This window comes from Terrapene carolina, unplaced genomic scaffold, assembly GCF_002925995.2.
Source record: "Terrapene carolina triunguis isolate 2854851 unplaced genomic scaffold, T_m_triunguis-2.0 Scaffold210, whole genome shotgun sequence".
In the NCBI taxonomy this organism is placed as follows: Eukaryota; Metazoa; Chordata; order Testudines; family Emydidae; genus Terrapene; species Terrapene triunguis.
In genome coordinates, this window is record NW_020664561.1 from 36,831,471 (window position 1) to 36,975,649 (window position 144,179).

The 144,179-nt window shown below is 42.4% G+C and overlaps 1 protein-coding gene and 1 long non-coding RNA gene across 6 annotated transcripts in view; both read left to right on the plus strand.

Moving 5' to 3' along the window:
* Positions 1-26,973: 26,973 nt before the first annotated feature.
* Positions 26,974-108,309, plus strand: LOC113407214 (zinc finger protein 644-like). Of its 4 annotated transcripts, XM_026655408.1 has the most exons (7): positions 26,974-27,014; positions 59,328-59,377; positions 90,510-92,556; positions 92,998-93,553; positions 93,758-94,363; positions 107,035-107,137; positions 107,744-108,309. In XM_026655408.1, exons 3-7 carry the CDS (start codon positions 90,541-90,543, stop codon positions 107,934-107,936), a joined length of 3,474 nt encoding a protein of 1,157 aa, XP_026511193.1. In that variant the 5' UTR covers positions 26,974-27,014; positions 59,328-59,377; positions 90,510-90,540; the 3' UTR covers positions 107,937-108,309. The 4 variants fall into 4 exon arrangements, with proteins under 4 accessions (XP_026511193.1, XP_026511190.1, XP_026511192.1 ...); XM_026655405.1 differs by having other exon boundaries at positions 90,510-93,553; XM_026655407.1 differs by lacking the exon at positions 26,974-27,014 and adding an exon at positions 27,246-27,268 and having other exon boundaries at positions 90,510-93,553.
* A 33,898-nt stretch (positions 108,310-142,207) lies between these two features.
* LOC112109891 overlaps positions 142,208-144,179 on the plus strand; it is a 29,780-nt gene continuing 27,808 nt past the window's right edge. For both annotated transcript variants that reach the window (XR_002908356.2, XR_002908355.3), the window contains exons 1-2: positions 142,208-142,335; positions 142,620-142,787. This is a non-coding gene — a long non-coding RNA (uncharacterized LOC112109891). The remainder of the gene's footprint in view (positions 142,336-142,619; positions 142,788-144,179) is intronic.

Sequence of the window (144,179 nt, forward strand, 5' to 3'; positions counted from 1 at the left end):
GAGCAGTGTCCTTCAAGATCAGAAAAGACAAATCCAGAGTCATCCTAATTGCACCAACATGGCCCAGACAAAAATGGTTCCCATACCTGGACCGAATGACTGTGAGACCATCACAAACCCTTCCCCTTGTGCCTCATCTGCTGACACAGGATGCCTCCATCACCCCAACATTCCAATACTCCATCTCAAGGCTTGGCTAATCCATGGATGACAGCGCTTGAAACATGCTGTTCCAAGGAAGTACAGGACATTCTAATGAACAGCTGACAACCGTCCACATGAAAAACATACGTGCACAAGTGGAAATGATTCTCCATCTGGTGCTGGGACAAGCACATTACTCCACAATCAGCCCCACTACCCACTATCCTCGATTACATATTAACACTCAAAAAATTGGTCCTTTCCACTAGTTCACTCAGAATGCACTTATCAGCCAGCCATCACCACCTTTCACGCTAAGGTGGATGGACTCATTGTCTTCATCCATCCACTGACTAAACACTTCCTCAAGGGTATAGACAACACTTATCCCACAGTAAGGGACCAGACCCCTATGTGGAACCTCAACCTTGTTCTCCATGCCCTCATGAGCAAACCCTTTGAAGCACTAGTGAGTTTCTCTTTCCTGCACTTATCCATGAAGGTCGCCTTTCTAGTAGCGATCACATCAGCAAGAAGGGTGGGGGAGTTGGGTGCTCTAATGTCACACCCACCTTATACCACGTTCCTCAAGGACAAAGTAGTCCTACAACCACATCCTACATTCATACCCAAGGTCGCCTCCCCCTTCCATCTCAACCAACCCATTTACTCACCTGTATTCTTCCCCAAGCCACACGCCGACATCAGGGAGGCGTCCCTTCAGACGCTGGACGTCTGCAGAGCACTTGTGTTCTATGTAGAGAAAACAAAAACATTCAGAAAATCATCCAGACTATTCATATCCACAACAGAATGGTCACAAGGTCAAACCATTTAAAAACAGAGACTTTCTAAATGGATCTCTAACTGTATTGAATTATGTTACCAAAAATACAATCTGCAAGCTCCTTCCGGACTCCGCATACACTCCACTAGAGCTATGTCCACATCGATAGCCTTTCTCAAAGATGTACCCATCACTGATATTTTTAAAGCAGCTACCTGGGCATCACCCCATACTTTCACTAAACACTATGCCCTAGAACAGCAGTTAGCTGCAGATGCTCATTTTGGACTCTCGGTGCTCTCCACCGTACATAAATCAACACCGAAGCCCCTCCCCTCCACGGAGGGGCACTACTCTACAATCACCTAAAGTGGAGCACCCACAGGGACCTCCTCAAAGAAGAAGAAGACGAAGAAGAGAAAGTTACTCACCTTGTGCAGTAACTGAGGTTCTTCAAGGTGGTTGTCCCTGTGGGTGCTCCACTATCCCCGCTCCTCCCCTCTACTTCAGAGTTTCACATTGATCTTGTGGTGTACGGAAGGAAGTGGGGGATGGTTGGCTGCATGCACGGGGTGACCCCTCGGAGTGGTGCAAGATGGCTGCCACATGTGTGTGGCCAACCGGGGCACTGCTACTACAAATCTCCAATTAGAAGCGCAGGGGTGCCAAGACACCTAAAGTGGAGCACCCACAGGGACAACCATCTCAAAGAACCTCAGTTACTGCACAAGGTGAGTAACCTTCTCTTTGCTATAATGCCTTTTTTTTTTTTTTCTTCAAGATTATACAACTACGTCCATGGGATAACTTGCATGCTTGAAGTTAGACAGGTGCTAAGAATCTTGCTGAATCAGGGCCTAAGATATTTAAAAGATCTTGGATGTGACCATGCATGTTACTTGTTTCAGGGTGGATGAGAGCCCTAAGAAACTGCCTTGAATTTAAGCAAGTAGTCCCATTTCTGCTAGTCATTACTACTGCAAACTTTGTTTTTCTTTCATTCCCTTCTCACTCAAGCCTAAATGAGAAATGTTTCCATTTTTCACATTGTTCAGTTATGTGACTAGTAACATCAAAGATCTTTCTGCTGCACTATGAAAGAATGAATGAATGTTAATTTTTGTGAAATGCTTTAAAAACAATAAATTAAAACATCTGCTTGAGATGCAAGTCATTAACAGACTATATTTGTAGACAAAAATTCCCAGTATTCCAGCCTTGCAGAACTGCCATGAAAATTTAGCAGCCCAAGCACAACACTTACTCACCTCTTCTTTACCATGATGATTGAAAATTAGGTGTCTATGTTGGAAATCTTGCCTTGGGCCAATGAGTGATTTAGAATTTTTCAAGGCTGCAATATACAATACGATGCAGTGACAAGTAGTGTGCTAATAACAGATCTGATCCTGAGACACACTGAGCTCACTAGGTTCCCATTAACCTCAAGGAAGAATGAGGGAACAAAAGATCTTTCAGAAAGGACTACGCCTCATGCAGGATAGTCCATATAGTTTCCTGTATCTATTTATTTCATTAAAGTTGACCTGAAATACTTTTTAATAAACTGTTTAAGATTTGTGACTAATTCCCAGAGCACATTTCTAGATGAAAGAATTACAACTAAGTACATTTTTAAAGATGAGCTGAAAGGCTTTTTGCTTGCTATGACTCAAATGTAGACCTATGTTTCCACTGTCAAGTGACCTCCTTTGTAAAGAGCTTTGAGAGTTACTGACGAAAAGAGCTGTGCAGTATTTTATTATGTATTTATTAATACTGAGAGCACCCAGCTGAAATCTGTTGGAAATACAGGACCTTTCAGTCAGGTTTTGGCAGATAGATATGAGCTTGATCCAAGAAGGTGCTCAGGCTACCCTGACAGTTGAGACTGATCAGCACCTTGCAAGAACAAGCCCTTCAGCTGGAAACAATAGTCATATAATTGAAAAAAAAGATTTGATGTTTAAAAAAATCTGCTAAAGCCCAGTCCTGCAAGATGCTCAGCATCCTGAAATCCCCTTAGAGCCCCTGGGAGTTAACTGCTCAGCACCATTCTGGAGGCACTCAGCACCTCATAAGAGCATGAACATAATGGTTCAGGATCTTAAATAGTCTTGTGTATTTATTTTAAAAAGCATTTCAGCTCACCTTTAATTTAAGCACCTAATGTACTTTGGGAACGATTATATATTACTCCACTGAATCAGTTTACCTGCTGCCTTCCTCTCTCCCCACCTTGAGTTTTTCCGATTTAAAAAATCCCCTTTCATCCACTAGCACTTTCATGACTTGGCATATTTCCTGTAACAAACTAAACCAGAAAAGAGACTATGGCCACTCAACAGCCTAGATAGGAAAGATGCCTTGTGTAGCATTCATTTAAATATTATGAATGTTGAGACATAACCAAAAGCAGAGTACAGCCCTTAATCTCTAGCATCAATGCTTCTGCTTGGTCTCTCCCTCATCAACATCTAATAGCCATTGACTCCCTCCACTCGTGTGTCCATTGTTTTCAAGAAAATGCCTGCGGCAGAATGTACAAACAGCTTGGCAAGTGTTCTCAGGGGCAGTTTTTTAAAAAAATCCTCTTGATTCTCCTGAGTATTTTCCCACTACTATGCCTGTGGCATCATTAGGTGTTTAATGAGAGTGATGCTGTCTGAATTTTTTTTTTTTATTATTGCTGGTTCTGTTTTGACAAGTCTTGGATTCATGGTAATGTGTAGAGTTTGCAGACTTTCCCAGCCTATTTCTGATTTTAGAACTTGTAGAAATATTTATCACAAGAATATTGTCATAAAAACTGAAATAATAAATAACTTTAACTACAATATATGTTAAACAGCAGCAGTTTACTGGTACCAATTATTTATTTATTTATTTTTAATGCAATAATCCCCATTGTGCTAGGCAATTTCCAGGTGTCATTCTCAGTATGCATAATTTTAGTCTTTTAGCTTCTAGAACCTGATCAACAGCTCAGTGAAATCAGCTGGAAGACACCCATTGACTTCAATAGACTTTGGATCACTCTTGATACTCAGGCCTTCTCTACACACAAATTATAACATTGACTAAATCAGTGCAAAAATTGATGTAATTAAATCAAGTACACTCTTAAATTGATATGAGTATCTTGTATCAATTCAGCTTGATTTATAGTAGATTGAGATAAGGTATTCTTACACTGATTTTGAGTGTCCACACATTGGGTTGCACTGATTTACCCACATGGGTCTCTGTTCTGATTGAGTTAAAAACGTTGTTGGAAACACTGCATAGTACTTTTGATTTTACTGCTTCTTCTCCAGGGCCAAAATCTACATGGGCTATTCCCAACCAGTTAACAGGAAACTCACAAGTTTTTCTTTTGGAGATTCATTCACATGCTAGCTGGGAGCCACTGAAGTGAGGCTTGTTCCTTGGGCCTAATGGAAGCAGCAGGCCATTCAGCCACCCAACCTGAGGATTGCTTGAGATCTGGAGAGGCCAGGGCTATCTGCTTGGAGGCCTGGTGCATCGGCATTGGCTCCCAGCTACCCTCAGCTCAAGGGTTCTACCACTAGCTGCTGCCTCCAGAACTTTGCTTCAGGGAAGTCCCACAGCTTGTAGGTGAGTCAGCAGTAACTTACCCACTAAAGTCCCATGGAGTTCGGGACAGAGGTCTAATGGCATTGAAGGGTCACCATCTCTCCCAGCCCTGCCCCATGTAGAACAGCAGATCCCACACCTCACAGACCACCATGGAGAGGCTTCTCTGGGGTCAATAAAGGAGAAAACTCTGCAGCAAAGGCAGTGTGTCTTCTCAGCTGGAGCTGCAGGGTTTTTATCTCCTCTGTTCATAGTGGAGGTGGGCATGATATAGCCCTGGTTGATCAATACACACTTTATTAATAGTATTTTCTATAATTTATCACCTTGAAACTTCTGCAAAGTAATTACACTTGTTTTGTCAGCTACTGGCACGTCTAACATAGAAGTTAATACTAATGATTTTCCTTATGTAGGCTTTCTCATGCTATAAAGTGGACTAAATCTAGTTCATTGTCTAATTTAATGTTAACAATAAGTAAATGTGTTATAGATTTCATATTGGTTGTAACAATGCTTTTCTCCTTCAATTTTGTGCACCCATCAGACAGGTACTGATAAATCTTAAGTGAACCACACTGGCTCATCTCTCAGCCACCTTAGCCACACCCTGTCTTTGGCCAGAACTGCTCATTTTGCTGCACTGGCTGGTTCTGGAACTCTCTGTGGCACAAGAGTTGCTAATGCTGTGTGCTGCTTCAATATATTGCCAGACTGGCTTTCTACCACCAAGGACCTGTAGCCTTTGTTCCTGCTGGTGGATAACTGGGAGTGAATTGAACTCTAAGTATGTATTGACTTTGGTGCTTGGTATGAGACCTACTCTAGATCAGAAGTTAATGATGAAAGTGGGTAAATAAACTTTATGTTCAGTAAGTCATTATTTTAAAGAAGCAACCAGAAATCCAGTCATAGAATAATATTATGTAAAGCCTTGGATAAGAGTTGGAAGTTTATTTCTTCAGGAATTCATCATCAAACTGTGCTGTTTTCTTCAACCCATAGTATTGTAACAACCTTGGTCAGAGGTAGCATGGCCTAATGAACAGGGTACCAGCCTGAGCTTTAGGGGACCTGGGTGGGTTCTAGTTTCTGACACTGGGTGACCTTATTTCACTGCTCTCTGCCCCAGTTTCACCATCTACCTTTATCCCAACTTGCCTTTTATAAATATCTATAGATATGTACTATATAAGACCCAAGTTTTATTTGATTGAGTGATAAATACAAGAATATAACAAAATGCATGAAACAGGATATATTCAAGGTACCCCCAATCTTACATCGATTGGGTTTAATGACTCGCTACTTAAGTGAAATATTAGACAATTAACTCATTGACTTCTGTATTGTTTCAAAAGCAGGAGCCCTTTTTGAATGTGATAAATAAAAAATAGTTGTTTTTAAAGAAGAAATACAGACACTGTGACTCAGAGCCCAGAGTATTTTTGAATGACAAGCCAAACACAAGTTCTTATAAAGGAAATTTAATGTGTTTTTTGGGGTGGAGTTAGACAGGATTTGCATCATAATAGCCTTGAGAACTGGCTGAAGTTCAAACGTAGCTGTTTTTTTGCTAGAGTCAGGGCTGGCCTTACTATGAGGCAAACTGAGGCGGCCGCCTCAGATGCCAGACTGTGGGGGGGCGCTACTAGGACCCAGAGTGTAGAAAATTAGATCTGCTGCTGGCGCATATGTATTCTCTCTGCTCTAGATGCACAGAGATGGTGGAGTGCTGAGCTGGAAGAAAGAGGGCACAAGAGACATAGCAGGCAGGCAGGAGAAAAGGTGAGAGGGAATAACAGAAAGCAGCAGGAGCTGCAGGGAGAGAGAGGAGGAGGAGCCTCTTATGTACCTCTCTAGCACCCCCAGGAGCCTAGACTGATTAACACCCGCTTCTAGGGAGTTTTCTGTTTCCTGCTGCTTCCCTGAACCCACTTGAGGCGAACAGGCAGTCAACTGAAGTAGTAGGAGCCAGTTAGGCCCTTAAGACGCTGATATCTTCCCTCACTCAGGCCTTGCTACCAGCCTGCTTATTTGTCCCCTTCAATTGAGTGTTAAGAGCCACTATAGCTGGCACAGAACAGCAGTCATGAGTGAAAGAAGAAAATGCCCCTCTGGGGCAGCATTCAGAGAAAGAAAGAAAGCAAAGGAAGCTTTTCTATCTAAGCAGGAAGGAACTTTCCTGAGATACATAGACACAAATGTTCACGGTGAGCCTTCCGGCCCCAGTGAGGATGTGAGTGGTGAGGAGATGCCTGAACTTCCAGTTTGTCAGAGTGCAGGTGACTTGGCAGCTACTGCAGCATCTATATCTCCATCTCAAATGGATGTAACCATGCATATTCCTGAAGAAAAGTGTAGATCAGTGATGAGTGTGGTGGAGGCACAAGAAACAGCTGCTGCTGAGTTTAGTTCCTTAAGTCTAGATGATCCAGGACTGTGGACCCACTTGAGCAGTAGCCTGAGGGACTTCCTTGTATTGCATGGGCCACAGCAAGTGAAAAACTTCATGTTCCCCAAAGACAATGAAAATAGAAGTTTCCATCCAACACATTACTGGCGTGAAATCCCCAATGGTGACAAAGTGGAGAGACCATGGCTTATGTACTCAAAAACCCAGAATGCTGCATACTGTTTTTGTTGCAAACTCTTCCAGTCTAATGTTCCAGCCACATTGGGTTCTACAGGAACAAAGGACTGGAAAAATCTGGCTAGAAATCTGGCATGCTATGAGAAGGCAGCAAATCACCAGAGAGCATTCCATAGGTGGAAAGAGCTTGAGATGAGACTAAGGTTAAAGGCCACCATAGATGATCAGCATCAAGAGAAGATTGCATCAGAGTCTCTTTACTGGCAAAATGTTCTGAAAAGGCTCATTGCCATTGTGAGAATGCTTGCTACCCAAAACCTAGCACTGCGTGGCACTTCAGATCAGCTGTATGTACCAAACAATGGAATCTTCCTTAAAATTGTGGAGCTGATGGCTGAGTTTGATGCTGTACTCCAGGAGCATCTAAGAAGAGTCACCACCCAAGAAATGCATACATACCACTATCTTGGAAAAACAATTCAAAATGAGATCATACAGTTACTGGCAACAAAAGTTAAACAGAAAATTGTGGCAGATCTGAAGTCAGCAAGATATTACTCTGTTATTCTGGACTGCGCACCTGACATCAGCCATACGGAACAAATGACTTTAATGGTGTGTTTTGTAACAGCAACAGAACCTAGTGAAAATGTCCCTGCAATGGTGACTGTTAGAGAGCATTTTCTAGAATTTATTGACATTGATGATACTACAGGAGCTGGTATAACAAATGTGTTTCATAAAAAGCTGGAAGATACGGGACTTGCGATAGCTGACATGAGAGGTCAGGGCTACGATAATGGTGCCAACATGAGAGGAAAGAACAGAGGAGTGCAGACACGGATCCGAGAGTTAAACCCTCGAGCTTTTTTTGTCCCATGCAGTTCTCATTCATTGAACTTGGTGGTCAGTGATGCAGCATCAGCTTCTAGTGAGGCTGCTGAATTTTTTAATGTAATTCAAAACATCTATGTATTTTTCTCTGCATCAACTCATCAATGGCAGATTTTGAAGCAACATCTGGGAACATCCTCTCTGACACTGAAACCACTGAGTGCCACGTGATGGGGAAGTCGAGTGGAGGCAATAAAGCCTATCAAACACCAAATTGGGGAGATAGATGATGCCATAGTTACCATTATGGAGGATAATGCTATGACAGGAACTGTTCGTGGGAGAACAGTGGCAGAAGGAAATGGAATCACCAGAAACATACATAACTTCAAATTTCTGTGTGGCTTAGTGTTGTGGCATGACATACTGTTTGAAATAAATGTTGTAAGCAAGAGACTCCAAGGTGTTGACCTTGATATATCTGAAGCAATGGAACAACTGGACAAAGCAAAGTCATACCTGCAGTCTTACCGGTCAGATGAGGGATTTCAAAACGTTCTGAAGAGTGCACAGAAGTTGGCAGAGGAACTTCACACTGAAGCTATTTTCCCACCCATTCAAGAATACAAGAGTCACTGAAGAAGATGATATTTTGATTACAAGGCACGGGATAATGCCATAAGAGACCCCAAACAACAATTCAAAGTTGAATTCTTTAACCAGGTGCTAGATTGTGCAATACAGTCAGTTGAAGAACGTTTCATGCAGCTCAAGGAACACAGCAGTATATTTGGGATGTTGTATGATATTTCAAAACTCCTCACTATACCTGAAGAAGATCTACACCAGCAATGCAGGGCACTAGAGAGACAGTGTTGGCACATGATGACATGCACGATATTGATGCGAGTGATTTAGGTGATGAACTGAAAGTCCTTTCAAGATACATTTCAGCAGGATCAACTCCAAAGTCTGTTCTGGAATATATATGCACAAATAAGATGACCACCCTCTTCCCAAATGCTTTTGTTGCTCTGCGCATACTTCTAACACTTCCTATAACAGTTGCCAGTGGAGAACGCAGCTTCTCCAAGCTGAAGTTAATAAAAACACATCTACGCTCCACAATGACACAGGGGAGGCTGGTCGGCCTTGCAACCATCTCAATAGAGCATGAGCTGGCCCAGACTGTGGACCTTCAGGAAGCAGTTCAAATCTTTGCAACCAAGAAGGCAAGGAAAGCACCACTTTAATTATTCAAACAGATAAAAATGCCAGTGTTTACTATACAGACAAGAAAAAGTTACATTTGCTGTTCAGGCGTTTGAAAGTTAAGTGTTACTTAAAATTTTTGAACAAGGCATTTTAAGTTGTTAGTTCTCCTTTATTGGGGCAGGTAGCAGAGCAGTACCATGAGAGTAGTAGAACAGGAAGAAGGCAGAATTGAGACCTTTCAAAGTGTTGGCCCAAGCGAGGGGGTATGGAGGCATCATTTGAGCTCCCCACCTCAGATGCCAAAATGTTGTGGGCCAGCCCTGCCTAGAGTTATGAAAGTGGAGCTAGCTTTGCTCTTTATCCATCTTTATTCAATGAACTATCTACATTTTGTAAATAAAAATAGACTTTGAAAGATTATCCTGTGTCCATGTCCCCTCACTTCTCTCCCACCAATTATATGGCGTATGTGATGGGTCAGATCACAGAACCCCCCTTGGGAGCTGCCACCTGATGTGCCAAGACTACTTCTGCCCCTGCTTTTCTGCCCTATCAGCTTAGGACTTCAGTGCCCTGCCTGGTTTGAGCCAGACTTGCTAGCCTGCTGCAAACCCAGACCCAGGTCTGAATCACGTCCCCTAACAGCTGTAGGCTCACCTGAAAGCAGCTAACAGAAGTGTAACAGACAGAACAAAGTAAGTCACCAAGCAAAATAAAATAAAACACGCAAATCTATGTCTAATCAAACTGAATACAGATAATCTCACCCTTAGGCCTTGGCTACACTTGCGAGTTACAGCGCTGTAAAGCCTCCCCCAGCGCTGTAACTCACTCCCCGTCCACACTGGCAGGGCACTTGCAGCGCTGTATCTCCCTGGGTACACCGCTGCAGGTACTCCACCTCCCCGAGAAGCGTAAGAGATACAGCGGAGTGGCTACGACTCTCCCCTGTGAGTGTGTACCAGGAATCAACCTGCAGCGCTGTACTGATCACCTTGTCAAGTGGCCAATCCTCTCCATTGTTGTCACCGGCTGCAGGAATGCGGAAGTGCCGGTTTCAAAGCTCGTACCACAGAGAAAAAGCAAACAGTTTGCTGTTTGCTTTGAGCGAGTGAATGAATGAGCAGGGGGCTGGGAGTTCGGAACTTGCAAAATAGAGAGCTGACATGCTCCAAAAAGCACTCTCTCTCCCCCCACACTCCCTGTCACACTCCCCCCCCTCCACCCCCCCGTTTTGAAAAGCACGTTGCAGCCACATGAATGCTGGGATACCTGCCCATAATGCACCGCTCCCAACACAGCTGCAAATGTTTCAAGTGTGGCCACGCCACTGTGCTGTCAGCTGTCAGTGTGGGCAGACTGCAGCGCTTTCCCTACTCAGCTGTACGAAGACAGGTTTACCTCACAGAGCTGTACAGCTGCAAGTGTAGCCAAGGCCTTAGAGATGCTTCAGTAAGTTTTTTCCTCAGACTGGACAGCTGCCAGGCCTGGGCACAATTCTTTCCCCTGGTACAGCTCTTGTTCCAGCTCAGGTGGTAGCAAGGGGATTCCTCATGATGGCTCTCCCCTTTGTTCTGTTTCACCCATTTATATATCTTTTGCATAAGGTGGGAATTCTTTGTCCCTCTGGGTTCCCACCCCCCACTTCTCAATGGAAAAGCACTAGGTTAAAGATGGATTTTAGTTCAGGTGACATGATTACATGTCACTGTAAGACCCCAAGCCTTTATTCCTCCCAGCCTGACTCACAGGAAGGCTTGCCTGCAAACAGAGTCATCCACAGTCAATTGTCCTGGTTGATGGGAGCCATTAAGATTCCAAACAACATTAATGGCCCACACTTTGCATAATGACAATAGGCCCTCAGAGTTATATTTTATATTTCTAGTTTCAGATACAAAATTGATACATTTATACAAGTAGGATGACCACACTCAGTAGATTATAAGCTTTGTAATGATACCTTACAAGAGACCTTTTGCATAAAGCATATTCCAGTTACATTATATTCACTCATTAGCATATATTTATAAAATCATATAGAGTACAACGTCACAGCGTACTTCTGGAAACCAGTCCCTTCTTGACTGCTCAGATAGGACAAAATTAAGAACAAAGTAAAGTAACACAAGAACTCTCTCAGATCTTTCAGACTTTTTGTCTAATGGAAGTTCAGTAGATATATATCACATGCATTCAGTATATTGAAGTCATTATTTTAAAGCTATTTTAAGTATGTAGATTTCAATTACCAGAAAAAAATAGAGCTAAAATTTCCTCTTTGAGCTTGATCAAAAGCTCATTAAAGTCAATAGGAATCTTTACAATGATTTCAACAAGCTTTTAATCAAGCCTTTTATGCTCCCATACGTGACATGCTGAAAAGTGTAGCAATGTAGCGTAAAACTTGCCTTTAAATCCTAAACACAAGACACACTTTCTATGTGGGGTGATAGCAACCCATTGATAACACCAAAACCCTACAATCCTCAGAAAGCATAGTTAGGCTGTTTGCCTGGAAATCTGGGATGAGCCGGAGAGAAGCCAAGTATGATACCATTATAACTTACTGAAAAAAGAACTTCTCATTGTGGAATGGCATAATATGAATATAGAGGATTTATCAGCATAGATGGTGGGGGGGAGGTCATCAGCAAATGTTAGAGTGGGGCGGGGGAAAGGTGGGCTTCATCTTCAGAAGGAAAGGGCTCAGAAAAACATGCTGCATATTTATGAATGTGTCTGACTTTTTCTTTTTTCTTCAGTGGATGTTTCACCCCTGCTGCTGGTTACTGCATTCCTATCTTTACTTCACAGCTTTTAAAGGTTAAATTATGTGGTAAAATGAGTCAGTCTACCCCTTTTTCCTCCATGGCCCCACCATGCTTTCCAACTTTCTCTACTCCTGTGGGAATTTTCTAAAGGATCGTGTTCCCTGATCAGCACCATTGCAGAACTCCTATGAGGCTTCTACTTGGTATTTCATCCCTATCTTTGTCAAATATCACAGACTCAACCTGCAGTCCTTTGCTAAAAATTCCTTCAGCATGAACGTGCTCCAAGCATATGTCTCTAAAATTATCTATTGCTTACAATCTCTACAGAAAGGGAAACATTTCTTCTCTTGTACCTGTCTTATTTCTCCATCTCTACTGCTCTTTCTTGCTGTTGCTGCTGCTTGCTACCTTCCAAATAGATAGAACTTTAGAGTGCTCTATTAAAAATGTTTTAATTTCTAAAAAAAAGTTTTAATTCAGCTTTGGTTACAGCATTGGAGAGACTCTTCTAGCAGGTGGGTGTAAGGGTATGGCCAAGCCCAGGAGTCCTGTATTTGCACAGAAAGGAACAAACCAAATAATGTGGGCTGGAACAGAGGTTAGTCCCAGAAAGAAAATCCTCAGCTAATACCATTTCCATTTAATGACTACATGTTTTGATTTCTCAATCTCTTTTTTGGTGTTTTTGAGGATCTCTACTCTGTCAGTGCTTTCATTCCACAAAAGGAGATATTACATTCCAATGTCTTGGACCTGTTTCTCTTCATAGATTTTTATAATGACCAATACATTGAAATTATGTATATTAACCCACTATATTTTATGCTGATTATTGCACATGCATATTATATATGCTATACTCAAATCTTTTTAAAATTATGATTTTTCTTTTAGGTAACTTTTTCTTTTCTTTTCAAGTTTCCATTACAAAGGTGTCGCTTTTCATACATTGTAGATATATACACAATACTGTATATTCTAAAAGCTTTTGTAGCTTTTCTAAGCTTTATCTCTGTTAAAAAATTCAGCTATATTCATAATTAATTGTCTTGATCAAAAACAAACTCCTTACAATTAAGAAACAAAACAGAAGATAGTGGCATATCAAACAGATTTTCTGTTGCTGTGATCTTACCAGAAGACAAAACAAGCACCTCAGTACTTTACTATTAATACTAATAAAATATATTTTATTTTCATTGCTTGGTATTTAGATATAATTGTAGTTTGCATGCTGCAAAAAATAAACATCAGAATAATAGGACACATGTCCAACTGATTTAATAACAGCCATCCCAAAATACAAGTATATGAATGAGAGGGCAAAACAGCAGGAGCTAGTGGGGAGAAAAGGGAAGTTTGAATTCTTTCTTGCTTATGTACTACATGGAAACTAATAAACTGGAAGTAAAGATGCCATCTAAGAGGTTCTGTTCATTTTGAAAGATGATGATAAAACACATGGTACATCCCTTTGAAGATAAGTCTATGAAGGAAATGTCATTAAGAAGACCTCAGGCCAACTCTCTGGTCTGCTACAGCTACTTTGAAAAGGCCAGTTGAGATTTCTCCCTGTGCAGGAAAATCTTTACTTGTGTATATAACTGACAGAAGTGGCTCTTCGCTTCCCATGCCAGCTGCTCCCACCCCAGGCAAAAAGAAAGGAGGGGAATGTTAGGGCCACTGTGGCAGTGGGGTGTGACAGAGCTGAGCTTCTCTATGCCCAGCCCTCAACTGCCCTAAACTAGGGCTGCTGCTGTGCAACCCTAATTGGGCAGCCCTGAATCAAGGAAGTGCAACTTCTTTCTTACAGCAATTAACTAGTGAAGGCCGACCAGAAGTGTCCAGCACCATAACCACTCAGTTGTTCTGGTGAGCACCAACTTCTTCCCTACAGTAGCCACTCTTCATGTTTGAGTGCAGTAATATACAATGCATCAGTTCTTCAACTTGATTTCACTGGAGCTACAGAAATTTATACCTTCTGAGATCTGACCCAAAGTTGTCTTTCTTTTCAGTGTTTTGTTTTCAATCATTTGTACCTGGAACAGAAATATTTATTTCCTTTCTCTCATCTACTGTGGTCCTTTTTCTTTTCACTTTATACCACCGCTTTTCTCCTTTTCCACTAAATTATCATTCATCAACAGACTAGTTTTGTTGCTCATAGCATATTTTCCCATTAATACTTCCTGTGTGATGCAAGTATGGCATTTATCCAAGGCACCATACTGTTTTAAAGAAAGTTAATTAAGTATAGCATCTTTTTTCCTATGCTTCTTGAACTCTTATAGGAAAAGAGATAAGTATAACAGCCTGCTGTTGAGAGTCAGCAAGTTGTTGAGTCACCAGTTCTCCTCTATATCTTAACCTTCTTGCTCCTTCTGAAAGATCAGCCATCCTTTCCCCATGCTTGAGCTTAAGTCTCTCAGGGCTTGTCTAGTTGGGGATACTCAGGAAAGCAAATTAAGCTAAACTGAATTAAGGCCACTTTAATTCTGAATGAGTGTCTACACAGGGGTTTAATGCAGTTTAACTAATCCACACCTTTAATTATTTAGGATTAATGTTCCTAAATGTCTGCCTGTAGCTCAAGGTATGGCTGACCTTTCAGAAGGAGGTGAAGAAATAAAGAGATGGTGGCTTAACCTGTTGAGGATCAGCAAGGGTCTAAAGTTCTTCCTAGTCTTAGAAACTAATATTTGTGAAGAAAATAATAAATGTTGTGGTAAAATAAATATACTACTTGACTGACTTAAAATAGTAAGATACCACTGTGGTGTGTGAAGCAGAAAAATGTGGGCTAGAAGAGATCTTCCAGGAAGTCCAGAAGCCATTCCTCTGCACTCAGTGGCAGATAATGATAGTCCCCACTGAAGAGGTCAAAAACATCACAGAATTATAGGAGCTCCAGTTGCACATTTAACATTTGCTACAAAATAGTGTTTTGTCAATGTACTAGTGTAGTGTCACAGTGGGAAAGGATTCAATGTGGAGGAGATATTGTCAGACTGTCCTAGCACTTGAGGACAAAATCCTAGAAGCAGCAAATTAAAATGGCAATTATCTTTACTGTTTAATATTAGGAATCTTTTATTTTTCAACATACCTTGTCAGACCATCCATTTTAAAGGCAACTTGCAATGGCAAGCAAATAATATTTAGAAATCCTGCTACTGGGAAGCACTTTATTTTACGACTAACCTGAGAATCCCTGGGATTCCAAGTATTGGAAGTCATAGGTTTGAATTTGATCTGATCTTCTCTATAATTTTCTACTGTACCTTATACCTGCACCATTACATCTCTGACGTGCAAAAGTGTAATTGATAAAGACAAAAGATGCCTATCACAGGCAACTAAATATAAGTGACCAATTGTGAAAATGGGGACTAAACTGAAGTTAAAATAGAACTTTTTGTTTGCTTCACAAAAAAAGACAATAGCATTGTCTGCTTGAAATGTTTGACACTCTTCTTAAAAAGGTACTTAGTAAGGAGACAAGGCAACAGCAGAGGGATCTATGGCTCAAAAAAATTCTCAGAAAAGGACACTCTTTTTTTTTTTCTTTAAATTTTACGTTTCTTAAGTGAAATAGAAATCTCCCAGTTAACTAAAATTAAAGTTCTTGCATAATGTCTGTCTGTAGAAACCTCTTATTTCCTGTTGGGGAGGTGGCGGAGGGGGAGGGGGAGAATGGTCATTGCATGAAGTTGTTGAATGCATTGGAACTGGTAAAATTAGTAATTTATCTATATAAGGACAGATAACAACATAGAAATGCATCTGACCTTCCTGCATTGAAATTTGCAAAGAAAATTTCTATGGCAAACCTCAACCAATGACACTGGCATCTTTCACACTACAGTTGCAGTGCCTCTTAGCTGCCTTGGATGAATGTCCTCTTATGCTTTAGAGAGACAAGGTGGATGAGGCAATATCTTTTATTGGGCCAACTGCTGTTGGTGAGAAGTTTTCAAGCTTACACAGAGCTCAAAAGCTTGTCTCTCTCACCAACAGAAGTTGACCCAATAAAAGATCTTACCTCACCTCTTCCCCCCTTGTGTCTCTGCTATCCTGGGAGCATCATGGCTACAACGACACTGCATACATATTTATGCTTTCACCATCAAAGTATTAATCCAAAATGGGGGTAGGATCAGTTTTGAAAATTGTATGGCAGGAGAAGTTAGTTAATGTACCAAGCTTGTCATAAGGATAAGCTCTAAGGATTGAATGGGGAGGGGAAGTAGAGGAGATTTGTACAAGTTGTCCATTTTATAAGAATGCATCACTATTTTGAAAGTCACATCCACTTAAATTGTTGTCTATCTGACAAACTATAGTTTTAATCTGTCTTTTTCTCTATGTCCATGTATACAGAAGCAGCGGAGTATTTTGTTATTGAAAGAAATGTATTAACTACAAACTAGACTTTCAAAGAATGATGCAGTGAGCAGCTGCATTACAGGGGGGAAGCTGTTTGCATATAGTTAATGAAGTGTTTCAGATCCTATGGGAATGAAAGGTGCTATATAAATGTAAAAAAATATAATTATAAAATGTCTCCCTTTAGTCATAGTGTGTGTGTGTGTGTGTGTGTGTGTGTGTGTGTGTGTGTGTGTGTTTTAGAGGGATACAACTGCAATCTTCTTTCATTCAAAATGCTTCAGCTTAGACCTGTTCCAACTTTCCCTCAGTGGCTTCATCTACAAAAATGAATGTATTAAAATTTAAAATTAGTTTGTTAATCACATTTTTCTGCCACTATGAATGAGTTTAATATATTTTAGACTCATAGACTTTAAGGTTAGACGGGACCATCATGATCATCTACTCTGACCCACCTGCACATTGCAGGCCACAGAACCTCACCCACACACTCCTGTAATAGACCCTTAACCGCTGGCTAAGTTATTGAAATCCTCAAATCATGGTTTAAAGACTTCAAGTTACAGAGAATCTATCATTTATGCTAGTTTAAACCTGCAAGTGACCCGTACCCCATGGTCTCTGCCAATCTGATCCGGGGGGAAATTCCTTCCTGACTCCAAATATGGCAATCAGTTAGACCCTGAGCATGTGGGCAAGACCCACCAGCCAGACACTTGGGAAAAAAATCTCTGTAGTAACTGGGAACCCTCCTCATCTAGTGTCCCATCACCAGTCATTGGTGATATTTGCTGCTAGCAGTCGCAGATAACCTACATGCTGTTGTAGGCAGTCTCATCATACCACCCCCTCCATAAACTTATCAAGCTCAGTCTTAAAGCCTGTTAGGTTCTCTCTCCCACCCCCCCACCCCCCCACCCCATTGGAAGGCTGTTACAGAACTTCGCTCTTCTGATAGTTAGAAACCTTCATCTAATTTCAGCCTAAATTTATTGCTGGCTAGTTTATATCCATTTGTTCTTGTGTCCACATTGGCACTTAATTAAATAACTCTTCTCCCTCCCTGGTATTAATCCCTCTGATGTATTCATAGAGAGCAATCATATCTCCCCTCAACCTTCTTTTGGTTAGGCCAGGGGTCGGCAACGTTTGGCACGCGGCTCGCCAGGGTAAGCACTGTAGCGGGCCGGGCCAGTTTATTTACCTGCTGACGCGGCAGGTTCGGCCGATCGCGGCTCCCACTCACTGCGGTTCGCCGTCCCGGGCCAATGGGGGCGGCGGGAAGCGGCGTGGGCGAGGGATGTGCTGGCCACGGCTTCCCACCGCCCCCATTGGCCCGGGACGGCGAACCGCGGCCAGTGGGGGCCGCGATTGGCCGAACCTGCCGCGTCAGCAGGTAAATAAACTGGCCCGGCCCGCTAGGGTACTTACCCTGGCGAGCCGCGTGCCAAATGTTGCCGACCCCGGGTTAGGCTAAACAAGCCAAACTCTTTGAGTCTCCTCTCATAAGATAGGTTTTCCATTCCTCAGCTCATCCTAATAGCCTTTCTCTGCACCTGTTTTAAGATTTTGGAAAACCATTCTGCATGGCTTAAAACTTATTTCCAGGAGTCATGCTTTATGACCCTTTACTTCCAAACACACTTTTCTTATCTGATATAACTGTGTGGTAGAGCCTTTTGGGATAGAACTCGATGCCAAAGAAGAGAGTAGCCTGATGTTGCATGTGTGGGAAGGATGACCCTAAACTGCTAATAGAATCTGTTTGGAAAAACAGTTTCCTCATGGATTGTTTTGTTTCAGAAAAGGCCATTGACCTGAGGGTAAGAGAGGAACTCTCCAGCCACAGTGCTAAATGTCTCCCTCAATGTTTGTGGGGGCAGCAATCCCCAAACCTGACCGTAGCTCTCCACCAGTGAAGGCCAAAATGTTGGATGAAATCTGCAACAACTACCAGACCCCGCCAAGTGTCACATATCTCATGTATTTTTGATGAGAAACTCGCTCAGACAACACCCTGTAGCCTACAGGAAGGTGCATTGAACTACATGCCAAGAGTCCATGCACTCTATTCCTAGCTCTTTTATTAACAGTTCTTAATATTTCTGTGTATTTATTAACCCTTCTTAAACAAGGCCTCACCCCCCCAACCTTCATGAAGACAATTATCATTTGCTCATTCTGCTGAGATATAGGACTGTCACTGTAAGCACCTCTAGGCATGAGAACCCAGATTTCTAATATGACAGGCCCACATCTCAATCATTTACTAGATTGCCTTTTGATGAACTAGTTCCAACTATATGCTTGTCTAACTCAGTGGTTCTCAAAGCCGGTCTGCTGCTTGTTCAGGGAAAGCCCCTGGTGGGCCGGGCTGGTTTGTTTACCTGCCGCGTCCGCAGGTTTGGCCGATCGTGGCTCCCACTGGCTGCGGTTCGCCACTCCAGGCCAATGGGGGCTGTGGGAAGCAGCGTGGGCTGAGGGATGTGCTGGCGACCACTTCCCGCCGCCCCCATTGGCCTGGAGCGGCGAACCGGCCAAACCTCTAAGAACAGGGTGGAACACACATTGTAAGAATTATTTGAAGAAGATGGAGGGTAGTGTGTGTGATATGTTTCTTACTTGTGTGTGCAGCTAGTGGAACAGCTGTTTTATGTAAGTACCCAAAACTGCCAGAACTTAGCGGGGGGCTGGGTGCCTTAGGTGACTGCAGGCCTCCAGTTTGAATTCAGCCTAACTCAGTAGAGATTAAAAGTTGTCCCCATATGAAATGAGTTTGAGTCTCAGTTCCAGTGCCTATTTCACAAATCCCCCTCCTCCTAGCAGGTCAGGAGCTTGGTGGGCTACGGAGACTGAACTGTCTGTCCTCCTTTTAGAGGAAGTTCTGCGCAGAGCTGGGCTGAGGCAGGCTGGCAGAGCTATGCTTACCTGCTGCCACCCTGTAAATGAACACAGAGCTTAATTCACTGGGGCTACACAAGCACTAAGTAAACACAGTATTTGCTGAAGCTGGAGTTTACTTATATGCAATTTAGCTCATTCAATAATTTGTCTAAATTGTCATCCATGGACAGGCGTGCTGGAACTAAGGGTGCTGGGGGTGCAGCAACACCCCCTGGCTTAAAGTGGTTATCATCATATACAGAGTTTACAGTTTTGCTCAATGGCTTTCAGCAACCCCACGATACAAATTGTTCCAATGCCACTGCCCATGGAGCTGTACAAAACTTGGCAGCTCTGACAAAGAGCTAGGGGGACCATACTTCCCAAAGGGAAAATGGGACACAGTGCAGGGCTGGCCTGAGTGCCCTCTTCCTCCCCTGCCCCCCCCCCAAGGGGTTGGCCTCTTCCCAGACCTGCCCCCCCCCATGAGCCTGTCACTGGTTGCTCGGACCCTGATAGCCACCTGCGTGCTGGAACTCTCCCCCCTGCATGGGGCTGGCATCTCTGCTTGCTCCCCACACGTTCCTCCGCACCCCACTTTTTTGACAAAAGTGGGCATCTGTCCCATTTGCTCTTGCCAACGGATGAAGTTGGCAAGAGTAAATAGGACAAATGCCCACTTTTGCCAATAAAAGTCAGGATGGCCGGGACAGAACTTACTAAACCCCTTCCTGCTTCTCCACGTGCGCACCAGTGATACTGCCAAGAATGACCTTGAGCAGATCACTGCAGACCATGTGGTTCTGGGAAGAAGGATAAAGGAGTTTGAGGCGCAAGTGGTGTTCTCGTCCATCCTCCCTGTGGAAGGAAAAGACCTAGGTAGAGACCGTTGAATCGTGGAAGTCAACGAATGGCTACACAGGTGGTGTTGGAGAGAAGGCTTTGGATTCTTTGACCATGGGATGGTGTTCCAAGAAGAAGGATTGCTAGGCAGAGACGGGCTCCACCTAATGAAGAGAGGGAAGAGCATCTTTGCAAGCAGGCTGGTTAACCTAGTGAGGAGGGCTTTAAACTAGGTTCACTGGGGGAAGGAGACCAAAGCCCTGAGGTAAGTGGGGAAGTGGGATACCAGGAGGAAGCACGAGCAGAGGGGGGAACTCCTGCCTCATACTGAGAAAGCAGAACAATCAGCGAGTTATCTTAAGTGTCTATACACAAATGCAAGAAGCCTGGGAAACAAGCAGGGAGAACTGGAAGTCCTGACACAGTCAAGGAATTATGATGTGATTGGAGTAACAGAGACTTGCTGGTATAACTCACATGACTGGAGTACTGTCATGGATGGATATGAACTGTTCAGGAAGGACAGGTAGGGCAGAAAAGGTGGGGGAGTTGCACTGTATGTAAGAGAGCAGTATGACTGCTCAGAGCTCCAGTATGAAACTGCAGAAAAACCTGAGAGTCTCTGGATTAAGTGTGAGCAACAAGGGTGATGTTGTGGTAGGAGTCTGCTATAGACCACCAGACCAGGGGGATGAGGTGGACGAGGCTTTCTTCAGGCAACTAACAGAAGTTACTAGATCACAGGCCCTGGTTCTCATGGGGGACTTCAATCACCCCGATATCTGCTGGGAGAGCAATACAGCGGTGCACAGACAATCCAGGAAAATTTTGGAAAGTATAGGGGACAATTTTCTGGTGCAAGTGCTGGAGGAACCAACTAGGGGCAGAGCTCTTCTTGACCTGCTGCTCACAAACAGGGAAGAATTAATAGGGGAAGCAAAAGTGGATGGGAACCTGGGAGGCAGTGACCATGAGATGGTCGAGTTCAGGATCCTGACAAAAGGAAGAAAGGAGAGCAGCAGAATACGGACCCTGGACTTCAGAAAAGCAGACTTTGACTCCCTCAGGGAACAGATGGGCAGGATCCCCTGGGAGAATAACATGAGGGGGAAAGGAGTCCAGGAGACCTGGCTGTATTTTAAAGAATCCTTATTGAGGTTGCAGGAACAAACCATCCCGATGTGTAGAAAGAATAGTAAATATGGCAGGCGACCACCTTGGCTTAACAGTGAAATCCTTGCTGATCTTAAACACAAAAAAGAAGCTTACAAGAAGTGGAAGCTTGGACAAATGACCAGGGAGGAGTATAAAAATATTGCTCAGGCATGCAGGAGTGAAATCAGGAAGGCCAAATCACAATTGGAGTTGCAGCTAGCAAGGGATGTTAAGAGTAACAAGAAGGGTTTCTACAGGTATGTTAGCAACAAGAAGAAGGTCAGGGAAAGTTTGGGCCCCTTACTGAATGTGGGAGGCAACCTAGTGAGAGAGGATGTGGAAAAAGCTAATGTACTCAATGCTTTTTTTTGCCTCTGTCTTCATGAACAAGGTCAGCTCCCAGACTACTGCACTGAGCAGCACAGTATGGGGAGGAGGTGACCAGCCCTCTGTGGAGAAAGAAGTGGTTCAGGACTATTTAGAAAAGCTGGACGAGCACAAGTCCCTGGGGCCAGATGCACTGCATCCGAGGGTGCTAAAGGAGTTGGCTGATGTGATTGCACAGCCATTGGCCATTATCTTTGAAAACTCATGGCAATCAGGGGAGGTCCAGGAAGACTGGGAAAAGGCTAATGTAGTGCCCATCTTTAAAAAAGGGAAGAAGGAGCATGGGTGGCAGGTTTGTAGAAATTTTGGTGGTGCTTAGAACCTGCCCCCGCCCAAACTCCGCCCTCCCAAAACTCCGCCTCCCATCTGCCCAAGGCTCTGGGAGGGAGTTTGGGTGGGGGAGGAGGTCTGGGGTGCAGGCTCTGGGAGGGAGTTTGGGGGAGGGAGGGGGTGCAGGGGTGGGGCTGGGGATGAGAGGTTTGGGGTGTGGGAGGGGGCTCAGGGCTATGGCAGAGGGGTAGGGTGTGGGGTGAGGGCTATGGGGTGGGCTGGGGATGAGGGGTTCATGATGCAGGAGGGGGCTCAGGGTTGGGGCAGACTGTTAGGGTGCGGGGGGATGAGGGCTCTGGCTGGGGCTGGGAATGAGGGGTTTGGGGTGTGGGAGGGGCTCAGGGCTAGAGTAGGAGTGTGGGGGTGAGGGCTCTGGCTGGGATGGGGATGAGGGGTTTGGGGTGTTGGAGAGGCTCAGAGCTAGAGCAGAGGGTAGGGGTGTGGGGGGTGAGGGCTCTGTCTGGGGCTGGGGAGTTTGGGGTGTTGGAGAGGCTCAGGGCTGAGGCAGAGGGTTAGGTGTGGGGGCTCTGCCTGGGGCTGGAGATGAGGGGTTTGTGGTGTTGGAGGGGGCTCAGGGCTGGGGCAGAGGGTTGGGGTGGGGTGGGGGGGATGAGGGCTCTGACTGGGGCTGGGGATAAGGTGTTTGGGGTGCTGGAGGGGCTCGGGCAGAGGGTTGAGGGTGCGGTGGGGGGTGATAGCTCTGACTGGGGGTGTGGGCTTTGGGGTGGGGCAGGGCTGGGGATGAGTTTGGGGTGCAGGAAGGCTGCTCCGGGGCTCCCCCCAGCCCTTTCCCTGCCGGCAGCAGCAAGCTCTGGGGGATGAACCCCCCTTTCCTGCCCCCCCAGCAGCACACTCACCCCCACCACTGTCACTGCATGTGCTCCTAGGGCCCCTCTCAGGTCCAGGAATCTCCCTCGCCTCCCCCGTGGTGGGTGCCGGGGGGGGTGTGCTGCGTGCGCCTCCTCCCCTGCTGTTGCCCCTGACTGTAGCTTCACTGGGGGTGAGGGATGGGGCTGCCCCTTGCCCAGCATGGGGCAGGAGCGGTGACTGCGGGCGGGGGGGGGGTCCCCTGTGCTGCTGGAGGGTCCTGCCGGAAAAGGGAAGGGTTTGAGGGGGAAGGGCAGGCTCACAGTCAGTCTGCCCTGGCAGTCGAGATGGGGGGCACTAGGACCCTGTGGCAGCAGTTGCTGCAGGGAGGCAAGGGAAGACGGAAGAGGCAGGGACACTCTGCTCCCTCTGGGGCCGGGGGACACTCGGGGGAGGCACGGGGGGCCGGGGGGGGAGACCTGGCCCCAAATATTGCTGGAGCTGGGCCCCTGGGCTCCGAATATTGCTGGTGCCCGAGCACCACATGGGTATATAACTTGCTGCCCATGAGAAGGAGGATTGGGGGAACTACAGGCCAGTCAGCCTCACCTCAGTCCCTGAAAAAATCATGGAGCAGGTCCTCAAGGAATCAATTCTGAAGCACTTGGAGGAGAGGAAAGTGATCAGGAACAGTCAGCATGGATTCACCAAGGGGAAGTCGTGCCTGACTAACCTAATTGCCTTCTATGAGGAGATAATTGGCTCTGTGGATGAGGGGAAAGCAGTGGACGTGTTATTCCTTGACTTTAACAAAGCTTTTGATATGGTCTCCCACAGTATTCTTGCCAGTAAGTTAAAGAAGCATGGGCTGGATGAATGGACTATAAGGTGGGATAGAAAGCTGGCTAGATCATCGGGCTCAACAGGTAGTGATCAATGGCTCCATGTCTAGTTGGCAGCTGGTATCAAGTGGAGTGCCCCAAGGGTCGGACCTGGGGCTGGTTTTGTTCAATATCTTCATTAATGATCTGGAGGATGGCGTGGATTGCACCCTCAGCAAGTTTGCAGATGACACTAAACTGGGAGGAGTGGTAGATACGCTGGAAGGTAGGGATAGGCTACAGAGGGACCTAGACAAATTAGATGATTGGGCTAAAAGTAATCTGATGAGGTTCAACAAGGACAAGTGCAGAGTCCTGTTACAGACTAGGGACCGAGTGGCTAAGCAGCAGTTCTGCAGAAAAGGACCTAGGGGTTACGGTGGACGAGAAGCTGGATATGAGTCAACAGTGTGCCCTTGTTGCCAAGAAGGCTAACGGTTTTTTGGACTGTATAAGTAGGAGCATTGCCAGCAGATTGAGGGACATGATCATTCCCCTCTATTCGACATTGGTGAGGCCTCATCTGGAGTACTGTGTCCAGTTTTGGGCCCCACACTACAAGAAGGATGTGGAAAAATTGGAAAGAGTCCAGCAGAGGGCAACAAAAATGATTAGGGGGCTGGAGCACATGACTTATGAGGAGAGGCTGAGGGAACTGGGATTATTTAGTCCGCAGAAGAGAAGAATGAGGGGGGATTTGATAGCTGCTTTCAACTACCTAAAAGGGGGTTCCAAAGAGGATGGATCTAGATTGTTCTCAGTGGTAGCAGATGACAGAACAAGGAGTAATGGTCTCAAGTTGCAGTGGGGGAGGTTTAGGTTGGGTATTAGGAAAAACTTTTTCACTAGGAGGGTGGTGAAGCACTGGAATGGGTTACCAAGGGAGGAGGTGGAATCTCCTTCCTTAGAGGTTTTTAAGGCCCGGCTTGACAAAGCCCTGGCTGGGATGATTTAGTTGGGGGTTGGTTCTGCTTTGAGCAGGGGGTTGGACTAGATGACCTCCTGAGGTCCCTTCCAACCCGATATTCTATTATTCTATCCTGGCCAAAACGGGACATTCGATCACCCTAGAAAGAGCCAAAATGAAGGACACAAAAAAATCACTCAAGCAGTAAACAAACTGCTGAGGGCCTCAGCCATGTGGGTAACTCTCGTTCCAACCTCACTGTCTCAACCTATATGGCTGATGTAACTAGTTTTCACTTGTGTAAGTGAGAGGATGCCATGGGATGATGGAGTGAAGGTAACTGCGGCTCCCAAGGGACGCTAGCCCTGTATAGGAAGTACTTTTGAAAGGGCTGCCCAGGCTGTGGGGTAGGGTTGCCAACCCTCCAGTAATTAAAGACTAATCTTTAATTAAAGATAATGCCATGTGATGAAACCTCCAGGAATTTGTCCAACCAAAGTTGGTAACTCTACTGTGGGGTTGCCCCCTCCCCCACTGCAAGCCTGGGGCATTGTGGAATTTAAACACCCCCCCCCACACACACACACAGCCCCCTTAGTCTGGCTGGAGTTCCTCCCCTTCCCCCAAATATAGAAGTCAAACTATGCCTAGGGTGAACTCTGCCTCAAGTCCTATCCTATGGCCTGCAACTCTCCAGACCTGGCCCATGCCTCTCTCTTGCTGTGTGTAGGGCTGGGGCAGCTTTATTTTAATAGAGCAGGGGGAACATGCAGGGGTTTTGGAACAATGTTTTTTTGGGGGGGGAGGGGCGGGGGGCGGTTCTGAAAGTCATTGAAGCAAACTGTAAACCCTGTATCTAATGGAATCCACTGCAAGCCAGGGGATACTGCAGCAGCAGCACCACAGGCACTGACTTTTGTTTTTGGTGGTGGGTGCTCCTCTCTGACTGCTCCTACCTGTGCGAGCAGTGGGTGGGCCTCTTCCCCCCGAGGCGGGGCCTTGGAGCGGAGCAGGGCAGGGACCGCAGGGCTTACAAAAGATTAATTCGGCCCTGCAGGTTCCTCTTCAACCTTCAACCATTGCCAGTGCATGATGCAAGCGACTGAACGTGTGACGCATGCCGGCGAGGTTTGCTGTTTGTCACGCCATCAATGACAGATTACAGTGTTTTTAAACTATAAACTTTGTTGCTAAGGATGCTTCTTCCTTGGGTGAATTAAGGACACCTGGGTTTTTTTTTTTTTAAAGGAAACAAATAAATTTCTGTCACCCCACATGGAGTATCAGCTGGCCTTGAACCTGTACCTTCAGCAGATATCTACTACTTGAGCTAAAGGAGTAATTGATCCTCTATGTGGACCAGCCACTAAAGGGAGCTGTGGCGGAGGGTTCTGCCAGAGGACTGCAACTATTTTTATACTGGGGATGCTGACAGCTATCGAAAACCTGCATGTGATGGAAGCCATGCATTCTAAGCCGGGGGGTGCTACCGCACCCCAAGTTCCAGAGTCCCGATCAGGATGCCTGGGTTCTATCCTGGCTCTGGGAGCAGAGAGAGGCTGCGTGGTTACAGACAGGGGAGCTGACTCCGTAGAGCTGAAAGGCCACGTAACACAGTGGTAAGACTTGGGGCTGCCCTGTTAGAATCTCAGATTCTGTTCCTAGCTGGGCCCTGGTGCAACCACTCAGTTCACTTCGGTGTGGAATGACACGGAGCTGCCTTTTAGGGTAAGGTACGAGGTCTTACTCCACAACAGCTGTTCTGACGTGCAGAGAAATATAAACAGCAGCCGTTACAGGAGAGACCACAACTCATTCTCCTAGCTCCCAGCTCAGGGCACATTCCCCAGGGCAAGATGTTGCTCTGCCTTGTGGTCCATTGGCTGACCTGGCTGTATGACGGGTGAGATATCCAGAGTCAGCTGACATGCAGGACAACCTACAAAGTCTTGAGCCATGTGCCTTGGTTCCCTACCAGTAAAGTGTAGCTACTAACCCCCCCCTCCCCCCCACACACACCCCTTGTCTGTTTAGGCCCCAGTCCTGCAACTGGTTCTGCATTTTGACTTCAGGGAGGATCTACATAGACACAGGTCTCTGCCCCCTCAGAGTCAGTAGGACTGGGACCTCCAGAGGAGGGACTGTCTCTTATGAGGTGCGTGTACAGTGCCTAGGGGCCCTGAGTGCAGCACCCCTAGTTCCAGCACCTATAGGCACATGTTGCGCTCAACCACCCACTTCGAGTAGGGGCACGTGTGTGCGTCCCACTGACACCTCAGGCAAACAGGGGCGCCTTTCGCTTGCTGCCTCGGGGAGACTGGGGCTCTACGATGTCTGAAGCGGGAAAGTTAAACGCATGCGTGTTTCTTCACCGAAGGAGGGGAGGGGGCAATGTGTGTTGCTGGGGGGGGTGGTTGCGCGGTGACGTCATGACGCTGAGCGTGGGACGTAACCGCGGTGTGACGCACACCCTGGCGAGCCCGTGAGTTTCCCGTTATGGATTTTTTTTTCCGGCGCTGACAGTGGGGGAGGGGAAGGTGGTTTTATGCGGGAGGGGGCGCGCGGGGAAAGGGCGGAACGCGCGGTCGCGGGCAGGGGGGGACACCCGAGCGGGGGCGAGCCGGCTGCCCTAGCGGCTCGGGGGCGTCCCCTCCATCCTGCCGCATCAGGGAACATGGCCGCCGCCGTCGCCGAGCTGGTGCGGCAAAGGGACTCGGCCCCGGCCGCCCTCGCAGGGTAGGTGGTGGGGAGGGGAAGCGAAGCGGGGGAGGCGGCGCTGCGGCCGGGCTCAGCGGGCTCCCCCGGAGCCCCGCGCGGGCAAGCGGGCGGCTTCCCCGCTGCCCTGGCCGGGCCGGACACAAAGGGCTGCGCTGAGGAGGGTTTTGTTCGGTCACATGAAGCAGCGCAGCCAGTGAGCGAGGAGCTGGGAGGGGGAGCGGGGCCGCCGCCATTGCCAGGCGCTGAGGAGCTGGGGGAGCCCGGCGTCGCCTCAGGGGCGCAGGATTGCCGGGCGGCAGAGCCGAGAGGAAGCTGGGGCGCGGGGAGGAGAGGTAAAGCCCCGATACAGCGGTGCCAGGGCCCCCGCCGGCTGTGCTGCTGCCCGCTGGGGCGCCCAGAGGGAGACTGGGATAGGAGGATGCAGAAGCTGCAGGGCAGCCGGGGTCACTCCGGTGATGTCTGGCAGGCCCGATGTCCCTGGGTGTGGAAATGAGCGTGGTGGGTTCTGCCAACTATGGTGCCACCTCTAGGCACAGCAGTGTAGTGGGGCTTGCCACACACGGTGCCCAGCTGGGTGCGTGGTCATGGTGGCAGAATGTGGCGTCCCCACCTGGGTGTGGTGCTAAGTCTGTTCCAACATTTGTCCCGTTTGCATGACGCCGGGAGGTCAGCAAAACGTATGTCATTGTTACTGAAGCTGGTAAGTCTGTGGCCCATTGTGGAGTCTGAGACGCCTGTGCTATGAATATGGTGGCATCGTCACTGTCTTCTGGGCACATGCTTCACAATATGCAGATGACTTACAATAGCTAAGAAAAAGTTAGTGGTTCAGGTGTTAAAATTGTATCTGTGGGCTCAGATTCTTTTTGAAGTTGAAGCCCCTTTGCCATTGTGCCACTTGTTCAAAATCCCCAAATAAGTTTTCCTTCTTTCAGTGCCTTATATGTATTCTAGGCCTGTTGAAAAGGCATGCATTGTGGCTCTGTGGACTGTAAGCTGATAAGACATGCCATTAATAAAAATGTGCCCAAATAGGTTCCCATTGGCGTTGCACAAAAATAACACTTTAAGCAAAATCTCACTTGCAATATTGAAAAGTGATATTCTGATTTTCTAGCAGTTAATTTAATTATGAAGGCTATGTCATGGAATTTAGTAGTTAGAAGCATATTAGAAACCATATGCACCCAACCAAGGCAACCATTTTATCTTGGGTAGCTTAATGAGGACCTAAACCACTAGAGCAACCCTTGAATAGTTGTGTTTCTCAAACTCCATGATGGGATTATAGCTGTATGTAGCTTTATATCAGGAATTCTTCATAATATTTTTTCCATTAAAAGTAGGTTCTAAATTACTTGTTTGGTTCAAGATGTGAAATAATTTTAAACAGAAGAATCTTACTACACTAAGATGAGTAAGATGCTTCAAGACTTCCACAATTTAATTTAACCCTTCTGCATAAAATTCTTCACTACCAGGATTACATGATGCAGCTGATTTTGAAGACTGCAGGAGTGGAGTGATTAGACAGAGAAAATAAATCTTGAAAAGATGCTAACGGATCACTTAGATGCAGAGAGAATGCAGCAATTCCCTTACTGGAGAAGAGTTTAAGCAGAGTGCATGGAGGAGCAGTGCAGTGTGACAATCCTATTACACTGACTTATAATCAGAGCTGTTGTTGCAAACCTGTCAATAAGATAGCAAAGTGATGTGGTATAGAAATATTCATGAATTATAACCAGAATTTGCAATCAGCTTCAGAATATTAATTTATGTATTACTTCCACAGCCATCCCAGTAAAGCTTTTAAAACTGGATGTTTGTCTTGCGTCAAAAAGTGACATTCTGTTTCTCAAATAAACATGTATGAGAGAAGGGATGCAAAAATAAATTGGTCACTAATTTCACTAAAATTTTTTTCGTGTAATGGAAATAACTAAAGGAAAGCCAGAATACTGTGTCTGTATACTCCTTGTATGACTTTCATACATTTTAATATAAAAACTCTGGGTTTCAGTGCTTTTCCTCTGATTTCAGTGCAACACCTTCCCCTCTCCTACTTTCTGAATTTTCTCCAGAATATGCAATATCTATAAATCTTTAGATTCTGTAGTGCTAGATGCTAGCTACAAAACAATACAAAGTACTTATAAAGTTTTTGAGTTAGAAATGTTTTCTTGCAGTGTTATCTTGAAACCTGTCTCTGCTGTTTCCATTTAGCTGACCTGGGTAGTCAGAAGAGAAGATGATGATGACTTTGAGCATCCTACATGTCTTCTCTAGCAATGTAACACTTGACTGGAACATGTGTCAGAGTGCTAGCGTCAGCAGTTGAATAAACAGTATAATGAACAATGGTAGTAATATTTTCCATTTTGAAATAACTGCATTCTGAATTTATTTATGGATATTTCTTGAATTTAAGGGATGACTGCATTTTATCATCAAGAAGATTTGTGCGTATAGCTGTATGTATAAACTGAACGTACTAATGCACATGCATTTTTGCTTCAAGTTCCTCAAAATCACCCCTAGAAAACACACACTTTGAAAAAATGCTAAGTGATGGACAGTATTAATTATACAGTTACTGACCCGTAGGTTTTTAATTTTGAGCACTGACAGGTTTACTTATAGACTTGAAAAGCTGTTTGAGTTTAAAATTGCGGGGGAGAAGTATCCTTGGAGGAATGCCTTTTCCCCATTTAAAAAAAAAAATAAAATAAGGTGGGATGCGGAGAGAGAAAGCATCCTTTTTCATGCGCTTCTTTGCCCGAACATGCTGTTCCCCTTAAAATTCAAAACTTCTGAATGTTTGCTGTTCCATTTGTGTGTGTACTACTTACATCAGTACTTTCACACTTGTATTATTCAGAGGCCATAGAAATATGCCTCCTCTCTTTGCTGTGCACTGCCATATTAAGTATAGTTTCCTTCACTTCTTTAAAATTCCATGAATTAGACCATAGATACAGCAATACTTTCTGTGCAGGATATGATTAGGTTCTGAGATGACAGCTGCCTGCCAGTAGTGGACTTAAAATTAGTGGGGCCCTATGCACAGCTTCATTTTCGGGAGCTCCCCCTTGGGACCCAGCCAAGAAAAAGAACATTCTCTCCTGTCCCCCCCGTTTTTCATTCTTTTTTTCTTCCTCCTCCTCCTATATTATAAGTAATGGGAAGTAAATGAAAATAAAGTGAGGTACCTTGATTGGAGTGGGGTTTGGGGTGCAGGAGGGGCTGCAGGGGGCAGGCTCTGGGAGGAAGTTTGGGTGCTGGGTGTGGGCTCTGGGCTGGGGCAGTGGTTTGGGGTATGGGAAGAGGGGGAAGGGGTGCGGGCTCTGGGAGGAAGTTTGGGTACGGGCTCAGGGCTGGGGCAGGGGTTTAGGGTGCGGGAGGGGGGCAGCACTTACCTAGGGTGGCATGGACCCCAAAGTGACCAGCACACACACCCCTCCGGCAGCGGCTCCTAGGCAGGGGAGGCAAGGGGGTCTCTGTGTGGTGCTGCCCGCAGGCGCCACCCCCACAGCTCCCGTTGGCCACAGTTCCTGGACAATGGGAGCTGCGTGTGGAGAGAGACACCCCCCCGGGGTCACAGGGACATGCCGGCAGCTTCTGGGAGCAAAGTGGCGCGGAGGGAGGGAGGGAGGCAGAGCGGACAGAGAGCCACCTTAGCCCTGCTGCTAGCACTTCTCTGCACGCCTCTTGGGGGGAGGGGGCAGCGCGGAGCTGCCTCCCTCCTCCCGAGCAGGGGCATGCAGAGATGTGCCAGCAGCCGGCCGCTTCTGGGAGTGGCATGGGGCCACCGGCCACAGCACGCAGGCAGCCTGCCTGCCTGAGCCCTGCTGCGCCACCGGCTGGGACTTGGGCTGGTTGTCAGATATTTGTCCTGCATTTTGGGCCCCCCCCCGTTACTGGGGGCCCTGTGCCACTGCATGGTTTGTTTCATGGTAAATCTGCTCCTGCTGCCTGCCAAGAAAAGGCACTGATCAGTGACTTTGGATAGACTTTAATATAAGATTTCCAGATCGTTGACATGAGTATGTATTCTTTAGGAAGAGTAATGTTCCTTGTTATTCCGTTTGTAACGGTCATCCTAGATCTGGGTATGAGTTGTGTTTTGCTCAGAATTGGACAATACTCAAATTTAAATAGTTGTTCTTTGAATAAGAGAAATCCACTTATATGTTGATTCCTTGATTTGTATTATTTGAAGTGTAAGATAAGTGAGTAGTTGTGTGCACTTTGGCTGTTTAGCAGTATACAGCAGCTATTGTGATGAATAAGCACAGTTTATTATTGCCACTTAAGTTCAAGGGGGAAGAAACTGGCTTAACAGTGAGTATGCATTTTTGTTTTCGTCTACCCCCAATGTTAACTAGTTTATTTAATGTTTCTAGTGAACTTGATAATATTTAAAACTCCCTTTCAAACTAGCATAAGCATGATGCTAATATTTATGGAATGGGAGTTAGTACTGTAGAAATGACTAAATTCACCAGCTCCATCTGTAAATAATTAGAATTAGAATTCTAAGAATTATTTATACTTTTTGATTTTGAGCAGTTTTAGCAATTACTCATGTGTAATTGACCAAATGAATGATGATACAATGTTTAGTCTTTCAGCATTTCTTGAAATTCATAGGAGGACAAGGCAATGTTAATATTAGGATTAAATCAGTATGAAGTTCAGATTGGTTGGAAAACTGTTCCCAGAGAGTAGTTATTAGTGGTTCACAGTCATGCTGGAAGGGCATAATGAGTGGGGTCCTGCAGGGATCTGGGTCCGGTTCTGTTCAATATCTTCATCAGTGATTTAGATAATGGCATAGAGAAGTTTGCAGATGATACCAAGCTGGGAGGGGTTGTCAGTGCTTTGAAGGATAGGATTATAATTCAAAATGATCTGGACAAACTGGAGAAATGGTCTGAAGTAAATAGGATGAAATTTAATAAGGACAAATGCAAAGTACTCCACTTAGGAAGGAACAAGCAGTTGCACACATACAAAATGGGAAATGACTCCCTCGGAAGGAGTACTGTGGAAAGGGATCTGGGGGTCATAGTGGATCACAAGCTAAATATGAGTCAACAGTGTAACACGGTTGCAAAAAAAACCAACAACAACAAAACACATCATTCTGGGATGTACTAGCAGGAGTGTTGTAAGCAGGACACGAGAAGTAATTCTTCCACTCTACTCCACACTGATTAGGCCTCAACTAAAGTATCCTGTTCTGGGTGCCACATTTCAGGAAAGATGTGGATAAATTGGAGAAAGTCCAAAGAAGAGCAACAAAAAGGATTAAAGGTCTAGAAAACATGATCTATGAAGGAAGATTGAAAAAATTTGGGTTTGTTTAGTCTGGAAAAGAGGAGATTGAGAAGGGACATAACAGTTTTCAAGTATATAAAAGGTTGTCACAAGGAGGAGGGAGAAAAATTGTTTGTCATAACCTCTGAGGATAGGACAAGAAGCAATGGGCTTAAATTGCAGCAAGGGAGGTTTAGGTTGGACATTAGGAAAAACTTCCTAACTGTCAGGGTGGTTAAGCACTGGAATAAATTGCTTATGGAATCTCCATCATTGGAGATTTTTAAGAGCAGGTTAGGCAAACACCTGTGAGGGGTGGTCTAGATAATACCTAGTCCTGCCATGAATGCAGGGGACTGGAGTAGATCCCTTCCAGTTCTATGATTGCTAGAACTTCTAGTATAGTGTCAGTGTATGGGTGACTACTTCCAAGGTGCCTAAAATAACTAACTAGTGACATGTCTATGACGTAAATGTTTAAATTTTTTAAAAATGGAATTGCAATTCTTTAAATGTAGTCTTGCCGTTCAAATTTGCAATTTCCCTTACTCAGTTTTAATAAGGGAAGTAAAGTGATGCAAATTGACTTTATAAACAAATATATATTGTCAACTTATTTTGAGGGACACTTATTTTTATAATCAAGTATCAGAGGGGTAGCCGTGTTAGTCTGAATCTGTAAAAAGCAACAGAGGGTCCTGTGGCACCTTTAAGACTAACAGAAGTATTGGGAGCATAAGCTTTCGTGGGTAAGAACCTCACTTCTTCAGATGCAAGTTATTTTTATAATGACAGGTTTCAGAGTAGCAGCCGTGTTAGTCTATATCCACAAAAATAACAGCAGTACTTGTGGCACCTTAGAGACTAACAAATTTATTTGAGCATAAGCTTTCGTGGGCTACTGCTCACTTCATCGGATGCATGTAGTGGAAAATGCAGTAGGAAGATATATATATACACAGAGAACATGAAACAATGGGTGTTATAAGGAGAGTGATCAGTTAAGGTGAGCTTTTATCAGCAGGAGAGAAAAAGAACTGTTTGTAGTAATGAAAATGGCCCATTTCCAGCAATTGACAAGGAGATATGAAGAACTGTAGGGGGGGGGAAATAAACATGGGGAAATAGTTTTAGTTTGTGTAATGGCCCATACACTTCCAGTATTTATTCAAGCCTAATTTAATGGTGTCCAATTTGCAAATTAATTCCAATTCAGCAGTCTCTTGTTAGTCTGTTTTTGAAGTTTTTTTGTTGTAATATTGCCACTTTTAGGTCTGTAATCGAGTGGCCAGGGAGATTGAAGTGTTCTCCAACTGGTTTTTGAATGTTATAATTCTTGATGTCTGATTTGTGTCCATTTATTCTTTTACGTAGAGACTGTCCGGTTTGGCCAATGTACATGGCAGAGGGGCATTGCTGGCACATGATGGCATATATCACATTGGTAGATGTGCAGGTGAATGAGCCTCTGATAGTGTGGCTGATGTGATTAGGACCTATGATGATATCCCCTGAATAGATATGTGGACAGAGTTGGCAACGGGCTTTGTTGCAAGGATAGGTTCCTGGGTTAGTGTTTTTGTTGTGTGGTGTGTGGTTGCTGCTGAGTATTTGCTTCAGGTTTGGGGTGGGCTGTCTGTAAGCAAGGACTGGCCTGTCTCCCAAGATCTGTGAGAGTGATGGATCGTCCTTCAGGATAGGTTGTAGATCCTTGATGATGCGCTGGAGAGGTTTAGTTGGGGGCTGAAGGTGATGGCTAGTGGTGTTCTGTTGTTTTCTTTGTTGGGCCTGTCATGTAGTAGGTGGATGGGCCATTACACAAAGTAAAACTATTTCCCCATGTTTATTTCCCCCCCCCCACACACACACAGTTCCTCATATCTCCTTGTCAATTGCTGGAAATGGGCCATTTTCATTACCACTACAAACAGTTCTTTTTCCTCTCCTGCTGATAAAAGCTCACCTTAACTGATCACTCTCCTTATAGTGTGTATGGTAACACCCATTGTTTCATTTTCTCTGTGTATAAATATATCTTCCTACTGCATTTTCCACTACATGCATCCGATGAAGTGGGCTGTAGCCCACGAAAGCTTATGCTCAAATAAATTTGTTAGTCTCTAAGGTGCCACAAGTACTGTTATTTTTATAAATAATTTCAATTACCACTATTTAGTTCATTTATATGAAGCCACGATTGGATAATGTTATGGGACGTCCAAATGCAAAAGAAATCAAGCAAATAAGATATTAATCAGAAAGTCTTGTGGGAGGAGGAGTTAGAATTGCTGCTCTTCAGCTGTTTTACAGTCATTGATGACAGAAGACAGGATTATCCCAGTTTTTCTGTAGGGACACTCATTTTGTGGATCAGTAATTGGCAATTCTACATGGTAATACCTCACTTTACAGACCTATGGCTCACTGAACACAGGGCAAAATGAGGTGTAAATTCTGTAGCTTTCATTGGATGTGTTGGTGTTTTTTAAGTAATGTCCTGTGCTGTACATGTGGATTATTAAACTTTTATATGTTAAAAATGGAAGAAAAATTCCTTAACAAAGCCAAACTGTATAACATTAAAATGATTAATTTTGTGGTAAACTGAAAAGATGATCCTTATGTTGTCTGGTGAAAAGTTTAGCTACTTTTTGTTGTCCAGCTCCTGGGAAAGGAGGATGCTGAGATTTTTACCTAGGAGCTGTCCAAAGCAGACTGCGCTCCTACCCAACAACTTGAGGTAGCATGAAGGCTGGGCTGACCCTCTTTGGAGCTCCATCTTTTGTGTTAGCTTCTGAATAGAGGGTGTCTGTTAAATTTTAAGTTCTGTCTGCTGTAGCTGTTGGAAGGGAATGGTAACTGACCGGTCTTGTTAATTGTACTTTGTGGCATTTTAGAATGCCACAATGGACAGCAGATTTGGAGTTCTATGCCGACTCAAAAATGAATTGGTGTACATTCATTTCATATTTGAAAGTTTCTTTGCAAACCTTAAGGGTTAGAAACTTCTTAAAGTGAAATCTTAAAGCTGCAAGAGAGATGGCTTGACTCATGTTCACGAGCAAAAGCTATCTACTTACCAGTTGCATGTAGTTAACCTTATTCAAACTTTTCAGGACAGTGCCTCACTTGTTAGAATTCACTGTTTTTATGCTTTGTATACTTTTAGGGGAATTTTACCGAAAATTGTATGTCCAGTGTTACCACTGGAGTGGAACCCTTGTATAGACACGGTTCCTACGGCTGGACCGCTTTATACCACCATATCAATGAAACTTTGTCCTAATGTTACTAAGACCAGTTCTGGGCATAGTGGGAAATTTTTAGAAAATTTTCCTAATGTAGACCAGGTTTGTGTCCTCACACAAAAATGCTTCTAGTATTGTATAAACATTGCCAGTAGTGGTCTGAGTGCAAAAGCAAAAAAAATTAAAAAGGGGGGGGGGAGGGATCATGTCCCCCTCTGTGCTTATGCACTGCACCCTGGTGCACTGAATCTGTGGATGGCAGCAATGGTTATTGCAGTTTATTTCTTCCCAGTTCTATCCCACATTTGTGTGTGTACTTTGTCCTCCTGCATTTAGCAACTCCTGGTTCCCTTACTCTTGTTTAATTAGGTTGGCCTCAATCAAGGCACTAAGTTGATCTTTGCTGTACTTGGTTAGAGCTTTGAAAAATTGAGGAACCCAATAGGACAGATTTACTACTCTTTATAAGAACATTGCACTGAAGCTGACAAATTCTAAACTTGTTTTGAAAACTTTGTCCTGTCTTCTGTGAAATGAAAAACAAATAACCAGATAGACTGCATTTTTATAAAGAGCAGTCGGCAAGAGATTGATATTGTACTGTGACAACTTTCCTGAAGCAGAAAAAAGAAAGAAGGCATTGGTGAATTACCCAGGTTAGTTATAAAGAATGGGTGGGTTGAAGATGGAGAATCATAGAAATATAGGGCCTGAAGGAACCCGATGAGGTCATCTCTAGACCACTCCCCTACACTGAGGCAGAATTAAGTATACTTAGACCATCCCTGAAAGGTGTTCATCTAACCTGTTCTTAGAAACCTCAAATGACAGGGATTCCACAACCTCCCTAGATAACCTGTTGTAGTGCTTAACTATTCTTATAGTTAGGAAAAACTTGTTGATATCTAATCTGAATCTTCTTGCTGCAAACTAAGCCAATTACTTCTTGTCCTAACCTTGGTGGACCTAGAGAAGAGTTGATCACTGTCCTCTTTATAATAACTGTTTATGTATTTGAAAGACTGTTATCATGTCCCTTCTTGAGTGTTCTCTAAAAATGCCCAGTTCTTTCAACCTTTCCTCATATGTCATTTTTTCTAAACCTCTTACCAGTTTTGTTGCTCTCCTCTGGACTCTCCAAGTTGTTCACATCCTTCCTAAAATGTGGTGCCCAAAAATAAGACACAGTACTGCAGCTGAGGCATCACCAGCGCTGACCAGAGCAGAACAATTATTTCCCATGCCTTACATCTGGCACTCCTGTTAATACATTCCAGAATAAATTTGCCTTTTTTGTCACAGCATCTCAGTGTTGACTCATTCAACTTGTGATCCACTATAACCTGGATCCTTTTCTGCAGTACTGCTTCCCAGCCAGTTTACTTAACATTTTATATTTGTGCATTGGAATTTTCCTTTGTAAGTGCAATACTTTTCACTTGTCTTTATTACTATAATTTCAGAGCTAACACGGCTACCCCTCTGTTACTATAATTTCAGAGCAATTCTCCAATTTATCAAGATTCTAAATTCTAATCCCATCTTCCAGAGTGCTTGCAACCCCTCCCAGCTAGGTGTCATCTGAAAATTTTATAATCATACTCTCCATTCCATCATCCAAGTCATTAATGAAAATATTGAATTGGTACCAGACCTAAGACAGAGGAACCCTTAAGAATTAACCCCACTTGATATGCCCTCCCAGTTTGACAGTGAAAACTACTCAATACAATCTTTCAGCGTGTTATGCACCCGCTTTACAGAGCTTCATCTCGACCATATTCCATACAAATAGATATAACAGCAGTTCGGGATATTTTGTATATTTAAAAATTAAATCAAACATAAGAACTAACAGTGTCAAAGTAGCAAGACAGTTGGTGATAGTTCCATGTTTTTCTGTATATAATCAAATAAGACAGTGCCAATCATCATTCTGACAGTTTTGACTGTGTAGTATCCTTTCCACAACTTTCATCTGTCTGTTCGGGTTTTTTTTTAAATTTGTTAGATTGTAAATGCTTTGGGACAGGATTGTCTTCCTATATGTACAAAGCCTAGGATGTATTGGACACTAAAGCAGTGTAAATACTGGGGGGTGGGATTGGCAGACTTCTCAGGGAGCTGCCTTAGCAGTAGTTCCTATGAGCCAGATCCCAGCAGGAGAAAAGAAGTAATATTGTAATTTGGATGTCAACCAACCTAAGCGGAGTTAGCCACCCCCCTCCATAAGGACCTTACATTTAAACTTTCCAGGAGGTAATATTTACCTGTTGGTTTTCCTTTGATTGTCTGGTAAATTCACTGTGGGTTCCACTGCTACAGAGATGGCACAGGCAACTTGGAGAAACTTGCTGGGCTAGAGAGAACCATTCCTTCTGAACTATATCCTGGACAAGTGCCAACATGTGAATCCTAGGAAGAAAATGCAGTGAACGAAATAGTGTTCAGCTATAAAATAAAAATTTGCCTTTCTTAGCACAGCCACTCAGCTGTAGTTGTATGGAAGGTTATCACTACTTTCCACCATTGCACCAGTAGCAATGTGCATCAACATGCACGCACAGATCTGCACAAGGAACAGAATCAGTAATGGAAACAGAACTTGGAAGACACCATCTGAGCTCTAGTAGAATTAAAGTGTCACAATATTTACAAAAATACCATACAGGTACTTCAGTACATTCATAGATTTTAAGGCCAGAAGGGACCATTACAATCATATAATCTGGCCTCCTGTATAACATAGGTTACCAAATTTCACCTAGTGATTCCTGCTTAAAGCCCAAATCTTTGGTTTATTTATTGTTGTTAGATCTGTCACCTGGGTATAGTACCAAGAAGAGGTTTGCAGTCCAAATCCTGCATGGTTAGTCTCTGGAGCTTGAGTAATGGGCCTGGAGGGAGCCTTATTCAGCCCTCTGCAGCCAGAAGGAGGGGCCCTGCAGCGTGCTTTCTTTGTTGGCAGTACTCAAATTTAATTGGCCCCTAATGGACTAATAACCTACAAGTCAAAAGAGGTTATTATCTCAACCTGATCCTCCAAGAAGGAAAGTGGCTGCATAGTGTTGATTCTTTTTAGGTCTAACTGATGTTGGGGAGATTGAGAAGGCTGATTCCACTTGTGTGCTGCCTTAGCTCTGCCCTAGAATCAGGAGGTTTTAAATGTTTGCGGGTCCTGGGGGAAGTAGCATTGGAAGTTACCAATGAATCTTCCTTGAGATTAAGCCACAGTGAACTAATATGCTTTAATTTATGCGTATTAACTTCACATTGTTAGTTAATTTGTCTTAACTCTTGAATATAGGGAGGGATAGCTCAGCGGTTTGAGCATTGGCCTGCTAAACCCAGGGTTGTGAGTTCAATCCTTGAGGGGGCCACTTAGGGATCTGGGGCAAAAATCAGTACTTGGTCCTGCCTAGTGAAGGCAGGGGGCTGGACTCAATGACCTTTCGGGGTCCCTTCCAGTTCTATGAGATAGGTATATCTCCATAAAAACTGAAATGATTATTCTAGGTATAGTCTAATGTGTTCATTTCTGAGCATTTCATAGTAGAAAGAAACTAGAGAGAATTTGGACAAGTGCAACAAAGTTGACCAAGAGATTAGAAGGATTGATGTGTGAGGAAGTATTAAGACACTGTATAGCTCAACTGAAGAATTGATAAACTGTTTAAACACTGTTTCAGCTAAATTGGTTTTGATGTGGTTTAGTTGGTAAGTTCAGCTGTTAAAACCTTGTTTTAAAAATAGTTCTGGGCTCTAAGATGGTTTTTAACATTGGATGGCCAAACTGTTGGAAAGTTGACCTAGTGGAACATTATTTATACATTGTACATTAACTTGGTTTTACCCAGTGCAGATAGACCTGGAAGAATTTTAAAAGTAGTCTGTCAGTGTTGTGGGCACCTCAAGTTGAGCTTTTTCAAAATGACGGTGATGGAACGAGGTTCTAGGCTAATCTAGGAGGGGAAAAAATAGCTTTGAGAGGAGCTGTTTCAAAAAAATTTCCTTGTTGCCTCAGACCAGACTGTGTTTGAAAATTTGAGCAAACTTTTCTTTATGTTGAGGGTCTCTCCTTCTTCCCATTTGTTTTTTAGTATTGTTCCAGGTCAGATTTTCAGAGTTTCTTCTTACAACAAATTCAAGGAACCAGCAAATTAAACTGAAACAACATATGCTCATATCTTCATGTTTTTCAATTCATACAGCTTCATTAGCCTTAATTCTTAGTCTTAAAGTAGATTGTGTCATCCAAGGAATCTACTAAAGAAAAATGCTTGATGTTAAGGAACAGCTTAATTGGGAGGGTATTGAGAATTCAAAGTGGTGCTCTGAAGCACAAGCATTTGTCAGTGACATTCTTTGCTCAAATTTAGCTTCACTTGAATGTCATCTGGGGACAGCACTACTAATTCAAAGATACTTACCTCTCTTCTTTTTCTCTCTAGAGTCTTGTCCTTTATCCTCTGACACAGACACAAAGCCTGGTGGTAAACTTAAGGATGCACACCTGGGAGCAGTACTAACTAATAGAGTTGAAAAAGACACTTTGATGTCGGCTTCTTTTCTAAATATTGTCAATCTTCAAGAAATTTTCAGGTGGCATACTAATTCCCTGGCTGTACCTTTGTTTATAATAATCTAAATCAGAAAAAGATTGAAAGAAGCTGGCCTCTCCTCCCAATGTCACTTTTTTGACTTATTCAAGGAGATTTGGTTTCAGTTGGTTTTATGAATTTAGTGAAGAAGCCAGACTTATCAAGTCTCTAAACATTCCTTAAGCTTTTCTGTATTCTTCCTTCACCAGACTTATAGATAGCAACTGTAGGATCTCATTGGCTCTGCAGAAGGTTTTTGAGGTTAAATAAATGGGAAATGTAAAAGTATTCAGACCTGTTTCTGGTTTCAGATTGACAAAGTAACTCGCTTTAAGATACATTCCAGATACTCTTAGAATTTTTTTTTGGAGTCCTTACATCCCTGAAGTGTTTAAATAGGAAGAATTAATTTGCTGAAGCATTCTCTGAGCATTCTGTATCAGATATGATACTTCTGGGCCCTACCCAGAAACTAATATGGAGTGCTATGTTTACCCTTGAAAATCCTAACTTGTAGTGCTATAACACTAACAAACTAACAGTCAAACTTAGGGCTACAAAATTCCCAGGTGAAAATACTGAGGTGGTAACTTCAAGGCCAGCAGATGATGTAAACGCGTTTTCAGCCATGGTGCCATTCTGAGGCTGTTTTCATTATCTTTGCCCTTCAGAACTTTTCCTCTTTTGCCTTCTGATCAATCATTGGGCAATTTGCCTCTGACTCCTCCACCCTGTACCCCATTCCTCATCAGGATTCTGTCTGGACAAGGAGAGGTGTTTCCTCTCTGTTGTTGGAAAGGAGCTGACTCTGCTGATCCTATCCCGAAAGGGAAGCCATTCAGATTTTTTACTAAAAAGATGGGTGCTTTCCCTTCTTTCTGTCAGTCAATGTGTTTGCTACATTAGTGCTCCCATGAACTCCCCTGTTTTATGGGTCCTGGTGTGTCCTGCAAAGATTGGGTTCACTTCAGGGGTACAGACTGTGGAGATTTCAGATAATGTCTCTGCATAAATTAATTGGAACCATCATCTGATAGGTTTAAAAATTGACTAAAAAAGCCATAGTGGTCAAAAGCCTCACTGACAAAGTGAGTGTTGCCCATTCTCTTAATCTGAGTGCTCATTTTGGTTTGTTTCAAGAGGATTCTTGGTCCTGGGCCATTTGGCACAGGTTACATAAACTATTTACTGGTAGGCCAAGGTACTCTCCACCAGACAGTGGAATATTTTCTACCTAAATAATTCTTCATCTGGAATCACTTTCCCTCCAGTTAAAAACCTGGCATTAGGGTCTGTATTCTGAAGTTAATTGGTTTATTCTGGGAACAGCTAAAATAAAGTGCAAAATGTATGATTTTCCCCATCTGTTCTGGATTTTTGTCAAACTTAGCTAAAGCAAATTTGAAACATTCTTCTAGCAGAGTTCTTTTGGTGTGTGTTGCTATCTCCCTTAATCCAATAGGTGACAAGTTTCTCTTTGTTTATCCACTTACTCTTCTCCCCCCCCCCCCCCCATTGCCTTCTGGTAATATACCTTAGCCAGAAATACGTGGAAGTTTGTCTCTTGTCTATCCTATCTCAATGATGTTTTTCTTTGAAACATCCTGTGTAAATTTCACATCATGGGATATTATCATGTATAAATTGGAAGAGGGATATCAATTTCCTCACCAAAACCTAGCTAATATATAAATATCTGTAACTTGGAAAAAATGCAATCTATATACACGGGGAAGGAAAAATTATCAGAAACAAATACTTGATAGTGGGGAGAAACCTGGGAAGTAGAAAATCTGAAAGAGACCTATGGTATGGAAAGCAAGTTGGACAGCATGAGCTTGCAGTATAAGCTGGCAGCAAAAAAAAAAGCCAGTGCAATTTTTGGCTGCATATGAAAAGGAATCATGGAGCAGAGAGGTAAGTTACTCTGTGAAACTCGCACAATCATACCTGGAATATTATGTTAATTTGACATCCAGAACTAAACATAATATTGGCAAGGTTGAGAGAGTTAATTCGTTGATCATCTATTATCATGTGACTGGAGGGATTAATTTGAATAAAAATTAAAAGAGCTAAATATTTATAGCTTGTTTAAGTGATGACTTAGCAAAAGGGGATGTGAAGGGTACAGTGCCTACAAATACTTGAAAGGTGTAAACACTAAAGAGGGAGAAGAATTATTTAGGCTGCGATCTTCCAATGAACTCTCCCCAGAAAGACCTCTGCCCTATGGGGAGCACCACTGAAGTCAAAGAGACTCTGTATGGGCAGAGGGATCTGCCTCTGGGAAGCTCACTGCAGGAGTGAGAAACTTTCACTATTATGTAATTGTGTGCAATAAAACTATGAATTAGGAGGAAATTAAGAAAATGAGAAAATCTACCTGATGGTGAAATGTATAGGCAGTCGAATAAATTTCTAAAGGAAGTGGTAGAAGCTTCCTTTCTTCAGGACTTCTAAAACTATTCTGGACAAAACACTAGAAAATGTACTATATAAAACAATCCTGTATTTACAAGGAGATGGACAAAATGATCTAGTGCAGGGGTCGGCAACGTTTGGCACGCGGCTCGCCAGAGTAAGCACCCTGGCGGGCCGGGCCAGTTTTATTTACCTGCGGGCCAATGGGGGTGGCAAGAAGCCGCGGCCAGCACATCGCTCGCCCGCGCCGCTTCTCGCCGCCCCCATTGGACCTGGACAGCGAACCGCGGCCAGTGGGGGCCACGATCGGCCGAACCTGCCGCGTCAGCAGGTAAATAAAACTGGCCCGGCCCGCCAGGGTGCTTACCCTGGCGAGCCACGTGCCGAACGTTGCCGACCCCTGATCTAGTGTAAGGGTTCCCAAATGTTTACAGAAGGTCCACATTTTAATAGAACAGTTGATTTGCAATCCCACATAGTGAGTACAGCAATGACTTATATAGAAAAGTAGTAGTCGGAAAGTTTTAAATATATCTTTAGTTTATCTTGATGCAAGTTAATGGGGAACAAAAGGATCCAGGATCTTATGACCATCACTTCTCTGTGACTCTATGGTCTCTTGCATGTCTAAATTCTATAATACTTCATCCTGTTTGTTATTCCTTGTTAATGACTAGATCAGAAGCTTGAATCTGAGTTCGTCTTTATTTGACATTACTTTTTAGACTTTGAGACAATATAATCATATAGTTCTTGTTTACATGGGAAAGTTGCACTGGTTTAACAAAAATTGTTTTTTAAACCAATATACAGTAGTTAAACTAGTACAAATTTTGTTCAGATGCTATTGTACTGGTTTATGTGCAGATTTTGTACAAGTATAATTATTTTGGTTAGGGTTTAATTTTATACCAGTAACAACCCCCAGTGTGGATGCAGTTATACTGATACAAAGATGCCTTATATTGGGATAACTTATTCCCTTTCCCATATGGAAATAAGCTATAACAGTGTAAGCTGATCCTTTTGATTTAGTGTTCTGCAACTTTTTTTTTTTTTTTTAAACCTTTGCTGGGAACTAACATCTTTATTTCAAAAGTGACCTGCAAAAGGGGAAGAAATGGGCTTGTACCTTTTTTACAACTTTGTGATATATAAAGAAGTCATGAATGTATTTTTATTCAATATTAACCTCAGGTTTAGAAACTGTGACACCTGGGGGACTTGTGAAATAATATTTCAAGAAACAATGGTGAAAGTTGAGCAGCTGAGAGGAGAGGAAAGGATTTTGACTTGTTTAATAACTCAACACCTGTTTCACCTCAGTGACTAACCTTTTGGATAAAAGATGTCTGTTTAAACATTTAACACTTGCTCCCTTTCAGTTAAGATGATGGAACGCTCAACATATTCTGACCATCTCCTCATGTAAAACTAGGGAAGACTAGATATAATTTATAAAGAAGCAAAATTTATACAAGTCCAATTAAAAAAAAATCTTTTTGCAGGCTATCTTTAAAACTGTTGATAGACAGTGATTGAATCCTAGAGATCTTTGCTCTCTATATTTGGACAAAACAGTTGTAATAATACTTTTCTCGGTCAAGAATGATCTAATAGTTGATTCTTGAAATTATGCATTATCTTTTGGAATTCTGGAACATTATTTACAGTAACAAGCTTTGTAACTACTTTGTAGATGTAGTAAAACTGAATTTGTACTGGTTTTTGCAGGAGTAATTTCTGTAAAGGAAATGAGTGAAAATTTAAGTCTTGTCTAGAGGGGGACACTCAGGAAAGTTAATCCAAATTGACTGAAGGTGTGAATTATAGTAATCTTTCTTGTATTTAAGTTTGTTAGGTCACATTTTTCTATTCAATTTGTAGAATTTTAAAATAAATTAATTTTTAAACCAACATTTTCACATGCACAGCTAATACACTTTAAAAATCCTTAAAAGATAAGATGGTGAGAAACTGACAATAGACTTTGTCTTTCTAAATCACCATATTGAGAAGTCAAGTCTGCATGAGTTAGATATGGAGTCTTAGGCTATGTCTACACTACAGCCTATGTTGGCAAAACTTAATGTTGTCAGGGGTGTGAATATTCCACGTCCATGAGCGACATACATTACATCAGCATAAGCGCTTATGTGAGCTTCTCCCATCGACAGCTTATACTGCTAGCGGAGGTGGGGTTTTTTATGCCGATGGGAGAGCTCTCTCCTGTCAGTTAGACGCATAGAGCGTCTTCACCAGATACGCTGCAGTGGCACAGTTGTACCAGTACAGCTGTACCGCTGCAGTGTGTACATATATAGACATGGCTGTAGTTGCAGTTTTTAATTTCCTGCCCCTTATTTACAAATTTTCCTTAAAAGGTAAAATGAGAGACAAAGATTACATGCATTTTTGTAATTAAAACACATTTACCTTGCTGAAGATGCCATTATGTTCTCTTAAGTGAATGGTTACTTAAGCCTTCCTATTTCTTCTCCAGCCTCTGTCTATTGTCTCCTTTGTAGTAGTGTACATATATACTGGATTACTAAACTGCAATAGCTTCAATCTCAGTCGTTTGCAATCTGCTATGCCCAGTTCTATGGGCAGTACTTTGGATTGGTGTGGATGTATTTTATCTAATAATCACTTCTTACTATAGTGGTGCTATGATGCACATATATAAATTGGTGGCTAAAAATCTTTCCTAATAGAAACAAGTGCAATAAACATTTAATTAAACATCCTTAGTAGCTTTCTTTTCCCTGCCTTTGCTGTCCTTCAGGTACTCTGATGTTTGGGGAACCGTAGTGCAGTTATATAAGGACCTAAATAGGTGGAAAGATAATACAGTTTACATTATAGTAGTACTCAATTCTGTTTATGTTGTAGCAATGCCTTTGACTTGAAATTTCAGCTCTGTCTAGTTCACATTTTCAATAGGCTTTTTTTTTTTTACTGTATTTTTGTAGGCCACAGATTTAAGATAACCATCATACTGCTCTAATTCTCTTGCAGTTTTGACTGGTATGATGCAAACTAGTCCACAAAATGTAGTAAGTTAGACTTTTATTGACCCAAATAATTTTTACATATGAAATACAGATATGCAATATGTGATTAGGAAATACTATTAAGAATGTACATTAGGTTTAAGAAGATAATGTAGAAGAAGAGATCTGAGTATATGTAGCTAGAGAGACCATGCATTAAAGCAATTGCCACCTTTGGGTTTAAACAGAGATTGCAGCAAGAAGTGTTGGAATTGGCACAGTATTAGAACTGAAAAGAAAATGGCCACTAGAAATCATTGCTGCTACAGCAACAACATGGCTTGACTCCTAATGTACTGTTTTCATATATCATTTGAAATGTTTTGTAAGGCCTGCCTTTCAGGAAAAGAGATGCTTAATGGGAATATATGTTCCCATATAGTTATTTATAAACTTTGATTTTTGTCAGTAGAATTTTATTTTATAATCACATTTCTGTAAGTGGATTGCTCTTTCAGAGTTTGAATTCTTGGAATCTTTTAATAATATTTGTTCTAAATATAATTTTAGTAAATCAATCATTCATTCTTTGTAGAAGAGCATTTATTTCTAGTTCCACATTGTAAAATGACAGATGGAAACAACATCCCAAAAGAAAAGTCTTGTCTCTTCAGTAATATTGAAAAAAAATCAGTATCCTTCCAGAATGTATTTGGTACCTAGAATATAATCCCACTTTTCAAAGAATGAGCCTTCAGTGGGTTTTAGTCCAACACAGCCTTCATTGCTGATATTAAAATAATCTAAAAATGTCTAGTGGATTTTTTTTAAGCCAGATCCTGCAACTGAAACATGAAAGGTTATACCTGACTGTATCTTATTGCATAGTTGAGACAGAATGGATTGAAATGTATAGGGTAAACACCTGGTGAAAGTATTGTTCCTGATGAAGAAATAACTGTTTTAAGATCTCAAACAATTATAAGTAAAATGCATTTTCCCTTTTCTGGGGGGAGGGGGAGGGGGGAGTTTATATTTTTAAAGTTGAACTGTGAAGCCTGCAAGTCAGGAAATGGAAAAGTTAAGCTTGAATATATAAGCTTGACTTATGCACTTTTGTTTTTAAAAAACAAAGCATGAAATGCAATTTTTCAAACAAAAATTTTTCCACTGGAACACTGGGAAAGAGTGCATGAGAAAAGGCTACTATCCCTTTAAGTGGCTGTCTGTAGCCTACCACCTGCAGCCTGGGGATAATCAACAAGACTCTTCCCTGCCCTAGCAGCTCAGTTATATAAACCAGGAAGCAGAACAAAAGTGAGGGTAGTGGAAGCCACATGGGCAGCAGTTTGTAGGTACCAGCCTGTCTCTTGGACAGTACTCTTTTTCTCATGCACTGTTTCACAAACATTCAAGCACTTCTTAATTAAGATACTTTTATTTTCAGATTTTAAATATCTATGAGAAGTTCTTGCAATGTTATTATTTGTAATGGGAAAAATGTCTGTTCCTCAAAAATGGCTGAACTATTCTTGCTAAAACCTTCAGAAATATTCACCTTGGGGCAGAGGTCAAGTCTAAAACTTCTCAGCCTATAAGGAGTTTGAAGACACGAGCAACTGAAAATGGTGGTTTGGAATGGAAACACTTAGGGTACCCTAATAATAGCTGTTGCTATGGAACAAAGTCCAAGAAATAAAATAGGATCTCTATAGCCCAAGTCTTCCTTTGTGTTGAGTTTGTATGTTCATGCAGCTTTGTAAATGTGAGATGGTGGACAGCTGTAGTTTGTGCATACTGGAGATTATAGAGCTTTGACTTGGTGATACTATAGAAAAAGGAATTTTCTATAATTCAAACAGGAGAGAAAATTTCAGCAGGTGACATGTCATATACAGCAAGTATCATATACTGCGAATGTGTTGGAGAGATTTTGCTGACATATAGACCTAAAATAAGTTTAGGGCGAAGGATGATGCCAAGCTTATGTATAGTGGAAGGAACTTGTGGATCAGAGTGAAATGGGGAGAGAGACTTGCATTATGTTTGAGTTAGCTTTCCTTGTTCAAGAGAAGCTGTTAGCTTTGAGATATATAGATGAAGGAAATTGAGACAGCTAGTTTACTTGGTCAAGATAACTAAGGTGGAAGGTGGTGCTGAAAGATGTACAATGGAGTATCAGTGTGATATCTCTAACTTGTAACTTAAGATGGCAGGGGTGAAGGTAGATGTAAAGAATTGAATTGCATTGCTTCTTGTATCTTTGACGTAATCCTACTACATGGTAGTTCTTATTGTAAGAGACACCAGATGCTGACATAGCGAGAGGTGGCAAACACATTTTTATTTAATAAGTACTGTGTTAAGTCTGTGGAGTATTACCACCAATCATTGCAATTTTTGCAGAGTAAGTAAACTTTCAAGTAACAAATACACATATGTAATCTGTTAAGGGTTTGAGGCAATAAAATGTTTTCAAAACTTTGCCATTTTCATATGTACATGTACAGTTCAGTCATCTACTTGTTCATTGCTTTGACTGAATACTGCCCAAATAGTTTTTTATAAGAATAGTATTTGAATTCTTTTCTCTTTCCTCCCCCACTCTCTCTAACAGAAATGTCTTAAAATTGAATATTTTTGTTTGTTTAGGAATGCGGAGGGGAAAAATAACCATTTATATTTTTAATAGTAAATTCTGTGTGTCCATCCAAGAGACTACAGTCTACTGGGGATTTCTTTCTTTCTGACATGAGGGAGGGCTCTTTTAGTCATTTTACTAGCATTGTATAAGTTTGGAATAAATATCCATACCTGTAAGTATCTTAATTGATGAAGCGCATGTTCTTGTTCTGTATCTTTTCATTCACTCCTCATTTTAGCTCCTTTAATTACTTTTTCCCCCTCTCACTGAGTGACACAATTCTTCACTGCTTTGTTTGTTTTCTTTTTTGGCATGTGGGGACTTGTAATCGATTTGTCTGGTTACTATCAGTTTTATTTTGTTTCCTGTTCTTGTCAGGGATCTTTTTGAACTGCTTCACCATCTATGATTAGGACTGTCAGTAAATAAAAACTTTCTCTAAGACCAGAAAATGGAGAGATTGCAAGCTTCACCATGGTTTTGGGGAGCTCTGCGTGTGTATTATAGGTTCTTCGAATAGGGTGATTGGACAAAGGAATAAATGCAACTTCTCTGAGATTAGTTTTCTTCTAGACTCAAAAGCTCATATGACTGGCAAAATCTAGCAGCAGATTCAGGAAGCTAAGGGCAGATCTACACGTATCTGACGGGAGGACTTCTCCCATTGACATAGCTGCCATTGTGCTCTCTACACAGAGGGATAGATCTGGATAACTATGTCGCTCACTCATTTTTCACACTCTGAGGCTACGTCCTCACTACGGGGGGGAGGGTCGATTTAAGATACACAAATTCAGCTACGTGAATAGCGTAGCTGAATTCGACGTATCGGAGCCGACTTACCCCGCTGTAAGGACGGCGGCAAATCGACCTCTGCAGCTCCACTGTCGACGGCGCTTACTCCTACCTCCGCTGGTGGAGTACAAGCGTCGATTCGGGGATCGATTGTCGCGTCCCGACGAGATGCGATAATTCGATCCCCGAGAGATCGATTTCTATCCGCCGATTCAGGCGGGTAGTGTAGACGTAGGCTGAGTGACATTATTATACCAGTGTAAGATTATAGGTAGACCTGGTCTAAGTCTGTTTTTCTTCTCCTTAGTGTAAGGGAAGGTTTCTTGAGCAAATGTAGAGGCCAAAAGCCTCTAGGAGAAATAAAGTTTTAGCTCCTTATACTGCAAACATTTTTGTGCACATGCTTAACTTTAAGCTTAAGTAGTCCAGTTGAAGTCAATGGGTTAATTCATAAAGTTACATACCCCCTTTAGTGCTTGCAGGATCAGTGTTTTAATTTTCAATATTTTGTTTTGCCTTTAGCAGTTTTGTAAAATTTAAATAAGATAGCTTACTCCTGGCATTTAAATAAAAAAGCTAGGGCTGTCAATTTAATCGCAGTTAACTCATGTGATTAACTCAAAAAAATTAATCACGGTTAAAAAAATGTATTGTGATTAATCGCAGTTTTAATCGCACTGTTAAACAATAGAATACCAATTGAAATTTATTAAATATTTTGGATGTTTTTCTACATTTTCATGTATATTGTATTCTGTGTTGTAATTGAAATCAGTGTGTGTATTATTTTTGATTACAAATATTTGCATTGTAAAAATTATAAACAAAAGAAATAGTATTTTTCAATTCACCTCATAGAAGTACTGTAGTGCAAACTCTTTGTCATGAAAGTGCAACTTACAAATGTAGATTTTGTTTGTTTGTTACATAACTGCACTCAAAAACAAAACAATGGAAAACTTTAGAGCAGGGGTAAGCAACCTATGGCACGTGTGCTGAAGGCAGCACGCGAGCTGATTTTCAGTGGCACTCTCACTGCCCAGGTCCTGGCCACCAGTCCGGGGGGCTCTGCATTTTAATTTAATTTTAAATGAAGCTTCTTAAACATTTTAAAAACCTTATTTACTTTACATACAACAATAGTTTAGTTATATATTATAGACTTATAGAAAGAGACCTTCTAAAAATGTTAAAATGTATTACTGGCACACGAATCCTTAAATTAGAGTGAATAAATGAAGACTCGGCACAATACTTCTGAAAGGTTGCCGACCCTGCTTTAGAGCCTACAGGTCCACTCAGTCCTACTTCTTGTTCAGCCAATCGCTAAGACAAACAAGGTTGTTTACGTTTACAGGAGATAATGCTGCCCTTTTCTTATTTACAGTGTCACCTGAAAGTGAGAACAGGCATTTGCGTGGCACTTTTGTATCTGGCATTGCAAGGTATTTACATGCCAGATATGCTAAACATTCGTATGCCCCTTCATGGTTCAGCCACCATTTCCGAGGTCATGCTTCCATGCCGATGATGCTCATTTAAAAAAAAAATGCGTTAGTGAAATTTGTGACTGAACTCCCTGGGGGAGAATTGTTTGTCTCCTGTTCTGTTTTGCCCACATTCTGCCATATATTTCATGTTATAGCAGTCTCAGATGATGACCCAGCACATGTTGTTTGTTTTAAGAACACTTTCACTGTAGATTTGACAAAACGCAAAAAAGGTACCAATGTGAGAATTTCTAAAGATAGCTACAGCACTCTACCCAAGGTTTAAGAATCTGAAGTGCCTTCCAAGCATGCTCTCAGAAGTCTTAAAAGAGCAACACTCTGATGCGGAAACTACAGAACCCAAACCACTAAAAAAGAAAATCAACCTTCTGCTGGTGGTATCTGACTCAGATAATGAAAATGAACATGCATCGGTCCACACTGCTTTGGATTGTTATCGAGTAGAACCCATCATCGGCATGGATGCATGTCCCCTGGAATGGTGGTTGAAGCATGAAGGGACATATGAATTTTTAGTTCATCTGGCATGTAAATATCTTGTGATGCCAGCTACAACAGTGCCATGAGAACGTCTGTTCTCACTTTCAGGTGACATTGTAAACAAGAAGTGGGCAGCATTATCTCCTGCAAATGTAAACAAACTTGTTTGTCTTAGCGATTGGCTGAACAAGAAGTAGGACTGAGTGGACTTTGTTTTATTTTTGAATGCAGTTTTTTTGTACATAAGTCTATATTTGTAAGTTCAGCTTTCATGATAAAGAGATTGCATTACAGTACTTGTATGAGGTGAATTGAAAAATACAATTTCTTTTGTTTTTTACAGTGCAAATACTTGTAATCGAAAATAAAAATAAGTGAGCACTGTACACTTTGTATTCTGTGTTGTAATTGAAAGCAATATATTTGAAAATGTAAAAAACATCCAAAAATATTTAAATAAATGATATTCTATTATTGTTTAACAGTGTGATTAATCGCGATAAATTTTTTTAATCACTTGACAGCCCTAAAAAAAGCATTTTTTAATTTAGCTCTTTATAAATTTTACATTTCAGTAGCTCAGGTTATCACGTTAGTTTTACAAAGCCTCAACCTGATTTAAATCAGTTTTTAAAAAATCATGTGTTCAAATCATGATGTAAACCAATGATCTAAATTGCTCCACCCTGGGTGCTAGTTTTACTCTTAGGAATCGGATGTGGATAAAGTAATTTCAGACTCATAACTGGAGCCATAAAGATCATCCAGGGTCCCTCCCTACGCAAGCATTTAAAAGGAGCAGGAAGCTGTGTACCTCATATAGAGCTAGTTAGCCTTGCTGATTGCCTATGTGGGTGATTGCAATCTGATGAGTACACATACTCAGTCCAACAGCTGAGTCAGCTGAAGTAACTGACTCAGAAATGACTGGTTTAAGATAAATGCTACTTTTTTCAATCCCTTTCAAAGAGAATTACGAAAGTGTGAAGAGGAGTGCCTCATGAGACGGTTATATACTTCATACTTCCCTAGGTGGGGAAGCTGGGATTTAGCTAGTACTTTCCTAGCGTGTACACACTCTGTTCTTTCCCCCAATCCTTCTGACCTTCGTTCTTAAGGTCTTCAGATTTCTTTAAGATGATGGTAAGACTCTAATACTTCAGGCCTGCAACAAGAGGAAGCCAGAACGTGAACATGGTGAAATCTTTTCCTTCTGATAAAAAGTTTTTTAACTTGCATTTCTCAAATTATAATTTTGGAGTGGGAGCATCCTACTAAGTGTAAATGTCATACCTAACAGATAGTGTGGATGTAGTTTATACTGATAAAACTGCTTTTCCTATTATTGCTTATTCTGGGCCACTCCCTCCTTCCAAGTGAAATAAGTTATACCGGCAAAAGTGCAGTTTTGCTGGTATAGCTGTCTCTATGCTCAGGGTTTTTGCCAGCTCAGCTGTCTCAGTCAAAATCACACCTCATCACATCCCTGGTCAATATAATTCAGGAAAAGTTTGTAGTGTATACCTAGGATCAGCAGTTGCAAATATCCAAGGCGGATGCAGCAGTAGATTCCTTAGCAAATGACAAGAATTCATTTGGGAAAGGGCTCCTTCCTAATGGAATAAACAGAAATGAAGATAGATGATTCCCTCAGAAAAAATATAAAGTGTTGACAGGAGCATTGCAGGCTTCTATTTAATCAACGCAGATTCATCGTAGCCTTTACACAGGCCACAATAGCATAGTCCAATGCTTCTCAAAAATTCATAGCATGAAACAGATTTTAGTAGAGAGAGATTTGTGAATTACCATCCCTCCCATTCACGGTCGCAGGGATCACTTCTCTTTCCACTCACAACTGCCAGCTTATCAAAGAGAAGGTTAAGAGGTGACTTGATCACAGCCTGTAAGTAAGTAGACAGGGAGATATCTGATAATAGCAGACAGAGGCATAATAAGAGTCAGTGACTGGAAAGTGAAAGAAGAGAAATTCAGATTAGAGACAAGATGCAGATTTTTTTAAATTAGGGAAATTAACTTTTGGAACAATTTACCAAGACCTGTTGTGAATTCTCCATTATTTGAAATCTTTACATCGGGATTAGATATCTGTCTATAAAATGTACTGAAGCTGAACCACAGGATGTGGGCTTGATTCAGGAATTACTGGATAAAATTATTTGACCTTTTATAAGAGGTCAGGCTAGAAGATAATTGCAGTGGCCTTAAATCTCTAAACATCCCTGTGACAATCACAGCAATTCCTTATTTGGGATCATTATATTGGGAAAGGGTTTTTTGGTAACTGCTGTCTGACTAGACACCACTTTGTGGACTGCAGTTTGTGAACAAATAGCATAATGAATGATCTTTTAGTTTTTTTGGTAAGCTACAGATTTTATTTTTGGCTTGAAACATCCATCTTTGTTTGTTGGGAATCCTGCATTTTTTTGTTTGTTTGTTTTCTCCAGCTTGTAGGGGTGTGTTTGCTGCTGTTGTTTTTTTATTACTATTATTTCTCTGCAGACCCCTTCCTTGTTTCCTAGTTGAATATTCCTACTGTAGTATTATACCAATATATTACAGATTTTATAATACTTCATTTTGTTCCTGAAAGGCTTCTAATGTGCTGCTGATTTGGGGACTGCAAAAGCTGTTCTATCTTATAAGGAAAATGGAAATCCCCAAGAGAAATATATACAGTTTAATTTTACATGCCTTATTTTGCTATTTTATACAGGCTAATTTGAGAACTAAACTATATTCTGCTTCTTCAGAAGACTATGTTCTGTCCACATTTAGATCAGAAACCTGCTACTTACAGATACATTTTAAGTACAGTTATTGCTCATGTTTCCCTAAGTAGTGTGGTCAAAAGATTTGAAGATTGTGAAAATGGTAAATCCATGCTGTTGACTACAAGGGGGCAGTATTCTACTGTATGGTTCTTGGCAATAAAAATTCCTGTTTGCACTGGTCAGGGAAACAAGGTTGGAGCTGCTGTGGTTCTTTGAGGACATGGCCAAAGTGCAAAGTTTTACTTTAGTGTCTACTTATTTTGATACCAGTTGTTGAGCTTCTGTATGTGTAAGATACATTTATGTTATGAAAGCAAGAGACTTAGGGCTTGTCTACACCCAGCCGCTAGTTCGGCGGCTGAGGATCGAAGTTCCGAGTTCGATTTATCGCGTCTGGTCTGGACGCGATAAATCGAACCAGGAAGTGCTCGCCGTCGACTGCGGTACTCCAGCTATACGAGAGGAGTACCGCGGAGTCGACGGGGAGCCTGACCGCCGCGTGTGGACCGCGTCTGAACCGCGGTAAGTTCGAAGTAAGGTATGTCGAATTCAGCTACGTTATTCACGTAGCTGAATTTGCGTACCTTACTTCGACTTGGGGGGTAAGTGTAGACCAAGCCTTAGACTTAAGCATTTTAAAAATCTGATTATAACTTAGTTTCATTGTCCACACAGGCTGGATCATACTTGCTAATAACATGTTTCGGCCACAGTTGAGCATAAGAGTTGTTATAAATAACCTGCAAGGCGGGGAGGCTGGTGCCTTTTCTTGCTACTTTATGATGGATAATCAAGGCCTGAAAAGTTTTTAATTTAATAACAACAAAAAACCACTTCCCCCACTCCTCTCCTTTTTTATCATTAGGAATAAAATTCTGTCCAGCCTTGAGGGAATTACAATGACATAATTGGAGAACTCAAAGTGGTGACATCACAAGAGCCAAGAGCATGAAGGATCTGAGGGGAAAGGGACTTTTACTTAGGTTGTCTAAGGCTTGGTCTACACTTACCCCCCAAGTCGAAGTAAGGTACGCAAATTCAGCTACGTGAATAACGTAGCTGAATTCGACATACCTTACTTCGAACTTACCGCGGTTCAGACGCGGTCCACACGCGGCGGTCAGGCTCCCCGTCGACTCCGCGGTACTCCTCTCGTATAGCTGGAGTACCGCAGTCGACGGCAAGCACTTCCTGGTTCGATTTATCGCGTCCAGACCAGACGCGATAAATCGAACTCGGAACTTCGATCCCCAGCCGCCGAACTAGCGGCTGGGTGTAGACAAGCCCTAAGAGTGTGTCTACACTGCAAAGAAAACCCATGGCCGGCCCATGCCAGTCAACTCAGGCTCGTGGGGCTTGGGCTCTGGGGCTGCTTCACTGCTGTGTAGATGTCCGGGTTTGGTCTGGAGCCCGGGCTCTAAAACTGAGAGGTAAGGGGGGTGTTGAAGTACAGAAGTCTACACAGCAATGAAACAATCCTGCAGCCTAAGCCCCATGATCCCAAGTCAGCGGGCACGGGCCAGCCATGGGTGTCTAGTTGCTGTGTAGACATATCCTAAAGGGATGTCTTCACTGCAGAGTTAGCTGAGGTGATCAGCACCTGTGTATGAGGACTCAGGTAAACATAGCCTGGTGTGAGCAGCCACACTGCAAAGCCGTACCCAAGTGAATGTGTCCTCAACAGTGTGTGTTGCTAGGACTTCTGGGGGCACATCCTATGTTTTTTTGTGCTACAGTAAATTGAACCTGTCTTTTTGATTCTTTTCCCAGTGAATTGTGGGAGAACTTTTCTGTCCTTCTGGGCATACCGGGGGAACTGGGGGAAGACATTAGAGGACTCTCAGCAATTGAGAGATTTAGCCTGTGTTCTCACTGCAAAGTGGCTGGGCTACCAGCCTGAGTGAAAGGAGCACCTGAGCTGTAGCTTATATCCTCACCAGTCAGGCCAGCTAGCCTGGGTTTAAAGCATCACTAAATTCAGGTGAGAGAGTTGTGTGGCTGGGAGGGAGGTTAAGGGCAGCACCCAAGGAAGAACCAAAGTTAACTGTGCAGTAAAGACATATCCTTAAAACTCTGGCTTTGTGTTTTTATTTAATTTCAGTGACTTACTTTATAATTTTGGGTAAGTCTTCGCTAAATATTCCACACCTTTGCTCTCCAGTCAAGATGTGAGAGCTCACACATATGTCCTTGAGTCTTCTCAGAGGCCCACTAGCGAAACCATCAGCATTTCAAAGGTAGAATATAAAGCAGGGGAAAAGGGAGAGAAAAGCCTTCTGGACTTTCCCCATATAGCATAAAAGAAGCAAAATTTATAAGTTCAATTTTTAACAATATTGCTCGTCACCTTTAAACTCAGTTGTCTTCTTAGGGAAGACAGGCCGTAACAGTGTCAAGCCATAGGAGTTGAAGGGATGGAATGTTTCGTGTTCATTACTGTCTTGATTTACTCTACATCTAGGGTTACCATCTTTCAGGTTCCCAAAAAGAGGACACTGCCAGAGAGAGGGGGGGAAGGGGGAGCTGGAGGAGAAGGTACAGTTGGAGGGGTGTCTACTGGGAGGTGGTATTTGGGCGGTATGGAAAGGGTGTTTGTATTGGGAGGGGCATTTATTCATAGATTCTAGGACTGGAAGGGACCTCGAGAGGTCATTGAGTCCAGTCCCCTGCCCGCATGGCAGGACCAAATACTGTCTAGACCATCCCTGATTTGGGGGGTGCTGGAGGGGTGTGTGTACTGGAGGGGATATTTGGAGGTGCAGGAGGGGGTATTTGGGGGTGCTGGAGGGGTCTGTGTATTGGAAGGGGGTTTGGAGGGTACAGGAGTGGGTATTTGGGGTGTGGAAGGGTATGGGTACTGGGAGGGAGTATTTGGGGGGGCATTGGGGATGCAGGAGGGGATGTGTACTGGGAGGGGTACTTGCAGCCTCACTCTCGATGTGGGGGGCAGTGGCGCTCCCTGTCACAGAGGCAGGGCGACTGGTGCAGGCCTGGGACACAGCTCCAGTTGTCCATCAGTGCCTCCTTGCCTCTTCCCCTTTCCAGGGCTGGGAGCCAGGGCTTCGGTGGGTGGGAGCGGGAGCAGGCAGCTGCAGTGCAGGGACCAATCCGGATGTGGAGCCAGCTCTTTCTGAGCTGCAATGTCTGCTCCGCAAAAATCCCAGACATTTCCTCTTATTTGAAAAATCTGTCCAGACAGAGGGCGGAGGATCAAAAAAGAGGAAATGTCCAGGAAAACCCGGATGTATGGTAACCCTATCTACATCTCTTTTTTTAGAATTGTTTCATCTGTGTAGTCCAAAATGGGATTAAAGGGGATGTGACCCAGTTTCAAATCACAGGGGTTCATAAAATTATACTTGGTAGTTTGGGACGAGTCTGGTTGGAGGGGATGAACAGGGAAGAGAGGTGACTTATCTAAAGCACTTTAACTAAAACAGCCAAGCCAAAGCCCTTTGAAGCCATGTCTACACTTGGGGGAAGGTGTATTTTTAATGTGTTAGCTAAAACATGTTAACTAACACATGTTAAGACTACAATTTGCCTGGTCTATACTAGGATTTTAACGGGTTAGCTGGTCAAGAATAAAACTCTAAGGGGTGTTAGCCAACACCTTAAAAACACACTTTTCCTAGTGAAGACAGGCCTTAGTTTGGCCCAGCTCTGATGTCCTTCAGCACTTGATCTCAAAAAGGTTGGTGATTCTTCTGAAGTGGTTTAGAAAAATTGTTCTCACTTTCCCCACTTGCTTCCTTGTCTTCTCTAATAGAGTCTGAGTCATAGAGTCCCAGAAGGGACCACCAGATCATCTAGTCTTACCTCCTGTATATTACTAAACCCCACCCAGTTATCCCTATATTGAGCACAATAACCTGGATTAGAATAAAGTATTATAGACTAAAATACTGTGTGCCACAGGCAGAGAACAGGAGGGACTGAGTGCACTAAAGCCCCAGCAATGACGGAATTGATTTGTTGAGATATGCCGAGGTGATCCTAGCAAGTACCCAGCTGACCATGCTGCAGAGGAAAGTGAAAAATCCTCCAAGATCCCTGCCAATATGACCTTATGAAAAAATTCTTTCTGATCCCGAATATGGCAATCCGTTTGACTGAGCATCTGAAAGAGAATTCTCTTTTCCGTCTCAGAGCACAAGCTCATCCTGTCTGTTGTCCCATCTCCAGATGTGACCATCTCTGATGTTTTAAAGGAAGGGGGGGGAAACAACCCCCCTAGAATGCATTTGCGTGGGACAGATTCTTTCCTGACCGTGCAAGTAACTGGCTAAAGCTCTAAACATGAGATTTAGGGATATAAGACTCAGGACTGGAACTCCCTTGACCACTGAGTCTGGTCCCCCACCATCATAGGCAACTCTGTTATACAATCCCACCAATATTCTAGGTCATCCAAATTGTTCTTGTACAATATTCTGATCCTCCTGTATTGACAGTGCCTCCCAACTTTGTGTCATCAGCAAATTTCATTAACAGGCTCCCACTATTTGTAATAACCTCATTAATAAAACTGTTAAATAAGATCAGTCCCAAAACTGGCCCTTGAGGAACTCCACTAGTAACCACCCTCCAGCCCAATAGTTCTCCTTTAGGCACAACTTGTCTTTTACAATTCTTGTACTAATCCTCATCGGCTCCAATTTAACTAATTATATCCCATGTGAGACTGTATCAAAAGCTTTACTGAAGTCCGGATAGATTAGATCTACTGCATTTCTGTCTAAAAAATCAGGTCTTTTCAAAGAAAGATATCAAGTTAGTTTGGCATGATCTACCTTTGGTAAACCCATGTTGCATTTCATCCCATTTACATCCAGGTATTGAACTTATTCTTTCAGTTAGCTGCTTGGTGCAGTCCAGGGAAATAGCTTAGCAGACGTTGAAGATGTTGGCAAGGGGTTTTCCCTGACTTTTTATGTGATTTTCCTGCTCTGCTCACACAGTTTACCCAAGAAATATCTTGTGTACATTTTTGTTACTGTATCTAGTGTCAGGTCTGTAGATATTCAGGGTCTCTCTTCACCTTTTTAATTATAATAGTTATCCAGTTATTTTGATATCTGTGCATGTGAGAGGGAAAGTGACTTTTTGGATTTTGATCCTTACAACTTGGGGTAAGATAAAATACTTCCATGTGTAAAAACTCCTCACTTGATGCTCTGCTGATATGTCATCAAATGCTTATAGGATCCTAAGCAGGATGATGGCTCTAAGATTTTCATTTTTTTATTATTTCGCAGGTTTGTTTTAAATCAGACCTCGCAGCTTGATACAAATAAAACAGACAAAGGTAAGTAGAAAATCAGCTTATAAAAATGGTATGTAGCAAATCTTTGATCTGTTAATACCTACTTATAAATAGCCAGAAACACTGGTTTACGGAAATTGGAATAAGTTAATAAAGTGAATGTTTACTTGTTTGTAATAGCTTATTTTTCCTCTTCTGAGATCAAAAAAATGAAATTCTTGTGCTGTTTTGTGTTGACTGTGTATTTAACATTATGATGACAAATCTATCAAATGATCCATAGCCGAGAAAGTAACCTGCACTGTGCTAGCCGTGGAGAACCAAAACCAGTGAAGACTTCATTCATGTGAATTTCTATCCGCAAATTGTCCACATGATTATGAAAAGCTGACAATGTAGTTTGTTGTGCTACAGAAGTATTGTTTAGATTTGTATTTCAGATTTAATTCAGTTCATAGCTCTCTTAACTGGTACATAAATGTTCTGGTGGCCACTCAAATTTTCTAACGTTTTACAAAATGAAATACCAGAGGACATCAGGTTTACCTATATTCTTTGGTTTTCCTGTCCTCAGGAACTGTATCAGATGGCATGAGACTGACTGACAAGCTAGTAAAGACTTTACTATAAAGCATTGATATTCTTCAGAGTATTACATGGGCATTCTCAGGTAACTGCAAAATATATGTTCTCAAGGAGAATTTTTTTTTCCACTGCAGCATTGCCACAAAGGAACAATTCACAATAAAATTCCCTTGATCTGAAAATATTTATCTAAAGCTGGATTCTAGGCCTCTCTTTATTGCTTGACATTCTGTTTCTCCTTCTCTTCGATTCCTCCATTAAAGTTTAAGCAAATTTAACTTTGAAGAACAAATGATTCACAGTCAGATCTTTTTAAAACCTCTTTTGATGATCAGTTGGCATTCCTTTTTACATTTTTAGGTATGTAGGAATTTGCAATCAAAGGTGTCCTCACCGTCTTGCTAGAGTGCTGGGGGGGAATTAAGGGACCAAACCGGTGAGTGTCTAAGGCAGCGGGGTTGAGTATTAGGAGTTTGGCCAAGACTTGTGTTAGAGAAGCTTTTTTTCTAGGGCATGACCAGGGCCATTTGTATTCTGAAACGTGCTGGAATGAAATGCTGCTTCAGAGCAAACCCTTTCTGACTATGCAGCAAGTGGGAAATCCCATGGTAAAATAAAGCATGCAAACAGGTTGATTTTTTTTTTTTAAACTAAAGATAAATCCTGTGCCAAACAAGAGTCAAGTGTGCTGCATGATTTTGAACAAATTGATGTGGCTTGAGAGAAATTGGGGAGACAGAGAGCTTAAAAAAGACAGGGGAGACTGGTGTAGATAACACCACAGAAGACAGAGTACAAAAAAGTTTGGGTTGTATCAAGAATAATGTTTGTAGATATCTATGCTGTTCAAAAGATATCTGCATATATCGGTGACTTAAGAAACGGGTCACTGGTCAATAATAGCTAGGTTCCATTACCAAAAATTAGCCATGCACTCAGCTGTCCCTCATTATTAGGGACATCACTCCATTTTAGACCTAAATATACCTACAGTCTATAGAGATCAATTTGTTACAAACAGATTTATAAAGTCAAGATTATAGAAAATGTTCTCTGTGGTAATGAAATTAAATTTGAGCCTCTATAATTTTAAGCTCTCTGCATTACTACACCGCTGACCCGATATAACACGAATTCAGATATAACGCGGTAAAGCAGTGCTCCGGGGAGGCGGGGCTGCGCACTCCGGTGGATCAAAGCAAGTTCAATATAATGCGGTTTCACCTATAACGCAGTAAGATTTTTTGGCTCCCGAGGACAGCGTTATATCGAGGTAGAGGTGTACTTGGCCTACTTTTTGCATTACTACTTGGCCTACTAAAGCATGGCAGCTTTAGTTAAGGACCCATTTCTCAAGGAACTTTCTGTGCTTGAAACCTGGTCATGATGGCATTGTATGTACAGAAACTTCCTCACTTATCTGACTATTTAGGCTCTACATTCCTTTTTCTGCTCGCTGTTCAACTAACATGTAATCTTTGAACCAAATAATGGGTAGCTTGCTATTTTGGATGGGATGGGTTTACACATATTGAACTTGCTTTGTTTCTCTGATCTGTGATTAATATGTAGACCTAAAATGAGTTAAAATTGCTTTAAAAATAAATTGAAATGTACATTTTAAAATAGGCTTGAGCTGCTTTGTGTCTTCACCTCTTTTGTCCTAGGATTCTGAAAGAGCCACAGGTATGGACCTAACAGCACTGATTGTAGGAGAAGACTTCCTGGGAATTTGAAATGTCAATTTGTCTACTGGTGTAGGTTTGTGTACTGGAGTAGGTAACTCTGGGCTGAATAGTGTGATCTTCCGTTGTTTGGAGGAAACAGTATAAACAGATTTCAGAGTATCATGTTGATATTTAGCTAGAGAAGAATGTTTCCAATACCTTAGTGGCATGTATATGTTTAACACTGGAACTGATGACAATTTCAAGCTGGACTTTAAAAAGTGGAACAACCGGAACTCTGCAAAACTCTGCCCACAACGATTTTAATCTTTACCCCCCAGATTGAGTTTATAATAGAAGAACCATGAATGGGGAGACGATGTTTGTTGGGCCACGTATAGTGTATATTTAAGTCTTTTGGGCCCATTGTTACCTGTAATTTTCATGCCTGATAATGATTATCTTAACTGCTTTTTTCCTGATTTACAGGGTAGATACAGATACAGTGTATTAATAGCTTAAATGTGGGGGGAGATTTTTCTTTTCTTTTTGGATAGACTGGTGCAGCGATATTGCCAGGGCAGAGAGCACAATAAATAAATAAATCAAAGCACTCGGAATCCTCTCTGACTCCTAGCAAATTTGTTGAAAAGTCCGAAGTAGTGAGCTCTGACATTCACCTGCACTAGACAAAGTTATGCTTTCTGGATGAAAGCTTCCTGCAGGCCTGTAATCTTAGAGAAGGAAGGCATCTAGATTCCAGTGCCTTTTTTTTCTTTTTTTCAAGGTCATCTGAGTGATGATATCATTTGGCTTCAGAAAGCTATATGGTTGAATAATATCAGAATTTTATTTGAACACGCTTAACTGCATTAATCAGCTGTGATTGTGGGACACCTCACGTGGTCCGGGGAGAAGGAATGACATACATTAGGAAATTACATAAGAAATGTTAGCAGCTGGCCAAAAACATCTGGCCCAGATGCTCGTCTGCTTTGTTTGGCTTATTTTAATTTCACTCTACTTTTTTCACAATACTTCTCAAATCCCCCTCTTTTCTGTATTAGAATCACTTAGGTACTTAATATTTCCCTGTGTGTGTGCTTTTTTAATCTGAAATAGGGATTTTGGAGCCTTCTTTTCCTAGTATCCAAACTATTATAGATTGTCTCTAAGGCTTTGATCTCTATACCATTGTGAAAAATGTTCCCTCTCAACTTTACTACTCAGTTTCATATATTTGAAAACCTACTGGATCACCTCCAGATGTTTTTTTTTTATTAAAAATAAGTCCAAACGCTTTAATTTTTCTTCAGACTTATATTCTTGACAGCTGTTATCAGCTTCATTTTCTCTATTGTGCTCCCTCTCCAAGGCAACAATACCTTTCCTGTAGCATGGTGACCTATATTGCACATAGTACCTATGTCTCCCAACATCATTAAAACACTCCACAAAGTATTTTCACAACACCCAGTGAGGTAACTGTCTGTTATTTCATATGTAGGGAGGTTGTGCCCAAGGCTACGTAGCTAGTCAAAAGCAGAATTAAGCAGTAGCTCTTTGAGTGATTGTCCACATGGATTCTACTTCTGATGTGTGTACATCCAATGTGTAGGAGACTATAGTCTTTTTGGCCAGCAGTGTCTGTTGGGTCTGTGCCTGCACCTTGGATGTCCTTGTGTCCACCCACCTAATGGCATAAAAGGCAGAGCAGGTGCAGCCATCCCTTGGTTCTGTCTTACTGCCCGTTGCAGTAAGAGGAACCCCTGCAGTGTCCTCTTACTATTCATACTGTGTAATTATTTGTTAGGCTAGTTAATTATAATTTATAGGTGTTCCATAAAGACAAAGAGACTCTTAGGCATCATCTAAATCAGTTGTTTCACTTCCTGGTTTTCTTCCTTGAGCTCCACTCTAACTAGGGGAAAGCCAACCCACATATGCTGGGGCTCTGTCGTACTCCCTGAACAGGAAAAAAACATGCAAGAGCTCTCCCAGATTTGTTTGTAGCCTCTGCAGATAAGGTTACGTGTCAGGCCATATCCAATCAAAGGTTGTCTGTATGAGCATCCAACTGAATTAAATCCTGTTACGAGATAGCTAAATTAAATCCACTCATGCAGATTAGAACCCATTCCATCTGGGCTCTGTAACAGGCGTGGACTCACCCCTACTGGTTGCTTCGGGGAATCAGCTTGTCCAGCGTCTGGAGCACTCTCTGCAGGCCGGTGATCCGCCTTGTCCCTACTTCTGGCCCCTGTGTCCCTCCCAGGACCCAGTGCCCCTATTACTGGGATGCTGCCCCTTGGCAGTACCCCACAGATCTGGGTCTCCCCTCCCTGGGGAACCCCCACCCACTATCCCCACCTTGCCTCAGTACTAGGCCACTGCCAGTCAGCAACTAGCCCCCGCTCCCTGGGGCAGACTGCAGTATAGGCCACTCATCACTGGCAAGGGGGGTTTGGACCTGCTGCCTTGGCCTAGCCCTGGGCTGCCCTCTGCAACCCCCAGTACCCCTTGGCCTAATACTAGGCCACAGCCTGGGGCTTTCCAGGCTGGAGCTCCCCAGCTCCTCCACCTTTCCCCAGCCCTGCTCCACTACAGGTACCCTGTGTCTAGCTCCCTGCAGCCAGGCCCTTCGCTCCCTGAACGCAGAGAGAGACTACCAAGCTCCTGGCTCCCAGCCTCTTATATAGGGCCTGCTGAGGCTGTTTGGGGCGTGGCCCCAGCTGCAGCCACTTCCCCTGATCAGCTCAGCCTTCATGCTGCCTGCTCCCTGGGCTATCTCAAGCCCTTCCAGGCAGGAGCAGGTGTCCACCCTGCTACAGGCTCACACAGCTTCTGTGACTTCTCTAAGCAGCATCCCTATTTCAGAAATGTGTGAGGTGGCTGTGTGGGGATCAGTCCACACTTTTACCAGCACTACTCCTTAGCTGAGGCTTCAGGATCCGATGCCCATGTTGGTAGAGCTATGTTACAGTCCTTTTTGAAGTAGGATGTCTAGCACCCAACTGTAACTATGAGATCACTGCTTTAACTACCAGAAATGGAATCCATGTGGACAATCACCCGAAGATGAAAGAATGGTTGCTTGCCTTCAGTAACTGCGGTTCTGTGAGATTATTATTAATTTGTATTACCATTGTATTTAGGAGCCCCAGTCATGGACCAGGACTCCATTGTTCTAGGTGCTGTACAAACACAGAACAAATAGTCCCTGCCCCAAAGAGGTTACTATTCAAGCATAAGACAAGATAGATATAGACAGACAGGGGAGTACAAGGAAACAATGAGACAATATTGGTCAGTGTGATAGCCAGTGATTTCAGCATACTGGTGGCCTAACCATTGTCAAGTATTTTGTAGGCCTTGTGGCAGAAGGAGGGATTTGGAGAAGGATAATGAGGTCGTTTTCTGGATGTTTACAGAGAGCTCTTTCAAAGTGTGACGGGGCAGCATGGGAGAAAACGCAAAGGTGCTTGTTTGAAAATGCAATAAGTGGGCTGTGGAGGGTAGCATCAGAGGCGGGGGTTGATGATGTGATAAAGAATAAGATAATAGGCTGTGTAAGGGTGGGTGGTAAAGAGCCTAGAAAGTGAAGACAAGCAGCCTATGTTTGATACGATATAAAAGGGGGAACCAGTGGAGGGATTCGGGGGGGGGGGGGGTGACGTTCAAAGTGATGGGGTTAGAGAATGATCTTTGTAGTAGCATTCTGAATTGATCTAAGCAGGGCAAGATTGTATTTTTCAAGGCCTCAGAAAATATGTAGTAATTGAGATTACAAGAGCTTGAACAAGAGTTCTAGCTGTTTGGATGGACAGAAAAGGTTGTATCTTTGTGTCAGGAACCTCGGCAAGGTCAGCTGCCTCGGTATCCCGTCCCCCTTTGGTGCTGGAGACTTCAGGGGGTAGGACCCCGCAGGACCAGGAGGAACCAGGGGAGGAAGCTGCTGGACCACTAATGGACATGGAGGTTCCCGTGGCACTGGCATCGTCCTCGTCGTCGCCAGATGAGGCTATTGCGGGTCCCCCTCATCCAGTTCCTCAGGATGATGCCAAGGCGCACCAGGAACTTTTGAAGAGGGTCGCTTCTAACCTCGGGCTTCAGGCAGAGGAATTGGAAGAGCCCTCGGACTCTCTCTGTTTGACGTCCTCTGGTCCTCGGCTCCTGCCAGGGTGGCTCTACCCCTTCATGAAGGGGTTTCTAAGATCACTAATGCCCTTTGGCAGACCCCCCTCTTCACTGATCCCTATCTCTAAAAGGGCCAAACGCAAATACTGCATGCCAACCAAAGGGCATAAGAACTTATACTCCCACCCAGCCCGCAATTCCCTTGTGGTCCAGGCAGTTAACCACAAGGAGAGGCAAGGACAACCCCAAAAATAAAGACTCGAGGAGGCTGGATCTTTTTGGGCGAAAGGTTTATTTGTCTTCCAGTCTTCAGCTGAGAGTGGCCAACCACCAAGTCCTCCTTGGCTTATATGACTTCAATATCTGGCAAGGCATGGCCAAGTTCGAAGGGTTGCTCCCCAAGGCTTCCAAAAAGGAGTTCCGAGCGATCCTTGATGAGGGCACGACCGTGGCCAGGGTGGCCCTGCAGGCGGCGTCACACACTGCAGATGCTGCTGCCCGCACCCTGGCTTCTGCTATCTCCATGCAGCAAGCCTCTTGGCTGCTCCTCTCTGGGTTGTCCACCGAGGCCCAACAATCTATGCAGGACCTACCCTTTGATGGCCGGGCCCTATTTGTGGAGCAAACAGACGGCAAGTTGCATGGCCTCAAGGACTCCCGCACCACCCTAAAACCCTGGGTCTCTACGTCCCAGCCCTGGCGCGTAAGTGGTTCAAACCGAAGCAGCCGCAGGGCCGGGGAGTCAGTCTCAGCCCTATAAACGAGCCAAAGGCTACAAGCGCCGCCCGAGCCACCTGCCTCTGCCCAGCCAAATGGTCGTTTTGAGGGTGCACCTGAGAGCGATCTACCAGACTACTTCCCGGATCCCTCTTTCCCTCTGTTCTCCAACTGCCTTTCCCTCTTCCTCCCTGCCTGGATGGCTGTAACCTCGGACCGATGGGTCCTCAGCACAGTGCAGCAGGGTTATATCCTCCAGTTCCTTTCTACCCCCCTTCCCCACCCGTCTTTCTTGTCCCTCTTCAGGGACCCCTCTCACGAGAGTCTCTTCGCACAGGAAGTAAAGGGGTTACTACAAGCTGGGTGCGGTGGAAGAAGTTCCTCTCGAGTACAGGAACAAGGGATTCTATTCCTGGACCTGGGAGACCTCAACAAGTACCTAAAGAAGCTAAAGTTCCGCATGGTCTCTCTGGTTTCTATTATCCCTTCCCTGGATCCGGGAGACTGGTATGTCGCCCTCGACTTGAAGGACGCATACTTCCACATAGTGATCTTTCAAGGACACAGACGCTTCCTCTGGTTTACAGTAGGGCCACACCACTACCAGTTTGCGGTCCTCCTGTTTGGCCTGACGACAGCACCGAGAGTGTTTACCAAGTGCATGTTGGTGGTAGCAGCCTACCTCAGGCGCCGGGGTGTTCAGATCTACCCGTACCTCGACGATTGGCTCATCAAGGACAGCTCCAGGTCTCAAGTCCAAAGGGGTGTTACGGCGCTTCAGGACACGTGTCGCTCTCTGGGCCTACTGGTAAACGACAAAAATTTCATGTTAGTGCCAGTGCAGAGGATAGAGTTCATCAGGGCGGTCCTCGACTCAACCTGCGCCAGGGCATTCCTGCCACTGTAAAGGCTCCAGACGTTGACAACCCTCATTGTGGAAGTCTCCACTTTTCCTCTGACTACAGCCAGGGTCTCTCTGCACCTGCTGCACCACCTGGCAGCGTGCACTTACGTGGTCCGGCATGCCAGGCTCTGTGGCCCCTGCAACAATGGCTGGGGACGGTCTATTCCCAGTCCAGAGACCCTCTGGAAAAGATAGTTACCATTCCCCAGGTGTTACTTACCTCGCTGCGATGGTGGACCGACTTCAGAACAGACCTGGAAGAGGTTCAGTTTGACAACCCCCCTCACTCCATCGAGTTGGTGTCGGACGCCTCGGACCTCGGCTGGGGTGCACATCTCGGTGACCTCCAGACACAGGAGATGTGGTCCCCAGAGGAGACGAAGTTGCACATAAATGTCAAAGAGTTCCGAGCAGTCCAGCTGGCCTGCAGTCTTCCTGCCCCACCTGTCGGGCAAGGTGGTACGAGTCCTGATGAACAGCACAGCCTCAATGTTCTACATCAACAAGCAAGGGGGAGCGCGCTCGTCAGCTCTCTGTCAGGAGGCGCTCCGCCTATGGGACTTCTGCATCAGCCACGAGATCCACCTGGAAGCTTGTCACCTTCCCAGTGTCAGGAATACGCTGGCGGACCAGTTCAGCAGGGACTTCTCCTCTCACCACAAGTGCTCCATCCAGAGGCAGCCTGTATGATCTTCCAAAGGTGGGGAACTCCCCAAGTGGACCTGTTCGCTATCAGACAGAACAGGAAATGCCACCGGTTTTGATCTCGGCAAGCTCTGAGCAAGGGCTCCCTCTCCGATGCCTTCCTCCTATTGTGGTCAGGGAGCCTGATGTACGCGTTCCCTCCGATTCCGCTCATCAGCAGGGCCCTGGCAAAGATCTAGAGCTGGGGTGGGCAAACTTTTTGGCCTGGGGGCCACATTGGGGTTGCAAAACTAGATGGAGGGCTGGGTAGGGAAGGCTGTGCCTCTCTAAACAGCCTGGCCCCCACCCCCTATCTGCCCCCTCCCACTTCCTGCCCCCTGACTGCCCCCTTCAGAACACCCGACCCATCCAACCCCCCCTGCTCCTTGTCCCCTAACTGCCCCCACCCGGGACCCCCCACCCCTAAACACCCCCTGGAACCCCACCCTCTATCCAACCCCCCTGCTCCCAGTCCCCTGACTGCCCCATCCACATCCCTGCCCCCTGAGACCCCATGCCTTTCCAACCCCCCCCGTTCCCCATCCCCTGACCACCCTCCCCCGCCAAACCTCTGCCCCATTCAACCACCCCCTGTCCCCTGACTGCCCCCCAGACCCCCCGCCCCTTATACAATGCCCCGGCCCCGACCCACTTACTACCCCGAGCAGAGCATGCAGAGCAGCATGTCTGGCTGCCACACCGGCCGGAGCCAGACACGCTGCCACTCTGCTCGGCAGGAGCGCGCAGCTCCGCAGCCCAGAGCGCTTCCCGCGTGGCAGCGCATCTCTGCGGGGGAGGCGGAGGCAGTGGGGGAGGGGCCGGGGGCTAGCCTCCCCGGATGGGAGCTCAGGGGCCAGGCAGGACGGTCCCGTGGGCCGGATGTGGCCCGCAGGCCGTAGTTTGCCCACCTCTGATTTAGAGAGACAAAGCGCAGGCTGTCGTGATCGCCCCGGTGTGGCCTCGCCAACATTGGTTCAGCACGCTCATGAGTCTGTCAGAGGCCCCTCCCTGGCCCCTGCCCAACCGTCCAGATCTGCTGTTACAGGACCATGGCCGGCTCCTACAACCCACCCTCGAGTCCCTCCACCTCTCAGCGTGGATGCTGCATGGCTGAACCCGGAGGAACAGACCTGTTCGGAAGGAGTCCAACAGGTCCTCCTGGGGAGTAGGAAGCCCTCAGCCAGACTGATTTACCTGGCCAAGTGGACGAGGTTTTCCCGCTGGGCATCTGAGCGCGACATCTCTCCCTCGCGTTCTTCCATACAGGCTGTCCTGGAGTACCTGCTCCATTTGAGGAACCAGGGCCTAGCACACTCTTGCATTAGAGTGCATTTAGCGGCCATCTCCGCTTCTCACCCGCCGATCCAAGGACAGATGGTGTTTTCCCATGACATGATCTCTCAAGCCCCGGTCAGATTCCTGAGGGGGCTTGAGAGACTCTTCCCACAGGTATGGGCCCCTGTCCCACAGTGGGATCTTAACTTGGTCCTCTCTAGGCTCACCAGCCTGCCCTTTGAGCTGCTGGGTTTCTGCTCCCTTTCCCACCTGTCATGGAAGGTCATGTTCCTGGTGGTAGTGACGTCAGCGAGACGGGTCTCTGAAATTAAAACCTTGACCTCAGAACCTCCGTACACGGTCTTCTACAAAGATAAGGTTCAGTTGTGGCCCCACCCGGCCTTCCTGTCAATGGTAGTCTCCACCTTCCATATGAACCAGGACATCTTCCTCCCGGTGTTCTGTCCCAAACTGCACAAGATCAGTGATGAGAGGCGTCTTCATGCCCTGGACATCCGGAGGGCCTTGGCTTTCTATTTAGAACGTACCAAACCTTTCTGAAATTGACTCAACTCTTCATCGCTACAGCAGATAGGATGAAGGGTCACCTGGTGTCCTTGCAGAGGATTTCCAATTGGATTACCTCGTGCATAAGGACCTGTTACAACCTGGCGGGGTTCCGCCACTGCCAGTTGTCAGAACCCACTTGACGAGAGCACTGGCATCTTCGGCAGCCTTCCTGGCGCACATCCCTATCCAGGACACCTGTAGAGCCGCAACGTGGTCCTCTGTTCACACGTTTACCGCTCATTAGGCCATCACTCAGCAGGCCAGGGACAATGCTGGGTTCGGCAGAGCTGTGTTGCAATCGACATGTCCATGAACTCCTACCCACCTCCAGGGGTACTGCTTGGGAGTCATCTAATATGGTATGGACATGAGCACTCGAAGAAGAACACCAGTTACAGGAAAGGTAACTGTCTTTCCTTTTCCACTTTACGGGGCTGAAATCAATTTCACACCTGTATTTCACCTATATATTATTGGGCTGACTATTAAAAAAGTCCAGTGAGGGAGAAAAGAGGTGGGAGGGGAGGCTTTTGGGGGGAAAGATTAAGAGCTCTGTTGAGCTTGAGTTGAAAGCTAGACTGCCATGAAGAGATGCTAAAGAGATGGGCAAAGATTTTAGATTGGACAGAAGGAGACAGGTCTGGAGAGGTAGATCTGTGAGACCTCATCATAGAGAGAATTGAATTTGTGTTTGTGTATGCAGTTATTCAGAAGGGTGTGGCGGGAGGACAGAAGTCATGGAAAAGCAGGGTGATAGGGCATGGGGGCTGTTGGATGTGCTGAAAGAGAGCAGGTGATGGTCAGGGAGGGAGAATTCAACAACAGAGAGGCCATTGCCTGGAGACGTCAAGTGAATGGCCCTTTTGGTGAGTGGGAGAACTGAATCAGGGCTTCAGGTCAAATGAAGAGGTGAGGGTAAGGAAATGAGCAGCTCAGGGGTCGGATGTGTTATCAACACAAAAGTTGAAGTTGCTGCGGATGAGTGTGGGAGACTGAGAAGAGGAAGCGAGAGAGCCAGGAGGGGAAGGCTGATTGGGAGGAGTTGAATGGATGGCAGCTGACAGCAACCTGGAGGGGGAGAGGAGAGGAGTTGGATACAGGTTTATTCAAAAGAGAGAAGAGATTGGTAAGGGAGGAGGGTTGTTGAAAATGGCAGCAGGATCAGAAGAGGAGAATCTCAACACCCTCACCATGGTCTGAGAGAGCGTGAGAGAAGAGGGGGGCTCCGTAAGAGGGTGACTGCAGAAGCAGGGTCAGACAGAGAGATCCAGATTTCTGAGAGAGCCAGGAACTGGAGAGAGTGAGATAGGAAGAGGTCCTGAATGACTGATCTTTTTAGAAATGACTGCAAGAAAAGGGGAGGAGGGGGATGGGTGTGAGGTTAGGAATGGTAGTACAAGAAGGGTGGAGGTGATGGTGGGGGTGGAGGGAAGGTCAGGGTTGTGGCAAATGTCATCAAAGATGAGGAGGACAAATTGGATGTGGGACCTAGATTTGTGCTGGCAGGAGGAGGGGGCAGGTTGGGATGGAGAGGAAAAGAGTAGGAAGAATTGTAGAGGGGTGAAGGTTACCAGGAAAGGAAGATGCAGCCGGTGGGAGGGAAAGGGAAGAGGCGAGAGGATGAGGATGGGTGCTAGCATGCAGAAGAGGGGTGTGGTGCGGGCTATGGTTGAGTGGCAGATGAACAAGACTGCAAAAATCCCAAAACCAAACACACAAGATTTGAAGATACGTTCCTGGGCTGGCATGGGTCTCTACTGTCTGGGAAGGATCCCTTGCTATGGACAGAGCTCCCCAATTACAGTCCCTGTTGGTTGTAAAGGGCCAGGCTGTGGCTCACAGCCTGTTGTTGAGTCCCTGTTCCTACATAGAGCTCCACCACCTGCCCTCCTTCCCTGCTTCTTTCATGTCTCATAGCTACAGAATTCTGTATGCTCATAGGAAATGAGAAATAGCTGGGCCAGCTCTGTCCTTTATGCCCTGGAGGGAGGTGAGGGGAGAGTGCGAGGACATCCATAACACTGGTGTGACTCCAGCAGATACTGCTAGCCAAAAAGAATTGGCTCTTGTGCGCATGGTGCGTGCGCATCAGAGGTGAAATTAATGTGGACAACACATCTTGAAGAACCACTGCTACTGAAGATTAGTAACCGTTCTTTCCTAGATCTGTCTCTCAGATTTGGCTTACCTAATATAGTGTACAGTAATGACATCAAAATACTTAGCTTGGTATACTTGTTAAATAGCAAAATATATTTACTATAAAGCAGAGGATGGACTTGGTGAACAATTAGTGTTCTGTGCGTTCATGTATCCTAAAGTTTTGATCGTTGTAATTTGAAGTTGTAGAATTCCAAATTTCCAACTTTTCTTTTACTTGAGCAATAAAAAAAAACTTTAAAGTAATACATGTGTTTTTATTTCCTCTGGAAGATTCCAACTAGATTGTGTGTGTATCTGGTCTAGTAAGCTTAAAATATTTTTACAAGCAAACTGATTTATGCAATTATTTTACCTTAGACTAAATATAGACCAAATGCCTATTGGGCAATGAAGAGACACATTGGGTGCTCTTATGTATCACTATCCCCTTTGTCTTGTATCCTATTCCTCTTTTACAACCTGGTGTTCCTCTTTTACTGTAATTCGCACATGGGACATCTGATAGTTCTCAATTTTTTTTCCAAAATAAATTTGGTTCCTTTCCTAATCATTCAGTATGTTGGATAATACTGAAAGGGAGCCCTCCCTCTCCCCACCCCCCAACTGCCAAATTCTTAGCTCCCAATCTTTACTTTCTTGGCCTTGCCTTGAATTGGCATTTGTTTATAAATTAAAAATACACGTGATCATTGAAGAGCACAGCTATTGAGCTAGGAACATAAGAAGCTGGCCCCAGGACAGATGCAAAGAACTTCCCTAAATGTCAGTCATTGTCCAGTACTGTAGAGTGGGATAGAGAAGGGAGGGTTTGCCCTTAAAAGGTTCCCTATTGAAAGGCACATCATGAGATTGGAAAGGATAGCATGCTGGTAGTGTGCTAGGGGCCAGAGAAGAAAATAAAAGTACTGATGGTTCCCACCTCCCATTGAGGAATTCCTAATTTAGGGAAGATGGATCTTGATGAGGCAGGGTGGATGGCTTCCTCAGATCATACTTCATTGTATTTTTAAGTTTATCAATCATACCAATACAATATCCAGTTACCTATAAAATATTTAATAGAACATATGACTAGGGCTGTATTTTTTTCAGTTTGAAAAAATCTGCTTTCAAAGAGCAAAATGGCAAAATTTAGTCATGAATTTTGGTGATCGCAATGGTCACTATCAACCAAAGAAAATATCACAAGTAGCTAGGTATGTTTCAGTATTCATTGAAGAAAGAATTTTCACTTTTTAGCTTGATGGAACTTCACTTTGAAAAATTCCAAAAATCAGAAGATGTGTAAGTTGTTATAAAACCATGACAAACTTCAGTAAAATTGAATTAAAAAATTCTTAAGTTGGCTGTAGGGAAGCTGTACTTTAAGTTCATTCTGTGGCAGCATGCTGTTGACATGCAAATTCTCTGTCTTTGTGCTCCTGATTTTATCTTCTTTCTGTGCATTATATGAAAATCTTTTAGAACTTGTACTTTTGGACTAATGCACAAGCTGACTGCAAAGTTTGACAAATCTGGGAAATGTTCTTGTCAAGAATCAAATTGAGCTGATTTCTTACATTTCCTGACCTACCTGGTTGTGACCTTTAGGCACTATAACAATATAAATATTAAATAACTTAGATTCTATTCAATCAACTTTGCAGTAAACAAAAAGCTGTTAGGAATTTTGAATATTAATGTTTTCCACTGTGAGAACTCAATTTCACACTACCCATAAAAATCTGTAACTACTGTGAAAATAAGCCTTGTATATGACTGCCTGTTGTTGCAGCAGCATGATCAGACAGCTTGAAGAGAAGTCATGAAATAATATCTACTGAAAAGAGCCATAAAACTCTTCTTTGATGTATAGGTTGCAGAAGAGGATAATAGACAAATACAAGACTATTTTTAAAAAGTTTCAGTAATGGTTGGGTGAGTGCTAGCCTTACATATAAGCCAGCCCTGCCTGGATTGTCCTTTGAAAAGTGTGTTCTTGAAAGTGTGTAAGGGAATGTAAGAAATAATAAAAAAAAAAGGCAATATCCCCCTCTCAAAGTTGTTTGACTTTCATTAATTCCAGTGAAAGATATAGACATTTAAACTTTGACAATATACTTGTTGCTCTGCGCAGATCAGAGGAAGACACTGTCTGTCCCCTGGAGCTTAACATCTAAATTCTTATAGAAATCAAAATTTAACAAACTACTAAAATTAAATTTACTGTAACTCTGCAAGATATAACCGCTGTATCATACAATAGTAACTTTCAGTATAAATATAATATTTTAAATTATTTTTGTTCATAGCTGTGGGAGTAATGGTTAAAGGCTACAGTAAACAATACTATATGTAAATGATTACTTTAGTATTAGAAAAAAGCTTTAGTTATTCAGACTGAAAGGAAAGTTCAGTTTTGGAACATGAAACAAATGTTCAAATCCATTTTGACCTGAGCTACTTGCATGATTTTAATAATTTTTGTGTGCTCATTTTGAAAAAATAAGTGTTTCTGGTTCTCTGTTTTTTTGTGTACTCCGTCAATTGTTGGTTAAATAATTTGATCACCACTTGGTGGCAGTACTTGGCTTCAAAAGGAAAATGGCCTTAATTCTCTTAAAAATTACAGATTAGAGGATACAGGAATTGTATTAATTTTGTTTTAAAATAGGAAAGAATGGCAATGTGTTCAGAAATGCAAGAGGCTTTTATTAAACGTAAAGAAAAGCTTTTAATTGTTCTGTCCCAAAGACCGTTTTATGGAGAAGTTAGTTAGAATGTTTAAAATGTATAATTAAAGGGATGTGATTTTTTTTTTAAGTGTTAACTTTGGGCAATGTTTAACTGTAAAGCTAAAGAACTGGTGTGCCCTTCATTGTGTAATAACCTATTAATTACCTTAGTGTTTTACTTTTATTGGGGACGGTGTACTTAAAGGAATTCTAACCTACTGTAATTTTGCTACTAACATGATGACATTTCCCTAAATGGATAATGTGTTTTCCTCTGTTTAACAGCTAACCACCTAAGGAATCTTTAGTCTTGTGATCACTTGTTCATCTAGAGTATTTCTTTTAGTTTTCATTCAGTCACTTCAATTGAAATAGCATAACTTATTTAATATTTTGGAGATGATGGCTCCAGACAGTGGGACAAGGACTACTTTCACCTGTTCTTTTCCTAATGATGTCCTCTCATACCTTTCTGATTGCAGCACTTTTTGGCTTGGAGGTAAAACTGCTTTCAGAATTGCTTGTTTCATGAAGACTATGTGTTTGCAGAGCCAGGGCCTGCAGGGGATGGAGGAAATACCCCGAGCAGGCACTCTTATAAAAGTGCCTCCTGTTGGGACAATTCTCATCTCTTGTAACAGGAACTAGAATTGTCTATTGCTGTGTGCGCCCCACCAAAAAACCATAAACAAACCAAAAACAGAAACAAATAAGTCTGCCAGAAGAAAGTGCATTCTTTTCTTGCATCACCTCAGAAGCTGTATAGGTTGGGTGCCTAACTCCCTTAGGCTCCTTTGAAGCATGATAAATCAAGAAGGCAGTCCAGGTAAGCTGTCCTGACCTAGAGGAGGGTATAATCCACAGAACAGTAGTGAAATTTACAGATCTTAAATTGCATGAAATTGAGAAATAATAAATACCTTGAATATTAGAATTATTAATAGAAAATACCAAGTTGCAAGTTGGAAAAATGCAAATTAATACAGTGGCGGAGGAGTAATCCCAAACTGAGCAATTTAATGAGACACTCCTGGAAAACACTAATGGTGAAAGAGACCTAGAGGGGATGGTGGGCAGTATTTTAGGCGTGATGATGTTCATAGTGACATTGTGTAAAATAATTATCTTCTAAATGCACCTATAATATTGTGTTCAGTAAAGGGGGTTTAACCTGCTCAGGAGACTTAACTGCGGCTGCATCTGGTGGTAGCATCAGTGGACATTTTTTGGGTAAAATTCCTTAATTTGCATATTTCCAGATTTGAGAATGGGTGAAAGTTGTAGATGAAATCTGAGCCTGCAGGGCACATCCGTTGAAGTAGAGTTATAATGGAGATCAGAATGAAGCCCCTGTATATTTACATATGTATGTTAAAACATAGAATTTTTCTAGGGACTGATAAAATGCGGAGTTTTAATTTGGAAAAAAAAAAGGGAAGAGAGAAAACGCTGGGAATTTTACTGGAAGGGAAGAATGGAAAGCAAAAAAAAAAAAAAGTCTACACCAAACATTTTTGTTTGAAATGCAAATACTTATTAAAATGGAATTTTAATGATAAAAAGTCACTTGTAGCCAAAATACTGATCTGTCTGCAGGTTACTCTAGACATAAGTGAAATAAAAAATATTTGAAGTCTGAATGAAAGGAGCCAGGTGATAATGAGGAAAGGAAAACCTAGACGATATGGTATCAAGGTTTTAGATTTTTAAAGAAAGAGGATGCTTAGGTATCTGAAATTAGCATGAAGGAAAGGAATTAATCTAGGCAGAGGGGAACATAAGAGAAAGGTTTGGAGGCGAAATCAAGTGTACAAATAAAGAAGAGTTACGAAGGATGGAAGTCAAAATTGACCAGAATGATTCATGGTCTGGAAAACCTTACAATGGGAGACTTAAGAAGCTTGGTCTATGTATGGTATTGAAGAGATATTTGAGACAACTTGATCATGCTAAGTACATCAAAAGAGGGAAGATTTCTGATATGAGAGAGCTCTAGCAGACAGACATAACAAGATCCAGTGGCACGAAGTTGAAGTCGGACAAATTCCAACCGGAAAGAAGATATACATTTGAAATAAGGATTATTAACCAGCAGTTTAAGGGTTGTGATAAATTCTCCATCCCTTGGAATATTTAAATAAAAACTGAATAAGACATTCTAGGATTTATGCTCTAGTTCAACCACAAGTTATTGGGCTCAATACAGGATTAATTGGGCGAAATTCTACTGTCTTGGTATTTTAGTATTAGAATATACCTCTCAAAACCTTCAGCTTCTCTGATAACCATTTGATGATTAGCACTTCATTTGTCTGTGGGATGACACATCCTCTACACAAGAAAATTCATGAGTTTCCATGTAATCTCATCAGGGATCATTGGGAAACTAGACGTTTTGGCAGCTGGATAGAGAAGATTTGGGGCTTTTAGCACTCAGGGTCATTTGAGTTGCTGGGATAAACATATTAACTGGATGTTTCTACTGAAATGATCAGCAGTGACAGTTAAAAAATGTTGACCTTTGATTCTGAAATCGAGTGAGGAGGTTTAATCATTGGAGGTTTTTAAGAACAGGTGAGAGAAGCATTTCAGGGATGGTCTAGGTTTACTTGGACCTGCCACAACACAGGAGGCTGGACTTGATGGCTCCTTGAGGTCCCTTCCAGCCCTACACTTCTATGATTATAATATAATATCCCATAATGCTGAATAGGGGGCAGGTCTTATCTCTCTTAAAGACATTGCTTCAGACTGCCTGCAAACTGAGGAAGGCAACAACACTACATAATTTATATTCATTTCACTTTTGAAAGGCTACCTTTGCTATCATAAAGGCTAGGAACAAAACTCCTTTTAAATGAAAACTTAGATTTTGAAGCATAATTTGTCAACTAGTGAGTTCTGCAGCATATTCAGTGGCAATGAAATACACAGGAAAATGCTTTAAAAAGCTTGTTTTCACCTTAATTAGTGTTACTCCATAATAATGAGGTCTTTTTTTTCTAACTTTAGAAAAAATATCCTGGGCGTTGCATCTGTCAACCAAAATATTTTATTTTTAGATTAAGGAATTAAAAAAAAAAAAAAAACAAAAAAAAAAAAAAAAACCAGAAAGAGAGGGTGACCAGAGAGAAAGGGTGAAAGGCGGGGCGGGGGTGGGGGGATAATAGGAGCTAATATAAGAAAAAGATCCCAAAATCAGGACTGTCCCTATAAAATTGGGACATCTGGTCACCCTAGAGAGGACTGAAGCAGGAGATACATGAATCAGCCACCCTGACACTTTGATATCCATATTGTTTGGTTCTGCACTGTAGCATGCTCTCATTTTTTAAGTGAAGACCTGGAAGAATCAGAATTATGAGATGGTAGAAGTCTACAGTGGATAGGATTCCAGTGTAGTGTCAAATGAGGTAGTAAGTCAATGATATAATAGAAGATGCAGAGTAAGAAAGATTAGGATAGGTACTTAACTTTTCTTGGTGACTGAGATTTCCTCTGAGGCTTTCTATTGTGCTTGGCCTGACATCTGACGAGCACATGGACCAGAACAGAGTACCAGGTTGGCCAACAGGTCTACAATAGCGAGCTTACAAAGATCGCTCATGTAGCCACTCTGTGCCAACAGGAGAGACCTCAACGAGCAGCGGTAGCTATGTCTGCAGGAGAAACTCTCCTGCCGGCATAGCACTGTGCACATTACCACTTATGCTGGTGAAACTTGTGTTGCCCAGGAGGGTGGTTTTTTTCATACCCCTGAGCGACATAAGTTTTGCCAACATAAGAGGTAGTGTGGACATGGTTTAAGTGAAGAGACATTAGGGAGAGAGCACTGACACAGAGCAGCTGGAAGAATGGCTGGGATAGACTGTGTCCTGGAAAATAGCACTTTATTTTAGGACCAAAAAAATCAAACTAAAATATGTGTATCCCCTCTCTACCAGTTCTCCCCCAAATGTACATAACCTCTCTGACCTTAGATAGTCTGTATGGTCTTGAACACTGTATTATACTTGTTTGGGGTATATTGCTTTCTTGAGAGAAGTTGAGTTCTTAATTTCTTTTGCTGGTGGTGGTGAACAGTTGCTGACAAATACCACACAAAAATCCAGCTCTCGGTAATTTAAAAAAAAAAAAAAAAAAATCTGAGGAATGGAAGCTTTGTATAACATATGGGCTTCGTGTTCTGTAATCTATTAATGTGGCTTTTAAATTATTGAAATTTATACTAAACGGATGTCTCTGCAATAGTAAATGAAACTCTAAAACTGAGTATGTAATAAGCAAAAACTTAACAGCTTTAATGAGTGTTGAATCACAGCTAGCGGAAACTGCTGGTTATTTGCCACTGCAAAAATATATTCATTTTAAAGATAGTCATGTGACAAAGGTGCATACTAAACAAGTTTCAGTGCAGACAAGCAAATTTCCTGTTTCTGGAGTTTCACTATTCTAAACTGAATCCATAGTGTTGATTAGCTTGAGGCTCTCTTACCTTTACAAATAATTTGATTTTCTTAATGGGGCATACATAATACATGCTTAAGTTGAAAAGAATTCATTCTTTTTACAGTAAAACTTTAAAGGCTCTGACTTTGTTGAGAGTTTCCTGGAGAAAATTTAAAGCAATTGTACTTATTGTGAAAAAGCTGCTTTAGGTGTACTTAACAGCTAGATTTTCTCTTTTCAGGCTTTTAGAAGTAGTTTTCTGTGTTACAGCTAATTTGGTTACCAGTTTATGGTCCCAACTGGAACATTGATATGTTCTTCAGTATTACCAGTCCTAAGCATTCAAATATCAAGATTTTCATGCAGTCCAACTACTGGGCCTTTAAGAAAATCAGCAAATACTGAGACTTGTGGTATAATCATGAGTTTACGACACTGTCTCTTACTATTTATGTATGAATAAGGACCAAAAGTCAATTTTTTCTTTGTAGGACAAAATACTCCAAGTTTTGTAAAGAAACCACTTTTTATATGTTTTAATTAAAAATGCTTTCAAAAATGGTATTTCCAGACATCTATCTTGCCGTTTATAGAAGCACTCATTCCTCTTGCATTGATTGCTGTATGCATGGGCTGCTTAGAAAATTCAGTGATTCAAATATGGTCTTCCAGTCCTTAGTGAGAATTAGGCTATGTCTACACCAGGGGTAGGCAACCTATGGCACGCGTGCCTAAGGCGGCACGCGAGCTGATTTTCAGTGGCACTCACACTGCCCGGATCCTGGCCACCGGTCCGGGGGGCTCTGCATTTTAATTTAATTTTAAATGAAGCTTCTTAAACATTTTAAAACCTTATTTACTTTACATACAACAATAGTTTAGTTATATATTATAGACTTATAGAAAGAGACCTTCTAAAAACGTTAAAATGTATTACTGGCACGCAAAACCTTAAATTAGAGTGAATAAATGAAGACTCGGCACACCACTTCTGAAAGGTTGCCGACCCCTGGTCTACACTGTAGCTTATGTCAGCATAATTTATGTCACTCAGGGGTGTGAATAAATCACCCCCATGAGCGACATAAGTTACACCGACATAAGCGCCGTATGGACAACGTTATGTTGGCTGGAGAGCTTCTCCTGCCGACATAGCTACCACCGCTCACAGGGGCTGGAGTAGTTAAGCTGACGGGAGCTCTCTCCCGTCGGCTTAGAGTGGCTACATTGGAGAACTTACAGCAGCACAGCTGTATCGGTATAGCTACGCTGCTGTAAACTCTCTAGTGCAGCCGTAGCTTTAGTGAAGTTCCGCTGCAATTGTTACACTCGTTGGCAATCTCAGTAGAGTCATCAAGCACTGAATACATGTGGAGACCTGATGGTCCCTCATAGAACAGAACTGAACACTCTGGGGGCTTGGGGAAGCTTGCGCTGTTGCCAGCCAAGCTGTAGTAAAATAGGAATTCAGATTACAGTGTTGTCAATCAGGCATCTTTTATAGTGAATTTAGTTAGTACCTATGAAAGTCTTACCGTTAAGAATGAAATCATACGATTCTTTTAATAGCCCAATGGGTTCCTGATCCATGACTACTGCTCCTACATGCTATGGTAATACAAATAATAATACATGAAACAGTATTTTAACAGTACATTTTTGCCATATGCATAGATGTGCTACTTTTGACATTGGGATTTCATTTTCATTACTAGTTTATCTTATTTAAATATTTTAATTTTAAAATGATGCACAGAGAAAAATTCATGGTCTTTTTATTTGTACATGTATATCCTCAGTGAAAGGTGAATTTCTTTTGTTGTTTGATTGGTTAGTAAAAAGCCATTCCTGAAAGATCTGAGCCTGAGGATATGGTGTATTTTACCAGTTCAGAAACTTTGGGGGTTTGCACTTTTTGTGTGTTTCTTATACTGTCTGACTTTTAATGCCTTCTGTCTTGTTCAAAGGATTTTGGTTACCAAATCACAGCTAATTGCAGTCTCCTCTCCTTCCCCAATCCCCTTCTTTGGCCAAGGCAAAATCTGTTTCCTTTTCTGTAAGATGGGATGATATTTGACAACAAGAGTGTTGTCTTAAGGCATTGTCTATCTGAAAAATGCTTTGAGATTATCATTTTCTATTAACTTAATACATTAAGATGTGATGCTTTTGTTGCAAAATTAGATGCGAAGGTGACATACTCTAGAAATAGTTTTGGTAGAAATTTGTATCGTCGTGCAGTCAAATATGGTGTAAAGTAATTTGCCTGATTGGTCATCTTTAACTTTAATTACTCTGAAGACTCTGCTTTACTTAAATGTAATGTGATAGTTTGTATGTCACCAGGTACGAAAGAGTACATATTCAAGTAAATGCATTTGGTATGCTTATCTGAATCTGAGATCACACATCCAAAAGTGGGCTGGATATATTCTGATTGTTGGATGGAGGTGTAAATTGCACTTCTCCACACTAGCAAGGCCCACTGCACTTCAGCGAGGATTAACACCTAGTAAGGATAAACATTATTTCCACCTTGGATCTTGGGAGGAGTCCAGTGGTCAGGAGCAGTTTGAATTTTGGTCATGGTTTGACCAGGGCCAGTTTTATTTTGTGCTTGGTGTCTAATCTCACATGCTCTGCTAATTGAGGCAGTCCTGGTAGTGTACTGAATTGACACATTTCCTGGCTGCCATGCCAAAACCCCTGCAATGACTGTACTACCCACTTTGTGGGTTGTGATCACCCCCAGCATATCTTCAACATAAGGAATAGTGTGAACACTTTGCGTCACTACAGCCTTCTCTCGGCGGACACTTTGCCTCCAGCAAGCCAGAATATGTCTTAAGGACCCAAGTTACAACCACTATACTACAAGATTTCAGAGTCACTCGGTGTTAACAGATCTATTGTCCCAGTTGAATGACTTGAAAAATTATCCATTTTCCTTCTTTCTGCAACTATGTTGCTTCTTGAGCACTTTCAACCCTTGCTGACTCAAGGAGCCAGATACAAGGATTTGGATTCTGCTCTCTGACTTGAGTAGTGCCACACCAGACTACCTGGAAAACTTAATTTTAGCACTTCATTATAGTGGTAGTTAGGTTGGAATTGTTTCCAAACCAGTAATCATACTTGTTTCAAAACTCTACACATGTGAATTTATAAAAACAAATGAAAAACACCTAGAGAAGGCCTGAATGATCTTTAGGAACACATCTGTGTGTCAGATGATTAGGGTGACCAGATGTCCCGTTTTTATAGGGACAGTCCCATTTTTTGGGACTATTTCTTATGTAGGCGCCTATTACCCCCCACCCCCTGTCCCATTTTTTCACAGTTGCTATCTGGTCACCCTACAGATGATGCATTTTAGTAAGTATACTCAAAACAGTCAATCCATGTAAATATCAGGAAGAACCATTGGCACTCCATTTTTTCTTTCCTTTTAAAAAGAGAGCTTTTTGTTAAGGGCTTAAAGGAGCCTTCCTCCATTACTCTTTTAGTAAATGTTGTAGAATGCTCTGTGTGTGTTTAATTAAATTCAACATGAGTAGCCAAGGGAGAAGAAGGTCAGACCATGTACTAAACAAAGTCACATCTGCATTTACTGGAATTCTGTAAATTGTGGGTTTCTAAACAAGGCAAGCCCACAAACAGTGGAGATGGTATGATCCATAGTGCTATGCCATGAGTATGGGAGCACATTCTCAACAATCTGCTTTGCAAGTACAAGCAGAAAAGGAGGGAAAGCACTGTGAAGCCTTACATAAGGATCAGTAAATTTCTCTCAGGAAGCAGTCAGAATTGCTCTAAAAGGCAGAGAACCAGAACTGCTAAACTGTTCCTCCAAAAGCACAAGTCAATTATATATCCAACAATATGAATACCCAGAATTGCTAGCATCCAAAAAATCCACTTAAAGTCAAGTGATTTTGTTCTTACTTTACACCATTTGGGTGTTTTGCTGGGTGACTGGCTGGCTTCTGCTAGCATTGTTGGTGACTGGTGGAGCAGGCTGTCTCCCTCCAGGCTGACTGTTGACAAGTTAATACCAATTTCTCATCATCTCTGTTTCTTTCTGTGCCCTTTCATTTTTTAAAAGGTCTTAAACTTTCAGTCTTGTTCCAAACCAGTGCTTGAACATGAAGTGGCAATTAGCTTCATTGAAACAACCCTCTCCCCCACCAAACAATATGAGTTCTTACATGCTCAGCTATAACAATATGAAGTAATGACTTCTGTTCGCATAAGGTTAACATTCTTTTTCCCTGTCATCTCAAATTTTACTTTGATCGAGATGGTATATTGGCCAGAGAGAGAGAAAATATAAAACCCAAAAAATCAACCCAAAAATTGTGCATCTTTTCTTCTTCTCTTCTCTCATGTATTTTTTTCGTTTTTCCTATCTATCTTTTTAATATCATTCTCTGAGTAATGAGTTCTTGCCTGCTGTGACTCTTCCCTCCTCCCCAGTTGTCCTGTATGCTTTTTTCTTTAGGCAAAAATAGCTTCCAGAGTAGCACAGTGTCTCCTCGTCTCTTGGTCATTCTTTCTCTTTTCTCACCCATTATCTTTACTTTTCTGTCTTCACTGATAGTCTTCAGGCTTATGCTTTCTGGCTGCAAATGGCCCCTCTTCAGCAAGGCTATTGGACCAATCCACTAGCCTGACTGGGGTCCTGTCTGATCCCAGAACCAAAGAGCCAGCAGACTAAATTTTCTGTTTCTGCCCTTCATTTCTTGAAAAGCTGTGCTTTGGCTCTACCATCTTGTCTCCCAGTCATATAGGGGTTGTGTGTGTTAGAGACCATTACTCTATGAAACCTTCTGTATGTAAAATTATGCATTTTAGTAAGTACATCCAAAATAGTTGATATAAATATTAGGCAGCAGTCTTCTCTCTTCAAGGCTTCACTCTTGGGTGACAAAAGAGGCACAAGTGAAAACTTGGTGCAGAATTTTAAATGCCTTTCCTGTTGCTAAATGTTGGATCCATATTTCCTGTGAAAAGATTGTGCATGTGTCTGTTTAAAAAAACAGTGTGCTGGGTTTATATAGGGTTAAAACTATGCTGAAAGGCTTGTTTTCTCTCTTTGATATTGTATAAACAGGATGAATAAAATTAGCTCACCTTTAAATTGGCTCAATTTTGGGGGCCACCTACTTTCCAGTGTCCCTTTCAATCAGGGTTTCAGAAAATAATAAACAAACCCTATGGCCTTATTAAAAATGTCTAATATTAATGTCACTTTAAGATCCATGGTTTTAGCTCATTTACGTTTGTACTTGTAGCTTTTGCATGAAAATTTATATTAGCTGTGGGAAAGCATTTTATGTTCTTTACAAATTTGGTTAAATCTTGTTGTTCTGACTTTCAGCTCCAGTGTTTTTTTGAGTATGCTGCAAATGCCTGTAAAATAGAGGGGTTATAACAGAAATCGACAAGCCTCTAACTATAACAGTGCTAGCAGGCAACAGTATAATATATTTAGCTCTGTAGTGAACTAGCCTTGAATGAGAGCAATATTATAATTTGGTGTGTGACAGTATTACATGGCAAAGGTTGTCATTATGAAATAAGTACTCAAGAAATATTAACCTACTTGTAATAAATACAATTAATAATGTACATAAAAGAATGGAATTAAGTACATTTTCTATCAAAAAGAATTATTAATGAACAGAAAGTGGACAGCATAGATTTGATGACAAGAAGGTTGCATCTAATCTGAATTACTGAGTGACCTAGGAAGCTTGCTCAGAGGGATTACAGAATAATTATGTTAATATGCAATTATCACCTCATTTCTTCTGTAGTAACCTCAAGATGTAGTGTAGTAAGGGTGTTATAGCAAGTGCTGATAGTTTGCAAAAATACTGATGTTTGAGATTTCTGAGACAATAAGATTAGCTTGAGGCATTTAAGTGATGATCTGTCATCTTGAAGACAGATCTGACCTTTGCACTTTTTAAAAAAAAGGCTTATAGTATATCTAGCTATAGGCAGTTATAGCTGCAGAACCCATTAGGATTTTTCAGAAAATGAGATGTTTTATGTTAAATATTGCTTACAAGGTATTTAAGAAGAGTTAGTGGTTTTATTTTTTTAAATGTCCATTTACAAATAAAGTAGGTGGGACAAACTGTTTCGGTTAGCTAAGCAATGGGTCATATTCTACTCTTGGCTACACTAGTACAAATCTTGAGTAACTCAATAAAATAAATAGTTGTGCTGGTGTAAATCTGGGGTAAAATTGCTAGTAGCAGCAGAGTTATTCCAGACTTCTGCTGATGTAACCGAATTTGGCCTGGTACTTATATACAGTTGGATGATAGCATTACTGTAGTAATTTATCAATATTTATTAGCCAGATATTGTAAGTATATATTGTGTAAGCTCTTCAAGGCAGGGACTGTGTCATTCTGTGTTTGTAAAATAATAGCATATTTTAGGCATTGCTGCAATCTAAATGACTTGTTATACAAGATTTTAGCCAGAAGTTGTACCTTTTTAAAAAAAAAATTTGAAATTAGCTCAGCTCTCTATCTTAGAAAAAGAGAGACAATGCTTAATATGGGGGGGAGAGGGGGAATACTGTATACATTCAGCATTTACAAAGAAATAGGTGGTTTAAATCCTGACACATTAAAGTGGCTAGTACTGTGCAAGTACAGTAAGTAATATTTAAAAGTTACTACTGTGCATTTGGATCAGTTTGTATTGTTATATGCTTTCATGGTACAGTGTATAGCATGAAGTTTTTTAAGATGTGTGCTATGACTGAATGTTAAGAATAATATACAATCTTGGCTAAATCTTAATTGCTCTATTGATGCATCTAATTTTGAAAGTGCCTTGGATCAGATTACACTTCAGTAGGTCACTATTCTTGAGGTTCAAACATAAACATTCTCTTAAAAATAAGGACATTCAAAGCTCAGGATAGAACACTATTAAAACCATCTAGCCCTGCGTATTGTTTTATTGCATCCGTTTCAGGATATCAGAGTGGGCGATTGTATGTTGTAGTATTCAAGTACAATCCAATAGGTTTAAGTATTGAATTTCAGCCTCAAATCTCCGCCTCCCAATACACTCACAAAAAGACATTTAAAATCATTGCAAACATAAAGTTACTTCATCCTTGGTGCCAGCTAATTGGCACCAACACTTTGTTCATAGGTGGGAGAATGCTACAACTAGCTTAAAATGATCTGATACATCTTAGTGTTGGAGTAGTATGCATTGGGGGCCTGATCCAAAGCCTGCTGAAGTCTGTGGAAAGACTTTTATCAATTTCGGTAGTATTGATCGAGCCCTCTCTGACTCATTGTCAATCTTCATAAACATAACACCTGAAGTAATTTATGAAAAATAAAAATATCTGATATAATTAAACTGTTGTTCATCATACCATTAAAATAAATTTCTAGCTGGAGGTGGTTGGATTGTAATATTACCATGTTCCATAATTTTAATAAAATTAAATACTCTCTATGGATTACTAAAGTCTTTATGCATTTACAATTTCATGCGTGCAACAGTATGGTTTTGTGTCTTCATCTGAACTTGTGGAAAGTTTTCATGAAGCCATTTTGATAATGAGGATTGCAATCTCCAAGCAGACATGATATTCTCAGTTTGCCACCCTGCTGTTCAGGGGGTACCAATGAAGTTGCTTTAAATGGGAAGCGTCTGTTCTTTCTCTGAACCCCTAACACCAGAACAGATGGGTAGAACGTGGAACATGGAAGGTTTTACTTCAAGAGGTGGTAACAGTGAAGCCACTCATTAACACTGAATTTACCACTTCGTTAGCAACATTGCTTCCTGTTGAGAAAAACTAATATAGGCTCTCAAATTGACTGAGCATACGTTTGTCTACCTCTGTGAATATAATAAGATGAAAAAAATACAAATCTTTTCAGAATAAATAACTTAAAAAGATGAAATCTCTAAACTCTCTTTCAGAATGATTGAATAACCTGATATGATTCAGAGTTCAATATTTTATACTTATTCCATGAGAAATTTGACAGGGAAACTGTGGAGCATCCTTAGAGTTTGCTTTTCTTTTAACTGACATTTGCACTACTGCTTTTTAGTGCATGTTTGTGCTACCCATTTTTAACTTGTGTATGTGATGTAAAGACTCCTGCTGGGTGCTGCATTATCGCCATTTTAGGGTGATAACATTGAATATGATCTTATTATAAGTCTTTTAATTACTGTGGAAATTTGCTAATCTCAACATTTAATAGAATTTTGAAAATTGGAGAAATGGAAGGATTAAAAATTGATGTTTTGTCTAGTTAGGTTTACTTAAGGATATGGCATAAATCTGTTTAAACAATGTAAGACAAATCTAGTTTAAAGAATCTGTCATTAATGTATACTTCATGTATTTGTGACTGCACACTGATATGAGTAATACTATATTACTTTAATGGAATTGTTCTGAGTATTGATACAATGAAGAAAAGTTTTTAATATATATTGCTTGTAATGGAAAGCTATTTTCATTATACAACAGTACTTGTATTATCATTTCTTCTTCACACTCTTTAGCCCAGTTTAGTTTTTATAAGGTGGTACAGAATAACCATGCCAGGAAAATAAGATAGTAAAAAATTGTTGTTGGGGGGAGAGGGAGAAAATTAAGTGTGGCTTGGTAAATCTGTGCTTTTCCTTCTCTGTAAATTGGCTCCAATATAAACAGTATAGCAGCTGCATTTCCATGAGGACTGGCATTTGCTGGCTTTGTGTTAGAAGGAGGAGATTGTCTTTAGGGTGAACTATGAAGGATTTTTTTTTAAAAAGACACTGTGGGTCCATTTTACTACTTTTTGATTTGTTAATAAGATGAAAGTGTGCTTTCTTTAACTTACTGCTTGATTTCTATTTTTAATTTTAATTTTAGGAAAAAGGGATGTCTAGTGTGGTCCTCCTTGGTTTTGTTGAAGGACCATTGGGAGGAGTCAGAGATGTTTGTTATGACGCTTTAATTGAAGGAGTGTAGGTGATGACTTTAACAGAGGCCTTCTTTATTCAAAATGTTAATTAGTAATTGAAGTTAAATAGGTGTTAACAACAAACAGATAACAAAGATCAAAATTTTCAAAAGTGCTTAGTGATTTGGGCTGCCTCAAGTTTTGGGTGCCCTGTTTGATACACCTTTTAAAATTCTCTCTCCCTTTCCGTTGCTTAACTTTCACTTTTTGTACCCTTGAGATGTCATATTACACTTGCTCTTCAGTTGCCATAGTGTTCCATTCTAAATGGGGTTGGAAATCCTAACCAAGTAAAAGAAAAAATATTTTTGGAGTTGAGGAGGAAGGGTGCGGAGGAAGAAGGGAAAAATCTTTCAGGTGAACTTTATGTAGCATAAGGAAGTAGTGAAAGACAGACACCCAACTTCTCCTCTTTTTTGCAAGACACATTTAAATTCATTAACTGATTCAAATAACCCAGGTCTGTCTATATACTCAGTGTGCTTTGCCATGTTTATATCAATGCTTATAGACTAGAATTAGGTTTTTGTTTTCTTCTTTCTGGTGCTGGGGAGTTCCTTGACCACTAGAACAAAGGTTTTAATAAATTGTTCCATAGTGTCAGGTCTGTTGTGGCAGACACCTTGAAGTGGGTGATGCTTTCAGATACAGAGCAAGTTCTCTTGGTTAACTCTGCAGATGCTAAAGGGAGCTTTTGACTTTTCCGATGATGCAAGTTCATTGAAATGATTCTAACAGTGATCTTGGAAGCCTTTATTCTTTTCCAACTGTAGGTTTATGTCTGTAACCACTAGTGTGTAGATTAGAACGTTTATAGTAAACAGCTAAAAATGAACTCTCCGTTGGTTTTGTAATCCACATTAATGTACTTATAAATTGTATTTTCAGTATTTTTTGTTAATAATACTTTCCTGCCCTTTTTACATGCATGTACTAATTCATTTTTTAATCGGGAGATTAAATGTTGTATAAAGAGATGACTGGCGGACAATTTGGGGGAGAGGGAGACATCAAACTAGTATCCTCATTAAGCACTGTTGCTTTTACTTTGTTATAAAGTTGGTTTGATTTACCGTATATACTCGTTCATTAGCCCGTTCGTTTATAAGCCGACCCCCCAAAATGGATAGGTAAAAATAGCAAAAACTGTATGACCCTTTCATAAGCCGACCCTATATTTCAGGGTTGGAAAACTTTGGCTCCCGGCCCATCAGGGTAAGCTGCTGGCGGGTCGGGACATTTTGTTTACCTGGAGCGTCTGCAGGCATGGAGCCCTGCCACAGGGAGCTGAGGGGCTCCATGCCTGCAGACGCTCCAGGTAAACAAAACGACAATGTATTAGATATTCAATTCAATGATTCCATAGAGTTTAAAATCATCAAATTTTGGTGTAGACCCATTTGTAAGCCGACCCCCGCTCTTTGATGCGTCACTTTTTTACCAAAAATATTCGGCTTATGAATGAGTATATACGGTAATTAAGAGCTAACCATTGAAAACTACACACTGAATATAATAGAAAATTTCTGTAAATTGTCAAGTGCAAAGCCAGTGAAGTTTGTAAGGTGAGCAAACCCAACAGATATGGAACAAGGTATTTAGGCCCTGATTCTGCAACCCCTTTACTACTGTGAGTAGTTCCACTGGAATCACTGGAACTACTCCCCATAGTAAAGTTAAGAATGTGTGTTTGCAGGATTGGGGGACTTAAAAGTTCTGCTGGTGTTAAGCTGCACAAGCCAATTACTTCCAGTTTCCACTATATTTTCCCTTTTAAACAAATACAAACTGTAGGACATTAGAAGGGGGAAATGGTGTTAAGGCTGCAAGATCAGGTTGTAAGCACTTTTGGAAATTCCACAAGTTAAGGTTACTGTCTGCCCATTGCAAATACATAGGAAATACTATTTCTTTTCCTTGCAAAATGTTAATGTTAAGGTATATCATAAAGTATACAGGCTGTGTAATGTGGCTAAGTTAATATTGTTATCTCAAACTTAACTTTTTGAACTTTCAGTTTGTTTTTAATGCTTTATCTTGCAACCTTAACGTTGCACAAATTAGGGGAAGAGGTGCATTGGATTCACTTTATTTTTCAAGTTAATATAGAAAACAGTCTGCCCTGAATCTCCTAAATGAAAAGACTGAATTGTTTTAACACAGTCAAAATGATTTTTCAGCTTTAAACAGCCAATCATAATACAGTACATTGCTGCAGAAATAACATCAATTTAAAACTGCTTTTATCAGCTATTTCTGTGCATGTCTAACTACTGTATTTTTTTTTATTTTTAGTATAAATGTGCTTAATAGACAGACCAGCAATATGGATGATTCAAAGATAAATACTGAGATTACTGGTGCTAAAGAAGGACTCCTAGATGACAGCAATTTCATCTCCGAGGGAAAAAGTGGCATTCCTAAACCACAAGAGAGTGAAACATCATTTCAGAAAAACAATATATTGACTCTGCCGGAAGAGCTGTCAAGGGACAGATCCGAAAAAGCCTTAAGTGGAGGCCAGAAGTCTCTATTTATACATACTGGTGCTCCTACTGTTTCTACCGAAAACTTTATCTTGCCTAAAGGAACTGCTGTTAATGGACCAGTTTCACACTCCACCTTAACTAAAACTTCCATTATGAATAAAGGTAATGTTTCATTAACCACTGGACAACCTGTGGGTCATACAGATTCCTGCTCAACTTTGCCAGCGGTACATGATCTCCAGCTGCCTGCAAAGAGTACAATACAGAAATCAAGTCAACACCAAGTGTTATTTTTGTTACCTGATGTAGCACAGGCTAAGAACCTGACTCATTCCATTAAAAATCTACCTACCTCTGCTTCAGTTGGTTGTGATATACAGAAATCAATAGGAAATAGTGTGAAATCAGATAGCACTTTAATAAGCCAAGTAGAAGTGTGTGAGGATAGCAAAAGTTTACTAGTAGACGATGATTGTGTCAATACATTAACAGGAATTTCCTCAGGTACAGGTGGTTTCAGATCAGGAAATGATACAAACTGGGATCCACAAAAAGAGTTTATACAGTTTCTTATGACAAATGAAGAAACAATAGAGAAGTCTCCAGTTCACTGTAAAGTAGGTCTAGAGAAAAAGAGAAAAAGAAAAATGGATGTTAGCAAGATAACACGTTATACGGAGGACTGTTTTAATGATACAGATTATATTCCCAGTAAATCAAAATTACTAAATGTTGACTATTTAGAGCAGAGTGAGGATCTAGAAGTAGTAGAACCACAGAAATATGCATTAACAAAAGTGAAGCCTGAATCAACAGATGAGGAGTTAGAAGCTGTTGATGCTATCCAACAATTGATTTATAGTCCTACTAACAAATGTGCAGAAGATACTTCTCCAGTTCACACTAGCACTTTTCTTTCTAGTACTTTAAAAAACAAATGTGAACAGAATGATTCAGAATCACCATCTACTTTTAGTACTGATGAGCCATCATTTTATCCTTGTACAAAGTGCAATGTGAATTTTAGGGAGAAGAAACACCTGCATAGGCATATGATGTATCATTTGGATGGGAACAGTCACTTCCGTCATCTCAATGTTCCAAGGCCCTATGCATGTAGGGAATGTGGACGGACATTCCGAGATCGTAATTCACTTCTTAAGCACATGATAATTCACCAGGAAAGAAGGCAGAAACTGATGGAAGAAATCCGGGAGTTAAAAGAACTTCAGGATGAGGGTAGAAGTGCACGATTACAGTGTCCACAATGTGTATTTGGTACCAATTGTCCCAAAACATTTGTGCAACACGCTAAAACCCATGAAAAGGATAAAAGATATTACTGTTGTGAAGAATGCAATTTCATGGCTGTGACAGAAAATGAACTGGAATGCCATAGAGGGATTGCTCATGGAGCAGTAGTGAAGTGTTCAATTATCAGTAGTGATATGTCCCAGAGAAAAACACAGAAAAAGACTTCAGTGAAAGATCCATATATAGGCTCATCAAAAAAGTCAACCACATATATGTGCAAAATGTGTCCATTTACTACATCAGCCAGAAGCATTTTAAAAAAACACATGGAATACTTGCATCCAACATCGTGCATTGATCCATTTGGTAGCCATCTTAGATTAGAAAAAAGGAAAAGTAGCATAATTGAAGAACCTTTAGATTTTGGTAGCAGAACTAAACAATTGATCAAACAATCATCTACATTTCCAAAGAATTCTGTTCTAAAGCAAGATGTAAAAAGATCGTTTGGCTCAGCTTCACAATCCAGTAACTTTGCGAAACTTCACAAGAGACCCCGCAGGATACAGAAGGCTCGGAAAAGCGTTTCACAGTCAGCTGTAAGTGTGTGCAATCAAAACTCTACAAACAAGACTATTTTGATTAAAAATAGCATTGACCAAAAACCTAAATATTTCCATCAAGCAGCAAAACAAAAAGCTAGTGTCAAAACAAGCAGTAATTATTTATATAGGCACAAATATGAAAACTACAGGATGATTAAAAAATCTAGTGATCCTTATCCTTTACATTTTAAAAAGGAAGAGTCCAGCTCTGTTAGTTCTTTACATTTATTTTCATCATCAAATAATCCCCATAATAATTGTTTTATGATGGATTCTCATAATCTTGATTCCAAAAGCCCAGAAGGCTATAAAGACCGTAGGCGTGTAGCTGTAAAAAGAGTGGTTAAAGAGTCTAAGAGGGAAGGCTCTGTTACAGGAGATGATTTGGATTGCTATCCAGATTTTCTACATAAAATGACTGTTGTTGTTTTACAGAAACTTAACTCTGCTGAAAAAAAAGACAGCTATGAAACGGAGGATGAAAGTTCATGGGATAATGTTGAACTATGTGATTACACTGCACAGTCTATGGAGGATGAATCTTACAGTGATATTAATCAGGATCATGTAAACCTATTCCCTTTATTCAAAGGTAAAATGGAGGATCAAGAAGCTGGTGATAAATCCTCTCTTCATTATGAGCAGAATGATGGTTTTTATTTTGAGTATTATGAAGATGCAGAGAGTAGTAACTTTCTGCATGAATTACATGATCCTCAAAATTTAGAAAACGTAGGAACAGCATTGCCAAAGCATAACTCAGTTTTCCATTGGACTGATTTATCACTTGAGAAGAAGTCCTGTCCATACTGTCCAGCAACATTTGAAACAGGAGTTGGATTGTCTAATCATGTCCGTGGGCATCTTCACAGAGCTGGATTAAGCTATGAAGCCCGCCATGTTGTTTCACCGGAGCAGATAGCGACAAGTGACAAAATGCAGCATTTCAAAAGAACTGGAACAGGAACCCCTGTTAAACGAGTTAGAAAAGGTACGATTTTTTAATTTGGGTGTGCAGTGGGGGGTAGAGGAGGATATAATGGTCTGTTAATCATAAAAGAGGATGAATTATGTTTTCTTTCCTTTAAAAAAGGTGTTTTTTTGTACTCATGATTAAAAGTTTATAGTGTTAAGTACAGTTAAGTTGTTCAAAAATGTTTGGAAAAATTGATAAATCATTATTTTTTCTTTTTAGCTATTGAGAAATCTGAAACTTCTTCTGAACACACATGCCAGCTCTGTGGAGGTTGGTTTGATACGAAAATTGGATTGTCTAATCATGTGCGAGGACACCTGAAAAGGCTTGGCAAAACCAAGTGGGATGCACACAAGTCTCCAATCTGCGTTCTAAATGAGATGATGCAAAATGAAGAAAAATATGAAAAAATCCTAAAGGCATTGAACAGTCGCCGTATTATTCCCAGACCATTTGTCGCTCAGAAACTTGCTTCAAATGATGACTTTTTATCTCAAAATGTTATACCTCTTGAAGCATACCGTAATGGCCTAAAGACTGAAGATATTTCAGTGTCTGCATCCGAGGAAGAAGGTCTGAGTTTCCTAAATGAATGTGATGAAACAAAAACAGTACTACGTGATGAAAAAAAAAATCAGTCACTTACACTGATAGAACTTCTGAAAAATAAAAGGTTAGGAGAAGAAAGGAATCTTGATATCTCTCCTCAAAAGATCCATAATCAGACTGCAAGGAAGAGGTTTGTTCAGAAATGTGTTCTTCCATTAAATGAAGACAGTCCATTGATGTATCAGCCGCAAAGAATGGACTTGACTATGCAGTCAGGTAAGAGGCTGTTTATAGCTGTCTAACTATGCTTCCAAAGAGTTCTTTCATTTATTAGAAAAGGTATTGCAGTGTAGAATATTTTTCCTAGAACGCAGTTCATTTAACTCTTGTTTCCTTTACAAAGTACTGAGTGGGGAAAGAGAGTGCAATAAACTTCTAGTGTAACTTGCCCAACATTAGTGAATTTTCTTGCACAAAAAATAGTTCTTTTTCGGCATGTGGTTGGGGTGTGATTTAAAAGGAGCCAGAAAATAAGCAAAAGGTTAGACAAAAGTACAACCTTTGATAGCAAAATATGCTGCTCCTCAACAAAAATAGTTGAAGTAGCTGAGTGCAACCCTTAGACCTCCCAGAGAGTAATCTAACTTGTGCAGAAGCAGCATTTACCCAAGCTGACAGAACTATTCTCAATGTTACAAAGGCATAATATTTCAAAACTATGAACAACTATTGAATAATTTCAACATTTTAGGCAAACATGCTTCTTCAGCATAAATTAATGCATGTTTGTTGTATAATTGTGGCTGATGTGGGAAACTGCTGTTCTCCTTTTAGCCCTGTCTACCCTGGGAGAAGAACTGTGCTAGTTACAGCTCTGTTTGAACACAGTGGTTGCCAGCAGGGTTCTAACGCACAATCCCTGACTGTTGCGGGCAAAGATTTTTTTTTTCCATGAGAACTGTGCTAATAAAACAATTCTGTAATTTTTGACTACTTGCTAGATAGTCTCTAGCCCCGTTTTAGAACGATGTTCTTAACGCAGCTCTTGCAATAAAATCTGTTTCCATTGGTTAGGGAAACTCTACTAGTATCCTTTGATAACACCTTTGTGTAAACAGAATTTATAGCTAGTATGTTTCTGCTCCTAGTTTGGACACCGCTTTCTGGTACTGCAATATCCTAGATACTGAAGTATAGGTTCTTATTTTATTCCCTTAACAGTTTTTTATTTTGCTGGTTCTCTTGCCAATATTCCAGTGCAGTATAGCATATCTGGCAGTGCTCAATGCTTGTTCACCTGAATGTTTGCCTTTTTAAAAAATAACTTGCCTGTGCAGTAAAATCTGTCTTAAGTGACCACACAATTGTCTGACAAAAATCAGTTTCTTAACAAAGGTGACTTTCTAATTTGGCCTAACAAAGGTGGAACAGAATTATATTCAGTACATTTGGATATTTTTGGTAGTCCCTTCAAACAGGATGTTGCCTAATAAGGGAATTGTCTCTTCGACAGATTTCACTATATTTAGAAAAACATACTGAAGTATAGCTTGCCAAATTTAATACATTTACTTCTGAATGTTAGATGGTATCTATTTGGCTGTACTGAAAAATTAAGTGAAAATGAATATACACTTGCATAATACTAATAGTTATAAACAAAGACCTAAAGCTAGCTGTGGCTAAGATAATAGAATTTGACAACTAACTCACTACGACTGTTGAGTTAAAAAGAAAAGAAAATCTCTGTAACCATAAATTGCTTATCATGTAAAAATTAAGTTATTCCAAATATCTTTAATACAATTTAAATTTAAAAAATTGTCTACCAACCAGGTATTCTCGTTCTGTAATTTGCCTGAAAAGCAGTCTTTCTTCTGTGGATTATAGGATTCTTTCTATCCTGCAAACAGAAGTTTTCCAACATAATAGCTCTAGACATTTTTAAACTAACATATTTTAAGTTTTCTATAATATTAGTTGACATCATTGACCAAGATAATGTATTTTTGACAAAGGGAAGGGAAGCACTTTGATGTGGTATCACAGTAAATTTGAGAAGAAACCAATTATAATGGTTTCTTTGTCTGGTAAGTGAGGAGTTTAGTATTGTTTCACTATGTTTTCTTTCCTGTGATAAATAAGATGTTAGTTTGTTGATCATTTATTTAGCACAAAGATTTTAGCAAAAAACTTCAAATCATTAACTTTCATTATTGATTGCGCATCCAAAGTAATGAACATAAAATGCACTGAATAAAATGTTTTGTCTAACAGCTGTTCAGTGGTGTGTTTTACCACCTTTTCTCCCAGCCTTCATCAGCAGCCTAATTTAGTAGTGAGCCTTTTACAGTCTTGTGGGTAAAACACTTTAATTACCACTTCGTCAACTAGACTTTTTAATTCTCTTTATTGGGAATGTTGCAGGCTTTGAAACTTCTCAACAGAATTGTGCTATTCAAATCACAGGATTGTATTTTGGGGTTAGGAAATGATCTGCATACTGTGGAGATTTGCAGGAAAGTGATAATAGGTGTTAAATCCAGAGAAGCTTGGGGGTTCAAGGTTTACCCCCCTTTTCTTTCAAAATAACATGGTTTGGCTCTAAACACTACATGCAAAACTAATAATGGTTAATTTGGATCCTTCTAATATACTAAACGATTGCATCAATGCAGTGAATATATTTTAAACATCTTTATTACAGAAAACTTTTTACAACGCTTTGAGAATTTCATTTTTTGAAGAGAGAACTGGATTATAGTTTTCTTTTGAATGATAGGTATGCCTGTGAAGCTTAGAACGTGTGTGCATTGCAATACGACGTTTACAAGTGCTGTTAGTCTGTCCAACCACTTACGCGCTTATGCACGAAAGAAGAGTGCTGGACTTTTGACTGGGACAGGTATGTTTTGTTACAGATGTAAAAGCAAGTTTGTGTATGATGCATTTTCCTCATCAGACTGCACAAACTTATATGTTAATCCAAATGAATTTTGACGCTTTCTCTGGTAAACAAGTTGAATTAAGAGATTGAACTTCAGCAACTTGTAAACATATAGGTGTTGCTGTTGTCCATTTTTCATGTTTGTTTTTCATTCTTACTCACTCATTTTGGTCCAGCATTTCAGGTATGTAAACAAAGCTGCAAGCTGAGCAACTTTCATTCTTCACCCCAAAATCAAAATAGCTATTTGTTTTTTATGAAAGGGATATAACAGCTTTAAAAAATCATGCCTGTCCAAACACTTTTTACCTACTTACTATTACAAATAGCCCTTAAGAGTACTACAGTTGAAACAGATGAGCGAAAAATAACGAATTTTTCAGTCTATGCATCTGACAGCACTTTGTGTATAGTCAGTTTCACGGTATTCTCTGTTCATGTTGGTGGTTCACAAAGCAAAAATAATTTAGTAGTGGTACTATGAGGTGAATGTAGTACTGTCCTGACAATACTTTTAACTCATTCATATTACAATAAACTAGATTTCAGGTTGGTGTCCCTTACCATTTTATGTTGTGATCTGGAATAATATCCAAGGGCCTGATTCTGCAGCTGGCTCTCTGCAGGCAACCCCTTGTGGCCACATGAAGTATCACTGAAGTCAGCAGCAGGGGAAGATATCAAGGAAATCGGGAGTGGAGAGCCTGAAATAGAAATACTAGGTAACTGGGGAAGGCAGCTGTCTGTCACTCCATAAAGAAGAAACAAGCACAGGGAAAAGTAAACTTTGGTAAAAGTAGTGTTCCATTTTCTTAGCCATAGATCTTGCTAGTTATATGAAGTACAAGTCATATGTAAAGCAGGGATGTCAAACTTTCTATGAAGAGGGCCAAGATATGTTTTTAATTCTAGTCTGTAGGCAGAGTCTATGAAGGTTGGGTTGTGTGCTACCCTTGATTCACAGTGGATCTCCCACTGATAACAATGGGAGGTTTGAACAAAGACTACATGATAGAATCTGGCCCTTACATAATACACCGCTACCTCGATATAACGCGACCCGATATAACATGAATTCGGATATAGTGCGGTAAAGCAGTGCTCCGGGGGGGCAGGGCTGCGCACTCCGGTGGATCAAAGCAAGTTCAATATAGCGCGGTTTCACGTATAACGCGGTAAGATTTTTTGGCTCCCGAGGACAGCGTTATATCGAGGTAGAGGTGTAATTAATTTTGTTGTTAAGGTTACTGTTTGCAGTGTCACTCAGTGGGGAAAAGATGATGCACAGGGCTTTGTTACCATCGCTGCTGTTTTTGAGGTTTTGGACTCTTTGCTAGTGCTTTTATTCAGTTTATGCACACAGTTATGATAATTGTGCAAGATAGGTGCACAATTGCATATGTAAGTTATTGGAAATTATTGCTTTTAAAATATTTTCATTAGACTTAAAAGTTAACAGAGGAGGCACTGTGACCTAGTGTATAGAGCACGGGTCTGCGGCTCAGGAGACCTAAATTTGGTAACACTGAGCAGGTCATTCTGTGCCTCAGTTTCCCAATCTATAAAACAGAGATGATACTAACTTAATAAAGTCCTTTGAGATTACTTATGAAAAGTGCTATATAAAAGCTAGGTGGTATTAGTCTTATTATTTATTATATAACACACCTCTGAGATTTAGGGCAGTTCATGTTTTTTAGAGCAGTTTCAGGCTGTCTGCAAACTTACAGTGATAATTCTGTATGAGTAGTTCTTCATTTATATTTGCCCATTTGGAAGTTTTTCTTCTCATCTGGAAGAGCTAGAAACTTAATTTTTAACTGCAGAATTTGAATCTGGTCACAGAGAGGAGATAAATACATTAAACCAGCTAGAGGAAATCCATGGGTTGGGTGTCTCAAAAATGATGTATAGGAAGATTAAATTATGTTAGAATTCATTTATCCCCAGTAACTGATACTAGAATGCTACTAGTTTTCACTAGTGACTGGGAGACCCTTTGCAAATTACTGAGTTTTGTCAATTGGCAAGCAAATAAACAAAGCAAGGATAATGGATCACAAAATGTACTTTGAAAATTGTGGTTTTAATTATTTGATAATTCATAGTGTACCAGTAAATCTACTACACTGTTGTACATTGTGTAGGATGAGGTCTTAGTGATGTAATACCACACTACAAGCACTGTGCTCTATTTTTCTGAGAAGTGAGAAGAGATGGCTCTGTGTGAGTGCAGGTATTACTGAGCATCTCCTATATTGGGAAGATCCCAGTTCTTCTTGTCTTGTTAGATGAAGATGACTGTGTTTTAGAGAAATTATTATATGGGGTCTTCAGCCCTGAAATTCATTGACCTCAGCTTCTAAACTGTATAGAGGCATTGAGTATCTAGTAATTTTTCCTATTTAAAAAAAGCCCTGAACTTACTCTTTTACTTCCTTACATCTTTGTAAAGAAATATTAGTCAGAGAAATTCTTTATTAGTTCGGTACTTGTCCCAGGTCCTTGCTCTAATTACATAATTGTATGCATACATGATTGCTGTAATTCTTATGTGATGTGGCAATTATTATGGGAACTGTTTATACTTTGCTATTCAATAAAAGAAATAGAGTCATCTTTGCAAGTCATTGAAGCGGAAATGAAAGCTTTCCCAGGGCTGCATTAGCTTAAGTACCCTTCTTTTAGGCAATTAATGTTTTTCCCACTACATTGACTATGCGTATTTTCAATATTAACTATTACAACATCACTTTTCTAGTAGATTCCATGCTGTTTCACAACCAGTAACTTACAGGGTACGTAACCAAATTTTGCATGCTGAGAAAATACAGGAGTCTTATGCCGCCACATGTTATGATTTAACAAGAAAAAAATGAAATATAGCTGCCAATATTTGAAAAATAGTTCAAGGAACAAATCTTCAAGCAAGGCCAAGATTTGTTAGATCATTGGCTAGGCTAAGTTTAGTGTGTAATTGCAAACTTAATTTATGCAATATGGGTCCACTGTTCACTGTAATTATATGCATAAATGACCTAGGTGCATTTGTTTGCCCAGTTACCCAATTTGCTTGTGAAATTCCACATCTAACTTTGGAAGTCTGGGTTCCAGAAGTTAGTGCAAGTTTTCAGGCTGTACAACACAGGTTTGCACGATTGGTTTAATCCCCCATGCCCAACAGATGCTAGTTTTCTTCCTCCTACCTATTTTGGTGAAAGGGTTAGTGGACTACTGTCCACTTCTGATGTTTTGCAGAGCAGCTGAGAGGTTTTCTCTTTCACCCTGTCACTTTAAGGACAGACCTCTTCACCATCTTCAAAATACATCTTTCTCCACTTGGTTTTTCCTTATTAAGATCTTGTATTCCAGAGTCCCCCATTTCTCTCTCCTTGACCTCCCCAACTTTCTCTTTGTCCCCTAAGATTCTTTGATCTCTCTTGCACCCTGGCATCTCCACCTTTCTTTTGGCTTTACCGTCCTACCCTTCCTTTGGCTCCCCTGAAAATAACGTATGCTTTCCTCTGCTACTGCTTCCTGCTGTGCTGCTGCAGTGAGGCACATAACAAGGGAAGTGGCCTTGGAGCTAGGAGGAGGAGCAAGAAATATAGCCTGGAAGTCTTTATTCTGCAGTCTTACATCCATAATTGATCAAGCAGTACTTAAGAAAATGTATTAATATCTTCAGGAATACACAATAAAGTTCCCTGGCATAAAAATTACTGTAGATAAAAATATTTTGTTGTATAGTTAAACCCTACAAATTTGCCCTAATGACTGGGAGAGACATCGCAAATGATTTGAATGTGGCCAATTAGCAAGTAAGCAAACAAATACAATTAAATGATAACATATATCACTTAATTGTAGTGTTGCCTGTGTTTAGTGTACTAGTAAATGTTCTGTAGCAAAAATAATGAAGTCCTAGTAAGAACAGACCATGCTTCAGCACTTGAAGTAAAGAGTGTTCCCATTTTGGGGACTGTGGATTAGTAGAAAGCACAAATTTAAGTCGTTGTGTAGTTGCACACTTATTTCACAGCCTGAGAATTTCATTGGACCTAAAGATGTGCAACAAAGAACCACTAGTTACAATTTCCAACATAATCCATGCTGCGGCCCACTCATATTGGGCATACATTTTAATTTGCCCCCTCCATGAGACTGGGGTCTTTCCTGCCATGCTGACACTGTGCTGTGGAATTGAGTATATGCAGCCTGTTTACCTAATGTGTGTATGCTTTTTTAAATAGTGTGTTCTCAACGGAACTTGAGCTCCTCCAAGTGATCTTTCCAAAGATTTTCAGTTATCTTCTATTTTAAATTGGTTGTTCCTCTACTCTGCCATGCTGAATCAGAGCTTTTGATGAGCAGTGAATCCAGTCAGTCACACACAGCTTTCAGAAGCAGCAACTAAGCAGACAGCGGGTAGTCAAAGTTGAAGGGAAAAGCCTTCTTTCAGAGAGACTTTTGTACTGAATATAGTGCTCATGAAAGGTGGTAGTTGACAGCTGTGGAGACTGATACCCTCGATCCACAACATGGGCATAGGTAGTGGCAGTCGGAGCTTCCATACACTTTGACAATGTGCCTCACCCTAATCTTAAGGAATTTCCATGAGGCTGGTTGGGGTTCCGTTTTCTTGATCTCTTTGCTGAGTGTTAGTGAGCCTGCTGTTTGTGGGAGTTTTACTTTGTCATGTGGAAACTGTCCACTAGGAACTAGGATTGAAACCACCAGACAGATGTTGTTAAATAACCAGTTTTGGTCATAACATGGGCTGGGTTGGAACAGGTGACCTAGGGGTGAGACTGTGTTATTCTTAAGTTGGTGCTGCTTGTTTTAGTATCCTATCAGTACAGTATGTGAGCATCAAAAGTGTTTGTGCACACATGGCTTTAATTTAAGTGAGTTTACTACTCCTGAGTTTTAGCAATTTGATGACAGTTTTGCAGTTACTCATATACCAGTCTGTTTGGTGAATGAATCATCTGAATGTTGATCAGAAGCATCAGTCAAATTTTACCAAAAGTTTTGGTCTTACCTTCTCTCCTACAGTGACCCGAAAGCACATTCATGCTGGTTTGTGCCTTTAAAAGTAAAGAAATGTACTCAGAAAGTCAAAAACCACAAGAAATGGGGACAAATGTGTTGTGTGGAATGCTACTTCAGCTCTTGGCCAGTTTTAACATTTGAATTGCTTGCAAATTTGTTTTCTGAGTCTATTGTTACTATTGCTTCATGTGGACTGATCCTTGTGTTCCAACCGTAGTCCTGTTACCCTATGTGAGAGGGGCTGGAAGTCTTCGCTGAGTTCTTCAGTCCTGTGTTTTACAGTTCTGTCTAGAGCCTGTGTACTAGACACAGCAGAAAATTACTTCCCCATTCTCTCCTTCCTTCCCTCTACACTCTGTAAAATCCCTGTCTGGCTATTGCAACGCCACCTCTCTTGGTGCATTATGCCAGACTCCATTTTCCTGTGTTAGGGCCCAATTAAGTGTGGGATGGTCAGGGAGGTTTATTTCTCAGAAGATTGCACATCCATGTCCTAGAATTGCTAGCCTTCAGGAACCCTTTGTTAGAAAAGCTAGGGTTAGGACACAAGTGATGGTATAGCCTCCCTGAAACACTGGCGTATTGCCCGAGTGAGAAGAGTCCAATTTTTTGATGGGGATGAGGGGAATCTAGCCTTGAAGTCTGTCTGTATCCAGAGAAATCCGATCTAAGAGACTCTGAGCCACAAAGCATTTATCTCACAAGAGTGACATCCTTCTGGTTTTTGGAGCCTGCTACACATATAGGGCTGCCACTTTGTAGACCTTTTTCACGTTCTTTAATGTCATTGATTTTGTAACTGCTAACTGACCTCAGAAGGATCTCACATCAATGCCTTGGCAATCTAATGGAGCTGTGGTCTCTGTTTCCTCCAATTTTCCTCTATGGTGTGTTCTGCAAAATCCACGGAGGCAAAGCCATTGTTGTAGAATCATTTCCACCTGGCCAGATGGATCTCCTTTTATGCTACTAGTTCTCCACTGGCACACTGGCATCCAGGCTTCAGGTACCCTGTCTCCTCTCTCAGAGAGAAGGATGGCCATACATTTCAGTACCTTCCAGGCAAAATGCAAATCCCGCTTTTTTGAGCAAGATATCCATCAGTAATACTAGATTTAAAAGGGGGAAAAATACAAAATGAATTAAGCCCAGTTCCTCCTGACTGGGAGGAGAGATTATATCTCTGTGCAGGTGATTATATCTCTTGTGGAAGGTGCTCAGATGCTGCATTTATGAGGGTTACATAAAAACCTATGTGTATATAGATGAGGCTGAAAAGGATCTTTGATACCTATGAGAGGACACAAAGTGATTAAAATTAGTACCTTGTACTTAGAGCACCTTTCACTTGAGGATCTCAATACTCCTTAGCGGAGCAGTGAGGATGAACATCCCAACTAGTTTTAAATTTGTGAATGGGATTACATAATGGGGTTGCCTGCAATAGCCAAGGACTGTACTTAATGACCCACAAGGTCCCTTCCAGTCCTATGATCCTCCCCAAAGATAAGGTGCCAGTGGTGTGGGAAAGGCCAATTTAATGGTTTCTACTCCTGTGTAATTCATACTTTCCTAAAACTTGGAAGATATGGTCTTCTCTCCATTATAGAAAATGGAACATGTTCTTTGTATGTTGCCATAAAGCATTAGGGCCAATTCCTGTTCCCCTGATCACATCCTTCACTTTCTCCAAGAGGGTCTTGACAAAGTCCTTGCTGTCAGCACCTTTTGTGTCCAGATCCCTTCGCTCGCTGCTGTCAAAGAGAACACCATTGGGCCTCATCTGCTAATAGAAGGCTTCCTTCAGCTTTGTGTAAATAAGCCTATCTGGATACCTGTTTTGGACTCATTTGGAGTCTGAATTTAGTTCTCTCCTACCTTCAAGACTCGGAAGTGTCAGTGAGTTTTCTATTGGCTTTTTAGTCATTTTTCTAGATAATATTGTTTCCAGAAAAGGATCAGCAAGTTGGCAGCTGTCTCTGTATCTCCTCTCCCTTACTCTCTTTCCACAACAATAAGATGATAGAGGGAGAGGGAACATCTTGGTACTCAGTCAGGAGTTAGTTTCTGTGGCAGCCTCTGTACACTATGGCCTTGAGGTTCTATCTGGAAAGAATTAGAGGAACAGAAATCTTTAAATAGTTATTCTATTGGACAGAATCAGGGATGAAGACAAGGCCTCTAAAAATAAGTTTGGCCCACTGGATTAAAACCTCTAGATCAAGTGTTCATCTAAAGGGATCCCCTGCTCCCCAGAATATTCACCCACGGTAGAAAAAAACTGCAAAGGTGTTTTTAAGAGCTCTCTCTTTTCTCTTAATTGGTATAAATGCGTAAGCAGAGGAGGCGTTGAGTGTTGAGAGCAATTGTCTTTGTGTCATTATCCTCATGTTAGAGTAGACAGATCCTTGACTGGTATATCAGAGAACGCAAACATTAGGATTTTACATCTTAATGTTTCTGCACCTGAGAAACACCAGCGCAAAACAGGGATTCTCAAACTTTGTCACAATGAGCTTCCCTAAGCTTAGAGAGAGAAAAAATTGCACCTCCCAGCCCCCCATTGTTTACAGTGACAACACAAAACTGAAAATCCTATACTTTGCAAGAATACAAATAATAATGTAGCAGTGTATGATCAATATAGTTAAAATAAGGGTCTGAGTATCAAAAGTACTAATTTTATTGCATAAATTATTTTTCATGCTATCTCACAGTTGTGTTCCAAAAAATACAAACTGTAGCAACTAAAATAAAACTGCACAAACATTTTAGGAAATCATAACACCATTGACTGTGTGACACCGCCCCAGCTGTCCTGGGCTTACAGGCAGGGAATAGGGCCCCCCATTTAGTGCAGATGGCCCGGCAGGTGGGGGCGGGGCAGGTCAGAGCATGGCAGTCAGAGGTTCGCCAGCACTTTGAGTTCCGCATAGGTCTGGTGCAGCAGGAAGTCCATCAGGGTACTAAGCTGGTAGCCGGGACTGAGCTGGGCTGCTGCTGGCCAGGACCAGCTGGTTACTGTCTAGCTGTACTGGTGCCATAGGGGAGGTGGTGTGTCAGGCTGAGCGGGAATCATGCAGGGTTCATGGCTCCCCACTGCCACAGGGACCCCCATGGTGGCTTCTCCCTGTCGCAAGCAGCCAAGCTCCAGCACCAGGGATGGAGAGGAAGGCAGTGCCAATAGCTTCTGCAGAGCTAAGAGCCGGCTTTGCATAAGGGCTGCTGCCATGATAGGGGCACCAGCTGGAAATGAACAGCTGCAGCAGCTGAGGAAAGAGAATCCTTCTGCTAAGCCCAATTCATCCAGCCCTGCAGCCCAGGGATGAACAGCAGCTCAGTAGCAAATGGAAGGGATATTGCAGGGCAGGGCTGAGACAGGAGTGGAGGGGAGCCCCACGTATGTGGCTGGGCTGGGTGGAAGGGGATGGAAGGGAGCCCCTGGGATATTGCGGGGTACTTCAGCCAAAGAGGAGAACCCCAGGAGATGGAGGAGCCCCAGCTGAACTGGTGAGCAGAGCACAGGGGGAAGATGGCAGGGATGGGAGGCCTTGTGTTACTGGAGAAAAGATGGGGAATCAGGAGAATCCCTGTGCTGCTGTAGGGAGAGATAAGTTGGGGGCTGGAGCAGGGGAGCCCCTGCAAGCTGCTTCCCCCACAGACCCCTGGCTGGCCCCTGTCCCAGCACTTTTTTGTCCTCTGGACAGAGCTCTGGCTCCTTCTGCCCTGCCCCCAGGCAGGACAGAGCTCTGGGTCTACTCTGGGAGCACTTAACCGCTGGCCAAAAGGCAGGTAACTGGTGCCTGTGCCTCATTGTTTGAGAACCTCTGGTCTAGAGTGACCCTCCCTGGTGCTGCTGATGCCCTTTCCATTATTGTTACTTTGATAGTTCTATGTCATTAGTGTTTCGTGTTCATGTTTAGGAATAGGTAAAGTTTCCACATGCCTCCAGACTCTCCCTCGAGTTTAGCTTCATGGTAAGTGTAAATCATTACACAATGTAAAGTACAGTTTAAAGTTATTTCCCAACCATGGCTGATGTAGAGTTTTTCCCTGCAAGGCCTCTGTTGCAAACTTCAATTTCCTCTGCCCCTAGAGGGCTCAGCCCCTCTTAATCCTAAATCCACATGCTAGTATGCTTCAGCAGTAATTGCGCTGTACTTTCATGCATAGTTCAAACACCTGATAAGACAGTGATTCAGCAAGTGGCTCTGCATCTCTATGCATTGTCATAAAGTCTGTCAACCTATTACAAGAGGTTCATAATCACTGTTTTCTTATTATTCCTTTTAACCATCGAATAGACAAATGGTAAGAAAGCTTCAGCTAAGAGTCCCAGAGACAGGACAGGACCAAAACTTTTGCTTCTGTTTGGCGCTTGTATGATGTGAGCAGATGATTGTGCATTCCTCACTGTTGTAGCAGATGTAGACAAGACTTCCTTGCAGATAGTTCTCATTCATGTTTTGGATTTAAATCAAATTAGCTTGAATGCGTCAACATTTTGAAGCTGTAACTGTATTTTTATGACATAATTTGAACTATAGTTATCAACAGATCTTCTAAGACCGAAAAAGTTTTAAGAATGAAAGGGAATTTCAAACTGTCATTGGGTAATTCCACAATAACAGTTACTAGTGCTTGCTGGAACTAAAATGTATCTAGCTTAATGATTGTCCGATGGTTTTTAGAGGAGAACAAACACTATGATAAACAAAGATAGGAAAAGACTATCTTTGCTTCTTTGTGAATCATTCTTTAGAGTTTGAAAGGTAATTGAAAGTTTTGGAATTTAGATTGTAATTTAACATGGCACAGTAAGAGAAAATAAATGAGTTTTTCAGCATGGTTATAAATGAAGGTTTGTTGAATATTTCTATTTGGTTTAGGACTAACTTTTAATTGTTCACTTTTATATATGGAAAATGTTCTCCTTCCTTCTTAGCCTTAGATTGTAAGCAAAAAAAGTCAAGATCAAGATCTGGAAGCAAGAAAAAAATGCTGCCATTACCTCATAGTGCTGATGAAGTTTACATACTCCGATGCAGGTATATGCAGGATTTTTATAATTGGTTAACTGAAATTACAGAATCTGGGGTTGTTTTTTTTTAAAAAGAGGTTATATATTGTTGCTTTTACATAAGAATATTCAGAAGTATATATTGTAACTGCATTTGATTTAAAAAGTCAATATTGAGCAAAACAAACAACTAAGTTTAATATTACAGTAACCTAAACAAAAAAGAACCTGAAACAGTCTTACATTTTGGAATAGATTTTTTTCCCCTCTCCTGGCTGAAAATGTGTTTTCCATATTTCATATTTGGGCAGTGTTCTTCCCCTGCACAAAACAAACAAAAGCCTATTAATGGAAATGGGCCATTAACTATAGCATTACAAATGTGAAGGTATAATTTGTAGTATAAACTTCAATCTTGTGTTTATATCTTCATAGTCATTTGAAACAATTATCAAGTATTGTTGAATTAACCATGAAACCATTAGGGTTTTCATCTAAAAAATATATTAAAATGAGCTTTTAGGAGAAAAGTTTACTTTCTGTATAATTCTTAATCCTTAGCAATGTCTGCTGACCTGTACTTTGTTTAATGCTAATATATCTTCTTGATGGAGTGATTTTAAAATTTGCACAGGTTTTGTGGTCTGGTCTTTCGAGGACCATTGTCTGTTCAGGAAGACTGGATAAAGCACTTGCAGAGACACATCGTCAATGCAAATCTTCCACGGACTGGGGCTGGCATGGTTGAGGTCACATCGCTACTTAAAAAGCCTGCTTCAATTACTGAAACTTCGTTTTCTTTACTGATGGCAGAAGCAGCATCATAGAACAAGGAAACCTTTTAAATTTGAATTGGATGTAAATTTGAAATACTTTGTCATTTTTTAAAAAATATTGCTACACTAAATTATGTTTATAAATCCTAAAGCCAGAGAAGTAGGGAAAGTGAATTACAGTAACATCAAAACAAATTGAGTACTTAACAGTTACAGTAAGTAGTCTTTATATTTTATATAGGGTGGCAGATGTGTTTTTAAGGTTTACTATGTTTTTGTCAGTTACTGTGTTCACTATCAATACAAGATCATTACATGTAAGCAGCCATTTTTAAATTGTTGCACATGGGTACTTATAGACAGATTTTATTAAAAACAAACCATGCCCTCTGCAGTGTTACCAGAATCAAGGCTCTGTTTATTCAAAAAAACAAACACACACAAACCCCACTTGCATAGTAAAATAAGATATTATATTTTGTTTGTATGTATGTAGTGTTTTGTATAATACCAAGAACCGCTAATACAACTTACTCAACTTAGGGCATTAAATATCATGTACTTCATAGTTCAAGAGACTGTTTCATTCAAATAGGGCAATTAGTACTATTCTATCTAGGTGTGTAAGTGTTTTTTTAAAATCATGAGGCTTTTTTGTACTAAAAAGTGGAGGGAAACTTGTTTAAACAAATATTTCTAAGAGAAATATGTACATAGTACTGGAAATTATTTGTGGTAAGGAAGTATTCTTTACTTCAGTTGCATTTCTCACTGACAATAAAGTGGTGCATCCATGCTACCTCCTACTTTGTCAACAAAGATGTTATTTACCCTTTACATTTTTGTATCATAGTAGATTCAAATCTAACTTTCTTTATTGCAAAGCATTTTTTTTGTTAAAGTTTGTTTCCTTATGATGTTTTACTTAAAGTCTGACTTGCTTACAGAACAGTTTGCCTCTCTACTACTTTATTTAACACTGTAGAAATGTACTAATGAGAACTGCTCACTACACGGTTTAGGACTAGACTTTTCATTTATAATTCTGTTTAAATTTTTTTGATCATTTTAACAAATTTGAACACATTGAAATGTTTCTACATATGAAGAGAATGTTTACAATTTAAATTTTAGAACTTGTTTTGGATGTGATTCTATGTATGAAAACTGTGTAACACTATGCTCATGCTAAGGACCTACTTACGGAATTACTGAAATAAATGTGCTGTGAGGATGGACAATATGGTGCAGGTGTCTTGGTCATGATAAATTGTGTTTGTTCATTTAAATTGTCATCAAAACGTGATTTAATTTTTTAATCAGTAAATCAGATTCCTCTACAAATCAGTTTTGTATGCAAGTAACATTTCATTTTATTCATGTAGGGTAACTAAAACTGTAGTTAAATCAAGAATATGCATTGATATTTTCTTTATATGTAAATAAAGTTAAAAGCAGTTAAAACAAGGAGTATTTTGGTAGAGTATATACATACCTCACTGCCAGTGAAATTGCTTTCCTATGGTATATCTCCTTACCAGAAAAATCTCTAAATAAAAAGGTTTAAACAAAATCTAAATGTCTATAATGTGAAGCATTTCTTATTTGTGTTATGTATGAAATAACAGTTCATGAGAAGTTGATTTGTCTTGCTTGAGATTAGAATCTCCTCATTAGTGATCCAGAGTAGAATACATTTACTCACAACATAATATGATCTGTTCACAGATGCATTACATTTGATTGGTGTAAATGTCAGGATGATGGGTTTTTTTTATAAAGTTGAAATAATCTCCATACTAGGACTTGCTAATATCTTGCAAAAGAAGCTCTCTATATGTCTAGGCTAATGTCATTAGAGAGGTATTGTGAGGTATTCTTAGTGCAGGGGTTCTCAAACTGGGGGTCGGGACCCCTCAGGGGGTCACAAGGTTATTACATAGGGGGTTGCGAGCTGTCAACCTCCACCCCAAATCCCGCTTTGCCTCCAGCATTTATAATGGTGTTAAATATATTAAAAAGTGTTTTTAATTTATAAGGGGGGGTCGCACTCAGAGGCTTCCTATGTGAAAGGAGTCACCAGTCAAAAAGTTTGAGAGCCACTGTCTTAGTGTAACTCCCTGTGGATAACTTGAAGCTTTAACATGTCCATTATATTGTTACCTTTCTGAATCAAAAATATACCTCAAAATATTCAAAGGGTTTTTGGCTGTGGGGAAAATTTTAAAAATAGGATAACTGAAATATGTCGATGTATAGTACAAAAACACCCTACTATAATGTTGTAGGGCTTCTCTTGTTATTTAAAAAGAGTGCTGCCTCCTGATATTTTTAGGATGAGAGGAAAATCTCATAGCAATACTCCTGAGCATTTCCTTACATGTGGTTGGTTTGATATACTAAAACTGCATTTAATCTTGATTTTTTTTAATATCTGATCGTAAAACTGAGTGTCTGTTATCATTTAGGAACCGATCCTACATTGTGTAGCGCACAGGTGGACTGCTGTGCCCATGCAAAGCTCCATCTACATCAGTTGGGGTTTGCTTGAGTGCAGCAGTACACCCACACACTAGACAATGTGGGATCAGGGAACAGCCTTATTCTCTGTCTGCATAGGAGCTGCTTTAGTTGTGGATACTGAAAAATAAGTAGGTGTTTGCAAGCAACCTGTGGGATTTTGAGCTCTTGTGGTGGAAAACTTGCTTTGTAAGGTGAAGGTGGAGGATTAGAAAAAATATTCATAAGAAATGGATGTAAATTAGATAAGAACAATGAAATTACCTTGAAAGTTCAGAATGTTTTATTAGAATATTTGTTTATTCTTTTCACAAAAAGATGTTAAGCATATTCTGTGGCTGGTTAACTTATGAAAAATTCGGTGAAGCTACACTGATCATTATCTAACATTGCTAAATATGCTGATAGAGTAAAACCGTACCATGCACAATTTAGCAGTAGAAAATCTAACTAGGTTTTCAACAAGATAAATAACTTGAATTTTATTTAGTTCATTCAAACCAGGCAGTGTGTAATACCACTGAGTGAATCACTTTATGTAACATCTTCACTTTTAAAGTTAAGTTTGAAAAGCATATGGGTCTAGTCCTATAATCCTTGAATGAGGAGCTCTGCAACTTCCAGGATCAGACCCTTAAATTTTGAGAAAATGGTCTGTTTGTAATGGCTAGAATTTTGCGTAGTGTGAGCCAGAGCTGCACAATTCTTCAGATATACCCTCACTGCTAATCCAGATCTGTCTCAAAATGCGGCATCCTGCTGTGCTTGTCTTGGACTCCTACCAATATATTTTTTTTAAATATAGGCAAATCTTAGCACTCTGAATAGTTAAATTCATTGCCCTTGGGACCTACATTGGATTTGAAATGAATTATATAAAAGCGGCTTATTAAATTATCCTTAGGTCTTTTTCAAATAACCCTATTGACCCAAGATGTTAGGATTTCTCTACTCTCCAAGTGTAACTGTTGCTGGGAGTCTTGATCCCCATCAGTATTTGCTGTCAGATTCCATAAATCCCAATTTCCGGTACTATGGAGGTAATGAAAAATCTGATAGAACAGGTTTAGTTAAATCGCTCATCCTTTTTCATTTCACAGAGAAGTCTAAAATTTTCAAACTTGTGCACCTAATTCCATATTTAGGCATCTGAATAAGTGGTCTGACTTTCAGAAGTGCTTAGCATTCACAGCCCATTTAGCTCCCACTGACTTTAGTGCTTCCATTGACTCAGTAAGTTGCTCAGTATATCTCAGCCCACATTATGTAGGTTCCAGAATATGGATTTTCACACTTCGTGCTGGGCATCCAATTTGAAAAATTTGGTCTGGTGTTTGGCCTTTTCTTTTGTTTATAGCCATTACTGGTTATTGTACTTTAATATATTTATTGGTAACCAGCTGAGTTCCCATGCCTTGTCTCTCCGATGAGATCACCAGAAAGGGTGCCAATTGTGATGGATTGTTTTTGTGTTGCAGACACTTTTCCACTAGGAACTGAATGGAGATGACGACTGAATTAACATAAATCATTCTGACTAGTTTATACATGTTGCTTTGTGGCCAGTTCAAATGACCATGTTCTGCCTGAACTGATAAGGCTGATTTTATTTTTCAGTTAAAAGCGTTTATTAGATTTCTTAGGTAAAATGTATAATTCGTAGAAGAGGGATTACAGCTTTCCAAAAAGTTGGAAAGAACTGACAGGAAAAGCAAAGGGAGGGGTGATGCATAGGGTGTTTGGTGAAGTGCAAGACAGTTTTACAGTGGATCATTTTAGCATGGATGTCAAGCAATAAGGATGATTGGTCTGATTTTTCAGAGGCGCCACCTTTTAGATTTCATGGACTTCCATGGGAGTTACAGGTACTCAAAACCTCTGAAAATCAGGCCACACACATTTTCCAAAATGTTTCAGTCTTTTGTTAGCCACCCACCCTGCCAAATGACAAAATTCATAAGTCCAGTCCTCTAAGCATAGGGATGTTGAATCTTTGCATGTTTGCTGTGCTTAGGAGGCTTTAGGCAGAGTCTTCACTAGGGAGTTGAACCATTCGAATTGCACTCATGTAAGCACCAGTGGTACAGTGTGTCCACACTAGCCATGTTTCAGGCTAAAGACCGTTGCAGTTTTGCTCTGTCTCCTTATATTATGCTCTTCTACAGCAATGTAGTTGCACTGACCTCCCAATAACTATCCTAGTTTCTGGTACAGCTCTCGCAAGCTGTTGCTTCTGGCAGATTGTGGAAGGACTTCTAGAATATCCTGGGAAGCACAGGAGAATTACGGGAAAAGTCCAATTTTTGACAAGCCGTTAGGAGGCATCTGAGTGAGCTGCTGCAGAGTGGTGAAATGGTTCAGACAATACCTGCAGAGAGCTAGAGACACAAACACACATCAGGCACTTACTGCTGCTTGACACATGCATAGCTGTGTGTTTTAACTCTTGGATGAATTGCACCCGGTGAAGCACGACTGCAAGCTTGTGGGACAGAGTTGTTCTGGTGACTTGGGATGGCCAGCTCTACCTACAGAACCCTGGGATGAAAAAAGAAACTGTTCTGGAACTCTTATGCTAACCAGGGCCCAATACTACAGTGCTAAGCTTCTGTGGAAAAGAGTAGTCATCATCCTGTTGAATTTGGCCACCCCAGATTCATTACCAGTCATCTGGAGAGAGTCAGTCTGGAATCAGGAAGTCCATGGTAGTTGCTGTTCTGGTGAAAGTGTGCAAGACAAAACCTAGTGTATTGCAGGAGTGTGTGATCAAGCTGCTAATGTGCCTAAGTTTATCAAGGTATTTAAACAGTTGGGTTTTGTGAGTTGTTGATGGAAGAATCCATATATCCATTCTGTGTCCCACCATCTTCCCAAACAAGCTCAGGAATACACTTAACTGGAAGGGCTGCTTCTCCATGGTGGTGCAGGCCTTCTTGGATCTTTATGAAAAGTTCTTGAAGCCTTTGGAGCCTTGAAACATGCATAATTCCAGGATTTTCAAAATTTAGAACTTCAGAAGAGTGAGCAGTGTGGAATCCACCAAACTATTTTGACATTAATGGTGTTATCTTCCAAGGCTTGTTCATAGATTAAGCCTTTTCCTGAGTATGCAAACATATATAGAAGAAAATTCAGCTATACACTGAGCAGAATGGTGATGAATAGCAACTGTTTGCTCTTATGAATGGTTTTTGGAAACAGTAATTAGGGATTGGGATGAAATAAGGGCTATAGTTAACAGAACTCTCTACTAGACTGTAGTTTGTACCCCACTAGTCAGTGGACTGCTACTTGCACATTGGTTACATTCTAGAATTGTGCTTTATGCAGTTTTAAAGGTATTACCTAAACAGCTAGAAAGAATCTGCTTAGGAAAGTGTTTCATAGAAAGTCAGACTAATTTCATGTGATTTCAGGTGTATAAGCTCAGCATGCGATGTGGATGCCATTGCCTGGCACGTGGGCTAGCAGAGTCAATGTAATGGAAACATTTTGGCCATAGTGCCCAATATGTAACTTCTTGCAATAAAATGTTCCTATGTTTTGCCTTTTAACACTGCAGTTTGTGTGACTTCTTGAATTTTTTTCCCAACTGGTCCTTCTTTCCAAGTTCAGCCACCTGACTTGGTTCGGTGAGCTGCCATATATGCCAAACCAGGCCCTTCTGCTTCCACCTGGAACAATACTCTATGCAGCTAAAATGGGGGCCAAGAGAATTACAAGACCTACGAAATTCTGAGGGGCTTGAATTGTGGGAGCTAGGAAGGGTCTAGCCAGCTGTTACTTGTGCTACAGTGGTGCAGGTGGAGAATGGAGACTGGTGGAGCAGAGAGAGAGTGTGGACGCTTCTGCCCTGGTATGAGGCTATATCCATCCTTTCACAAATAATAATGGCACTATTCATAAGAATCTGGAGAACTTTTCCACTGAGCCTGCCAAATCCACCCTCATTGGTACCTTTATCATAAGGAGCTACCTATCTCCCGTAAAGGGTCCCAGATCCCCCAGATCCTCCATCACAGAACTGGCTTGCCCACTGGGTCACCAGTCACGTTTGGATCCTGAGTCCACCTCAAAAAGATCCTGTGATCCTAGCAGTATATCAGGTATCTCTCAGTGCATCTCCTTAGCCTCCTGATCCTCCCTGCTGGCAGTCCTGAGCCCTCACAACCACACCACAAAGTGATTCATTGTGGACTCACAGCACTTAAGGCTCACTGGGGGAGCAAATACCCAGGAGCCAATCAAGTTCATCATAAAATGAGCATGTTTTTCACTAACTGCTATTTTCTCTTGGCCTTGTTATATTGTAATGTAAGGCCCTTAATCCCCTGGCATTGGTTGCTAGTCTTGGTTATCCTAAACTCTGCCCCCACCCGGCCATAAAACAGAGTATTTCTAATTATGTTGCCTAGCTTACCTTGCATCTCCACCTCTCCCCAGACTTGAGACCAGGGCCTGCCAGCTGGCAGCCCATTTATGAGAAGGCTTCCTCTATGACATGCAGGTAATATTCAAGTGCTTGAAGCAGAAGATACTTGCAGTCTTAGTAGTTTGCATCTGCAGCCCATGTGTGTGCAACTTTGTACAGGTAAGTGGTGTCTGACCATCTTGACTTCTAGTCAGTGGAGCACAGAACCTAGACCAGACAGGCCACCAAAATGCTCTGGGATGGAAGAGGACTATTTGCACCATTTGAGGTGTTACAGCAGCAGACTGTGTCCACAGTGGCAGTGGAGACTGACACAGTGGTTAACCTGGCTGGAAACGTGTCCAATTCAAAAGATGTTTGGTATGGATACACATCACTGGGAGTGCTAGTATGGAGGCAAGGGTGCAGGTGTGCTAGGGAGACCCATACTCAGGGTCATGGTAAATTTCCCTAATATATACGACGTCACAGAAACAAGTATTCCTGGTAGTTATGAGATTGACCCACCTTGGAATTGCCCCTATATGAACAGCTTTGTTGTGAGTGAGACTTGAAGGGATAGCAAAATGCTAGACCCCCTCCCTTACACTTCCAAAAATGTTTGAACCAATCCCATAGCATGTGTAGCATTGTGTATTTTAGCATCCTGTATCCCAGTAAAAAGCTAAGTTTTTAACCTCGCAAAACTGGGTCTTTTAACAAAAGTTAACTGACAATTGTATCTTTACTTATTGAATGCGGCATTTTGTATTGGAGAGACCTGCAACATCCTCTCTTCCCCCTCCCCCCCGCCCAATGACTTTTTAGGGAATGTGCTGTATACTGATCTTTGTACTTGTATATTATTGTAATGATCTGTGCTTTTTGGAATTTCATTGCCAGTGTGATTGTTCTTCAGATGTTTGGGTTATCTACACAAGGTAGTATTGATGATGGATCCTTTAGACAGCTACAAATACAAATCATGTTCATGTATGTCTTTATGAAACATATTCAAATTCAACTTAATAACTTAAGTCACTGCAGTAATGAATGCCGAAGTCATGATTTCTTGCACTTGTTCAGTGTAAGAGATATGACTGACAAAGAGAGTGAGAGTTAACAAGATTAAGCTACATTTTAACTGAATGAGGAAGTGCATGTCAACCATGTATAAACCCTGCTTACTAGAAATAAGACTTTCATCTACCTCTTTTCTAAAAAAGCCAATTACAGAATGTAAAATAACTTAATGTCCTTATTTGGACATAGACAATTTTTGTTAGGTTTTCCCCAGCTTCTGAGAGAAACAGCAGAAGATAAAGTTAGCCTAAAGTTGCTGCTTATTTTGTTGTGTTCCATGAAATCTGATTGCTGAATTTCCCAGACTCTTCAATTCTTCTCCAAGTGCCTTTACAGGGCAAGGATCACTAATGTGGCCCCTGTCTGATTGTCCACTTAAAATATATAAAGGAAATAGGCTTGTGCCAGGAACAAATACGGGCTTTGAATCCAAATTACCATAGATGAAAAGCTATTGTTCCACTTTGCCACCTGAATTAATTTTACTGTAAATTTTTAAAATGATGGTTCAATCTGCAGACATGAATGATTAGTCACATAACAAATTAATGTGAGCTCTTCACAGTATTTAGCCTAAATCACAAACCTGTTACTGATAACTTTCCAACTCCTCTTCCTATTGGGTGTATTTTTTCCTTCTTAAAGGTCTCTCTCTTACACATCTGCCATTTTGTGTCTTTTTCTCCAACTGAAACGGTAGGAAGCAGTCCTCTCTACAAAAGGCAAGGTGGTATAGGCGGCAAGTTATATGGGCCCATGATGCCCGTGCTCCACCAATATTTAGGAACGTGGGCCTGGCTCTACCAACGTTTCAGCTTCTTGTGCTTCGGGGGGACATAGGGTCCTGGGTGGCCTAGGGAGCTAGAGGGGGGTCTGGTGCCAGCAGCAGCAAGCAACCCGGCCCCAGCCTGCCCCTCTGCCCTGCCCCGGCGTCGCTTGGTGGAGGGACCGGAAGCCAGAAAGAGGCGGGGCAGGGGCTTGAGGGAAGGGGTGGAATGGGGGCAAGGAGGGGGCGGAGCAGGGGCACGCTGGGGGCCAGGTCCCTCGCTGCTGCCAGCACCAGGCCCCCCTGCTACTCCCCCAGGCTGCCCTGGACCCCACATCCCCCTGAAGCGTGGGGACCCACAAAGCATGGGGCCCGGGGCGGTTGCCCCGATGGGATGGCTCTGGGTCCAGAGAGGCCTGGGGGGTTAGTGGGGGGCCTGGTGCTCTTGTTTTGCCTCTGCCACCTTAGAGCTAAAGGTTTGCTTCCTAATTGTATTGAAAAGGGCTGACAGGATATATGTACTGTGAACACCTGTAACTTAATAGCAAGTACCTATTTTCACTATCTCATGGTCTGTGCTTTGTTGCTAAAAGCCAAAGTTCTTCGAGTGCTTGCTCATGTGTATTCCACAGTAGGTGTGCATGCTCGCCACGTGCACCGGTGCCGGAACTTTTCCCCCTAGCAGTACCCGTGGGGAAGTGCCCTAGCGACCTCTGGAGTGGTGCCTTCATGGCGCGGTATAAGGGGCGCTGCGTGCACCCCCCACCTCCGTTCCTTCTTGCCGCCAGTGAAGGTGCTTCGGAACTGCTCTGCTCCAGCTTTGCTGTAGCTCATCCCCAAAACTGCTTGTTCGTTTTGTATGGTACCTGTAGTTAGTTTAGTTTAGTTTAGTTTAGCTAGAATGCCCAGGCCGGGGCATATCCCGCGCCCTGGGTTTTAAGTCATGCGACACTTGTAGACGATTTATGCCAGTGAGTGATTCGCATGCAGACTGTTTAGGGGAAACCCATCTCAGCGATTGCTGCAAGATTTACAAGTTGTTTAAACCTCGGACCAAGAGAGAAAGGGACATCAGGCTCCGAGCTATTCTGATGGAGTCGGCACTGACCCCGGCTCCGGCGCGCTGCTCCGAGTTGGCACCGCAGTGTCGGTGCGCGGCGACCCTTCGGCACCATTGACTACTTGGCACAGCTCCCCATCCACAGAGCACTCCAAGAAGACTAGGAAGAGGCCTTCTTCGCCGCGGCACCGGAGTAAACCCGGGACAGAGGCTAGACCCATGTTGGGCAGTCCTCGATCCCCACCAGCTGCTAGGCCTTCGACTCAAGTCAGCTTGCTCGGTGACCGGAGCCTCAGAAGGACCATCAGCCTCTCTCTCCAGACCTCCAAGGAAGGAGTTGGTCGGACATGCATCCTCGGCACCGTGCCCGGAAACCAACCAGGTGGTGGACCCTCTGTTGCCAGTGGACATACAAAGTACTGCACCGGCCTCCGCACCCTCCCCGGATGAGGCAATTACAACCCCTCCTCCCTCCATCCCGCAGGAGGACTTTAGGGCCCACCAAGAACTCTTTTATAAAGGGGGCATCAAGCCTCCACCGCCAAGCAGAGGAGATGGAGGAGCCCTCGGACTCCCTGTTTAATGTACTGTCCTCCTTGGCACCGGGCAGGGTGGCCTTGCCTCTCCACGAAATGGTGGCGAAAATTTCAAATGCCCTGTGGCAAACCCTGGCCTCACTGGCCCCCTCCTCTAAGACCTCCCTGCAGGACCTCTCATTTGATGGCAAAGCTCTGTTTGTGGAACAAATGGATACAAAGATGCATGGCCTGAAAGTCTCCTGCATGACTCTCCAGACTCTGGGTCTCTATGTTCCGGCTCTGGCTAAACCTAAGTTCAAGCCGCAGCAGACTCCCGCTCAGGCCACCCATTCAAAATATGAGACTGCTTATAAGAAGTTGCGGGACTATAAGAGGCGCCCACAGAGGCAGTCTCGGCCTGCTCCCCAGCCTGGGTCCTCCAAGGGCAAGCAAGCGGGGAGAAGGCGGTTTTGACGGGACGCCCGGGGGCGCCCTGCCAGTTCTCATCAGGGATCCACCCTCAATAAAGCTTCCCTTCTCCAACTGGTTGTGTGCTTTCCTCCCAGAGTGGTCGCGGCTGACCTCGGACTGATCTCCCGGGGCTACACCCTCCAGTTTACTTCCTCCCCGCCCAACCACCCCCCGGCCCTGTACCTCCTGGGGAACCCCTCGCACGAGACTCTGCTCGAGCAGGAGGTGGGATGGCTCCTGGGCCTAGGAGTGGTGGAAGCGGTACCGGGGGAGTTCAAAGGCAAGGGGTACTACTCCCGCTATTTCCTTATCCCGAAGGCCAAAGGGGGGCTCAGGCCCATCTTGGACCTGCGAGGCCTGAACCAGTACATGGTGAAGCTCAAGTTCCGCATGGTCTCCCTGGTCTCCATCATCCCCTCCCTGGATCCTGGGGACTGGTACACCGCCCTCGATCTGCAGGACGTGTACTTCCACATTCATATATTCGAGGGGCACAGACACTTCCTCCATTTCACGGTGGGGCAGGAACTCTACCAATTTACGGTCCTCCCGTTCGGCCTGTCCACTACCCCCAGGGTATTCACGAAATGTATGTCAGTGGTGGCGGCCTACCTCAGGCGCCGTGGGGTCCAGATCTTCCCCTATCTGGATGACTGGTTGGTCAAGGGCAGCTCCTGGTCGCAGGTGCAGGATCATGTGGCTCTCCCTCTGTCCACGTGCACCACTTTGGGCCTGTTGGTAAACAACACCAAGTCCACGTTAGTCCCGGTACAATGCATAGAGTTTATCGGGGTGGTCCTGGACGCCTCATCAGCCAGAGCCTCCCTCCCACTGGACAGGTTCGAGACCCTGAAGGGACTCATCGACAGTCACAAGGTTTCCGGTGACAACAGCCAGAGTGTGCCTCCAGCTTTTGGGTCACATGTCAGTGTGCATGTATGTGGTCCATCACGCCAGACTCAGAATGAGGCCCCTCCAGCTCTGGTTGGCCTCAGAGTTCTCCCAGGCCAGGGACAGGATGGACAAAGCCCTCACAGTGTCCGAGCCAATGATCACCTCCCTATGGTGGTGGTCCTCCCCGAGAAACATGCTCCAAGGGGTCCCGTTCAGGGGCAGGGCCCCGTCACTGGAACTGGTGTCTGACGCATCAGACCTGGGATGGGGGGCCCATGTGGGAAACGTTCAGACCCAAGGATCTGACCCTCCACATAAACGTCAAGGAGCTCAGGGTGGTACTGTTGGCGTGCATGGCCTTCCGCTCGCAGCTGGGGGGGCTGGGTGATCAGGGTCCTCACGGACAACATGGCCTCGATGTTCTACATCAACAGGCAAGGCGGGGCCCAATCCTCTGCCACAAAGCCCTCAGGCTGTGGGACTTTTGTATAGCCCATGACATCTGCCTACAGGCCTTCCATCTGTCGGGCGCCTGGAACACGCGGGCGGATCGCTTGAGCAGGGACTTCTCCTCTCAGCACGAGTGGTCTCTCCACCCAGAGGTGGTGCACAGACTTTTCCAAGTGTGGGGAACTCCCCAGGTGGACCTGTTCGCGACTCAGCAGGACCGTCGCTGTCCCCAGTTCTGCTCCGAGGGGGCTGGGACGGGGTGCTATCTCCGATGCCTTCCTCCTATCCTGGTCAAGCCAGTTTATCTATGCCTTTCCCCCGTTCCTGCTGATCGGCAAGGTCCTGGAAAAGATAAAGACGGACAAAGCCCGGGTCCTTCTGATTGCCCCGGCATGGCCCTGGCAGCATTGGTACAGGACCCTCACAGGCCTGGTGGTCGCCCTGCCGTGGGTGTTGCCATCCCGCCCAGACCTGTTCTCTCAGGACCAGGGCCACCTCCTCCACCCCAACCTAGTGGCACTCCACCTCACGGCATGGCTGCTCAATGGTTAGGTAGGGAGGAAAGGACGTGCTCGGAGGGGGTTCAGCGCATCCTCTTAGAAAGCAGATGGCCCTCCACACACTGAGCCTACTTGGCAAAGTGGTCTCAGTTTTCCAGATGGGCGGACGAGCGGGGTGTTTCCACCCCGATCCAGTTCATTCTGGACTACCTCCTTCACCTTAGAGCCCAGGGCCTGGCGCCCTTGTCAGTCAAGGTGCACCTGGCGGCCATATCAGCCTTCCATCTGCCGGTGCAGGGCCACACGATATTCTCCCATGCTATGACTGGCTGATTCCTTAAGGGGTTGGATCGTCTCTTCCCATATGTTAGGCCCCCAGTCCCGCAGTGGGACCTAAACCTGGTGTTGACCCATCTCACGGGGCCCCCGTTTGAGCCGCTAGCCACGTGCTCCTGGTCACACCTCTTGTAGAAGGTGGCCTTCCTGGTTGCGATCATGTCAGCTAGGTGGGTCTCGGAACTCAGGGCCCTAACCTCCGAGCCCCCGTACACGGTGTTTCATAAAGATAAGGTCCAGCTCCGCCCACACCCTTTGTTCCTCCCGAAGGTGGTCTCCGCCTATCACATGGGTCAGGACATTTTTCTGCCGGTCCTCTGCCCCAAGCCCCATGCGTCCAGTGAGGAGCTGGATGTGAGACGGGCTCTGGCTTTTTACCTGGAGCGGACTAAGCCATTCAGAAAGTCCTCGCAACTATTCATTGCCTCGGCCGAGCGCGTGAAAGGTCAGCCAATCTCCACTCAGCAGCTCTCCAACTGGATCACCTTGTGCATCCGTACCTGTTATGACCTGGCGGGAATCCCTCCACCACCTATTGTGAAGGCGCACTCAACTAGGGCGCAGGCCTCGTCGGCTGCCTTTTTGGCCCATGTCCCCATTCAGGACATTTGTAGGGCTGCCACGTGGTCTTCAGTTCACACGTTCACCATGCATTATGCGATTGTCTCTCAGACCAGGGAAGACGCCGGGTTCGGCAGGGCCATTCTCCGTCCTGAGAGTTTGTGAACTCTTTCCCACCTCCAGCAGATATAGTTTGGAATCACCTACTGTGGAATACACATGAGCAATCACTCGAAGAAGAAAAGACCCACCTTTTCCATAACTGGTGTTTTTCGAGATGTGTTGCTCATGTCTATGCCATATCCCACCCTCCTTCCCCTCTGTCAGAGTTGTCTGGCAAGAAGGAACTGAGGGTGGGGGGAGCACGTAGCTCCCCTTATACCGCGCCATGGAGGCGCCACTCCATGGGTCGCGAGGGGCGCTCCCCCCATGGGTACTGCTAGGGCAGTGGCTCTCAAACTTTTTTACTGGTGACCCCTTTCACATAGCAAGCCTCTGAGTGCAAACCCCCTCCTTATAAATTAAAAACATTTTTTTATATATTTAACACCATTATAAATGCTGGAGGCAAAGCAGGATTTGGGGTGGAGGTTGACAGCTCGCAACCCCCTATGTAATAATCTTGTGACCCCCGGAGGGGTCCCGACCCCCAGTTTGAGAACCCCTGTGCTAGGGGAAAAACTTCCGGCACTGGTGCACATGGCGAGCATGCACACCTATTGTGGAATAGACATGAGCAACACATCTCGAAGAACACCGGTTACGGAAAAGGTAACTGTCTTTTGTTGGTGTCTCCCTTATAAATAGACCCTAGGTGTCTTTGCTAATGTTTAAATATGTTTTTGAGCAGATGAGAGAAACTAGGGATAGTAAGGCCAGAGCTGTAACAATTCCTCCCAAATCTTGATGGTCAAAATGCACTTGTGTTTCTATTTGGTTTCATGATTGAAATATCTTTTCTGCTGAATTATGTTACATAGAATGAGCTGAGTCCACATGAATGGAATACTCTCTTTTCCCTGTGCCATGTTTCTGGTTTCCTAATGTAACAGCAAAATGCGTTGCTGAAGTTGAATTTAAAATGGGGAAAACTGGGAAATGAAGTATTTGACTTGAATGATTTTTTGTGAGCAAGCAGCTGGCTAGCTTTTTAAGCAAGGTAGTACTGATAACTTCACAGGGAGATTTAAATGAAAATATGTTGTGTACAAATATATTGAAGAGCCTGAATCATGGCACGTATACCTATTAAAAATGAATACAATAGATGTCATGAAAATCTCCATACAAAATTAAACTGTGATTTCAGATTTTATCTGGAAATATGCCAGAAGTACCCGAACCCCCCACTGCTAGCAGCAAACAAAATCAGCAACCTGCAGTTTAACATAATTTCTTTGCAGTACATAACAGCTGGCACATAATTTAATAAAGGGTGTGGGGGGGCACTGGCTTGAAGTCTACACTTGCTGTAACATGTGTTGGGCATTGGATTGGTTTATGAATGGTGAGATAAGATGTGAAGGAAATGCACTTTGTGTTGCCTTAGAAATGTAAAGTAGTTAGCATATTGTGAAGGAAGGGTATTTATATCTCTAGATAAATGTACAGAGTATCTACTGCCACAGCAGCTATGCCTACAACAGGCAGATTTTTTACTTGTTTCAATTTGAAGCAGTAAGTTTTCTTACATTGCTGTCTCAGATTTCACAAGTTTATCTACAACTTACTTTACTTCTACACAAATTCTTGGACCAAAATTTTCAAACTTGGATGTCTAATGTTAGCCACCTCAAAAGTGTCCTGATTTCTCAGAAACCCGTTAATGGCCTGTGAGGGCTCAGCATCTCTGAAAATCAGGCAACTTATTTAGGTGTCTCATTTCAGACTCCCAACATCTGAATAATTTGGCCTAATTTTACAAACCTCCAGTGATGTTACTGTTATTACTATGCATAGATCGAATAGTTTGAGCTTCCCAGAATCAAAATGAAATTGTGTACTTAGTGAACATTAAAGCAGGTGTATTCAGAGCTTCAACTGTTCCATATGGCAGCTGCCTGGGAACATTGGCATGTGCTGTCTGTATACAGTCAATGCCTTGTATTGATTACGATCTCACAAAGATCTCAATTTGCCACCACTATGAAACCATTAGTTGTGTGGATTTTAATGAAGATGGTTCTCATGAAAGGTCTAGGTTTGGTGCAGATATAACTGTGTAGCTGAGATCTCTACATGTGCTCCTCTTTTTCTCTAAGTAGGTCTGAACTTTTCACTTTCTAGACTGAAATTGCCCCATGCTGTGGTCCATTCTCATTGTCCACAATTTGATTCTTAGGGGGAAAACCCAGGAGAAAGTAAGTACACACTTGACCTTTCACCACACTGGAGTTTTGCTTTGGTTACCAATCCAAATGAGTTTGGGTATCATTCGAATAGGCAGCTATGGAATGGTGGACAGATTATGGAACTGACACACAGTTTAGTATGGTTGACGTATTACTCAAGAGAGAGCTGAGACTGGAATGGCAAGAGTTGTTCCAGGCTATGATTGAAGAGCAATGGCAGAGATGTATGAAGGACTGGACTACTGATTCACATCCTTTGCTTTCATGATCATTACATTCTCCACTTTTCTTTTAAACTCCAGTGAGCCCTTCCCTATCCAGACTGCAGGCGAGTGGGTAATAGATGGAATAGCACTATGCTACTTATTACCTTTAACTTTTGCTGGACTTTTTTTCTTATAAAATCAGTCATCAGAAGTCAGTGAAACACATCTTATTTTCAACAATTCTTCTAGTTAATACATTATATTTTCCATTGCTGAGGAGGAATAGATAATTTAAAACATAATAGAAATGTGCATATGTTTTTGAAAGCAATGGAAACTGACTTCCTTGACCTCTCTACAGAACCTCAGTTACTGAATTATTTTTATCTATCAATAAATTTGAAACACAACAAAGTAATAAAATAGTATTTTTTGAAACCTGCCCCAACTTTAGCAGGTCTATCTACAGCACCTAAAAAATGCAGAGTAAATGTCAAGGCAGCTCTCATAATAAAACTTGTGCTGTGGAATGGAAAATGTAAAATAAGAAAAGAGTTACTTCATCACAGTATTTTCAACAGGATTGTGAACACTCTATGCAGGAGCTGGAGGTCACAGGCCCTAGAATAAAAAGAGAGAGCTAGTTGTGGCACATCAGTGCACTGCAGTGAGGCTAGCAATTAGAATGTAGCCAGACAAAATCACAAGGGGGTACATAAATAAAAGAAAGCTTTAATGTGATTTAAATACCGTGACGGAGTTGCATTCAGTGACAGCCTGGCCACCACGTACAGTGCGACATCATCCTCTGTAGAGATGTGTTCTTCCAAAAGAATTCTGCATCAGCCATCTGGCTCAGACTGTAAGCACAGCTCGGTGAATGACACGTAACCCAAGGGGACGTACCAAATTTGCTTAAACATAGGCTCATCATCTTCTCATAACAAAAGCTTGAATATGGCCCTAATTTTATATTATGTGGGAGTACGTCAAGAACAAAATAATAAAAACAAAAGTCAGAAAGTATCTTGGATGCATGCTTTTTAAAACTTCCGTTCATTGCACTCACTTGTTTACAGGTATAATTGAGAACATCACATTTACTAGATTGTGTAGATTGCATAAAAGGGTTTCACCCTTATGAGGAAGTTGGTAAAGGTATGTTATGAATTCAGGCTTCATAGGGCTTAAACACAAAAAGAGTGCATAGATCAAATGTTCTATTTCTGCACTGATTTATTTTAGAAAGGTAACTTCCAGTCTAGGTTTTTTAAAAGATATCAATAGCTTCATAAACTCAAGATTTCCCTGTACTCCACATCTTGAATAAAATCAAATTAAGGGTAATTCCTCAGGTTCTGACCATCCCCACTACCCAAACTATTAATTAATTAATGGATTGCAGCGGTGTTTTAGTTATGTTCAATCTTAACCTCACCCACCATCCATCTGAATGCCTTCCAAATGCGGAGTCTGGGTATTTTGTGTGTGTGTGTACAATGGGTTTATTTACATACTATACACCAGTCCTTGAACAGAGATGGTCCCAAACAGCAATGTCCTCTCTCAGAAATCTCACCCCAACTACCAATGCTTAATTCCAAGAAAGTGAGTGTGCCACAGTTGTCTGGATCAAGCCTGTAGTTGACACATTCTTTTCTTGGTATCTTTCTAAGATCCTAATCTGGCCCCATTACTGTAGTATCTGAGTGCGTCACAATCTTTAATGTATTTATCCTCACATCACCCCTGTGAGGTAAGGAAACATCCCCATTTTACAGATGGGGAACTAAGGCATAGAGAGACTAAATGACTTATTCAAGATAACATAGGACAGTGACTCAACCTTTCCGGACTATGGTAACTCTTTCAGGAGTCTGATTTGTCTTGCGTACCCCCAAGTTTCACATCACTTAAAAACTTGCTTACAAAATCAGACATAAAAATACAAAAGTGTCACAGCACAATAGTACTGAAAAATTGCTTTACTTTCTCATATTTACCATATAATTATAAAATAAATCAATTGGAATATAAATATTGTGCTTATATTTCAGTGTATAGTATATAGACCAGTCTAAACAAGTCATTGTATGAAATTTTAGTTCACACTGACTTTGCTAGTGCTCTTTCTGTTGCCTGTTGTAAAACTAGGAAAATATCTAGATGAGTTGATGTACCCCCTGGAAGACCTCTGTATACCCCTAGGGGTACACATACTGATTGAGAATCATTGACGTAGAATATCTGTGGCAAAACCGGGACTTGAACTCCAGTCTCCCAAGATCTGGACTTCTTTTCATTACTCATTTTGTCATACCGTTTTTAGTAGTTGCAAAATGCCGTAAACAAAGCCATTCTGTGAATAATTGGACCCTTTAACCCTACATATTTTTTGAAAATTATTAAAGAAATAGCTAGATTCTGGCAGCCTTGTTTTCAATAAGGAAGATCGCACTGATTGACCATTGTTGCAGGAGTGAAGTGAAAGGAGAATTTACGAAGAGTAAAACAAGTGAGTTATAGAAAATTAACAGTTCAGAAATAATTAAACAGAAAGATAAATGCCAAAACATGACAACAGAGTAGACTTACATGATCCTTCCCCCGTATACTAGCCAAAATTCAGAGTGCTTGCACAAGCCAAGTATTTTTTAACATATGAGTTTTCCTTCACTTACTCCTAGCACAAAGAGATGTTTCTGATCCCAGTTGGGCAAAGGATTTACCATATGAATTTCCTGATGACAATGGTGAGCGTTGGTTACAAGTGATGGTCAGAGCAAGATACTCAGAGTAAATTAATCATTTAAATTAACAAAAAAAAAATCCCTAGCAGAAAGTCTGAGAGAAATACAGTAAGAGCTAGAGCTTCTGCTGTGCAAATGAATTAGTGGGGGAAGAGAGTACTAGGGGATCCTCTTCTATCCTTACCATGCTAGAATAGGAAGGGTGTTCTAACTTAGCACTCAAAGCACGGCCTAGTCCTCAGAGGCTGGCAATGTTTGTAGAGCAGAAGGCATACGACCTTCTTCTTCTTCCTTTTATTTGCCCAAATCCAGTTTATAAAATGTTTTGTTCAGGGTAGGGGTCTGCGTGTATGATGGTGAGTGAATGGCTGGAAGTGGTGACTCCACTCTGAAACCCGAGTTAGCTCCCTGGACTTTAGGTTATACTGTCACCGTTCTCCCAGCGTATTTCATTGTTTTTCATTCCCTTCCCCTGCATAAAGAACACTATAAAATGGGCAGGAGCAAGAGAGAGATTAGGTTGGCTAGTTAAGCTCTTAGCCCACATGATATGGGACAACAGCCACACTTCTTGGAACTAGGGCTTAGCACTTCCCCCCCCACACACTTATTCCTTTACATACCTAAAAAAACACATTCCAGGATTTGCAATGGTTGTGAGAAAACTGCACTTCTCAGGTGCTGAAGGCACATGGCATTCAGTCTTACACTTCAGCACACACCTGAGATGTATGCTTATATCACAACAGCCATGCACCCTGTTGTCTGCTATTCCTGATGGCACTTACTCCAAATCCTTATTTAAGACTAACTTTCAAAAGTTGCTCACATACCTTCAGAGGGTGTAGAAGGGAATAGAAAAGGAACATCTTTTAATCATGAAGACAAAAGAAGGGCAGCTTCAATAAGTGATGAAAACTCTGGCTAAGAATGCAGTGATCATTCTACACTGCTTGTGATTTTTAAGTTTGCCATACTGTATTTGAGACATCTGATTAGGGGGGAAACTTCACTTTCGTATAATGTTATAGGAAAATAACATGTAAAGGCTTCATGGGTCCTTTCCATGTAGCTGTTAATATTACTAAAATAAATGACTAATTAAGAGATGATACAGATAACAGTAATTCAGATGCCCCATCTAACCATTTAATTTAGATTTAAATGAAATCAAACAGGCTGATGCAGAAATGGGCTTTATCTGCAACATATTAAGTGACTGCAACAAAAATGGAAAGCAACAGCTGACCAAGTAGAACTCATTTACCATGTTCTACAAATAAGCCTTACAGAAAAATTTATGGAGCAGATGGGCAAGATATATTCATGGCCTTATGTGCCTGAGTCTTTTCAATACAGATACAAGCGTGTGCATCCTAAGAATGCCTCACTAACGCTCTTGGGTAGTGTTAAAACATAAAATAGTCCCGCTGAAGAGGATTCTTGAGCTGTGATATAAAAAATGTTGCTGATCTGATTAAAAAATATTTGTCAATGTTAAATTTAAAATGTTCCCATTTGTTGTCTAATAGAACTTATAAAAGACAAGGATGATGTAATTAGAGCATCTGGTGCTCCCAGTGAGACTAAATTAAGAGTGCTCCATATGGGGTCAGAAATAGGAGAGTTCTTAGCAGGGATTTGAACTAACCAATGAAAGCTTTTATATTTTATACTTCACTTCAAAGAAGGATGCCAGTCGGATCACACTAACTCATTGTGGCATGTTTTGAAGTTAGACTCCTAGACCCTGATCCTGAGCCATGCCAGAGCTGCATTCAGAACGTTTCTGGGTGGGGAAAATAAGTCAGTTTTACACCCTTCTCTTTCCTTCCCATCCAGGCTTGTTCTCTGGTGCAACTTAAAGCAGCCTCAAGGCTATTTTAAATTATGTCCAGAGCCCAACAGTACCAAAGGGCTGTGCAATTGGAAATTACCAAAGGACAGGGGCACACCAGCCATGCTACCTATGCCAGGGACTGAGAAGGGTGTTGGTACAGAGCTGTTACAGTGATTGTTCATCATGTGGGTTTTCTCCTTGCTCAAGAGGAATCTTGAAGGGGCTGATTTAGCCAGCTTTATAGGGCTTTGCACAGCCTAAGTAGCGCAAAAAAAGCCATAGTGTTGGGAGGTTTGGGTCTCTCTAGGTTTGGTTCTTGCTGTTCCACTGAGTTGTGATGACTGTGTATAAATCACGTAACCTCTCTGAGCCACTGTGCCTTTGTGTAAACTAAACCTGTGCATTTGGATTCACAGGAACCTGAATAAACCTGATTTTGTTAAATCTGTGTTTACACTTATGAGCTTTTATAGGCATAGAGAGCTATTTATGAAGTCAAAACAACATGAGCTGGCCTTCCTCTGGATCTTCTGCTATTCAGGAATGAAAACCATGTTTACCTTCCACTGAAAAAGAAAGTATAGAATTAGATCATATTAGCTTAATATTTAACACTGTATAATTTAAGATTAATACGCTATTCCCAAATCTAACATAAATTGGTCATGAAGTAAATTAGTCTTTTGTAGCATATCATAGTTAAAAGTTATAGAAAAGATAAAGTAATTATTAAGCATTAGGAAATTCTACTAAAAGTTCTGGGAAGTTTAGATAGCCAGAGGAGTAATTGAGATTAACAGCAAAATGTGCTTATAAAGATAGGGTGGGATTTGGGTTTGTAGTATTCGTAGCCACTTGCAAAGAAAAATTCTAGGCTTTGTAAGATCCCTACAAAAATCACAGCCCAAATTAGGCCTCAGTCCTGCAATTGCATCCAATGGAAGGATCCCCATTGACTCCAGTAGGGCTCTCCATGGGCGCAGGAGTCTTCCTGTGTGGGAGAAGTTGCAGGATGGGGACCTACGTCTATTAAATGTGTAGGTCATGTTGGATTTGACAAGCCACTGCCCAAGACACTGGATTCTATATGATATCTATTTAAACTCATTTAAAACCAAATGAATGACTGTATTATATTAATTTCTTTCTTATGGAAAAGATGGAGGTGACTGATTTCATACTGAAAACTTTTGCAGAGAGGGATTTAGTTGCAAGTCAGATTTGCCTTTAGAAGTTCTGGTGATTTGAAGCAAACCTTTTACTGGTTAATTTTAGCATGTGTTTGCAGAGGGACAGCTACAGCCAGTTTCTGAACTGAGCCGTTTTAAATTCCCTCTCTCTATCTCCGAAGTGTGTGTGAGGTGACTAGAAAAAAGATTACTGTTTGAGTTAAGATTTGCTTCATCGTGGAAAAGTCAAATGCTACAAGAACACACAAGGGACACAGGAATAAACAATGTTTTCCTTCGTATAATTACTGTGGTTAGTTGCTTTCATTGTTGCTGGATTTGTCACGTGGCAGTAAAACTACTGCCTAAATTAAACTGAATCATTTGAATGAGGAAAAAGTGTTTTGAGGGAGGAGATGATCAAAAGCCAGGGGACAAAGAACTACTGAAGACCATAATGAATGCACCATTTAAGTGAAGGTGAATCATGGCCTGGGATCCTTTTAGTTTGCTGTATTTTAAAATGTTCAGAATTGTAGTTCATTTCTTTTTCAGATCTAGTGGTTGGCAACATGTCATCAGAGCCATCATAGTTTTAGAAAACAAACCTAGATGGTTGCTCCGCTTTTATTTTTCTCTTCTGCTTCCATGTGTGTTCCAACATGTCTATTATATTTTTGAGATATCATAATTGTACATTAAACATTACAGCAGGGAAAATATGACAACAGTAATAATGAGCAATATTCATGGCCCGCAAGCTTACTATCTAAAGGCCTGTGTGGGTACACTGCAGTCAAACAGAGAGCAGTGAATAGATGTGATCCCTTGTTGGCTTAATAGAAGTGAGGAGAAGGAAGAGGCACTGAATATTTAATTGGGAGGTGTTGCAAGATTAGGGGGCCAGTATGACAGAATTCATAGTAAGAGACTATGACAAAAGGTGTGGTCCTGAGCACCGTTATGTGCGGGGCTGGACGCCCTCTACTCTCAATGACTTTATTGGGAGTTGATGGCACTTGGCAGTTCTCAGGTGCTGCATACCTAACCTCACAGTATCAGCCCAAAAGGGAACACTAAGGAGAGAGGGTTGAGAGGAATGTAGGGAGAGGATGGAGATGAAGGGGGAAGTCAGGGCTCAGGTGTTGTCAGAACCGGTGTTATGGAGTTGCCTGAAGGTGAGAAGATAATATATAAAGAAGATAAGAAAGAATTCAAAAGTGGGGCAAGACAGTCATTATCTTGTGAGGGGGCTGAGTGCTTCCTGCAAGATGCTGAATTACTCTGCTTGACTGACAGTCCTTAGCAGATTGCTGGGTTAGGCCCATTGTCACAAAGGTGGGAGATAAAGGTGACATTCGGAGCAGCCTTTGCATGGATGGAAAAAAGGCAGGAGAGAGTGAGAGGCCAGCAAGGAGAAATTACAGTAGATGAGTGAAAAATTATTGCAGAATGGATTTGTGTTTTGGTGATAGGGACTGGTCAATGGTTAAGATGTAAAATAAACTTCCTTCCTGCAAAGATAATTTAACATTTTACCAGGATTACAAAGCTATTTAAGTCTCAACTGTTATTAGGTGTTGAATTAAGTTTATCATGTCATCTGCAAGATAAATATTTGTTTCCTTCTCTCTCTCTTTAAAGGAAGCTTCATTTAGCAGAAACAAGTAAAGTTCTGGCTATCTCCATGGCCCTTTCAAGGGCCTTTTAAACACTTTCTGCAAAAATGTACTTGGTGGCCCCGGCCAGAACCTGCCTGATTCCGATCTCCCCTATGTATTACGCTGTTGTAACTCCACTAACTTACTCCTGATTTATGCAAGTGTATGCAAGATCTGTGTTCAGCCAATTGCCTACAAGAAACTAAAAGTGATTCATTACTCTATATTTCTTCATAAAAGGAATGATTTACTCAACATTTATAAAGAAATAGACTATGATTTCTGTGATTTTAAAATAAGGTAATCTTAAAAAGTTGGTTTTTTTTTTGTTTGTTTTTGGTTTTTCTCTTACTTAACTGGCCTCTCAGAGTTGGTAAGACAACTCCCACCTGTTCATGCTCTCTGTATGTGTGTATATATATCTCCTCAATATATGTTTCACTCTATATGCATCCGAAGAAGTGGGTTGTAGCCCACGAAAGCTTATGCTCTAATAAATTTGTTAGTCTCTAAGGTGCCACAAGTACTCCTGTTCTTTTTGCGGATACAGACTAACACGGCTGCTACTCTTAAACCAGATAATTGTTCAACTATCAGTTTTTCCCCAAATAATGATTTCTTAGGAAAGATGCTAGATGGACAATACTGATGAATGAAATCCTTTGTTATTAATAGCTATATATGACACTATTCCCTTAAGGAAGCACTTAATTTACTGAATAGGGCAACTCACATGAGTAAAGTTACACCTGTTCTTAAGTGCTTGCAGGAGTGAGACATATTCCCTGCCTTTGAGGGAGGAGCACTCACATGAGTACGGTTTTGCAGGATCAGATCCTAATGGCTTAATTCTGCAAGCTGCTGAGTACCCTTAACTGTCATTTAGTCCAGTGGTCTCCACAGTGGGATGCGCAAGAGGATCCTTCGGGGTGCGTGGCAGGAGGAGTGCCGCCGGAGCAGCGCCACTTTATTTATTTATTTATTTATTTTTGCTTGGGGCAGCAGAAATGGTAGAGCCGGCCCTGCGGCGCGGCAGGGGGTGCGTGCTCAAAATTTTTTTACTGATGGGGTGCGCGATCAAAAAAGTTTGGAGACCACTGATTTAGTCAATGCCTTACAGGATGGAACCTAGCAGTCAAAGCAAAGCTCCAGTCCCACAGCAGTGTGAGCTTCCCTATTGGTGTCTCCCCTGTCACCTGGAAGAGGGATGGACCCCTGAACAAGTGAGAGACTAGCTCATTTGCCATGCCCAGTCAATCCTTGACTTCTCTGCTGAGACTGGCTACAAGCAGGGATGCCATTTGTTATGGGATGGGGGTGCAGTTGCCTTCCCCCCAGACTTTTCACAGATCTATGTCTTCCACTTCCCCACCTCTGCAGGATATAATGTAATCACGCCATGTTCTATGTGCTAGCACAATTTTGCCAGACCCCCACAATTTGTTCCTGACTGTTCACTTCTGTCAGCTCTGCTCCTGGGTTTTGTATTGTCTGTATTTGTCCAGTAGGGAGTGAGAGCAAGAATTCATCAAAGAGCAGCTGGACAGCGAGGGCCTAATTGTCAGAAAACACTCCCAAGGCAAACTCCGGCCAGCGGCTTTGTCAGGGTCTTTTATCCCTGTGTAGACATATCCCACTGACTTCAGGTGGACTTGTGGGTGCTCATCTCTTCTGAAAACCAAGTCTTACCTGGCTGGGGGCAATTGAGGTGGGTCACATTTGAATCAATTCCCTAATTAGTAAAAGTTTCACATTGCCTTACCAGACTCCGTAGCTAGATGTGGTCTGCACAGCTGGGTCTGGTTATTCTAGCTTTCTGCTTGATTTCAACTATAAGTTGATAGTATTGGCTACAGAGGTGATACTGTGCTGTCTTTGTTCATTCCCCTGGCATTGCTTGGTCTCTGTTCTAGAGTGGGTTGGTGCGGTTTTTATTATCATTCTCCTTATGCTTGTTCTTCCTTTGCAAGTGTTAACAGCAGAAGAGACAGACACAGATCTCTTCAGTTAAAAGGTAGCTGGAATCCCCACTGCAGCTGGCCTACAGGCACATGTACTAGTGCAGCCTTAGGGTTTAAAGAGGGATTGATTGATCATTGTTTATTTGGGAAACAAGCTGATAAAAGGTCCACTTCATTGTTGTATTCACTGATTTTTACAAGCGAATTGTCAGGATGTGCAGCAGATCTTTGGAACTTTGTCTCTTTACCAGGATCCAAGGCAACTGATGAGTTTACAGGGCTTGTTCGCTTTAGATTTGCGGAGCCCACAAAAATCAATAGTTTTCCATTATCGGGTGCGGCTGGGTCACTGGTCTGTCAATGAGCTGTGACAATTGCTGTGCAAGGGTGAACCTGACCAGTCAATTGCTGCTGACAAGAGGCAAACATGCTGACAGCCACTAGAACAAGTCGAAACACAGCTTTGCACTTCGGCTTGCCGTCCAGAGAGGCTCGAAGGAAGGCCTGTTCCCAGATGTAGGGCAAACGCCATGGCAAAGCAGGGCTGGGCCCTGCCCCCGCTCCCTCAGCAGGGCGGCCTTGGACGTTCAGGGCCCTGTGCGCACAGACACAGCCCGGAGATGAAGGACAACTTCCTGGATCAGAGGGTGCCTCGCTATTGCAGGGCCTTCCCCCGCCACTGGCTCCGTGGAGCGCAGCCGCGCTCCCAATCTGTCCATGCGGATTCCCTGCCGGAGCGCGGCCGCAGTGTAACCCCAGCCACGCCAGCGGAGCGAGTCCCTGGCCTGCCTCTGGCCTGAGCCCAGCTCTTGCCGGTCTCGGGGTGGGTTCCGGTCAGACACCGAACTGGGAAGCGGAACGAAAATCAATAGCTAGCAATTAACCCAATATTAGGATTTTTAATTTCCAACCTCCATTAACTACTTTCAAGTCTTAAACGCTGGCCTCTTTCTTTGTGCCTCCAGCCCTCCGTTTGATTCGCGCAGAAGCCCAGAGTCACTTGCGTTCCCCTCATCAAACAGAAAAACTGGCAATCAACTTTATCACTGCGAGCCAACTAGCTGGGTTTAAAAAAATACACTATCCACCAGACCGATCATTTTCTTTAAACGAGACCAGAAGGGAGGCGTTTGGAAGGGAAAAGAATAAACCCTCCTTTACCGGTAATTAGAAGAACCGGTCTTATGACTTGCAGCACTTGGTAGCTCAAACCGCGTCAGATCTCCTGTAGCATTAATTAAAAAGAATGTATGTGTTTTTAATAAAATGCTTCATGTTGTAGCCTCCTTTCTTCCTTTTACCAAATGTGATTATGGGGGCTGAAGGGAATTCAGGTTAATATGTTGACACACTTAACAATGCGGGGTCATGTTGCACAATACGCTTGACTGGTTTGGTTCAGTACAGCCTCTGACAGGTCCTAATCAGCCACTGCCCTAAAGGCAGAGGCAAAGAGCGGATTTTAATTACTGCTCCATACACGAGTTTGCCAGCATTAAATTGAGACATAATTAGGCCTCCGAATTTTAATAATTGTCCTAGCTAATTGGGCAGACAAGTGCGTTCTGTCGCGTGGCGTGATTAGATAATTAGTATTTCCAAATGACAAAATTGGGCTCTTGATTACGAATTCCAGATGCAAGGGGAAAAGGTAGCGCGAGGATCTTTACGAGTCTATTAGGGGAGAGTTTAGCGATGCTGGTAATTTGAAGTCCATTAAGAAGCTAAATTCCACCTCCGGTGAGCCACACTGGGCTGAGACGGCCTCTGCCTCCGTGTCTGCACCGCCGCCGCCTGGCTTAGACTTGGGAGATCCGCGGGATGTGCCCTATTCTCCAGCGCTGCACCAGGCAGGCACGGCAAGGGAGTGGGGCTGTACTGAACATGGGAAGCTGCTTTCCCACGTGCCTGCCGTTTTTGAGGGCGGCCTCCTTCTTTGCCACCCAGCCCCTCCTGTATCCACTGCTTCTGCCCTCCAGTGGTCCCAGCAACCTGCCCCCTCGGCCTGGGAGCCGGCGCTGCTGTGGGCGGCAGCCAAGTCCCCTGGCTGAAGTGCTATTTAAAAGTATACATATGCTAATGAGGGGCAGGTCTCCAGTCGGAGAGCACTGGGTGAGGCTGCTCGCGGCTCCTCTGGCGAGGCCATTATTTCCCACTGATTACTCGCTTAAGAACGTCTTCAGAAAAAAAGCTCTAGGTGTGACAGAGAGCTGGTCACCAAGCAGCTGCCCCTCATCCCTCCAGGCGCAACCTTTCTCAGGGCCTTTCTCAGGCCCTCCTGCACCGCAGGGCGGTCAGCAGCACCAGGAAAGGTGCATTATGGGGAAGTGGAGGGGGGAAAGAACCCGGCCTGTAGCTCTCAGGAGAGAAGGGGACGCTGTAGCCAGGCTATATCCCAGATTCGAATGACTGACTCCTGCTATACTGAACCCGTCACACCGGTGACGCCCGGCCCAGAGAACCCCCTGCAAAGAGGCCTGCATTCCATCTCCTGGGAGGGTAGCTCCAAAGGACACCCAGCGCCTGGTTCAGAGTGGTCCCTTCGGTTTCTATGAAGCTTATTTCAAATAAGAAAAATGTCCCTAAATGGCAGTGGTAGCTCATTCACTCCTGCCCCTGGCTCTCACAATGTGAGATGTCAACTCCAATTAAAAGCTTATTTATTTTCAAATGAAACTATCATGCTACTGGGAAACAAACAATAGGAGCAAAATCTGTGGCCTAATTCATTAAAAGCACAAATTACCAAGGAGTTGCTTGGAAAGGGGAGCCAGTGGAGAAGGCGAGCACAGAACATGTCATGGGAGAGAGAGAGCTGTCACACCCGGTTTGGGCGAGCTAGGGGCACCTCAGCAGATTAAACTCTCCATTTCGGTGTTCCTTCGCATGAACCGAGAGAAGACAGCGGATCTTCCCGACTAGCGGCCAGAGTAGGCTGCCCTTTAAATAAATGTATAGAAATCTCTCCCTCTTTAGCAATAGCACGGTTCCCATTTTTAGTGCATTGTTGCATTCCCCAGATAAAATCTAACACTCCTGGAGGAAAGGTGTAATATCCGTCACAAAGATTTCTCTTTTCAGTACACAATACTTGGGCTTTTCTTTTTTTGAAGAATTACGTTTATGACTGATCACTCAACACCTTGTTGGCTCTGATTGCAAAAAATCCACCTTATAAATATATGATAACCACCCTGTAATAGGGAGTGTGACAATTTACTTCACAGTGCATTTCAGGCTGCTAATTGATCGTTTCAGTCCAGGGACTATGCGGAATAAATTATAGCCATCAAAAGGATATCACAGTTCATTTTGGTAGAATGGTTTCTGTGTCACTTCTTGTTCGTCTTTTGCCCAATAGCTGCATTAGCCCCATGTGTTGTTGTTTTGTTACTAGCTGTTTCCATGTCAGAAATGCAAATCTGAGAATGAACACTAGAGGCCGCTCTATTTGCATACTTCTACCATGATTAGGCGCGTGGTCTGCCTACACCAGCCAAAGAGTAAGAAGGTTTGAATCAGAAACCTCACAATTAAAAGGCTTTGAATCATTTGGAGAAGGCCAGTTGGATTTACAAGAGAGTAAGTACCGAATATCCTTTACTACCATCCAGGTTAGCGAGAGTTGAAAGGGACGCATATTTGCCATAGACTTTTGAGAACGATCATGATTTTCCCCTCCCATTATGAATTACGGCTTTATTGTCTGATCAAAAGAGTGGGTGTGTGGATCTTATCATTGAGCTACCGTAAACTATTCGATAAAAACTGGTTTTATTTCTTCCCTTCCAGTCTTTTCTCTCCCTCCCCGCTGTAAATTAATAAAAGATATACTAATCAGTTCATGACCTAAGACCAAAGATTCAAGTTACCACAAATGCAGGGAAACTAATCAGGAAAAAAGAAGGGACTAAAGTATTGAAATTCACGATCAAATACCCACAGGAAATGCTTACAGATACTATTTGTATCATTACATGTATATGTATCCTTTATTCTCTGTAGTTTTTGCCCTTTAATAAATTATGGGTTGCAGAAAACATGCTATAAACTAACTGGTAATATACAAAAGACTTCACTAAAATCCGTGAATAATCTGAGTTAAACCCATAGTAGCCCAGAAATTCAAGATCTCTTAATTATCTTAGTAAATCACTATCTGCATATTGCAGTATTTATGGTACCAGAATTCACCTACTCTTTTCAATCCCCTCAAGTACCTCTACATCTATAGGTGAGGTAGACTATAGCAGGTCAGGGCTGATCAAGAGCGAAATTGAGCGGTTCTGGCAGGCTCATGAGTGAAGTGGGGACTCTTGTCAGTAAGAGAGGCTGAAGTCTGTCCATTTGTATTTTATACATCATTTCTTTATTACGTTACATTCGATGATCCGTGCTCGACCACATATTAGAACGAGACTGTTTCATACACAGTGAGGATGCAGGGGAATTTCTCTCCCCGGTTTGCTCTGGCCTAATGAAATGGTTTGATTAAAAAAAAAATAAGAAAAAGGGCGCGCTGAAAGACTCTTCTCTCCTCCGTCTTCCCTCAAAATTGCTTCTAAGTAAAGCTCTTTGCACCAATGGGAGTTTGCCTCCCATCGTGAGAATTTTGCCTGAGTGAAAACTACAGGATTGAGTTCATAGTGTGCTCAGAATCTCCCCTCAATCCTCAGCACATAAATGGAAGCACAGATAGGAGGATCTCTGACATGGCACACAGAAGCAATCCATAGTATGGTCCACTCTTTAATTTCTTACTCAGACAAAATCTGCACTAACTTCATTATTTGTATTAACACCTGGTTCAAAAGGGCTTTTACCATCTGTCAGGTAAATAAGTGACAACAATTGCCCAGGTACATAAATACCTCTCCAATTACACAAGTCAGGCTGAAAAGAGATGATCCTTACCTAGATTGTAAGATCTTCAGGGCAGGGACTTCAGTTTTTATTTGCCTATAAAGCACCAATCAGTTTTATGTAGCTATATACAAAAAATAATATCCGCAATAACAGAAACTCAAATTACAAATCTTCTGGCTGTAGGCATTTTTACAACGTTTTTATAAAATCATTTACTTTTTATTTGCAGAAGAAGTAAATAGTATTTTGTTCTGTTTTGTGCACTTTCACTAAAAAAGGGTTGGGGGAGGTTTCACTCCAATTGCAATTGTGGGGGCCAATATTTGTCACTATGGTGTAGGCCATTTCTGGTATAAAAATATAAGTATTATTGCTAAGTTACCAATATTTAAAAATGTGGATATTTGTGAAATAAAATTTTAAAATGTAGTTTACCAGTTGTATTTAGCTTAAGATTAGAACTCCATGGATTGACATCCTACTTTTTAATGCTTTATTGAGATACTGTGGCAAAGACTGGTTTATGAACTGATGTAGTCCTACCATGCAGCATATGATTTATCTGATATACCCTATAAAGTACATATTTATTAAAATTTTACAGGTGATATAGCATATCTCAGGATTAAAATATATTGGTTATGACTATGTAGGGCTTGATCCTGCAATATTACTAAAGCAAAACTCCCATTGCAGTCAAAGGTGGTGTTTGGCAGAGAGAAAAGGAGAAGAAACTGGAAGGTGCATCCTCAATGACACCTCTCCTGCAATTCTCTGAGAAGCCCTCACCTCAGTGACAAGCCCCTCACATATATCCCCCCATAAGACTCCCAGAGCCCAATCACTTTTCAGTGTGCAGAATCCTACCAAAGCCCATACTCCATTGCCAAGCACCTTGCCTGGCTGCCAGAACTCTTCCTCTTTCAGTGGCAAATGCTCCCAAGTAAACCCATCAGCTGCAAACATTATTTTCCCATAAGGTGTTGCTGACACCTCTAGTGGGGGCAGGTGAAGTTTGCTTTTGAGTGTTCTATTCTGAGTGACCTCAGCTACTCCTCTGCCCCAGGTATTCTCTCGTGAGTTTCCATGAGGTTCTATTTTGTCACTTCTGTTCAATGTATATATGAGATTACTGGGGGAGATAGCTGATCCATAGATTCTAAGGCCAGAAGGGACCACTGTGATCATTCTAGTCTGACTAAAGTGACCTGATAGCAAGTCTGAAAAATAGGGACCCTTTTGGGGGGAGGGGTATAGTTGCCCCTATATCGGGATGGTTCTGATAATATCAGGATGTCTGATCATCCTAAGTCTGACCTCAGTTAGTGAAGCTTTTGATGCTGATGTGCTTCCAATAAGTAGGTTACACCCAGCTCTGTGTATCCAGTGAATAAGCCTGTGTGCTGGAGTTGAACAATCCAGCCAGTGCAGTGTTTGGCAATCCTTTGGATGGGGGTTATCTGGCTAAAGTTAAATCCTTATCAGATTTAGGTAATGCTTATAGGCTGTGGGAAAAACAGAAAAAATGGTTTGTCCCCTTGAACTTACAATAGGCTTTATGCAGGCAGTCAATGACATTAATGGGGCTCCATGCAGGCACAAGGAGCAGCCCATACACAGTCCACTGCAGGATTGGGGTCTATGTCTGACCCCTCATTTGTGGGCACTTGCCTGCCATTTGTCAGCCAAGTACGTAACTTGGACTCCAGCAGCTTCTAGCTATCCAGATAGTTGCACTGGTGTGACTAGCCACATTTTTCATCTCTGCTTGGAAAAAATGTTGGGACTTTCTCTTTTGGATGAGGACCTTGTTAGTTACCGATCCCTGTCACCTAACAACTGAGTTACTAATATGTGAGACAGTAGCTGAGTCCATTCAGAAATTTCAGCTGGTGCAGAATGTTGCCATCTGTATGTTTCATGGTACTTTTCACATAAAGCAAATTATACCCATTCCCTGTGATCTGCACTGGCTTCCATTTAGTTTCCTGGTGCAGTGTAAGGTGTTTTTTTGACTTCCAGCACCCATAGTGTCTTGTGTTCTGGAAATTTTAGAAACTACCTCTATCTTCATATGATAATGCAACAGTTATGATCAGCTACAGCACTGGAGTTTACAGCTCCTGATTTAAATCAGAGATTGTCAGTGGCTTCAATAGATGCATCTTCAGCTATGGTACCCACCTTTCCCCTAGGGTCCAGTAGAGTCTGCATTTGTTGCCATTCAGCTCACCTGGCAAAGCCTATCGATATACCCAGGCTTTCCCTGGAGCGGGATTGTTGGGGATTAGAAAGGGGCTGAAGGAAAGGAATTTGCTTGTGGATGGTAGGATTTTTTTCTGGATAGTGACCCCCCCAAAAAGTGTTCTTCTAATGACTGTAATGGTGTCCCAGAGCTGCTTTTTTGTAAATACAAAAATAAGGCCTTTCTACACAACAAGCATAGTTAATGCAGTACCATCACCCTACTGTAGACAGATCTCTACAGGACACATATTTTGCTTTTCTTGTGTCCCTTAATGCTATTTTGAAACAGTTGCTTGCCCCTGGGCCACCAGTGTGGTTCATCTTCACTCTCATGAAGGACATACTGGGTAGTACAAACATATAAGTAGCCCCCCAGTGATAGATGATTCTAAATAAATGCAAACAGCGGAGATGCCGGATTGTCAGAAGACCCAGAATTGTTTCTTTCCCCAGCAATGACTCTGCAGAACCTACAGGACACTATATGTCCTCTCAGGAAAAAGGCCTGAGCAGGGTTTGAGCTGGCTGGTAGGACATCTTTAGGAGGTATAATTTAACCTGTGCAGAACACCACCACCACCAGGCCAGTGCATCACTCAATCCCACCTAAGCCTTGTTGATAGAGGTGCATTGGCTTCCTAGGGGTCCTCTGCACAGGACTCTGTTTCTCCTGTTGTCACACATTTCCCATATGGCATTTCTTTTGAAATAATAGTTTACATGTGCTCACAAAAGCATCTTTAATTTGGTAAACTCTGGGTGTGTTTACAGCTCATCTTGAAAATATCCAGAGTCATTTTAATCAACTAAAAAAGAAAAAAAAATACCAAGAGGGCGAAGAGAAAAAACCTGCTGTATAGCAGAGTCCTCTGGTACCTGGTTACAACCTAGGGAAGGGGTGGTCGAAGTGTAAAAAATGGCCCACATGGCAGGAGCTCCCCCACAGCACCCTAGTTTTTGACATGGAGTTGATGGGAGACCACAGGTCCCACAATGCAATGGGCCATCGCGTGGCCTAAGGGCCCTCCTGTTAAGTTCAGCGCGGCTCGTGAAAGGCTGGAGCCGGTAGTCTCCCCATTGCAGATGGAGGTGGCTTCGCTCTGCTCCCTTTTACACCTAGGTGTGGGGCCACTCCTGGCCCGCTGGCGCCCATGCCCGGGGAAGGGGGAGGCGAACAGCCAGACACCCACCCACGCCTGAGGGAGCACGTGAAGCGCCTCCCGTCCATCGTGGGGGTGTGGGGCTGGCAGGGGAGCCCCTGGGAGGAGTTGTTTTCTGAGCGTTTCCAGCTGAACAGAGATGCGGGGAGAGAGGCTGGTGGGAGCTAATTGCTTTAATTGGCCGCCACGCCATTACAATTTCTTTTTGGAAGTGCAGTGTTTATTGTGAGAACACGAGTCCCCTCCCCCTGAAAGGAAGCTCGGGAGACGCGCGGGCCCCGCCATATCAATTATTCAGTCCTCTCTCCCCGCCCCGCTCCCCCGTGTAAACAAATCCCCCAGCCAGCCCGGCGTGCGGCGGCGGAGGGCGTGCAGGAGCTCGGACTGCTCCTCCCTCGCTCCCTCCCAGCGCCCGCAGCGGGCCGAGAGCGGCCTCTCTCAGGGCGGGAAAGGGGCTGACCGGGGGCGGGGGCCTTCCCTTTCTCCTAGGGCCGGCGGGGGGGCTGCAGGCTCGAGCTCCGTCCGACGGGGCGGCTCGCCAGCTTCGGGGAGGAGCTGAGCTGCTGCAGGACGCTGCCAGACCGCCGAGACTCCGTCTTTACTCCCGGGCAGCCCTCCCAGGCCTGGGCTGCGAGCTGCCGGGCCCAGCCATTGCAGCTTCCCCGCTGGGTGGGTGTCTGTATTTCTCCGTTCCTCGCGGGGCTGCGCTCCTCCCACCCCGGAGCTATGGGCCCCGGGCCCCACAGCTGTGTTAACTCGCCCGCTCGGCAGGGGGGGCTGACGTTTTCCAAGGGCCGTGGCAAGGAGCCGTTACGGGCCAGTTAGCGATTGAGTCGGGTTTCCCTTTGCAGAGGCTCCCCCCACCCTGGTCCCGCAGGGGGTGATGGCAGGAGAGGGGTAAGATCAGGCTAACGCGGGTTCCTCTCTGACACTTTGGTATGAATGTTTCCCAGGCACAACAGAAGCACGTCGGCTGATCCCCTCCAACGCGTGTAAAGACAAGCGATAATAATATCCAGGGGGAGAGTATCAAGAGAACTGAGCATCAAACCCATCTGACTCCACTATTTCTTCTCGAAATAGTGATTGTGATGAGGAGAAAATTGTGAAGAAGCGAATGGGTAAGAGCAGCTGGTAGACAATCTCTTTGGGGACTCTCTCTCTTTAATACATTTATGAGTTTAAAAACCAAAAAGCAGCAGTTTAAGTCAATACTTCAAAGATTTTTCGGTAGCGAAAGGGACACTAACAAAAGAAAGTGTCTGAATAACAAACACATCGCTCTGCCGGCGAGTTTTAAGACATTTTAAGTATAAAGAATAAGTGACATGGCAATCATCCCCCCTTCCCCCCCCAAACTTTGCTGCTTTCTGATTCGGATGCGAGGGTAAAATCTTGCTAACAGCTCGTGTATCTGTATATTTAATTGCGACCTGGCTGCATGTTCCTGTTGAGGAAGGATGCAGATGACAAGTGAATATATAAAAAACAGTTGACAAAAACAGGAAAGAAATAACTGACAGATGAAAAGACAGTCAATGCGGAGCTAACAGGCAAAAGCATCAGTACAAAGTCACATACCTTCTGAGAGGAGCAGTAGTTTGTTTTATTCCAGATCTCCAGAGTTTTATCTACTGTCGGTGTGATGGGGGAGAGAGGAGCTAATGTGCCCTGTTTAGGAGACAAACATGCAGATTAGATCAGACTTCTGACACCATGTTTCACTCAAGACTTAAAACGGAGGAATAAAACAGACTTCCCCCACTGAGGAAAAGGAAAATAAAACAAAAGAAAAAATCCAAGACTTTCTAAGGGGTTTTTTTTTACTTGTTTAAACATAACCGTTTTAAATATACCTAGAGTTAGGTACCTAGAGTTCAGCTGGATCAGTGGGTCTCTGTTATATTCGCACAAGCTTAGTGTGTTGCTCTCGAATTGAGATGAAGTTCAAATGGAGGCCTTAAGCTTTCCGTTTCTATTGTTTAAAGGTTGGGACATTGGGAGAATATCAGCCCAGCTCCCATTTTTCATCACTTTTGTATTACTTTAAGTTTTCAATGAGACAAGTGTAATTACTAGGCATTTAACTTTTTGCGAGGCTCTTTCATTATGGCTTTGCATTTGCACCTCGCTTTTAGAGAAGTAATAACATTCACAGTCAGGGGCAAATCCTGTTAATGAACAAATTAAAGTTCAAACAGTTATTCAAGTTCACAGCCCTGCTCGCTGCTCCTTTAATAAGAGTTATACATGTTACTTTCTCTCGGAATCTCTCCCCCCTTTTATTACTTTTTAAGCTTTTCATAAACACAGCCGGGCTATATCTGCCGCTCCCAGCCTCTAAAGCTCCCTCCAATCCTGGAGGGATCCTTAATCCGACCTTAATTTGGTAACTTTTGTAAAACACATAAAAGCTGGGGTACTACCTTTGTGCGCCCAAATGACTATATAATAGTGAAACAAGCCAAAGGGAAGTTCCCCCTCTTTGCCTAGACTCCTCATGCCCTTCTGCT

Coding starts and splice junctions, on each gene's coding strand:
- LOC113407214 (XM_026655405.1), top strand. CDS start 90,541: ATGGATGATTCAAAGATAAATACTGAGATTACTGGTGCTAAAGAAGGA. Junction 94,364..107,034: donor GGACTTGACTATGCAGTCAG/GTAAGAGGCTGT, acceptor CTTCCTTCTTAG/CCTTAGATTGTAAGCAAAAA. Junction 107,138..107,743: donor GTTTACATACTCCGATGCAG/GTATATGCAGGA, acceptor AAATTTGCACAG/GTTTTGTGGTCTGGTCTTTC.